The following is a 144179-nucleotide window of genomic DNA, read 5'->3' on the forward strand; positions in this document are numbered from 1 at the left end:
TTATAGTTGAGTTGTACAATGATGAAATAGAACCTTTTTCCATTTCATTATGACATTATGCATTATGACATTCCAGATGCATTATGACATGGTGCTTTCAGCATGATGCATTACATCCTGCTCCTGGGGGAGGCCAGCTATGTTACTGAGGCCTGCTGCCCTGGGCTAAAGCATTGACCTTAGAACAGAGAAATGTGATAAAATGGTGTCATCCAGCACTGAATTCATTCGTAACCAACTTGATGTATTTGTGGGCCAAGGGTTAAGCGATTGTACAAAGGTCTTGAGTGACTCTTTTGGAAGACCCAGTTGCTGAAACGAATAGCACGGTTGTCACCCTGGGAACATCACTGGGAAAGGACGGCTTCCTATTCCTTCAGGTTGTCCATCCCACTCCGGCAGTTGGCAGGTTCAGTGAAATTGTCCCAGGACATCCTCAGCCTGCAGTGATAATGAGCCACACTCATTTGAAGGAAATGGCATTGAGAATGATAGAATCCAACCCTTCCAACCTGACTTACCAACCTGAGGAGATCTTCAGTTGTGACTTCTTCATGTGGAGTCAGTTAGATATCAACTCGAGGTTGCTAAGGATCCTGGGCTTGCTGGCTCATCTGTTCCTCCTTCATTTCTCTGTGTCTTCATTGCATCACAGCAACAGCAGCAAGAACCCAGCTCAGGCTGCATCCATTTATCAGGTTTACAATGAAGAAGAGAAGAAAATGCACAGGCCCGTTAGAACATAGAACATAGAACAATACAGCGCAGAACAGGCCCTTCGGCCCTCGATGTTGCACCGACCTGTGAACTATTCTCAGTTCGTCCCCCTACACTATCCCATCATCATCCATGTGCTTATCCAAGGATTGTTTAAATCTCACTAATGTGGCTGAGTTAACTACTTTGGCAGGTAGGGCATTCCACGCCCTTACCACTTTCTGAGTAAAGAACCTGCCTCTGACATCTGTCTTAAATCTGTCACCCTTCAATTTGTAGTTATGCCCCTTGTACAAGCTGACGTCATCATCCTAGGAAAAAGACTTTCACTGTGATCATCTTGTATGTTTCTATCAAATCTCTTCTTAGCCTTCTACTTTCCAATGAGAAAAGACCTGAGTCTCTCAGCCTTTCCTCATAAGACCTTCCCTCCAGACCAGGCAACATCCTTGTAAATCTCCTCTGCACCTTTTCCAATGCTTCCACATCCTTCCTGAAATATGGCGACCAGAACTGTACACAATATTCCAAGTGTGGCCGCACTAGCGTTTTGTATAGTTGCAGCATGATATTGCGGTTCTGGAACTCGATCCCTCTACCAATGAAACCTAACACACTGTATGCCTTCTTAACAGCACTATCCACCTGGGTGGCAACTTTCAAGGATCTATGAACATGGACTCCAAGATCCCTCTGCACATCCACACTACCAAGAATCTTTCCATTGACCCAGTACTCTGCCATCTGTTATTCTTCCCAAAGTGCATCACCTCACATTTAGCTGCATTAAACTCTATTTGTCAGCTCTCAGCCCAATTCTGCAGTTTATCCAAGTCTCCCTGCAACATGTAACATTCTTCCAAACTGTCCACTACTCTACCAACTTTAGTGTCATCTGCAAATTTACAATCCATCCACCTATGCCTGCGTCTAAGTCATTTATAAAAATGACAAACAGCAGTGGTCCCAAAACAGATCCTTGTGGCACACCACTAGTAACCGGACTCCAGGCTGAATATTTTCCATCAACCACTACTCGCTGCCTTCTTTCAAAAGCCAGTTTCTAATCCAAACTGCTAAATCATCCTCAATTCCAGCCTCTGCATTTTCTCCAACAGCCTACCATGTGGAACCTTATCAAAGGCTTTGCTGAAGTCCATGTATACCACGTCAACTGACCTATCCTCATCTACATGCTTGGTCACCTTCTCAAAAATCTCAATGAGGTTTGTGAGACACGATCTGCCCTTGACGAAACCATGTTGACTATTTCCAATCAAATTGTTGCTTGCTAGATGGTTATAAGTCTTATCTCTTATAATCCTTTCCAAAACCTTTTCTACAACAGAAGTAAGGCTCACTGGTCTATAATTACCTGGGTCATCTCTATTGCCCTTCTTGAACAAGTGCGCAACATTTGCAATCCTCCAGTCCTCTCGTACCAAACCTGTAGACAATGACAACTCAAATATCAAAGCCAAAGGCTCTGCTATCTCCTCCCTAGCTTCCCAGAGAATCCTCGGATGAATCCCATCTGGCCCAGGGGACTTGTCCACTTTCACTCCTTCTAGAATTGATAACACCTGTTTGTAACTAACCTCGATCCTTTCAGGTCTAATATCTCATACCTCATTCTTCTCCTCAACAATATTCTCCTTTTCCTGAGTGAAAACCAATGAGAAATGTTCGTTTAGTACCTCTCCGAACTCTACAGGGTCCACACTCAACTTCCCACTTCTGTCTTTGACTGGCCCTATTTCTACCCTAATCTTCCTTTTATTCCTCACATACCTATAGAAAACTTTAGGGTTCTCCTCTATTCTATTTGCTAAAGACTGCTTGTGTCCTCTCTTTGCTCTTCTTAACTCTCTTTTTAAATCCTTCCTAACTGATCTGTAACTCTCCATCGCCTCATCTGTACTATCCTGCCTCCTCAACACATGAGCCTCCTTCTTTTGCTTAACAAGAGATGCAATTTCTGTAGTAATGTGATCACTCGGCATTTGCATCACTCAGAGATGGGGATGAATTCAGTTACTGATCTGCACAGTGGGACATGCAGCACTCTAACAAGGAGCATTATGGAATGCTGTACTTGACATAGGGACCTTATTCTGATGAAAGTAGCTTGAGTCTTGTACAGAGGCAGTCAGAGATTGAAAATGCTGGATGTGGACTGAGACTTGGCCTAACCAGCCCTACATCCCCCAGAAATCATTGCACATCAGAGCATGTTGGTGAATACTTAAAGCTCAGGGAGAGAGGTATCAGTGACATTCCCCTGTGCATTTTGGGATCTTGCATTATCTTTGCATTTTGTGGGTCCACAGGTGCCACTTTTAAAGTCTCCTGTGATTCCTGCTGCTTCAGAGAGATGACCATGTTCAATCTGTAATGAATACTGACATCGTCAAGATTGCTTGTGACCTGCATTTATACCCAGTAGTAGGACACTGTACGTATTTCATAGGAATAAGGATAGGATTGAAAATAACCTTAACCTGTTCTCTGGAAATGCATGATTAACATAGTTGCCCTTGAAGGGTGTCATATTGCTTACGAATTGAGTCTGTGAGCTCTGACAGGAAAACACACTGACTCCACCCACTCCATGGGTGATCACAGCCATTTTCCATTCACATTGCGCAGTTTTGAGTCACTTTAATATGGAAGCCAATGCATGTCACTTTTGGTGGAGCGATTGTTAGGCCCTCCATGTCTCTTTCTTCTTGGTACACTCTTGCCAAACCACCTGCTGTGGACTGATCCTCCAAAAACACCAGCTGGAATTATAGAGTCATAGAGACGTACAGCACGGAAACAGACCTTTCAGTCCAACCTGTCCATGCCGACCAGACATCCCAACCCAATCTAGTCCCACCTGCCAGCACCCGGCCCATATCCCTCCAAACCCTTCCTATTCACATACCCATCCAGATGCCTCTTAAATGTTGCAATTGTACCAGCCTCTGCCACTTCCTCTGGCAGCTCATTCCATACATGTACCATCCTCTGCGTGAAAAAGTTGCCCCTTAGATCTCTTTTATATCTTTCCCCTCTCACCCTAAACCTATGCCCTCTAGTTCTGGACTCCCCGACCCCAGGGAAAAGACTTTGCCTATTTATCCTATCCATGCCTCTCATAATTTTGTAACCTCTATAAGGTCACCCCTCAGCCTCTGACGTTCCAGGGAAAACAGCCCCACCTCTTCAGCCTCTCCCTATAGCTCAAATCATCCAACTCTGGCAACATCCTTGTAAACCTTTTCTGAATCCTTTCAAGTTTCACAACATCTTTCCAACAGGAAGGAGACCAGAACTGCATGCAATGTTCCAACAGTGGCCTAACCAATACAGCCTGTACAGCCGCAACATGACCTCCCGACTCCTGTACTCAATACTCCGACCAATAAAGGAAAGCATACCAAATGACTTCTTCATTATCCTATCTACCTGCAACTCCACTTTCAAGGAGCTATGAACCTGCACTCCAAGGTCTCTTTGTTCAGCATCACTCCCTGGGACCTTACCATTAAGTGTCTAAGTCCTGCTAAGATTTGCTTTCCCAAAATGCAGCACCTCGCATTTATCTGAATTAATTGTACCTGCAGCTATCATCACTACTCCCTAGGTCCTGTCCTTACCGTTTAGTCTTGCCCACCATCGTGCTGCACAGTCTCTGTGTCGAGGTGGTGACCATCAATAACCCATCCCCCACTTCCGCAGTGCAGTATCCCATATCCTTCCATGAACTTTCATCCCACTCCTCACTTACATATCAAATATCTACCCCCCACTACCCAAATCCCCTCCACATCCTAGGTTGCTGCTTCCTCTCCGAGCACTGAATTCACCAACTTCACTGGTAGAACAATATGTCCTGATAACTCATTCCACTTGCATTGAAAAGATCCCAAGGACTGACTGTGGCCTATTCCCCTGAATGACTTGGACGGATAGCTTGGGCCGACAATTGACTGAATTCCTGACTCATATTTGTACAGCTGTGTGACTGGCTTACTGAAAATCTCCTGATGGTTTGCACTGAATCTACGGACCACTCCCCGGGTTGTAGTAACAGACTCCACCTGACCAAGTGGTCAACTGATTGTGTCCAAGCCTGCGGCCTGAGATCAGGAGATGTCTCTGATTTACTTCCCCAAGAGACCCCTGACAGGCAGCAGCTCCCTTGACTTGACTGAATGTAACTCCCCTTAGACTCTTGGCCATGGGTTGGTGCACACGGATGTGTTTGCCACATACACCACTGCCACCTGCCCTAGGGTCTCAGATTGACATAACACCATGCTGTACAGCCTATACATCCACCTCCTTAACTGATCACTGTTGACAACCATGATGAGTCGGTATTAAACAGCAAGGCAGGACGTACTGTGAGACTTTAGCCTCTGGCTAAAGCACCAGAAGGCAAGATAAGGCCCATGTGCTGTGAGCATTGATGTAGGCACAAACTGAGTGAGTGTGGTGAGACCAAGTGAGCAGCCCTGAGATACAGCCTGGTATAATCAATGAGGTGGATTTTTGTCTCTGCCCATAGAGTGACCTCAGAGCTCCATTCCATTGAAAGGTGCACCAAAGTACAACATTGAAATGCAGAATTGTAATATAAGTGGATTGGTGATGTGTTACAAGGGTTTGTTGAGACTGGCACGTATCATATGCCAACGTCCATGGTGGGGACTCTGTGTGGTCACTGGCCATGCAGTGTGCCCTGAGATGTTGTTCCCTAATGTCCAAGATGGATGCCAGGAGGAGCAAGCTGGAAATCACTTTGACTTCCATGTTGGGAATTATCACTGTCTAGTTTCTATCTGGAGAATAGGAGAAACTGCATATCAATGAGGTAAGATTAGGCAATAATGAGATATTAATATATACAAATAGGCCTCTCGCTGCTCACTGGTGAAAATCTCACCTCATCATTCAACACTTGGTTGGAAACGAGACATTTTGTTCTTGACATTGAGAAGCTCCTCATTGGCTATCTCAGGTGACTTTCCCAACTTTCTTGCCATGGCCAATGTTGTTCAGGGAAGATTCCTCACCAAATAGTGAACTACCTTAGGAAATGCTGCAGAAACTGCAAAAGAAAGCAGTTTGTTTTGGTTGGGGAGGATGACTGAACTCTTTCCCTAGAGTTACAGTGAAAGTGCAGGTGACTCCTCTCAAAAATTCACCCTTTTAAAGTATTCATTGCCATGAACCATATTCAATAATTGGCCTTATGTTTATTTCCCTCGCTCAGAGACTACAACCCAGTTATCATATTCTGCAGCAAACTAACTGTGTGAAAGATTTTTTTCAAGTCCTTGATGGAGGGGTGTTTTTAGTTTAATATAACTAATCATAAGGTGATGACCACTCCCCATTGGAAACATTGCCTGTATTTTGTGCTCACCAGTGATCTCAATTAGAAATTGGGGCCTTCATTTTCCGAATTTCCTTTGGCCAAGTTTGAAACTTTTAGTAAATTTAACTGAGACAGCTTGGAATCTCTCTTTGTATGTCCAAATATAAACAAGCTCTTAACAAACAAGAATTGACAAGTTAACGATAAATGTTATAGGGATTGCTGGGCTACTATGCCTGGTGACTCAAGTTGTTGAGTAAAAACAGAAGGGTTTGTTTTGACAAAATATAAGCTGACTTTGAGCTGGGGTGGGCAGGGAGAGAATAGTTACCCTGACATCGTGAATAATTATTCAAAGTCCATGGCAACAAGTGGGTGAATAACCACAGGATCAGCCTCTAGAACAGGATGTACCAACACATGCTCAGGTTCAGGGGGGATTTCTCATCAGAGAGCAGTCCTTGACAGTTGACTGATCCTGTCAGATGGAAGATGGACTGGTCAGTGGAAAGGAGGAAGATCCTGGGGAGAGTTCCCAAACACTTTGGCTAGAGAGCAGGATGCTGCCTTCACAATTTTCATGAGATCAGCATACTCTGTGCTCACTGCTTGTTCATCCACTGGTATCAATGAACCATCCTCAATTGTCACAGGCCATGTACGTTTTTATTATCTAACTAACTAACTAACTAACTAACTTCTAAACTGTTGCTTCTTAACAAATTTAATAAACTGTCTGAAAACTCCTTACAAATGGTTGACTGCCTTTATTAGGTAACTATGACCCTGAGCCTACAAAATTTAACACCTTGAAGAAACAGTGGTGTCAACAGACAGGCTAAACAGCCAGGCACAATGTGGAGTTGTCACAGACAGCAAAGCAGGAAGTAACAATAGATTTTATAACTTTTTCATAATTTAATAAGAACTTAATAAGAATGTTTATCTTGGAATGAAGAAATTTGACACTTCAGAAATATAACATGAAACTTTCAGGGCCAGGGAAGTTGCCCAATCGTAATTATGACTCAGTACATCATTAAAACCCTGTTAAATCTCAGTCAAAACAGTAGTCGTTTTATTGTGTTTTGAGTAATAGTTTTAATAAATGGAAGTTCACATCAAACCAATGTTTCCCAATTGACTTGCATCGAACAGGACTTCAACAGAACAACCAGCCGGGAGCAAGAAATCATTGACAACAAACTTGTGTGTGTGCAGCTGCCAAAAGCTGCAGTCACTTTCACTAACTAATTATGGTGGATATTGAGGGTTTTGCTAGCATTACACACAGAAGTCCTAGGACATGGATTTATTTGCTCTTTCTACAGATGCTGCTGAACTGCTGAACATTTCCTGCTCTTGTTTAAGATTTTTGAGCATGTGCAATTGCTATTTTCTGTTGTTTGATGTAGCCATTGTTGGGAACCATTTTTCCATGTTCTGTGAATCTGGCAAGCTCATCTGCGTTTTGCATTTCCTTGTGCTATTATCACCTTAAGCTTTTGTCCAATGTTATTTGAAATGGCTTTATATCTGAGTTCTGGATTTCCAATAACTTGCAATCTGCTCCATGACCACTAGATGGTAGATCAAGACAGGTAATTCAACCACAGTCCAGTAATATTTGCAAAGATTGTCTACTTGGCCTATTTGCATTTAGAACATGGACACTGTCCTAAATATGTCCAATTATTCAGTTTTCTCCTCCTCACTGTGACTCATCCTTATAAATATACTATGTATGTCAGTGCATCATACAATCCTTCCTTGTGCCCCTGTGCTTGTTTATGGCAGGAATGGATGTAGCAGGCAGGTATGTAATGAACCTTTCTCTTGGTTTTAGTTTGTTGGGAAAAAGTTCCTCCCCAGCACACAGATTTCTTTGGGGGTGCGGGAAGTCTGTTTGGAAAATCATTCTTTTCCACAGTTAAATGGACTGCTCAGCACATAGGCGCATATGACTTAGGGGCAGGAATAGGCCATTCAGCCATCATGCCTGCCCATCAGCACAGGGGCAAGAAGAACATTGTCAAACTGGTTGTGGTGTCAACTCCACTTCCTGTTCTCCTCCCCACCCCACCCCCAATAACCTTGATTCCATGCAGCATGAGCTGTACATTTCCGGTTGCTTATAGCCACCCACCTCCCGGCAAAGCCTGGCTAGATAAAATTGGTGGTGACCCAGCCATCCATAGTGACGACGGCCTGGCCGGGGCAGTTTGACTTTAGGAGCGGCAGTGACTGCTTTAAGATTGGACTTCTTCCCCCAGCTTGAAGAGAGGAAGACCTGCTTCAGAGAGCTGCCAGCCCTAAGGGTGGCCCCAAACTCTACAGTGGCAAACAGGACCGATGGCAACTGCTGGGACTACGGGCGACGCTGATGAAGAGAAGCCTGGACTGAAAAGAAGGCTGGAGGGCCAGGTGGGCAATCGAGGAAGGGAAATGTAGGACCTTGGAGGATATGGTGTATTCACTGGATCCTGGACCCTATAAAGGAGGTCGCACTTCTCAGTCCTGACCTTGATCAACACCAGCCCACATATCGACAGGTGCTGAGCTGCTCGCGTGGCACAGACCTCACCTGCCGTGGGTAGCTTAGGACAGGGACCCCAAGTGGCCATTTATAGATCCGAGGGTGGGCTGCCTGACAGGTCCACTGCATCCCCTTAAATTGGAGACAAGTTACGGTCAGAAGAGAGGCAGCATACAGGCCACATGTTGGATTTAATTAACCCCTACTTCACCTCAAATCTGCCCTTGGGGAGAGTGTAAAAAACAGTCTCATGCTTTTTGGGGGCCATTGCACATCCTTGGTTATGTGCATTAAGTTGATATGAAAGACTGAGTCATAGACTCATAGAGATCCACAGCATGGAAAGAAACCCTTTGGTCCAACTCGTCCATGCCGACCAGACATCCCAAACTAATCTAGTCCCATTTGTCAGCACTTAGCCCATATCCCTTTAAACTCTTCCTATTCATACACCCATCCAGCCTATTAAATGCTGTAATTGTACCAGCCACCACCACCTCCTCTGGCAGTTCATTCCATACACATACCACCCTCTATATAAAAGGTTTCCCCTCAGGTCTCTTTTAAATCTTTTCCCTCTCATCTTAAACCTCTGCCCTCTAATTCTGGACCCTTCCACCCTAGAGAAAAGACCTTGATTATTCACCCTAACCATGCCCCTCATGATTTTATAAACCTCTATAGAGACACCTCTCAGCCTCCGACGCTCCAGGGAAAATAGCCCCAGCCTATTCTGCCTCTCCCTACAGTTCAAACCCTCCAACCATGGGAACATCTTTGCAAATCTTTTCTGAACCCTTTCAAGTTTAACAACATTTTGCGTACAACAGGGAGACCAGTATTCCGAAGGGAGAGTCAATTATAATTGGGATCCCAAAGAGAGTTAGAGCATCCCCTTCCTGGTCTGACTCAACTTTGTAGAATGTGTATGAGTACGTGTTGTGACAAAGTCAAAATCTTGAAAGAGGTGTTTTAATATCTATAACTGAAGGATGTAAATTGGGCACGTAAGGTTGAAATGACAGTGTAAAACTGGCTTGGGTTTCCTGTTTCCCACTGAAATCAGAGCACAGTTCAAAGGTACTGCTTCCAATTTGATGAAGGGGACTAGCAAACATTTACCAGTTGTTGATATTGTAGACTCAGAGCTGTTTCCCATTTCCTGATCCCTGAGTCAGGGGAATGGTGGGCAATCTTCAAATGAGGCACACAATGTAGAAGAAATTGAACAGCCGTCTATGTTGCAAAGAGATAAACAAGAAAAGTATTGTGTCTGTAGATACTTTAAAAATAGAAAGGGGAAAAAAAATAACTTACTGGCTGGTTTGGCAATTCACTAATGAGGTCTCAATGCAAAATGCTAAATCATCCTAAAAATAATTATTTTTATCAATCACAAACTTATTAGAATTTTACAGAGCATTAAACTAACATCTAAAGCTTCCCAGCTGCCAACACTTTCAACTTTTTCTACATTATCTTTCTGGCACAACATAATATTGTTCAAAATAACAGGGTCTGTACTAGCTTTGCTATTTGTATGATGCATCTTTCATCTTAAGTGTTCACTCACATCTTAAATACTAACTTTTGTTTGAAAGGAAGAGTTTGGTAAAATTTTGATGAAATGATGCTTTGATATGGTTTCTTTAATGAAGTGGTCCAGTGCTTTCAATGCTTTTGCCTGTTGTTTTGTGGCTTTAATATTACTCAGGTAATATTGTATGTCTTAATATAGTGAAGGATTTTAACATTTCTCCAAGGAGCAAAATACCCTTTGCCTGCTTGGTTAAAGTTCTGTTACGTGCTCAGCAATAGCATTCAGATTTGGCTTGCTGACAACTTCAGGAATTCTTACATTCAGACTGTCCAAATCCATAAGCTGAAAGCCACAATTCAGACGAGACAGTAAACCATGGTACAGTGCCTGTAAAAAGGCTATCTTCTCCATTGGGACTAGCTCAAAGCATGACCTGGTTATTCCCATTGTCAGGCTAAGAAGGAATCAGACACCTAGGGGATGAAAAGTCAGGAAGCGTGGGTGCAAAACAAACAGACCGCTGAATGGAAAATGGATACCAGGAAAGACACCAAAATAAAATCAGATATTTAACTTATTAAGCAGCTTTAGATAATTCTTGTCACAAAGTAGAAAACAACAGTGAGAAACATTAAATAAGTAATTTGTCCATCTGCATCACATACTGCTATGTTTTTTTTCAAACTGACTAATGAATTTATGGGCCAAACTGGAGAAAAACTTTATATTCACATCATCGTGAGAGTTATTAAAATCTAATCTCCAATCTGGCCATAATCAGCCTCGCATGGACCAAAGATTCAGAAATGAGATAATACTCATGTAGTTCATTTAATGATATAATTACTGCTGTGAGTTAAGGAACAATAATGCATTGTGTCCTACCATTTTCAGTAATGTATATCACTAAACGTGCCATTTTTATTGACATGATACTTTGCACTATGAATGATATGCTTACATATCACCCAAGGTAAGTTATTTTACTATGCCAACGTGACTCAATCCTACTAGTTAAAAATGGCCAGACACACATCATAGGATATGTGAATTGTTCTTTTTAAAATTAAGGATAATCTCCTCTGTATTTTGTTGACATTGAACTGATAGAATCAGTATGCAGTAGACTTTAACAGGTCAATCATCCATCCAGTGGGAGGTGCTATTTCATAGGAATAAGTAGTTAGAGAATCAGATAACAGCAATGAAAGTGAGCTTCACTGCTTTGCAAATAACTCATTCAATGTTGACTTACAGAATGGCTCCTGTATGTCCTGTTGAAAGTGTATTTCAAATGAAATGTGTTATCATTAAATTTTCTCTACTCTCTCTATTGGTGGCAAAATTCAGATCAACTCTGAGTGCATGTTACTCAGCCAGCATTCGACTCACCTGATTCTGTGTAACGCAAACAATCTGAGCTTATTCTTTCAGGTTGTATGCATGTACACTGCTTAATGTATGAAATAAGGCGACCAAGTTTGGTAAGAGTGGAAAGGAGGTAAATCAGGAAGTAATAAATGGGTGATAACAAGCTTTGGTTCAATCCCAGTCTTGGGTGACTGTGTGGAGTTTGCACATTGTCTGAGTGGGTTTCCTCCCACAATCCAAAGATGTGCAGGTCAGGTGCATTGGCCTTGCTAAATTGCCCATAGTATTAGGTGCATTAGTCGAGGAATGGGTCTGGGTGGGTTACTCTTTGGAGGGTTGGTGTGGACTTGTTGGGCCAAATGGCCTTTTTTTTGTTGTGTGTGTGCAGGTGTGAGACACAGTGAAAGACACAAGTTGTACGAATCTTTATTCAATATTCACCACTAGGTAGAACAGAAACACCCAAGTGGCCAGTGACAAGCAGTGCCCTTCACATCAAAGGGCAATGCTGTGTGATCAAACAGTGAAGGGGAGGGTAGGGATTAAATCAAAATAGAATTGGACAGGGAAATAATACACCCCACTCCCTGCAGCGCCCACCTCTCCTCGAACAGCTGGTGGACACCGTGTGTTCCTTCTCCAGAGACACCCGGGCATGGCCTGTTTTTACTCTGTAGGGAATGGAATCTAATCTTAATAGTCTAAAGTAACAACTAATGATAAATTATCCAATCAGTGACATTCTCAACCAAGCATTAAAATGTGCTTATATTACATGTTCATATGAATCAGTTTTTTTAACATCAACCTGCTAGGGCACATTATGATGCACATCCCGCAGTCAAACCTGGCCTTCTGGTTTAGAGGTAGGGATATTACCATAATGCCACAAGAGTCCATTTATGTGAATGTTTTATGCTAATGCCTTATTTTAAATGGGTCAATGCCTCTAGGAAAATAGTGTAACAGAGAAAAGTGGTCCATGTGTATTAGATGTTAATATGTGAAGTTCAATGTTAAGGAGGGAAAGGCTCATCAGTTGTGAGGTCCGAGGCAAGAATGCATTAAGGAAAGATTAAATGAGCTCTCAAGAACAAGCAAGAAAGTGTAAGTGATATGGTTGCACTTGCTGAACAGTTAAAATACAGTGTCACACATGTTAATAATTTTCAACCCTTGCTCTAGAAAGCTAAAAGAAGGCAATTCTTTGAATTTATAAGTTCAAAACGTGAGCATTATATCCCAGATTGGAACATAAGAATGGCACAAAATAATCTAAGTAGAAAGATTATTTTCCATGCCTCTTCATTACCCTCCCTACCTCCTCCATCATCACCCCAAACGTATACACTGGGGTACACTGTAGCATATTGATTACAGTAGTGATGTAAAAGGTCATTAAGTAAAAAATTGATTCCAATTCCACCTGAAAAGCTGGAGAATTTAAATTCCGCTAATTAATCAAGCCTGGGATATGAAGTTAGAGTGGAATTGTATGACCTTTAATGATCTTTGGAGGTTGGGAGCAAAAGTAGGTCCCAATTCCATTGGTAAAACTTGGTTGCAAGTCTGCATGATCTTACTAGAGGCAATGAATTTAGAGACCACTGCTGGGAATATCCTCAAATTAAAAATGGCGGACATGATAATACACCTAGTTTGACCAATAGGGGGAGCGTGCAGTATTATCCTGGAAGCAGCTCCATTGGGAAAGGTAGACAGGAGAAGGTGAGAGGGTTTCATGCATCATGATAAAAGCATTAAACTGTTAAAATCTTATTAGGTTTATTCTTGCCATTTAGGAAATTTCCACTGCTGTCCTTACCCACTCTAACTTAAATATGATTTGAGGCCCACTAAAATATGGTTAACTCTTAGCTGCCCACTTAAATAGTCTGGCAAACCACAAATTGCTCTTATTAGAAATCAGCACTTCAGTGCTTTCCAGAAGGTAATTAGGGATGAACAATAAATTCTAGTCTTGCCAGCAGCACCCATATCCTGTGAATTAAATAAAGCATATTTTGTCAGAGACCAGTGTTCAAAGCACATGTATAAGCTAAAAATCATTTTTGTTTTGCACACATTTATCCTGACTCTTTTTATGAGTTCCCATTATATTTACCCAAGTTAATAAAAAATTCACACTTCCTGCTAAAGTTGCATTTATGATCCATGAGTATTATATGGGGATGCTACAATGATAATGATTGTAATGTGAAAATGATTGTTGGAGGAACAGAGCTGGTAAAAATCTTTAGAGAATTCCAGTTCTAAGGAATGCAGATGAAAGGACATCAGCCATATGATAGTGAACATAATAAAATCAACTATTAAATTATTATCCTGTTACCTTGGATTTAGAACACAAGGTAGATGCATGGATCTCCAGCAAGCTAGGAAAATACTGATCATTTATTAAAAACACATCTGATTAATATTTGCACTTTGGCAAATTATTTCTGATTGTCTAATAAATCTATTTTAAATGGAAGTGTTCCTGGTCTGGTCTTTAGTTTCCCTTCCCTGTGTCAGTTGCATGGGAATAATGTTGGTATCTTTTCTTTTCCTCAGGATGAAATGAAGTTAATGCTATTAGCAATGTTCTGGAGCTGTAAATGCCGTAAAGTTGCACAACTGATTTCTGTTGCTCCACTTTGCTCTCTGCTAGTGTAATTGCTCATTTCCTCTTATTAAGATTGAGGTATCTGGAAATTCCAATGAAACATAATAATGCACCAGCAGGCAAGACAATGTTTACAATTGACTTTTTAGAACTAGAAACCCAGAGATTGGTGATGAAATGAAGTATTACACCGATGGCAAATTTGCATCACTGGCGAGTAATTTAGTGAGCCTATCATTTCACTCAGTTCCCATCCGGTGTCTGCACATCAGGAAATTGCAGTAGCACTGTTAAACTGGCATTTCTCTGAAACTCCGTATCATGCATTAACTTGATTGAGACCATTAATTCCCAGATTATTGCTGGTTAAAGGAGAGCACACAAACTTAAAGCCTGCCACATATGAAATATGTATTGCAACTCAGGCAGATTCTTGCACATTGACATATAGATTAGATTACTTCCAGTGTGGAAGCAGGCCCTTCGGCCCAACAAGTCCATACCGACCCACAACCCACCCAGACCCATTCTCCTGCATTTACCCCTTCACCTAACACTACGGGCAATTTAGCATGGCCAATTCACCTAACCTGCACATTTTTGGACTGTGGGAGGAAACCGGAGCACCCCGAGGAAACCCACGCAGATACGGGGAGAATGTGCAAACTCCACACAGTCAGTCGCCTGAGGTGGGAATTGAACCCGGGTCTCTGGCACTGTGAGGCAGCAGTGCTAACCACTTTGCCACAGTATAAAAGCGAGCTTAGCTCCAAGCTGTTCATGCATATGCACAATGTATCAAACTGGGAATTCCTCCAGTTCCTATTTTCTCCCTTAACTTTTGCAAGGTGAGATGGAAGGTTAGCTAGAGATGTTAGTGGCACCAGAGACATGAGCAGGGATCATTGTGCAACTGATTATAGCTATTGGCCCTTGCACAACTGACTGGCAATTACTGAAGAGCAATATTTCTTGGGTTTCATGATTAGTGACTATCATCTGCTTAAAGAAGACTTGTAGGCAAACACAGCTATAATTTTGTCCTGATCTTGTCAACAAGTTCATATTTGACCATGAAGAAGTATAGCCAGGAAGATTGGTACGCCAAATATTTTTACAAAAACACCTAACTCAATTGTTGTTCTGTTCCTTTAAGGAACCATACCTCGTAAAATAGCCTAAGCCACCTTTGATTGTTCAATCCTACAATATCAATGTTCATATGAATGTCCTTCCTTTTCTGTGCTGATACATCACTCTGCACAGTCAGAAGCAATCCCTTAAGGCAAGTTAAAATTCAGAGTAATCAAACTATTTCACAATCAGAATGGTGTGGAATTGGTGAACTGGCTTTCCCAGTGGTTATCGTTTGTTCTGGTGTATTGTGAGGTCAACTTAACCCTTAAACTTCTATTAAGGGCCTCCCCTATGAAGGGATTTAGGTGACCCAATGCTACATTGAGACTGATCAACGACCAGAGACCTAAGCTTTGAACTCCCTAAACCTGCCCAAACCTCTATTTCCCTCTCCTCCTTTGTGACTCTCCATACAACCTACCTGTTTGGCCAAGCCTTCATTTACTTGTCTCAATATATCTTTGTGGCTTTGTGGGATATTTTACTAAAACAACAAAGATGCTTTATTACATTAAAACACAAATCCATATTGTTGGTGAGTGTAGACTGCAGGCTGAATTACAGGTCATTCTGCAATAATGTGCGTTTTGTTAATTGTGAATTGGCTGTAATGCAAATGACAAATTGGGGATGCTGTTTCTAAAACGTGAACTTTTAAAATGTGTGTTGGCTATAACACAGTTACATTGCCACCTCTTTAAATGCTGTCTCTAAAGCATGATTTTCTATGACGCAACCATTACATTATAGAAGAACTACTTGTATTTTGTGGAATCCTGTGCATCTTCTAAAAGTTCACTTGAGAATGTCGTTAGTGGAACTGTTGGAGTGGGTCATGCGATGTACAGAGTGAGAGGAAGGATCTAAAGCAGGAAAATAAAGGATAGAAGCTTAAGAAATTTTATTTAGCTGCAGGAAATAGATCCTGGTCCACAAGCTGAATCTGGGGGTCCTGGAAAAGCTGACGGGATATCAGACTTTGGACCTGACATACATCTGCATAAACAAACACATTCTCCAGTGAATATCTCTAGACAGCTCCTCAGAGAAGATCATTGGAGGTTCTGGGTCCTGTGTTGCCAAGAATAACAGTCAAATGACTCTTACAATAGTGGCATAACTGGGAGTTAAGGTGGTGATCAAGAGAGGGAAAAGGTAATGATCAGAAAGCCAAGGCAGTGAACAGGATTTAATATGTGTCCTGGCCAGAAATGGTCCATGGTTTTAATGCAAGACAGAGACTGATAATCCAGAGAAATTAGACATTAGCAGATTTTACTGAAATGTCTTGTTATAATGGTAGTGGATAATAGACTGTCTGCCTTCTGTAAAACCAGGCTGATATGAGGCCTACCAATGGTCTTTAAGAGGCCATATTAGTCTACTGCTTTCTCTACATTGATACAATAAATACAAATCAAAAGTAACTTCTGCCATTGAACACCCTTGAAGATCCTGAGATCATGAAAGGGATTTTATGAACAGAAGTGCTTTTTTTAATGGCACCAGGTGATCATGTCGCAGCTAACTTGGCATGAAACAAATTACATTCTTCAAAGGGGTAACTTGCAACGTCACTTCCTGGTGTAATCTAGTACAACAGATAGTCTGCCATTGTAGAAACCTCCATTCCACCTATAACATCCTGTTGCCTATTAAAGCACCACCCACAGCAATATTGCATTGATTTCAAGGGATAGAAACTCAGACAGTGTCATTATGGTGAGCTATTCCCATTCCCTCCACCCAGGTTATTATTGTCAGCTAGAGGAGTTGTAAATTACCACCTACAGGTAGTTTGTCTATAATGCGATGGTTGCATTCCTGTGCAACTCCGCATTATTGAAAAATCATGCTTTAGAAATAGTGCTCGAAGTGTTGGCAATGTAATCATGTTATGGCCAAAATACGTTTTAAAAGTTTGAGTTTTAGAAACAGTGTTCCCAATTCACCAATTGCGTTACGGCGAATTCGACTTAATGAGACATGCGTTATAACAGAACGACCTGTATTCACTGTGTGAAAACTGAAAGCAGGGTCTCTTGTGGATGTGTGCCAAATGCAAAGGTTTATGTATGCTAAAAACAAGTAGATAAAACAGGCAATATAGTTAAATAGCTCAGAGCACTTATCTCAACTTGGCCCGTGGCTTATAGAAGTATACATGTAGAGTAAGGAACTCAAATATTGTTAGCCAATGGAGTTTTGTTGAATAAATAACAAATAAATGAAGTATTTTGCTTATCAATATTTTAGAATCAGCTCAGGAAACAACTAAGAGGATTGAATTACTGCTGACTTGCTAAGGTTTAATTTCTCCTGATTATCAGACTCTGTTTTGATTGCTTTGTCCAAAGTGGAAACACAGGTAATAAACTGAGAAGTAACTTAAATACATTTAAAAATTGAGGAATGTGCTCAAAGCAGCCTCCTCATAATGATAATGCTGACTCCCTTGACTTCATCAATCACCAGCAGCTGCTATTTAGCTCACCGTTTCTCTTCCTCAACTGCTCATTTGGGATGGAAATGGGAGGCAGCTTCATTCCTTGGTTCATGAGCTTAAACCCAATCCATTATAGATTAGAGATCAGAGGGAGGTAACATTGATTCTGAATCGTTCAGTCAGTGGTTAGAGTCAACTGGAGTATTGTACTCTTGACGGACAGATGAGTTTTGCTGAGCAATCCTCTTGCAATCGGATTAGTTCTGGATAATTACAGAAACATTATTATCCTGCAGTGCCTCCTTACACCGATTATGTCATCCAAGAACATTTTTGCTGACATGTTAGTGTCAACACTCTGTCAAAATGCATGGAGTGTGCAGAGTAGAAGGAGAGACAGAGCTGCTTTAAGTTCGCCTACAATCCCATTTACCCTCCTGGGAAGGTTAGCAGTAAAACCTGGGGCCCACCAGCAGCTACTGGAAACTGCTGTGGAATAAATCAAAACACAAACTTTTATTTCTGCACTTTAGTATTCCTCTTTGTTTGAGAAAGCCATTGACGAAAAAGCTGCTTTACCTCAAAAAGAAATAAAAGATGTCCATCTTCTCCTCAGGAAATAGCTCTTGCTGCTTTAGGCTATATTTGGCAGGCCACAGGGACCATCATGGCTTTTCTGGACTTCCTCCTTGATCATGTGCAGGATTATGCAATAAGGCTTAATATCTTTGCACTGACATGTTTTTATAATCATTACACAAAAGCTTTCTGCTCTCAGGATATGTTTTGTTGGCATCTGTCAAAGGAGTTAGTTGTATGGTAGTCAAAGGTAACAACTGTAATCCATTAAATTTGCTTGCCTTGAAAACAGATTGAAAAAGATATTAGATTGGAGTACAATTCCTCACCGTGTATCTTGATACATTTACTGTAACTGTGATATTATACGTGTCTATCTGTATATTTGTGCTCCTTCATCGCAAGCCATAAACCGTAAATAGCATGAAATAAAAAAAAGTGAAAACCGAGAGAAAAAAAATTAAGAATAATGTTATTATTATGTCAAATGTCATAGTAGTACACAAGTGCTCCTGAGATAGGCAGAAATGTAATTCATTCTTAGCAAAATGGCAAGCGACCAGTAGCTCAGGTTATGAATTGCTTTGCAAATTAAAGAGACAGCCTCTTGGCAAAAATGTATTTTCAGTGCTTGTGCCGGCATCATTGAGATGCTGATAGTAGATCTCAGCAATGTAGCTGGAAACACAGAGGGCTGAATTTAATTCTTTCTATAGCTTTGCCTTTCCCCTCTCAATTTTCATCCTTTTCTTTCCCAGGAGTTGCTAAGTCACCACAAGTGACCATAGTTCTCTGGGGCTATGCCAATTGGCCAGTCGTTAGGTGTGAATGAATCAAAGACCAGGAAGTTGGTTGAAGCTTGCTTCACTCCTCTGTTAGAGCTTTCTTAGAAGGGAAGTGGCAACCAGACTTACAATAATGACTTACATTTATATGCTGCCTTTAATACAGTGCTTCACAGAATCAAAGCTTTACAAGTTCTGGTATATGTCCGATGTTTATTCCTCCAGAATAGTGGGAGTAGCTCCAAGGGGATTCCCGCCAAACTATTAAGAGGCTTTTCAATTCCATCATAGGTGAGTCCAATGCTCTCTTCAATTGACATTCACTTTCCGGCAAGAGGCACTGGATGCCAATTGTGAGTGGGTATCTTGGTTTATCTGTATCCTTTTGATATCAATATCAATTTGATTGACCAACAGCTCTTCAACATAGAGCTACCTGCAGTTAGAAGTCTTACCTTGAGCCAATGCATAGTCCAATGGCTGTTAAATAGTGATAGGGCACCAAGCAAGCAGAGCTGCCCAGTTCATGCCTGACTTTACGTCTGGTGGTGGGAGCTAGAGGTAGAGGGATGCTGGTAAGTAACAAGGCCACAAACAATGTATGACCTTCCAGCTGCTTTGCATTGTTTTCATGTAGGTTTCAACTTTCACACACTTAGGAAAAAGTGCAGGTGCTTAAAGGTGACACGTGGATAAGCTTGTTTGGATATTTTATATTGTGATTGGTATTATAGGCAAAGTGTTGGAGAAGAACTGACTTTCTGGAAACCTAGTTCTTCCTTTCTTCTAAATGATATTCTGGACATAATAATATCGTTATTCTTAATATTTTTCTCTCTTTTCACGATCATTTTTTATTTATTTTATGCTGTTTACGTTTTTATCCTAATGGAGGTGAGGGCTGAGGGGGTAGATACTGAGAGGCTGTTACCCTGGCTGTGAGTCTACAGTTTCCAAATAATGGGTCAGCTGTTTTGGACTAAGATGAGGAGAGGTTTCATCGCTGACAGGATTGACTCTTTGGAATTCTCTGTATCACATCGAGCTTTGGATGTTCTGATGTAGACTATATTGATATTGATAAATATTTGGACTCAAAGAGAATCATGGTTGGATAGGGAAATTGGATTTCCAGATCAGCCATGGTCTCATTGGATGATAGAGCAGGCTAGAGGACTGTATATCTACTCCAGGCCTGTTTCTTATTTCCTCATCTGATCCACAAGCGAAAGGTCATATGGACTTGCCAAACCTGCTCCACAGCACAAACTAATGCTGCTCTGAAATCAGCTGCCAGATATTTTGAATGAAAAAATCTCAAGATGGTTTATGGATTATCTCTTTATGGTCAGCATGGACTGGTTGGACCAAAGGGTCTGTTTCCATGCTGTATGACTCTATGATAAAGCGGAGAAAGTGAGCACTGCAGATGCTGGAGATCAGAGCTTAAAAATGTGTTGCTGGAAAAGCGCAGCAGGTCAGGCAGATGTGTTTTCAATCTTTTTCTCCTGCCAAAGAAAAATGTCAGATATCTCTCTGAAACTGAACTGCAATGAAAAAGGTAGGTGCTAGTGTAATGTCAAACTACATCCTTCCTTCAGGCAGACTATGATACACTGCCACACACTGCTGCTGAATGTTGGCAATGGTGACCATGTCCAACCTTACTCTGCTGAAAACGTGGCAAACCATTTGGTAAACAAACCACACAATTCTCATCTGCATCCAAGTCAATGTTAAACATGTAAGATTATGTTTAATGGGTGTGCCACTGCTAGTTTGCCTAGTGGATTTTTATACTGAGCAACAATCATTTTTAGAATGGAATAAAAGGGAATCCAAACTTGCTTTTGTAGTTCTTTGTGTATTTCAGTTCTTCCTATGATATCCACTGAAAATCTAGCTGGAGAATATGTTATGGTGTAAGCTTGAAATGTGTAACTGATAAGGGACACTCTGAAGTAAAATATAATTTATAAGGACAACAAATCATTTTATTTGAAACAAACTGGAAAAGGTAATTTGGACTGTGATGCTGCAGGGAATGAGTAAGTTGGTGGTTTTTATAACTCAAAATATAAGTGGAACAGTGTGGTCTTATTGATAACACAAGAGTTTGTAACATTTGGAGAAGCTGGGTTTGATACTTTGGGTGAGACGAGATGGCACCACTTGCCTTTGGGTTTAAATAAAAAGAAACTGTTCAGCAACCACTTTTGTGTGGGTTTTAAGTGGCAGTACTTTGTCACAGAACTGGGAGCAGCTGAACTCAAATTTCCAAAAGTTACAAAGCCAGAGCAGATCTGTCTCTCTCTCTTGATCCCTCTCTATGAGTAAAGAAAGCCAGCACTAAAACAGTCAGAGAAGAAGAATTTTTTATTAAATAGAGGGTGGTCACAGTCAACCACAATGCGCTATCACTGCCAAATACCTAATGAACTCACCATCCTCATAGTTTCAACACTTCACCTACATGATTTGTTCCTTTTTGTCTATATTTTTTAATATTGTTGAAAAACTGTCTATTAATTTATTAATAAAAATGTGTTGGATTTAAAGGGGTATTAGTTTAAATTTGCATAGCTGTAGTTAGCAATCCATTTTATCACATCTTATAGGATAGAAAGTAAGATTTTGATTATTTCTTTATTGCTGAAACCCGATGTGAATTTCTTTCATCTTAGATAGTAGTCAGAGTTAAACAAATTAATCATTCTATTGGTTTAAATTGCTTACTTCCACATTTGTGACATCTTATTTACTTAAGTAAAGCTTGGTTTCCAGTGTCCTCTTCCCATCAGGGTCATGACCCTCCACTGGAACCATTTGCACTTTCTACTTGTCTCACAAAGTTATCAAAGACTTCAGTTAACACTTCAGGTTTGTTTACTGCATTCTGGCCCAGTTGTATTATAATTTTAAACTCAGTCGTATTGTAAATTTAATCTGTAATTTGCAGCATAGAACAGTTAAGCTTTCTGTAGCTAATTCCAAACATCATTAGAGAAATTGTCCCTGTTCATTGGCTTAATGGCAGAATCAGAAGGTGCTAACTTCAGGCTAATCACATCTTCTTCTATAAATAGTGACAAATACAGAAAACAATGGACATACAGGGGTGGTTACAAAGCAAGACATTTCTCTAGGAATTCATTTAATATAATTTGAACATACAATTGCAGTTGAAAAATCTTTACTTTGTATCTGATTTAACTTGCAGATATGTTGTGAATTATTAATGGGAAGATTGAGGACCTAAAATTGGCATAATCCCACTTGATTGCTATTAAGTGACAGAGCAAGACTGCCAACTACCAGGAGCATGATTTACCTAATCCCATTATTGGGGTAGTTTTCATATTTGATAACTGGCTTCAAGCAGTAGAAAAGCCTTCCTAGAAGACAGAACAGAAAATAAGAGCATTGCCAAACATGTCTATGTTCTGTGTTCTGTGTCACCTGGGATGGAGGAGGGTGGTGCGGGGACAGAAACGGTGACTTATTTCTAATGGCCTGAAGATCAAAGGGTAATCTTGTTTCTCCACAGGACCTGTATTCTGAATTAATTGAATCTTTCTGGAATCAATCACCTTTGTCTTTTATATTTCAGGAAGTTTTGAAATGTTCAGAATTAAATCAATTGAAAGAAAAAAGCCATCAGTACAGTGTTGGGATTACTGTTTACGCAGAGGATAAACACTAACATATATTGATTGAGTCTAACAGTCTGGGATGAACGTTCCAGAAATTTATCAAGGTGCCAATGTTGTGAAAGGTTCTCTCCGTGAGCTCTGGCCACTTTTCTCGCACAATGTTACACTGCTCACTTCATCATGCCTCACTCTCACACTGTCTTGCTATCAATGCTGGCTAAAACACTGGTAGGACTTTCGGGGTCTGTGACAGCAGGCAAGCTATTTAAACCCTAACTGTGCACCAATTCAAACTGATGCCAGGAATAGCAATTCACAGTTGCAGTGCGTGAAGAATTGCCTCAGTGTTGGCTATAGAGGCAACTTGGCACCCCATCTTACTGACCTGGATCTGGAGATTCTGGTGAACACCAAGTCCCTTCTTTTGGTTCAGGTCTGCCAGAGGAAACCATGGCATAGACATTTTAAAGAGCCACCAGGAACTATGTGGTGCCCCTGGTCTGGTTTACTCAGTTGGTTGGAAGGATGGCTGGTTTGTGTTGCAGAGTGACACCAACAGAGTTGGTTCAATTCCTGCACCAGCTGAGGTTACCATGAAGGACTGTCCATCTCAGCCTTTCCCCTCACCTGATGCGTGGTGACCCTCAGGTTAAACCACTACCAGTTGTCTCTCTCTAATGAGAAAGCAGCCCTGTGGTCCAGTAGGTCTTTACCTGGATTGGCGCTGATCAGACAGGTTGTTTTGCCTCAGATGATGTTGAACATCTTTAGTATTGCTGGAGCTGCACTTATCCAGGCAAGTAGAGATATTCCATCACACTCCTGACTTGTATTTGTGGATGGTCGTAGAATCATACAGTACAGAAGAAGCTCTTCCGCACATCAAGTCTGCACCAAGAAAAGACTGTTTTAAATATAAATGCATCCCACTTTCCAGCCTTGGTCTTGAATGTTATGACATTTCATGGTGAAAGTACTTTTGAGAAGCTTGGAGATGAGTTACTCACCATGGAATTGCTGAGCTGCGCTTAGCAATATTTATCTGGTTGGTCTGATTCCATTTCTCATCAAATACAAGACCCAGGATGCTTAGTGATGGAGTCAGCAACAGCAATGTTATTGTATGTCAAGGGGTAATAATTGGATCTTTCTTGTTGGAGGTGGGTCATTGCCGAGCTGTTATGTGGTGCAGATGTTACTTGCGACTCATCACCCGAAGACTGAATGTTGACTAGGTCTTGCTGCATTTGGGCACATACTGTTTCAGTGTCTAAGGAGTTGTGACTGCCACTGGACCTTGTACAATTATCAGCTAATTTCCCCAACTCTGACTGATGTGATATAAAGTATGTTAGGTAATGATATGCAACTATGACACAGTGATACTTATGTTAGCATAACATTAAAATAACATTTGGTCACATAGTACTGAAGAATTCAATGAAGTTTTATTACAACTCCTTTTACTTACATATTTTCAGTAGAGTCACAAGCACTTGCATATCTGGGCTTAAGCTAAACAATGTAAACTGTAGCAGACTTCCCTCTGTGAGCCATGGTGTAAGAGGACCATGCAGTAAGATGGAGACTGAGACATTAATGCCATTAGGTGAAATGCCATGATATGGTAATGAAATCATGAGCATGTTCCTTTTAAAGGTATGTCATACATCCACATAAGATGGAAAACAACAACCCCTTTACCAAAGAAAAGAAATCCTAAACAGATGTGCATATGTTGTCAAGTCAAAAATTATACAGACATGTAAAAACAGAGATAACAAGATTATTAATTCAAACTTTGGCATAATGTTTTGGAGGTTTAATGACTCATCTTGATCTGATGATTTTTTACCCTTCTGGTGAAGTTCGCTTTACCCTCAGCTGCCCTTGGCTGACAATTTGGTTGCCTGTTTGATAGTTGCTGTTGCTCAGCAACATCACACAATCTTTATCAATGGAGTTTTCTTCTTTACTCTCTGCTTGTGACGTGATGTATTGAATATAAGTTGGTTTCTGTTCCTTCGTAATGTAGCACCATGATCTGTAATGACTTACAGTCATAGAGTCACAGAGTTGGAACTAGAGCCTTCAGTCCAACCCATCCATCCTGCCCAGGTTTCCCAAACTAACCTGGCCCCATTTGTCTGTGTTTGGCCCATACCCTACTATTCATGTACCTGTCCAAATGCCTTTTAAATACTGTAACTGTACCTGCATCTACCACTTCCTCTGGCAGTTCATTCCACATATGCACCACTCTCTGTGTGAACAAGTTGCCTCTTGGGTCCCTTTTAAATCTTTCCCCTCTCACCTTAAACCTATGCCCTCTAGTTTTGAACTCCCCTACCTCAGAAAAGACCTTTGCTTCACCTTATCTATACCCTTCATGACTTAATAAACTTCTTTAAAGTCTCCCCTCAACTTCCTATGCTCCAGGGGAAAATGTTCCAGCCTAGCTATGCTACCTCTGTAACTCAAAATCTCTAGTCTCAGTAAATCTTTTCTGCACCCTCTCCAATTTAATCATCCCCTTCCTATAGGCTGACCAGAACTGTACAAAGTACTCCAAAAGTTCATGTAATCTGGACTGATTACATTTTTTAGAAACATTTGCTGCTATCCAGGTATTTGTGACTGGATCTCTGATTCACACACTGTTGGTGTTACTTGAAAATCACACTGTTCATTACCTGCTCACTAATGGTGTATCTGTTTCATTCTCCTCTATCTTTGAGGAGGGCCATTCTGTTGGTCCTTCATTCACACCAATGTTGGTGTGGTTTGAATCTCATGAATAGTTACAATGCTCAGATTGTTGTACATTGATGTCCTGTCACTGTTCAACCATTGGTTCTACCAGGTAGAAAATTTTAAGGATCCGGGTTGAACTTGCATATTGGCATTACAGTGTGATTGGAATTAAGGATTAGTTATATGGTTTGAGTAGGTTTGATCATGGAGCAACACTTGTTGAGATGCAAATCTTTTTGCATGTGTCATGAGAATGCAATGACATTAGCTCCTGTATTAATTCTGGCCTCCAAGATATGTTAATCCAGCTTTGGGAGCAGGTACTGTTGATGGTTGCAAATGCTGTGGTGTGTGAGGTGAACAATATGAAAGGATTGGTCATCTTCCAAAGATTGCCTTTCAGTTTGTTGGTTGTATAGTTGAATGACTTTCGGAGCTGGCAGCATTGTGGTGTTGCACCACCTTGATGGCCACTTGCTTCTTATTCTAGGCTCTGATTTAACCATTACAACCAGATTTTCTGCACATGCATGCCTTGTCCTCTGGTGCCACAAGCAGTGCAGTTGTGAACTAACATGAGACAACCACTGGCTCGGTGTGACAAAAACCCATCCCTGACGGATCTGGTTGGTTTGGTGCATTTTGTTGACGACAACCATAATGTTGCCTGTTACCCAAAGTGTGATATCGATGTTGGCCTGCCACTTTGGTTTCCAGCTAGCATCTATCTGCCAGCAATGCATCTATGATAAGGGCCCTTTCTCTTGCCCAGAAGACTCTTCCAGAAGGCTTTGCTTGATATAGAGGTAGTTAGGAACTTATTTAGCTGCTCTGTGAGTTCTTCCTCAATAAAATCACACTCATGCCCTTTTACTCTGGCATCAGATGGCAATCTCATCAATAGACCCTTGGGTTTCTGGCTGTATGGCACGAGTTGTGTTCTGTTAACCAGAAGTTGTTATGTACCTTGAGCTGATCCTCAGGTCTTAATGTGGATAATTGTATGGTTATCCACTTTGGTGGCAAGAACAGGAAGGCAGATTACTACCTAAATGGAATCAATTTAGGTAAAGGGGCAGTACAGAGAGATCTGGGTGTTCTTGTACACCAGTCAATGAAGGTAAGCTTGCAGGTACAGCAGGTAGTGAAGAAGGCCAATAGCATGCTGGCCTTCATAACAAGAGGGATTGAGTATAGAAGCAAAGAGGTTCTTCTGCAGCTGTCCAGGGCCCTGGTGAGACCACACCTGGAGTAGTGTGTGAAGTTCTGGTCTCCAAATTTGAGGAAAGACATTCTGGCTATTGAGGGAGTGCAGCGTAGGTTCATGAGGTCAATTCCTGGAATGGCGGGATTACCTTACACTGAAAGACTGGAGCGACTGGGCTTGGATACCCTTGAGTTTAGAAGACTGAGAGGGGATCTGATTGAGACATATAAGATTATTAAAGGATTGGACACTCTGGAGGCAGGAAACATGTTTCCGCTGATGGGTGAGTGCTGAACCAGAGGACACAGCTTAAAAATACGGGGTAGACCATTTAGGACAGAGATGAGGAGAAACCTCTTCACCCAGAGAGTGGTGGCTGTGTGGAATGCTCTGCCCCAGAGGGCAGTGGAGGCCCAGTCTCGGGATTCATTTAAGAAAGAGTTGGATAGAGCTCTCAAGGATTGTGGAATCAAGGGTTATGGAGTTAAGGCAGGAACAGGATACTGATTAAGGATGATCAGCCATGATCATATTGAATGGTGGTGCAGGCTCAAAGGGCAGAATGGCCTACTCCTGCACCTATTGTCTATTGTCTATTGTCTTCTCCATCTTCTCCAGATCTTTATTAATTCTCTGTAAGACTGGGTGCAATTATTCTACGAAGCTTTCTTTCCTTGGCCAGAGTAAACAATATTATTAGATATCTTGTCTCAGGATCATTTGGGACTTGATCTGTGAATAAAGCTGCATTTGTTGCTCAGATTGTTGTGGTTCAATGGAGATTCCGTTCACTGTCCAATCCATAGTCAAATACTTGCCTTCCATTTCTTACTGCAGGTCTGTGGCTTTTGTTTCATTGAAGCAGAGCTCAGGGCATATTTGCTTCTTTCTTTGGCTTGGTTTGTTCTTCTTCCCTTTATTTTACTATTTTTGCTTCTATGTTAATTTATTTTCATGGTCGTTGTCTCTTAAGAAGTCTTGCTGAGTAAGACTCGCATTTTAATTGATAAAGGCATGTTGTAGCATGTTTCAGCTACTAGAGGGAGTTCACACCAACTAAATAATGATGATGTCACAATTTGGTACTAAATTGAAATTAAAAATGGCAGAACCAACTGATTACAGCACACAGGTAAGCTTCTCTAAGTTAGAAAATTACCTTTTTTATGCATAAACACAGTTTCTTTCAAGCAGAAAAGCTTCATTTTTAGACTGACAGTATCCTTTGTTAAATTAAAGCCTCTAGGAGGCCTTTTGGCTGCCAATTTTACCTTTAATCTGTAAGAAGCCTTTTGACGGCTATATCTTAACTTGTATGGTAGAAGCTAGCAGACTGAAGCAGGAGACTGAAATTTTTTTTATTATTGTGGTGTTGCTGTGATTGATGGGAACACACCCACTGTCTCATATGTCCTGCTTTGTTTCTTTATGTACTCTAGTGTCAGCATTAAGCACAATTAATAGGGTCATGTATGATACACATGATGGATTCTGAGAGCATGCATAATAATCAAACCTCAGAACATGCATACCCTTTTCTATATGTGGAAAATTTTTCAACCCATGTGTAAGTCAACCCTTTGTTTCTGCTGGCCAGTTAGCAAATTTCTTGTTGCATTGTAAATAGTTTGTTATTTTGGAGCAGCGCATTGTAAACTGTTGACATTGGATAAACTCACATGAAACTCTTGCAGCCAAAAGGAAGAGAATTTCATCTCTCTCAATTTGGGCTGGTATCCCAGGAGTGAAAACATATCATTCTAACCCAATTCTTTATCCAGTCTCCAGAAACTTAATTTACTATTTAACACAAAAGTTTCACTGTTTCCATAATTTTCTTGCATATACAGGAAAATAACTAGGGCCCTAAGGCAGAAGTAGATTGGAAAGCTGCATAGTATAGAAAGCATGTTTCGCTGTTTGCTTTGCTTGGCAGGTTTAATTTTTCACTTATGTGCAGACAATAGGAACAGTTTCCTGCAGTCACCCACCAGCATGAAGGCATACGTGCAAATATTTACCTAAGTTGCAATTGCTTGACTCCACCTGATCCAATAGCAGGATCAGAAATGTTCAATTCCTCGCAAAAGGTCAACACTGGAGTGTATTAGTGACCTGTAGTCTCATCTTCTTGTACTCATTGGCAGTAGAAATTTAAGAAAGACTTGCATTCTTGCAGCAGTTTTCACTACCATAGGCCATCTTAATGCATTTTACAGCCAACTCAGTATTTTTGTGCTCGAGACATTTCTGGAATGTAGGAAGTGTGGCATTTTAACAAGGCAAGTTCCCACAAATAGCAATGTGGTGATGACTACATCATTTTTATTTGGACTGTTGGTTGAGATATAAACAGAGGCCAAGTCACCAGAGATACCTCATCTCCACTTCTTCAAAATGGTGCCGTAAAATTCACTGCATCTAAGGAAAGAAGAGACAAGGCCTCAGGTTAGCATTCCAATAGAAAGACAATGTGCAAGATTTTAATGCTGCCTCTGGTGACAAGCTTGGAGATAGTGGGTGCATCTAACGAGATGGGAAAATGCCAGATAGACTCCCCTGTTGTTTCCAGCTCTACCTGTTTATGACTGAGGCTGAAAGAACTGTGAACAACCTTCCTTCCAGGGTGCTATTTAATGTCTTTGTATGGATAGGTAATGCCTACTTAAGAGTCTTAAGCAGGGGTCAGTGCTAGAGTGGCCACACAGCAAATCCAGAAAGCAACTGTTGTAGATCTGATTACAAGCTCTCAAGGTGGACGGTGGGGGGAAGGGTGGGGGGGGGAGTGGTGGGGAATGGAGGTGGCAATGGGGTGATTAAATCATTCTCAGTGCCTAGTTGAAGGCCAAAGAATATCAATGTGTTGGTCAGGAAGGGAGTGTGTGAGCTCTGAAAGACCCCCCTCTGCCCTTGCCTCCAAACTCAATATTCACCTGCTGTCCACTTCTGCACCTTTGACCTCCAGTTCACCTCAGCATCCCGGAATTTTACTCATACGTGAGGAATAAGAGAATGATCAGGGAGAAGGTAGGGTCGGTCAGGGATAGTGTAGGGAACTTGTGCGTGGAGTCTGAGGGGAAGACCTAAATGAGTTTTTTGCTTTGATTTTCACTAACAAAAGGGACCTAGTTCTGAATGAGAACTTTGAGGAGCCTAGAAACAGGCTTGAACAGATCGAGATTGAGGACGTTGATGTGCTGGAATTTTTGGCACATTTTAAGATTGGTAAGTCCTCAGGGCCAGAGCAGTTGTATCCTAGGTTGCTCCAAGAAGTGAGAAAGGACATTGCTAAGCTGCTGGTGAAGGTCTTTGCTTCCTCACACTCTACAGGAGTCATACTGGAGGATTGGAGGGAGGCAAATATTGTTCCTCTTTTCAAGAAGGGGAATAGAGAAATTCTTTGCAATTACAGACCAGTCAGTCTTATGTCTGTGGTCAGCAAGGTTTTGGAAAGAATTCTGAGGGATAGGATTTGTGACTATTTGGAAAAGCATAGCATGATTAAACACAGACAGCATTGCTTTGTGAGGGTCAGGTCATGCCTCACAAATCTTATTGAATTCTTTGAGGAGGTGATGAGACAGGGTGATGAAGGTCGAGCAGTGGATGTGGTGTATATGGACTTCAGCAAGTCATTTGATAAAGCTCCCCATGGTAGACTCATCCATAAAGTCAGGAGGTATGGGATACGGGGAGATTTGGCTATCTGGCTTCAGAATTGGTTGGCTGACAGAAGGCAGAGAGTGGTTGTAGATGGATAGTATTCTGCCTGGAGGTTAGTGTTGAGTGTTGTCCCACAGGGCTCTGTTCTTGGGCCTCTGCTCTTTGTAATTTTTATAAATTATTTGGGTGAAGAGGTTGAGGGGTGAGTTAGTAAGCATGCCGACAACACAAAGGTTGGAGGTGCAGGTGATAGTATCAAGGGCTGTTGCAGGCTGCAGTGCGATATTGACAAGATGCAGAGCTGGGCAGAGAAATGTTAGATGGAGTTCAACCTGGATAAATGTGAAGTGGTGCATTTTGGAAGGTCGAACTTGAATGCTGACTTTAGGATTAAGGACAGGATTCTTGGCAGTGTGGAGGAACAGCGGGATCTTGGTGTTCAAGTGCATAGATCCCTCAAAGTTGCCACCCAAGTGGATAGGGTTGTTAAAAAAGCATATGGTGTTTTGGCTTTGATTAACAGGGGGAGTGAGTTTAATAGCCGCGAGATTTTGCTGCAGCTCTACAAAACCCTGGTGAAACCCCAGCTGGAATATTGTGTCCAGTCCTGGTCGCCCTATTGTAGGAATCATGCAGAGGCTTTGGAGAGGGTGCAAAGAAGGTTTACCAGGATGCTGCCTGGACTGGAGGGCTTGTCTTATTAAGAGAGGTTGACTAAGTTCAAAGAGAGAGAAGGAGGAAGAGAGGTGACCTGATCGAGGTATACAAGGTATTGAGGGGTGTGAATACAGTCGATAGTCAGAGACTTTTCCCCAGGGCAGGATTGACTGGTGTTAGGAGGAAGGTATAGAGGCGATGTCAGAGATAGGTTCTTTACACAGAGAGTTGTGAATGCATGGAATGCGTTGCCAGCTGTGGGTGGTGGAAGCAGAGTCATTAGGGACATATAAGTGACTGCTGGACATGCACATGGACATCAGTGAATTGAGGGGTGCATAGGTTGGGTTATTTTATTTTAGATTAGGATTAATCCTTGGCACAACATCGTGGGCCAAACGGCCTGTTTTGTGCTGTACTTGTCTATGTTCTATGTTCTATCCCTCACTTCTGTCCCTGAGTCCCTCATTAATTCTAGGCCTCTGAGTGCATTGCTGGCAACTGGCATTTTACTAATTGCAAAGAACAACTGTCAGCTTCTTTTAACTAGCAGCTCCCTGGGATGGATGGGACAGGAGCTGACATTCACAGATTCTCCCTCTCACTTCCCCCTTTAGGTCCTTAAACCTGGTGTTCACTTTAGTGCCTGGTAGGCTCACAAAAACGTAGGCTTCACCAACAAATCTAGTTACAGCACAGTCACCCACTCTCCAGTTGCTGAGCAAGTCACCCAGATTTAATCCCAGCATCTGTGACAGTGCTGCACTCCCTCAGTACAGCACTGAAGAGTCAGCCAAGATTTCTGTCCATAAATCTCAGAAGTTGGACCTGAATTAATGACCTTCTGGCAGCAATGAAGTAACTGGCTGACACCAACAGGGCTTCTTCTCAATAAGATAAAGGAGAAATCATCAAAGCATTCTTGACAGTTGAGAATCAAATTATTCTTGATGAATATTGACAAATCAACAATTTATCTCACAAACAACTTGCACCTATCTAATGAAACAAGAGATAAGAAATATTTAATTAGGGCCATTACATCCTTAGATCATGGCAAAGCAGTTCATAGTCAATGAATTTATTTTTACAGTATAGTCACCATTTTTGCATTAGTAACCATGGCAACCAATTTGGGCACAGCAAACAGCAAAGTCTGCAAGTGTTTGGGAGTATTGGGGACGAGAAATCAATGTTGGATATCACACCAGGAGAATCTCATGCTGGCCTTTGTAACCGCGATCATCCTGAATAACAGTTGAAGAAACTTTTGCATTCTTATCATTCAACATAGCATTCAAAAGATAGTCATGATTTGGAGATGCCGGTGTTGGACTGGGGTGTACAAAGTTAAAAATCACCTGATGAAGGAGCAGCGCTCCGAAAGCTAGTGTGCTTCCAATTAAACCTGTTGGACTATAACCTGGTGTGTGATTTTTAACTTCAAAAGATAGCACCTTGAACAGTAGACTATTCTTTCAAATGCACTGAAAAGCTAGAGTCCTGAACAGTAACATCACCGAATGTTGAGTCTACTGTTGAATGATGTGTATTAGAAGAGTTTTAATTGTTGCAGTGGTCACTTCTCATTACTTTTCGTGATTCACAATTATTCTAGTAATGTGCTATTGCAACATAAGCTCTCACAATCTACGCTTTTACAGTTTAGAAAATCTTTTGCAAACCTTATCTCAAGAGACCTTTGCTACTGCTTGTTGTGTAATTTATGATGAACATGATGCGGAGCGTCACTGGCAATATATCACCATCTGGTATTCATATCTGCCTGAATGAAATGCTTGTGACAGACCCAAGAATTGAAGTCTATTCCAATCAGAGGAATTACTCTATTTCATATTCTTCATAAATAATATGCCAGTAATATAATAATCTTAAAATATTTATTTCGCTTTTAGTCAGGCAAGAGTGCATAAAAACCTGGTCCACATGCAAGGGCATGTTTCAAGGGAGTTCGTTGGGAGTGGCAGTAAATCACTTTTAGTTTGTTTAATCAAGAAATTTAAAAGACTCAATCTCCAACACGTGTTTTTTTTTAAATCTACTACGACCAACGTCTTTGCTTATTTGAGAAAGTACCATTTTTTTCCTTGGTTTCACATGCCCTAGGTGATTTCCTCCAACATTTCTCGACAATATTGACTCACAGGACATTCAAGGGATTCTCAGCCTCAGAGTAAACTTTCTATACCCCACACTCAGTGAAGCAAACTATTGACGGCATTTTAACCAAAGTTTTGAACAGATGCAAAGAAATGTATAAAATGATAATAAATTGTAGCATTACATTAAATATGTTGTAATCTATCTAAAAAAGTTACTTGCCTACACTTTCATTTTATTCATAAACAGAAATGAATATTTTAGTCCGAACTAACAGACTAACAGACAATACATTGAATCAGGGCAGTGACCACTAGATTCGTTCCTTACAGTGAATGTAAATTGCAGGATTACAGAGAATTGCTTCATTTGAAAATGCACTCACTGAGGTGGAACAAGGCAAAATTAATCAACATCTGGTTCTCAGGTTTGGACTACTGACAACAGCTGGCCAGCTCATTGGCAACATCCCATATGTAGTTAAGGTGCCACATGAAGTGGGCATAATTCACCAGCCCTGTGAAGGTGCAGAACTGCAGCCAGACATATTGTAAAGTAGTTATCCTAAATGTAACAACCATACCCCAGCAGTGAGCCTAAAGGCAGAACTACGTCACTCACTAAAACTAGTTACAGACCCTTCCAAAAACTTATTTATGAAGTTTACCCCATTCTCACTGTGTCCTGCAGTAAAAAAACACTGACCCATACATTAATTGCCCTATGCCTGCAAAGGAGAAGTGTATGACTGAAAATTGTTGCAATTTACAATAACAAAACTTAATGCTGTCTGTAATGCCTCAGCTGGAAATAGCTTTTTGATATACATCTCTTGTTGAGGTATTGGAAGATTGCTGGTATCTGTAGAGTAATACCTCAAATTAAGCCATCGGCTTCAGAAGAGTGAGATTAAATAAAATTCCATGGCTGTACTTTGGAAGTTCAGTGGTCACGACAGGAACATACCTACAAGTTGGTTCTAAAAGAGTCTCCTTGTAGAAAGGGTCAGTAACTAAAACCACAGTGTTGAACATTGGAATGTACACAAAGTTCAGTCAACAAACAGGCAGAAATCCTGGCTACAACTATAACCACTACACGATTCCAGCTATTCATACAAAATAGGATATGTGTTGATTTGGTTGGGTGAGCAAACTGAGTACTGAGCACGGAATAAAAATCTGGATTTGGGCATTTGTTCGGAGCCTTTTACATTATGTTTATTACTACAGCTGAAAATAGTGGGGTTATTTAGAAGTACAATTAATAAAATGGCAGTTAATATGTTTTTTCATTTCACAAATCTTTCAGTCACTCAAGTTATTTGACAGTCATAAATGCTGAACTGCTGTAAGTGTATTTTCATTGGCGAGTGACAGTTTGCTAATGCAATTTTGACCTTCTAACTCTTTAATGATTTAGAACTTGAGAGAATCGGTTATGTGTATTTGTCCAATCAGGCCATTAATTTTATTTAATGAAGAAATGTCTCTTTTGTGTTGAATCATAAATAATGGGCTTTCCACTTACTGAATGAATTAACCTGATACAGAGAAGCACGAGGAGCAAAGAAAACTGAAACCAGTTTGAACTACCTGAAAGAAAACAGCTTAGGGAACCTAAGCAGTGAGGCATCTAATGGCGCCCAAGGTACATTAGGAGAAGAGAAAGCAGCAAGAAATATGAGTCTAAAACAGCTCTATGAGCTGACCTTTATGCTGCTTAATACCATTCCTGATTTTTATTTTACAAATAGCAAATTAATTTTATTTACAAAAGTGGAGCATCACAAAAATAAGCTTATTTGATGTGGAGACAGAGGTCCTTCAACATGTTGGGTACTTTCACTTCACCATGTACTGGAATGCTCTCCTGCTCCTTTTGTAATTTAGTCTCACATGATGAAACCAATGCCTTTGGCATATTGTCTGAGGCACTGGTGGCATATGTTGTGGTTGTATTCCCAGAGCAGACCATGGCAGTCTGGAAATGACTGTCAGACTACTCAGACCCCTTGGAATCATGGTAGCTCACAAATCCACCAACACACTAAAACAGCACTTAATGAATTTGAAAGACCCTATAAAGACAACAAGCAAAACTAATGTCATTTACAAAATACTGTGCAAGGACTGTAACAAACACTACATTGGACAAACAGGCAGAAAACTGGCCACCAGGATACATGAACACCAATTAGCCACAGAACGACATGACTCTCTCTCACTATTATCCTTACATACAGATACGGAAGGACACCACTTCCACTGGGACAACACAGCCACTCCTCTATATTGGGGAGACAGGCCGGCTACTTGCAGAGCGTTTCAGAGAACACCTCTGGGACACCCGAACCAACCAACCCAACCACCCTGTAGCTCAACATTTCGATTCCCCCTCCCACTCCACCAAGGATATGCAGGTCTTTGGACTCCTCCATCGCCAGACCACAACAAAACGACGGTTGGAGGAAGAGCGCCTCATCTTCCGCCTAGGAACCCTCCAACCACAAGGGATGAACTCGGATTTCACCAGTTTCCTCATTTCCCCTCCCCCCACCTTGTCTCAGTCTAATCCATCGAATTCAGCACCGCCTTCCTAACCTGCAATCTTCTTCCCGACCTCTCCGCCCCCACCCCAGTCTGACCTATCACCCTCACCTTGACCTCTTTCCACCTATCACATTTCCGACGCCCCTCCCCCAAGTCCCTCCTCCCTATCTTTTATCTTAGCCTGCTGGACAAACTTTCCTCATTCCTGAAGAAGGGCTTATGCCCGAAACGTCGATTCTCCTGTTCCCTGGATGCTGCCTGACCTGCTGCGCTTTTCCAGCAACACATTTACAGCCATCCTAGGACAAGCCAAACAGAAACATGCATAAGAATTCCTAGAAGCATGGCATTCCAACTGGAACTCTATCAACAAACACATTTACCACCACTTGAGAAAAAGGACAGGAAATGACATCACCACAAAAAATGACATCACCAACCCAAAGAAACCCAAACATATAAATAGAAAGCAGGAATCATCAGCAGTGCTTTGCCCAGAGGCCCACTGAAGATGTTAACTAGTAGGGTGACAAAACGTCTGGAAATGAACCTACCAGCTCAGTGAGCAAACCTACATTCAGAATCTCAACCTGAGCTGCAAATGTTCTCAAAACCTACTAACTATTATTAGTATAGTTTGATTATAGTTAGCGGCTGGATTATAGTTTCTGTTTAAAACAAACTAAAGTAGTTAAACATCAAAGGTGGAAACAATTTCTGTAACCTATGTTGAAATGTTGCAAAAGTAAATTATCAAATTTATTGACAATTTGTGATTCTAGAAATAGCACAAGCAAGCAACATACAGTGTTAGGAATGGTAACATTATTGGACTTATAATCGCAGGAGATATACTGGGTGATCTGAAACAAAACCAGAAATAGCTGGAGAAACTCAGCAGGTCTGGCATCATCTGTGAAAAGAAAAGGAGAGTTCATGTTTCAAGTCCGATGGCTTTTCATCAGACTCTAGGGCACCCTGGGCAGCTGATGAAATTTAAATTCAATTAATTTTAAAAATCCAAAATTAATAAGATAAGTGTGGCCCTGAAACTATTGGAATATCATTTTTTTTTAAAAAGGATTCACTGATATTCTTCAGGAAGGAGATCTGCCAGCTTTAGTTGGGCCATGACTCCAGGCCTACATGATGTGGCTGACGCTTAACTGCCTGCTCTATAGCTTTCCTACCAAATCGTTCTCTCTCTTCTTCCTCTTGTTTACTTTCACTTCCATAACTATACTCTATATTGAGAGAAAGAGCTGTATGGTACAGTGTCTAAAAGGGCAATGTCTTTTCCCAGTGGGCTATTGTTCATAGAAAGTCAGCATTCCTGGTCATCTCCCATCACTAACTGGCCTTGAAAAGGTGGTGGGGAACTGCCTTATAAAACCTTTTAGTTTGGTACTTCAGTTGTTGATTTAAAAAAAAATCTCAATGTAACCCTGGCTTTCTGTTTAGACTTCATTGCAGGATCCAGCTGCCATTTATGCTTCTGAATAATTGCTGAATATTGGCATGATTCAATTTGGACATCAGCAGATCCTTTATTTCGATTATTTTTATATGTTATTTGCAGTTGTTGAGTTTCCACTTGACAGGCTGCTTCTGAGCTGCAAGGCTTTCTCTCAAAATGCCATGTTCATATTGGCGTTCCCTGTGCTTGATTGCAAAGATATGTTGCATAGAGTTCGACCAATTTTACCAATGCAGCTGCGTCATGCTTCACCCTGTCAGAAACTTCAATATCCATAAATCTGCATTGAATCAGTGAAGTCACTCCCTTGTATAGAGTCATTGAGTCATAGAGACGTACAGCATGGAAACAGACCCTTCAGTCCAACCCGTCCATGCCGATCAGATATCCCAACCCAATCTAGTCCCACCTGCCAGCACCTGGCCCATATCCCTCCAAACCCTTCCTATTCATATACCCATCCAAATGCCTCTTATATGTTACAATTGTAACAGCCTTTACCACTTCCTCTGGCAGCTCATTCCATACACGTACCACCCTCTGTGTGAAAAGGTTGCCCCTTAGGTCTCTTTTTATATCTTTCCCCTCTCACCCTAAACCTATGCCCTTTAGTTCTGGACTCCCTGACCCCAGGGAAAAGACTTTGCCTATTTATCCTATCCATGCCCCTCATAATTTTGTAAACTTCTATAAGGTCACCCCTCAGCCTCCAACGCTCCAGGGAAAACAGCCCCACGCTGTGCAGCCTCTCCCTATAGCTCAAATCCTTCAACCCTGGCAACATCCTTGTAAATCTTTTCTATGGTTGAGATTACTTTTCTAATTGCCTAATCTGAGATACTGATGATGTTTTTGTCATTTTGCTGGCAGGGAATGTTTTTCTGAAGTTACACTTGTTTTCAGTTGAAATTGAACTAATGTATATAAAGGCGTTTTCCTGCACCCCAGTAGTGTTCTGCACCCTGACCCCCATGCCCACCCCCAACACCCCCAAACACAGCGAGGAATTTCTACAATAAAAACAGGAAATAGCTGGAAAAACGCAGCAGGTCTGGCAGCATCTGTGGAGAGAAACCAGAGTTAACATTTCGGGTCCAGTGACTCTTCTTCAAAAAGGTAAGTCCTGCTGGGAATTTCTACCAATTTCTAGTTTTGTCTCTGATTTCTGGCATCTGCAGCTCTTTTTTTTTGTTTTGAGGAACCTTTACATCTTTCTAGGGTTACAGGTTTCTGTTTCTCTTGTTCCAAGGTTTGGTAGCTCCTGTCAAAATAAGTAGAGAACTTTATCTCTTCAACAAATTGATAGCTCTTCTCAAAATAGTCAGGAACAGCTTGATGAATAGGGCCACCCAAATCTTAGAGAACAAGAAGGAAGGACTTTGCCTCCATGAAATGTTAAGCATCAGTGATGGGTTCCTTCTGTGTCACTCCCTATTCTAAAAGAGGAAACAAAGAACTAGAATGCCCTCTTGTGGCTGGTCACCATCTTTGTTTTTGTTTCCCTGCCATTTTGAGCCTCTCTTGAATTAAAAGGTTTCTTGTAAGGGTTCTCCTTGTTATATTTTAGGCGGGGGTGTCTGTGCTGGGAAGTGATTCCTAGTGCAGTCAGTCACCTTAAAAAAGTACCTTAGGTGTCTGATGACTGAAGAATGTTTTAAGCTACATGCACAGCTCTGTGTAACATATGTGCCCTTTTCGGTCTGGGTTTAATACTTCCTGTAAAGTAATGTCAATAGAAGATATCTGAGGATCTTTGGCCTTAGCTATGGCATAGCATCCAAAGGGATAGACACATCTGCCCCTATATCCAATTTAAGTGCGTTGTCTTGCATTAACCAATGATATCTGTATAACAGAATTAATCCTGTGGGTCTGCAAAATCAGAGGGGCTGAACATCTCTTCTGGGCCTCCATTATCACGCAAGAAGCTTGCTTCTCAGCTTCCTCTAATGGCTGGACACTTGTATGCTTTTGTTGTCTGTTTCCTTTTTGTGTGCTACCAATGTAGCAAGTACTAGATTCTCACTTGGCCCTCATAACCCTTTAAAATACTGGCTAAGCTAGCTTCTACTAGTGGTGTCTCTTAATGGCTTTGACTATGTCCTGTTTCGGCATTCACTTTCTGCAGGTAAGATTCCTGACTGCTGTTTTCTTCACTGTCCCTTTAAGGATCTCCAATTTACCACACTATTTTACTCACTGCAGCTGGTTATTGTTCTGGTTCCTTGCCGCATTCCCTGCTGTGCGAATTATCCTATGGCTTTATAATTTTCGCATGAGCCTTCCTGCTCCAAGGCCCAGTACAAAGGTGGGCCTTAATGTTCATCACTCACTACTTCCTGTCATCATCAAGTGTCTCTTTAGGTACTTCTGGGATCAGATTATTGGCTGCTGTCATCCTTCATATGTAGTCATGAGCTGTCTCTTTACTGTTTTCCTCCAGTCCGAGTCTGTCACTGACTGTCACCATGCGGTAAAATGAGGTCTACATTCTTGTTAATTACCATCAACAAGCTTAACTAAACATAATTATATATGAGAGATAGTAAGAATGAACATTGACTAGAGTTCAACGGACTCAGACTCCAGGTCCATGTGAACTGATTAATTCTGTGAGATAGCTCCTTATACACATGCCCAGTAGCTTTATTTAAAGAAAAGGTATAATTAAGTCTTTACTTCATACCTCCAAGAAAACAAAACTCTCACTTCCTCCCAAGCAATTACCCTCTCGTACCCTCAATCACTTCTACACATGTTGTCCTTGCCTATTGTCAACACAAATGATATTAAACATTCATCTCTTTGCTTTCTCATCTTACAAGTGAAGGGAGACAAACTTGGCAAGCGATGGAGACCTGTACTTTGGGGTAGTGGCGTCCAGCAATTGCTTACATTGGATCATGTGTGTCCACTTGCTTCACTGAGGAGGAGGCCCTCTTCCATGATGCTGCAGATATCAGCAGCGTCCCACCATGAAAGCTTGAGCTTCCTGAAACACTGGAGTTTTCAAAGTATCGAGAGAGAGCTGACCTACTGTCTGTACAGCCTATGCTGGGAGTCGAGAGAGTGGTGCTGGAAAATGAACAGCAGTTCAGGCAGCATCCAAGGAGCAGGAGAATCAACATTTCAGGCAAAAACCCTGCATTAGGAAACTGCCTATGCTGGGAGTCTCACCTTGTTCTAGCTGGATATCACACTCCTTGTCATCTGCTGCCGTAGGAGCTAACATTGGTTCTCTTGCTTCTACTCTTGCCCCTCAGCAGATCCGGGAGGTCAATCTGTATTAGAAGCTGACTTACCGTGTAAAGTCTGGAAGCAGGGAAGTGTAATTGAAGCTGAATAAAGTGTTAAAGAGGTGAAAGAAGTTGTCAGTCATCTGTCAAATGGTGAAAGCACTCTGAGGGAAGAAGTGCTTTGAACTATAGTGTCTCAATGGCCACGGTCAATAGATGTGAAGCTGGAAAAGCACAGCAGGACCAAGCAGCATCTGAGGAGCAGAAAGGTCAATGTTTCAGACTGAAACCCTTCATTAGGACCTGGCAAAAGGTTTCGGGCTGAAACATTGACCCTCCTGCTTCTCGGATGCTGCCTGACATTGCTGTGCTTTTCCAGCTTCACATCTATTGTCTCTGGCTTCCAGCATCTGCAGTCCTTACTGTCTCCTCTATGGACATGTTTAAATCTCTTCAGTATAACTGATCAAAGACTTCCGAGCGTGTCACTTTCACTCTTGAAGCTTTGTAATCAGCTGATTGGCTGGCGATTTTCTTACAGATGAGGTAACAAGGTACCCAGGCTGGGAAATCTAGGGTCAAAACTGGTATTAAATGCTTGTCTATTGTTAGTAACTACTTTGTAATTACCGGCCTACCAGATCCAAGGAGCTTCCCTATCCAGCTTGCATCCCACCCTGGGGAAAGTGGGTAAAGCAGGATATTGTCTCAGTGTCAATTTCAGAGAGCTTCCCAGCACACAGTGTTAATTTCAGGGAATTTCTCAGCATACCTATGTGTGAAAAGATGCTGTTACCAGGCTGGGAAAATCCTGCCCAAACTTCCAAGTCAGTAGCTCACCTAGAGTGAGCACCTCTCAGAAAGGAGGGGCAAAAATTTGGGAGAGAGAAACATTTGGCCTTCTGAGTTATGGCATCCGACGTTGGTAGCAGTACTTAATTGTACATCTCTCAATACTATCCGCTGCTCCTTACACAAGTGCAGACAATACAAATCGTAAGTAGGAACGATACCTTCAGGGAAAGCAGCAGACAAGTGGGTTGAAGCACCGAGGCACCAGACTAGTGAGTCAGACAGACATTCCTGGCCACACAGCTCCTTTGAAAATGCACTATCTTTTCACACTGCATGCTATAATACAACAACACTCTAAATGCTTTAAAACATCACACTACTTGAAAAACATGAAAAACGCAACTTAAGATGGGTGGATGCGCTTCGGCGGGTCGGTGTGGACTTGTTGGGCCGAAGGGCCTGTTTCCACACTGTAAGTAATCTAATCTAATCTAAAAAAGAGCTGCATCTCAGTCTTGAGTGCAATGGAATCACTTACACTGAATATTTCAATAACCAGCTCAGATGCTGATTATCAGCCATCTCTGTCTGTTTCTAACTGCATCTCTCACAGCCCCTTGGTACATTTTAATATTGAAGTCTTAAAGCACTCAGCATCAGTCACCCAGTGTGAGAATAGCTATGACATTCCCTTGTATAAAAATGCAAGCATTGTAAGTGTATTCAAGAGTGTGAACTTATTACTAACAAGGCTTTGACACTGTACTTTCAAAGCCAGGTGTTGTTGACAAGCATGTGATAGTGTCATTGCTCACTACAGTCAGAGAAATGAACATGCTCGAGTGAATGGTTTGAATGAGATGCAATGTATAATTCTATGTCTAAGGTGTTTCCAAGCTCAATATAGTTTAAGAATTTTAACCCCTGAAAATTCATGGAGCTGCTGATGCCCTCTGCTCAGAACTCAGGTGGACAGGGAAAAAACATATCAGCAATTCAGTTGCATTGGGCTTCACCCAGAAGTTTCTGAAATGCCTTTATTTCAATTATTTGATGGGATGGGTAAGGCAAACATTTCTCACCAATCCAAACTGTCTTCAACCTGAGTGGCAGGCTGAGCAATATCAGAGAGCAGTTAAGAGCCAATCACATTGCTGTGGGTCTCGAGTCACATGAGCACCCAAGCAGGTACAGTCAATAGACTTCCTTCCCAAAAGGATCAGATTGATTAATGCAATAACTGTTGACAGTTTTATGGTTACCTTCACTAAGACAAGTTTTATGGCACAGACTTTTAAACTCAACTTAAACTCCATCAGCTGCCTTTGTGAGTTTTGAACCAGTATCTATGGGATTTGGATCTTTATTTATCCAGTGACACTGACACCACACTATGACCAATCCCCTGTAAAGGGCAAAATTCAGTCTACCTTTACAGCATGGTGGTTCAATGGTTAGCACAGTTGCCTCTCAGTGCCAGGAACCTGGATTCGATTCCATCCGCGGGTGTCTGTGTGGAGTTTGCAAATTCTCCCTATGTTTGCGTGAATTCCCTCTGTGTGGTCCAATTTCCTCCCACAGTCCAAAGATGTGTGGGTTTGGTGGATTGGCCATGCTAAATTGCCCATAGTGCCCAGGGATGTGTACGCTAGCTGGATTTGCCATGGTAAATGCATGATTATGGGGATAAGGTAGGAAGGTGGGTCTGGGTAGGATACTCTTCAAAGGGTCAGTTGGACTCGATGGGCCAAATGGATTGCTTCCACACTGTAAGGATTCTATGATTTGCCTTCTCTGGTGAAATGTCTCAGGAGAACTAAGCTGTGCTGCCATTGCTGTTGCATGGGCAGTTTGAAATCCCGTGAGGAAGCATGGAGCTGCTGGATAGAAAGAGACATGAGACACATCAGTGGAGAAAAAGACAAAAGACTCCAACCATGTCACTTGCTGATCCCTGGGTCAAAAAGCCTACTGATAGCCAAAAGGACAGACTTAGCATCAGTTAGGTCCTAACAGATGATACTTCAAATTTCTTTGAACTCTCCTTCCATTGTGAAACTATTAACTTTCTCCCTATCTATTAAAGGTGCCACTCAGATGGCTACAACCATCCCCTTCCATAGACTGTGAATCACACTGTTACAAGCAGACCCTGGGTGAGGTCCCCAGATTGTTACCATTCCAGATGGGATACCCCCAATCATTAAGATCTCGGGTGAAGGGGATTAAATTGGTCATTCACTCCATCTCCTTGGATTGTCACACAGGACTAATTTATAAAGGATCCCCTCCCTTGTGGATAACTTCCACCTAGACACAATGAACTTAAGTTTTACAATGAGCCAATTTAACTAGGCTTTCTTAAATTAACAGAAAGAGTAAAATTGGCAACTAATGACCATGAGATGAAATAGTAGCTTAATAGACATTTATACAGTGTGGAAATTAGAAGAGAGTTCAAAAACTGATACAAATCGTGTCTGAAAAGTAGATAAGGTGATGTTGTAACTGTTATTGGATGGCATTGATGTTGGAAGTTGATCAGTCAATTTCAAGATTCTCAGTTGTGCAGATTGGTGGAAATTCTGAGCTAATTCCTTTCGATGGTAATTGAATTCCAGCATTTAGAGTGAGAGGTTATATTTCCCTATATTTTACCTGCAGCTCAGGAATATTTAAAATGGCTGTTCTCAAGGCTGTCATTGTCATAGCACTATAGTCCACATACTTGGGCATCTGGCTAATGATACACCCAGATTACTGTTACAGTCAATTTTTAACCCCATTTGTGTATTCCTGAAAAATAGAACTGACATGTCTGCAAGAGGTGACTTTCTGCTGGGTGGAGAGGTAAAGTTGGTCCTCTTGTTATCTCTTCTAGTTAAGTCTCGCCCTGTCTGAAGTTTATCTGAATCTTTACAAGCGCAACATTTGTGGAATTCACATAGGGCCTTGCCAGACTGTCTCTGAATTTACATCTGCATGTTTTTTTCTTCTATAGCTTTCCTCTTTTTGTAAAAAAATGCATATTTTGGTATTTAAAGTAAAATAATTTTCATAACTATTTTAGGATTCTGATCCCTCGCTGTGACACAGTCTTGGTAGCTAACTAAAACTTGACCCAAGTAAACTATCTCTCCTATTTCAGATGATCACCATGAGGCCATGCTGTGGCTGCTATCCTATCATTTTCCATGAATGCTTCTATTAAGTCTTTAAACATTAATACATGTCATAGACTGCTGCTTAACCAGGTCTCTCTATTTCCTTCAGGTACTTAGGTATTCCATTCTCCACCAATTCTGACATCAACAAAAGCGTTGCTGAGAGGCTAAATAAAGATAGGGATACCAGTTCAATTCAAACCTCAAGAAGTTATCTCTGGATGTTAATTATACATGTGATTTATGTCTATGTTTTAAAGCCCATTCTCTCCTTTTAGAATAAATTGTATTTTCTACTGTTCTCTATACAATATCACCTATATTTCCACTGACTTCAGTGAGTTATAACTAAAAATAATAAAAATCACTTGATTGTGTAATAGCTCTGAACTCTAGCTCTTTTGTGTGATGTGTAGGCTTTATCTACGCTCATTGCTGTCTTTAGGCACTGATAACTTTCATGTAGACAAGATACAAAGCCCTTTCCGAGACAAACTGGATCCAAGACATGATAACAATCAGCTTAGATGGACATTTTGCTGTCATAGCCTCATTCTGTCAAGGACAGAATTAATTTCTCAGGTCAAAAGACGTCCTTTACCGTATTTTTCTGTCTGAGATACCACAACTGTTTGCTTTTGCTCTTTGATCATACAACTCCTCAGAACTGCAATCAGTGATTTCATGAGTTGCTAAAATCTAAATTAAACAGAGAATGTGATATATATGCTAGTCCCTTAATGTTACAGCTTCCATTTTATCAAACATTCATTGTTATTCTAATATACCACCAGAATGTAATAATGTTACCAAAGAATCAAAACGTAAAGGTGTAGCTTTGGTTATTAAATGCAGAATATTCTGTTAATTCTACAAATTCATAAGTAAACTTTGTTGTAATGTTGAATTCATGCAAGGTGGAGTTTTGCATCAGTGAATCAGTTCTGAACCATTTTGCTTACCTTGATGTCCTTCTTAAATTGAGATGTCTGAAAATTGATAAAATGTCATAGGAATTTTTTTGGGGGGGGTATTACACCAGTGCAGGTTCAGGGAATGATGAGAGACCTTTGCCCAGACCTCTGTCATAATGTCAGGAAGATACAAGTGTGGTAATGGCTCAAGTAATGGTTTTCTCTCCCAATTTTCTTTATTTCCTGTTATGTCACTGTCAACAAGAGGGGTTAGTTAGCTCAGTTGGCAGGACGGTTGGTTTGCAATGCAGAGTGATGCCAAAAGCATGCGTTCAATTCCCACACTAGAAAGGGTTACCATGAAGGACTCACCTTCTCAACCTTTCCCTTGCCTGAGTCATCTCTCTGTCTGAGAGAGCAGCCCTTTGTTCGGGTATGACAATAGCAACTTTACTGTCAACATCCTTGTCAAACAGCAGTGCAACTTCGCACATCCTAGAGAGTGTAACTTGAAGGGTTGACAAGGAAACTCAAACATCAGTTACAGTTCACATATGAAGAGACTTATTGGAGCAGGGATCATGTACATGAGGCACTCGGTCCATGCAAATTACATTGAGAGGTCTGTTGAGCAGCTTGGTAGGCTCCTCTGACTATTTATAGATGAAAAATTGTCATGATTACAGTCTTTCATGGCACACATTTCAGAAGGACAACTCATTGACAAACTGTGAGTCAATTACCTCAAATCTTACAGATTGTTCTTCATTAAGTTGAAAATCAGAACTTCTAAACTGACAAGAGTTATATTTCGAAAATGATGAACAAATATATCCAGGTAGCGCCAGACTAACATGCCTGAAGTAAACACAGATCATGCAACTAATGCAGCCATCAATGCGATATATAGTTTCTTAAGCAGCATCACACACATGACCTCAGAAGTACCAAGAAGGAATTAATGGTCACCAGAGCACTACATGTGGCTCATTCATATACAGGACTGTTATAATTCAGATCTCACAGCATACAAAATCCAACAGTCGAGGGGGTGGTGCTGGAAAAGCACAGCAGGTCAGGTAGTATCCGAGGAGCAGGAGAATTGACATTTCAGGCATAAGCCCTTCATCAGGAATTCGTACAAAGTCCAGCAATGTATCAGTGAAATAACAGGGGAAGTGCTTTAGATGGTAGTTGACACACTTGCTCCATCGGGTTGGACCAAAGGGTCTATTTCCATGCTGTACATCTCTATGGCTCTATGACTCTATGACGATAACTATGGCCCAATGGTTTAAATGAATGCATTGCATTAATTTGAAATAAATGCTGATTTTCATGATTTCTTGCAGGAACCAAGAAAAGAATGGAATAACTGGGAATTCAAACCCTGCCAGGGAAGAAGGTAAATATACAGATGTATAAATTATATCTTTAAGAAATATAATGATCCCAACAAAATCAAAAGTGAATCCTTATGAAACGTATCTTTGTGGTTATTTTGTAGCTCAGTAGCCATAGAGTCAAAGAGTGATACAGCATGGAAACAGACCCTTCGATCCAACCAGCTTATACCAACAATGTTCCCAAACTAAACTAGTCCCACTTGCCTGTGTTTGGCCCATATCCTTCCAAACCATTCCTTTTCATTAACTTATCCAAATGTCTTTTAAACATTGTAACTGTACCAACATCCACCACTTTCTCTGTTAATTCCACAAATATTGTCGGAAGTGAGAATATTTCTGTTGAATAAAGGGAACTACGGAGTATGAGGGAGGAGCTGACCAAGGTTCAATGGTGCAATACCTTTGCAGGGATGACAGTGGAACAACAATGGCAGATATTTCTGTGAATAATGCAGAAGATGCAGGATCGGTTCATTCCAAAAAGGAAGAAAGATCTTAGGAGGAGGCATGGGTGGCCGTGGCTGACGAGGGAAGTTAAGAAACATATAAAGTTAAAAGAGAAAAAGCATAACATAGCAAAGATAAGTGGGAAAACGGAGGACTGGGAAGCTTTTAAAGAACAACAGAGGATTACTAAGAAGGAAATATGCAGAGAAAAAATGAGGTACGAAGGTAAACTGGCCAAAAATATAAAGGAGAATAGTAAAAGCTTTTTTAGGTATGTGAAAGGCAAAAATATGGTTAAGACTAAAATTGGGCCCTTGAAGACAGAAACAGGGGAATATATTATGGGGAATAAAGAAATGGCAGAAGAATTGAATTGTTACTTCAGATCTGTGTTCACTGGGCAAGACACAAGCAATCTCCCTGAGATAACAGTGGCTAAAGGACCTGAACTGAAGGGAATTTATATTTGCCAGGAATTGGTGTTGGAGAGACTGTTAGGTCTGAGGGTTGATAAGTCTCCGGGGCCTGATGGTCTGCATCCCAGGGTACTGAAGGAGGTGGCTCGGGAAATCGTGGATGCGTTGGTGATTATTTTCCAGAGTTCGATAGATTCGGGATCAGTTCCTGCGGATTGGGGGGTGGCTAATGTTGTACCACTTTTTACGAAAGGTGGGAGAGAGAAAGCAGGAAATTATAGACCAGTTAGTCTGACCTCAGTGGTGGGAAAGATGCTGGAGTCTATTATAAAGGATGAAATTACGACACATCTGGATAGCAGTAACAGGATAGGTCAAATTCAGCATGGATTTATGAAGGGGAAATCATGCTTGACTAATCTGAAATTTTTTGAGGAAGTAACTCTGAAGATGGACGAGGGAGATCCAGTAGATGTAGTGTACCTGGACTTTCAGAAAGCTTTTGATAAAGTCCCACATAGGAGGTTAGTGAGCAAAATTAGGGCGCATGGTATTGGGGGCAAAGTACTAACTTGGATTGAAAGTTGGTTGGGTGACAGGAAACAAACAGCAGTGATAAACGGCTCCATTTCAGAATGGCAGGCAGTGACCAGTGGGGTACCGCAGGTATCAGTGCTGGGACCGCAGCTTTTTACAATATATATTAATGATATAGAAGATGGTAATAGTAATAACATTAACAAGCTTGCTGATGATACTAAGCTGGGTGGCAGGTGAAATGTGAGGAGGATATTAGGAGATTACAGGGTGACCTGGACAGGTTAGGTGAGTGGTCAGATGCATGGCAGATGCAGTTTAATGTGGATAAATGTGTGGTTATCCACTTTGGTGGCAAGAACAGGAAAGCAGATTACTACCTAAATGGAATCAATTTAGATAAAGGGGCAGTACAAAGAGATCTGGGTGATCTTGTACACCAGTCAATGGAGATAACCATGCAGGTACAGCAGGTAGTGAAGAAAGCTAATAGCATGCTGGCCTTCATAACAAGAGGGATTGAGTATAGAAGCAAAGAAGTTCTGCTGCAGCTGTCCAGGGCCCTGGTGAGACCACACCTGGAGTATTGTGTGCTGTTCTGGTCTCCAAATTTGAGGAAAGACATTCAGGCTATTGAGGGAGTGCAGCGTAGGTTCACGAGGTCAATTCCTGGAATGGTGGGACTACCTTATGCTGAAAGACTGGAGCGACTGGGCTCGTATACCCTTGAGTTTAGAAGACTGAGAGGGGATCTGATTGAGACATATAAGATCATTAAAGGATTGGACACTCTGGAGGCAGGAAAAATGTTTCCGCTGATGGGTGAGTGCTGAACCAGAGGACACAGCTTAAAAATACGGGGTAGACCATTTAGGACAGAGATGAGGAGAAACTTCTTCACCCAGAGAGTGGTGGCTGTGTGGAATGCTCTGCCCCAGAGGGCAGTGGAGGCCCAGTCTCTGGATTCATTTAAGAAAGAGTTGGATAGAGCTCTCAAGGATAGTGGAATCAAGGGTTATGGAGATAAGGCAGGAACAGGATACTGATTAAGGATGATCAGCCATGATCATATTGAATGGTGGTGCAGGCTCGAAGGGCAAAATGGCCTACTCCTACACCTATTGTCTATTGTCAAATGAACCACTCTCTGTGTAAAAAAGTTACCTCTCTTGTCCTTTCTTAAAATAAAACTCTACTTCCTCATGTTCTTTTTTGTATTTATTTGGACTACAAGATTTCCAAAATGATTCAAAATAAAATAAATGTAGCAAAGAGAAAGAACAGTCAGGGAAAGGTTGCTGAGCTCAGCGGAACTGAAAGCTTGGACTGTATTTGCTTCAATGCAAGATGTATAACAGGTAAGATGGATGAACTTAGAGTCTGGATTAATGTGTACAGTTATGGTGTTGTTGCTATCACAAAGACATAGTTGAAAAAGAGACAGGATTAGCAGCTTAATGTTCTGGGATATCAATGTTTTAGACGAGACAGAGGAGGAAGCAAAAGTGGTGGGGGAGTTGCATTACTAGTAAGGAAGCATATCACAGCTGTGTTGATGGAGGACACCCTGGAGAGATCTTGCAGTGAGGCATTATGGGTAGAGCTCAGGAATGGGAGGGTGCAGTCACAATGCTGGGATTGTATAGTAGACCTCCCAGCTGCCAGTGGGAAATAGAGGAAGAGATATGTAATCAGATTCTGGAAAGATGTGAAAATAATGGGATTGTTGTGGTGGATGATTATAATTTCCCCCATATTGACTGGGACTCCCTTCGTGCCAGGGGTTTGGATGGGGAGAAATTTGTTCGGAGTGTCCAGCAAGGTTTTTTGAAACAATATATGGATAGACCAATTAGGGAGGGGGCCAAACTGGATCCTGGTATTGGGAAATGAACCCAGTCAGGTGATGAAAGTTTCAGCAGAGGAACATTTTGGGAGTAATGACCATAATGCCATAAATTTTCAGATACTTCTGGATAAGGACAAGAGTGGACCTTGGATGAAGGTATTAAACTAGGAGAAGGCCAACTATAACCACATTAGGCAAGAATTGGAGAATGTGGATTGGGAGTGGCTGCTTGAGTATAAATCTACATCTGACATGTGGGAGTCTTTTAAAGATCAATTGATAGAGTACAGGACAGGCATGGTTCAGTGAAAATGAAGGACAGAAATGGCAGAATTCAGGATACTTGGATGACAGGGGAAATTATCAGCTTCATGACAAAAAAGATCTAAGGTCTAAGCAATTAAAAACAGACAAAGTCCTTGAAAAAATACAGAGAAAGTATGAAGGAGCTCAAATGGGGACTTAGGAGGGCTAAAATGGAATATGAAACATCCTTGGCCTCCAGGGTTAAGGAGAATCCCAAGGCATTTTATGCATGCATTAGGAGCAAGAGGGTAGCTAGAGAAAGAATAGGCCACTCAAGGATAAAATAGGGAGGTTATGTGTGGAGCCAGAGGAAATAAGTGAGATCCTTAATGAGTACTTACATCGGTATTCATCGAAGAGAGGGACATGAGGAATGTTGAGGTTAGGGAAAGGTGAGTAAATACTATTGGGCAGGTCAACATAATGTAGGAGGAAGTGTTGGGTGTCTTGAAATGTATTCACGTTGACAAATCCCCAGGAACAGATAGGATCTATCCCATCCGGAGATAAGGGAGGAAATGGCCTCAGGCGAAGTTCCAAGGACTGGAGAATGGCCAATGTCGTTCCTTTGTTTAAGAAGGGAAACAGAGATAATTTAGGTAGTTACAGGCCAGTGAGCTTGATGTCAGTGGTGGAGAAGCTGTTGGAGAAGTTACTGAGAGACAGGAAATATTCACATTTGGAAACAATTGACTTGTTGATGATAGGCGGCATGGGTTTGTGTGCAGAATGTGATGTGTCACCAACTTGACTGAGTTTTTTGAGGAGGTGGCAAAAATGATTGATGACGGAAGGACACTAGATGTTGCTCACATGGACTTTAATAAGGTAAAGCCCTCATGGCAGGCTAGTACAAAAGGCAGAGTCTCATGGGATTCAGAGTGAGCTGGCTAGATGGATATAAAACTACTTGGTCATAGAAGTCAGTGAGTAGAGTTGGAAGGATACTTTTCAGAGTGGAGATCAGTAACCAGTGGTGTTCGACAGGGATCTGTGCTGGGACCTTTGTTGTTGCAATATATATAAATGAGCTGGAGGAAAATTTAATAAGTTTGGGGATGAAACCAAAATTGGTGGCAGATAGTGAAAAGAATTGTCAAAGGATATAGTAGTTATAGATAGATTGTAAATTTGGGCAGAAGTATGGCAGATTGGGCAGAAAAATGGCAGACAGGTCTTGCATTTTGGAAGATCAAATTCAGATGCAAATTATCTAATAAATGACAGAGCCCTTAGGAGAATTGACATCCAGAGGGATCTGGGCATACAGGTCCACAGATCCCTGAAAATGGCAACACAGGTGGATAAGATAAGATAAAATAGGGAGGTTATGTGTGGAGCCAGAGGAAATAAGTGAGATCCTTAATGAGTACTTACATCGGTATTCATCGAAGAGAGGGACATGAGGAATGTTGAGGTTAGGGAAAGGTGAGTAAATACTATTGTATGACACCACTGGTTACTGATCTCCACTCTGAAAAGTATCCTTCCAACTCTACTCACTGACTTCATCAGTAGGGGAATTGTATGTAAAAGTTGGCAAGTTATGTTACAGTTGTACAAAACTTTAGATCGGCCTCATTGTGTGGAGTTCTGGTCACCACACTACCCTTTGGGGAGGATGCAGAGAAAGTTTACCAGGATGTCGCCTGGTCTGGAGGGTTTTAGTTATGAGAAGAGGTTGGATAAGCTTGGATTGTTTTCACCAGAAAGATGGAGGCTGAGGGGCGACTGGATAGAGTTCTTCAAAATTATGAGAGGCATAGATAAGGTGGAAAGTCAAAGGCTTTGTCCCAGGGGGGAAAGGTCAGCTACATGAGGGCACAGGTTCAAAGTGAGAGAGGGAAATTTTAGGAGTAGTGCGAGAAAACATTTTCACACAAAGGGTGGTGGGTGGCTGGAATGTAGTGCCAGTGGAAGTGGTGGAAGCAGGTACGTTAGCAACATTTAAAGTGTATCTTGATAGACACATGAACAGGATGTGATCAGAGATATAGAAAATGCATATGGACAATAGTGGGTCAAAATAAGTACATGTATTAGGAACTGGCTTGGTTTGCTGAAGGGCCTGATCTTATGTGCTATTGTATTGTATATTGTAAAAGAAAGCAGGTTTGGGGTGAAAGTCACACTTGTATATTCTTCTTGCAGGAATACACAAGAGAAAGTGTTTAGAAAAAAACAATTGTAACCCAAATCTTGTTTTGTATGAAGATGTCCTAGTTTGAGATTAATGTGTACTATGGAGGTTACTGCTGGAAAATGTCAACTAGACACAGGGGAGCATGACAGGAGAAGAAGATTCATCTGAGGGCAGTTGTATTCCAGGGAAAGTAGAAAAATCCCCTTTCCAAGGGAAAAGGAAAGAGAAAATACTTCGCAGCTGAAATCACAGATCAAAGGTACAGAACTAAGCCTGAAACCTCAACCAGTCCAATCAAGTCGATGTAAAGTTTATTGAGAGTGAGCTGCAGAATGTAAGTCCAGACACCCCAGAGGAGGCAAGAATTCAATTATCACCCACTGGTCTCCTACAAATCAAATTTGTGAAGCTATCCAAATCCAGAACATGGATTATAGAACTGGTAGTAAATGGGTAAAACTTGGAAAAGTGATATAGTATAGGGAACATGTCCAGGCTGTCCTTTCCACAGTAAGTTTTGATCTCAGGTTAGGATGAAGATGGAGTGAATGTAGAACATGCATGCATTGTCATCCTACTTGTGATTTCATACGGATATTGTAAGGGAACACCCAACAGAAACAAAAAGACAAATATCATTCACATTGTTCTTCATAGTGGGAAGGTATTATGAGAGTAGTAAAAATTGTCAATCAATTCTAGACTTACATTATCTGACTTTTAATTATTGGAACCTTCCAACAGTTCTTAACAAAAAGAAAACACTGACCTAAGGTGGTCACAGTAATCAACTGGCCACAGTTTCAGCCAGGTCATGAAACTATCGATAAATAAGACCTGGTCTGAGCTGAAATTAACATGCCATCAAAGTACCTGAAATCAGTCACTCAGCTCTGCATCCTCTGTCTGAGTTATACCATTCTGAGACATGGTGGAGAGAAAGTTGCATCCATGTAATCCACTTTAGGAAAACAATGAAGTCAGACACAGTAATAGATATTTTAAAAATGGATTCACAAAAGCAGAACTGGAAGACTTGCCTTCTCTCTTCCTGTTTCTCTTAACATCTCCAGAAACACTACCCAGTGATAAAGGAAATTGAAAGAAAATGTATTAATTGAGAACACAAGTATATTTACAAGTTTCTCAGGATACAAGAGATCAACTAAACAAGCATGGTCTCAGGTTAAAACATGTCTAGAACTCTAAGGAGTCTGCATCTGAAACTGCCGATTCTTGATCATCCTTTTCACACTAGATTCTCCCTCCTATTTAAACTTCATACCTGTGTTTGTGTGTGCTTAATGTAATGTCTTATTATTTTTCTCAGAATTAGTTAGCAATAAATTTCTCTTTGTTTCGCTCAAGAAAATGTTGCATTTCACTCTTTAATTTTGCTATGTTTAATTATACTCCTTAATTATAATATATTTTAATTGAAGTGTGAAATAGCTGCCTGCTGAAAGAAATTAAAGTATTTTCTACATACAATTGAATGGGCTAACCAAAGGGAGCCCATTCAGTCCTCCTCACCTGGGTTGTAACAAAATATAAAGCAACAGTTTGATATGGTAAATAGCAGAACCCTTAAAGCATTAACATACAGAGGGATTTGGATATTTAGGTCCACTGTTCCCTGAAAGTGGCAACACAAGTGGATAAGGTGATCAAGAAGGCATATGGCATGTGTGCCTTCATCAGTCAGGGCATAGAGTACAAAATTAGCAAGTTACATTGCAGCTGTATAGAATTTATTTTAGCGACATTTGGAATATTGTGTACAGTTCTGGTTGCCACACTATCAAAAGGATGTGAAGGCTTTGGAGAGGGTTCAGAAATGGTTTATCAGGATGTTGCCTGGTTTGGAGAATATTAGGTCTGAGGAGACATTGGACAAAGTTGGTTTGTTTTCCGTTGAACGTTGAAAGACAAGGGGCAACCTGGTAGAAGTTTCCACAGTTATGAATGGCGTGGAGAGAACGGATCGTTAGCATCTTTTTCCCAGGGTAAAAGTATCAATTACTAAGAGACATAGGTTTAAGGTAAAAGGGGTTAAGTTTAAAAGTGATGTTAGAAGCGAGTCTTTTTACACAGAACGTGGTAAGTGCCTGGAATGCACGGCTAGAGGAGGTGGTGGAGACGGATTCAGTAATAACAGTTAAGCTGCATCCAGACAGATATATGAACAGGCAGGGAATATGGGATACAGACCATGTAGAGGCAGAAGGTTTTTAGTTTAGAAAGACATCATATGTTGGTACAGTCTTGGTGGGCCGAAAGGCCTGTTCCTGTGCTGTACTGTTCTTTGTATACAAGTTAGCTTCAGTTTCCCAAGAGTCATGACTGCTTACTATCGTAAAGAGACATAAATGCAGGCTAGTTTTGTATCAAAACAGATGAAATGAGTAGAGGCATTCAAATACAGTGCTAACAAAGCCTGGGTGATGACAAAACAATTCCCCAAGCCTCATTTTTCTCTGTTCCTGCTGTTGAGTGTCTAGATTGGGCAGTAGAATTGCTCTCAGCCCCTTTAGACTGGAGGATCTGAAAAGAGTTTCCAGCAACCTCCATGGGGAGGGAGAGCAGCTGGAACAAAAGTGTGCTGTTTCATTGCAAGAATATCGCACACACACTCAAGCAACAGAAATCCATTTTTCCACAATGGAAATGTTCTGCAATATGCGTTTTGACTTGAATTGCAGTTCCACACAATGTTTTATTTAAATTCAGGAAAAATGTACAGTAAATCATTTCAAAACTAAAATAGTGATTCTTTAATGAGGAGCATATCTTTTCAAACCGAATCAGAAGAAGTTTCTTTGGCTGCTAGAATGCTCGTGCTCTGAACCCTTTCCAAAGTAAACCAAGTGCTTTCCAAACACAGCAATAACACCAAAGACAAAGAGATTCTGATCTTCCATTGCTAAACACAGAACCTGGACCAATTACAGACTAATGACTTTCATTTTGTCAACAGATACTAAAAGGCTTGCCTTTTATGTTCCATATGTAATGATTGTGCTCATTGGTAATGATAATTTAAGATGGTGATAGTGGGTTAAGCAGTATTACAACACCACCACCTGATGAAGGAGCAGCACTCTGAAAGCTAGTGCATCCAAATAAACCTGTTGGACATAACCTGTCGTTGTGTGGTTTTTAACATTGTCCATCCCAGTGCAACACCAGCACCTCCAAATCATGACTACCATCACCAATAGTTACTTTCTTTGACTTCAACAGAAAGAAAAATCATCTCTGGTAATCTCTTCGATACCATCCATGTGACACCTTCTTCTCTCTTCATTCTTTGGCATATTCCATTTTACTGGCATCACCACAATCCTGGTTGACCACCCTTCAGTACTTCCTCCTGTCAGTCGCCCATTCATCATCCAAGAATACTGTTCAAGTCTCTCGTCCAAATATAACTTTCCACCTCCTCCTTCTCTTTGTTCTGAGCAGCTTCATCTCCATTACTCTCCTCACCACATTTCCTCCACCTCGCTTTCTCTCTCTTTGCAACAAATTAGCATAGCATTGCAACCTTTTCTCAATTACCTTCTTCAATGCTCCTGCATTCTTCACTGACACCCCTGATGAGCTGGTTCATGGCTTGTCCTTTTTTGGTTACTCTACACATCCATCTCAGTAACTGTGTCTCTTTAGTATCTGGTCATTTACTTTTCCTCTGCCACTGGTGAGCCAGTGAGTATCAGAGCCAGTCCTAAGCCTGGATAATTAGGAAGGTTAGCAGGAGAAACGGCATTGACTTTTAAAACAACAATCAAACCATATAATGGTAGATCATTCATTTTACAATATTGCCTACAATTAATATTACCCTCTTCCTCCTCAGCAGATATAGAATTTGCAAGGTAGTCTTGCTGGTAATGAAAGGTTAATGGCGATAGGGTTTGGTTTTCTCATCCATACTTGTCGTTGGTGAGACTCCTTTGCTGGGAGATTAGATTACCTACAGTGAGGAAACAGGCCATTTCACCCAACAAGTCCACAATGAACCTCCAAACAGGATCCTACCCAGCCACATTCCCCTACCCTATATTTATCTCTAACTAATGCACCTAACACTATGGGCAATTTAGCATTGCCAATTCACCTGACCTGCACATCTTTGGATTGTGGGAGGAAACCGGAGCACCCAGAGGAAACCCACACAGACACGGGGAGAATGTGCAACATCCACACAGACAGTCACCCGAGGTGGGAATCGAACCCGGGTCCCTGGTGCTGTGAGCTACTGAGCCACCGTGCCACCCTGAGATCACCACCATTCAGGATGGCCACTTGGATAAGGTATCAGAGAGTACCTGGTGTTTACTGTGTAGTGATTGTAAGGAGGCCAGCCAGATGGACATCATAAAAAATGAGTTCCCTGGTTGGGGCGATTAATCTGGCCCAATCAGGGAGCCCTGGCTGACATATATAAACATGCGTGTCAGAGGTTCTGCTCGCTCTGAAAGCTAGCTCTGAGTCTCTCCATGTGTAAATAAAGGGTGACTTGGTGATGGAATTTTGGCCACAGTGGAGTTATTTCACACTATAAATGGAAATTCTTCCTTATTATTCAAACCCCATCTGACAACATGACTGAACATTGTGAGATCAGAATGAATTGAATTTATACTGATTTTATCATTTCCTCCAAATGCTCCAAAATGCTTTGTAACCAATACATTAATTTAAAGATGCAAATACTATTGTTACGTGAGCAAAAGTAGCAGTTGCTTTGTGTACTAAAAATCCTCATAAACAGCAAATTAGATAAATGAGCAGTTAACTTGTTTTTGGTACAGTTGGGCAAGGGAGGGATCTTGGCTACAACACTGGGAGGTCTCCATTCACATTTACAAAAACACTAAGATGCTCAGATCAAATACTGCAAAGGATCTATCTCATTCCGTTATTGCTACACACACTCTTCAAACTCAGGAATGAGTACTATCAACTAAATTGAAAGGAATGATGAAGTAAAATAAATCCTTTGACAACAACCTAATAATTGAAATATATGCGCATTCAAAACGTACAGCTTATACAACATCAAAGCTTGATTCAGAATGGAAATGAAGAATCTAGATTTTAGCTTAACAAGCGGCAATATTAAATCCCTTGAATCTGTCTGTCCATTATATAAATGCATTACACAACAGAACACTATCAGCAACTGCAAATTGTGCTAAACATCAATGGACTTTGCTTATCTGAGCATAGAGACAGTGCGTCTCAGCAACTGGAGCTAACTTCACAGTACGACTTTGCAACAATCTTTAATACACGTTGAGCAGACTGCCTTTGAATTTTTATCAAATGAGAAGGAATTGGAAAAGTTAGTTTCTAATGTTCTGGGAATTTTGTTTATCATGTTCATCATTAACATTTCTTTCCTACTTCTGCATTTTTGGTGGAGTAAATGTCTCTACATGTATAGCTTTAAAACACATAGGGTGTAAAATTAGCTGTTCCATTACTATATATTGTAGCTGATAAGTCTTTTTTTGGATGAACTGATAACCCTGTCAGACTCACCCTGATATCTTTATTCACATTGTTTTCACTTACTGGTTTGTCACCATTTTATGTCCAAAATGAGGTAATTAATTAATGTTCGCAAACTTGTAATTTTACAGTTTTTGATCAGAACTTCAAAGTTAAAAAAAATCTGTTATAATGACAAAACTCTTCAGAGCTCATTTTTCCTTAGTGTGTCATTAAAACGTATGAACGAATGTGCCGCAATATTGCAGACCATGTAAATTCTTAACAAAGATACAACAGCTTTATGAAAGTCACACTTCTAATATTGTCTGAGTGTGTTATGATGTTTAATAATTAAAATCATTTTTGCAGTTACAAACATGAAACTTCAAGAAATTTGGAACTCAAAAGGGCTAATCTGTTCAGTTTCATTGCAATGATGTGTGACATGATTTGGATAAGACAAATATTAGCATTAGTCGCTTTCATCACAGAAAACCAAAGCTACAATTGAAAACACTGCTACTTTTAAAGACGTTTCCCCTTTCTAGATGATGATTCTTCTAACGTGTTAGCTGATTGCTTTGATGAACATCTAACACGGTCGCTCAGTGGTTAGTATTACAGCCTCACAACGCCAGGGACCCAGATTCAATTCCAGCCTTGGCCGATTATCTATGTGGAGTTTGCATGTTCTCCCCGTGTCTATGCAGGTTTCCTCTGGGTGTTCCAGTTTCCTCCCACAGTCCAAAGATGTGCAGGTTAGGTGAATTGGCCATGCTAAATTGCCCATACTGTTAGGTGCATTACTCAGAGGGAAGTGGGTCTAGGTGGGTTACTCTTTGGAGGGTCGGTGTGGACTGGTTGGTTCGAAGGGCCTGATTTCACACTGTAGGTAATCTAATCATAGCCTGTTCTTAATGTTAAATGTCCATTTTGCATTGACTTTGTTTTTATCTTTTATACTACTATAACTATGTTCAATTCTGTCTCATTTCAACTCTATTCCCTATTGTAAAATTATTATAAAGTGCTTTAGGATATTCTGAGGCTCAAAAAGGTATATTAATCCAAGTTCTTCTTTCTTTTTACCTATAATAATTTTGATTCTAAGGGGGTCATGGAGAAGCTACAATTCCCATCCCACTGCAAGATCTGAGCAGGGAGCCAGCCCCATTTATGTTTTTTTGCCCCTTCATCCAAATCATTTTACAGCAAACAGTCAAATTTGCTAGAAATAGTTTGGGTGATGCTCACCCAACTTTACTATTCCAACATATTCCTGGCTTCTCTTCCAGATTGTGCCATCCATTAATTTCACCTCATCCAAAGTTCTCTGCTTGTACTCTGATTTTCACAAAATTCCATTCAACCACCAACCCAATGATTACTGACCTACATTGGCTCCACATCAAACAATTCTCTATTGCATTTTGAAATTCTTTCATGCCACCTTCTTCCTATCTTTATAACTTAATCCAATCCAAAACCTTACAAGATATCTGTATCCCTGTAATCCTAGCCTCTTGCACATGCCCACTTCTAGTTGTCTATCAGTAGTGGCTGTACATTTAGCTACCAAGGCTCTAAGCTCTGGAATTCTATCATTAAACGTCTACACCTCCTGATGTTGTGGGTTCCTTAAAGCTCAACATGATCGAATTATCCATCTTTCTGGTCTAACACTAATAGTCTTGGTGAGTGAACAGTATTTGGTCAATTGTATTACTACAGCTATTTACAACAGACATGAATATGAACACAATTCCTACAGAGACTGTTAGCAGCATATTGGTCTCAGGTATCTCTCTGACAAACGCCTTCTTTACTCTGAACAAGTCTCTATATTATCATTACAATGGTGATTCTTATTGCATAGAATCAATATTAACCCTTTCACACCCATATCCATTACCCCCAAGTTTCTTTTTCCCGCACAATTATTATGTTGAAATGCATTCATTTATTTTTTTCCATTCACCACTATCCTATCTCCTCCAAGCCTTTGACTTCTAAGTTTTAGATGATCTGGACATTTCACTGTTCTCCATGAATGTGTTCTTTCCAGATTTAGAAGATCATTAGTTAGTTGAGCCAAAAGTAGTTGACCTAGTCTGTCTTCCTAGGTTTGAGGTCTTTGGATCTCTCTTGAACTGGAGGACTTTTAACTTCCTTAGTTCTTTCTTGAATGACTTCATTGATGAAGGTCTATTCTTTAATACTGTCAATGTGGCTTGTTTTATACTAACTGACTTTATCTTTACAGTATCTGTGCACATTGTTTGTCTCTTTTTAGTATCTTCCATAATCTTCTATGCCCCACATCTTCAGTTTATGTCAAAGGATTATTTTCTTTCATTCCAAATAGGTATTTCTGTTGAAGTATGCATACCCATTACTTCAGCTGGTTGAGTATTGTGGTCTTTCTCCTCCCCTCTCAGCAACTGAATTATTGTTCATTTCCTCAATTACTTTCAGTTTTTCTTCATGTGATACCCTTTACTGTTGTTGGGATTGTTCCTATGGAATGTGTCAGGTACATCACTTGACATTGTCATTTTCAAGGTCTACATTAGAGTGATGCTGGAAAAGCACAGCAGGTCAGGCAGCATTTTCAAATCAGCTCACATCTTAGAGGAACTTCTCGTCAAAAGGAAGAAGGCAGCTTATGTAAGGTGGAGGAAGCAAGGACCTAGCACAGCTTTAGAGGATTACAGGCTTGCTAGAAAGGAGCTCAGAAATGGACTGAGGAGAGCCAGGAGGGGGCATGAAAAAGGCTTGGCAAAAAGGATTAGGGACAACCCAAAGGCATTTTACTCATGTGAGTAATAAGAGAATGATCAGGGAGAAGGTAGGGCCAATCAGGGATAGCGGAGGAAACCTGTGCGTGGAGTCTGAGCAGATAGAGGAAGCCCTAAATGAGTTTTTTGCTTTGGTTTCCCACTAAGGAAAGGAACTTGTTGTAAATGAAAACTTAAAGGAGCTGGGGTACAGGCTTGACCAGATCAAGATTGTGAAGTTGATGTGCTAGAAATTTTGGCAAACATTACGATTGATAAGTCCCCAGGGCCAGACCAGATTTATCCTAGGCTGCTCTGGGAAGCGAGAAAGGAGGTTGCTAAGCCGCTGGTGAGGATATTTGCCTCCTCAATCTACAGAGGAGTCGTACTGGAGGATTGAAAGGAGGCTAATGTTGTTGCACTTTTCAAGAAGTGTAATACGGAAATCCCTGGCAATTACAGACCAAATCTTATTGAGTTCTTTGAGGTGGTGTCAAGACAGGTCGATGACGGTCAAGCAGTGGATGTGGTGTATATGGACTTCAGCAAGGCATTTGATAAGGTTCTCCATGGTAGGCTCATTCATAAAGTCAGGAAGTATGGGATACAGGGAGATTTGGCTATCTGGCTTCAGAATTGGCTGGCTGACAGAAGGCAGAGAGTGATTGTAGATGGAAAGTATTCTGCCTGGAGGTCAGTGTTGAGTGTGGTTCCGCAGGGCTCTGTTCTTGGGCCTCTGCTCTTTGTAGCTTTTATAAATTACTTGGATGAGGAGGTTATGGGGTGGGTTAGTAAATTTGCAGATGACACAAAGGTTGGAGGTGTCGTTGATAGTATAGAGGGCTACTGTAGGCAACAGTGTGACATAGACAGGATGCAGAGCTTGGCAGAAAAATGGCAGATGGAGTTCAGCCTGGATAAATGCAAAGTGATGCATTTTGGAAGGTCGAACTCGAATACTGACTTTAGGATTAAAGAAGGATTCTTGGCAGTGTGGAGGAACAGAGGGATCTGGGTGTGCAGGTACATAGATCCCTCAAAGTTGCCACCCAAGTGGATAGAGTTGTTAAGAAAGCAGATGATATTTTGGCTTTCATTAACAGGGGCATCGAGTTTAAGAGCCGCAAGGTTTTGCTGCAGCTCTACAAGTCCCTGGTGAGACCACACTTGGAATATTGTGTCCAGTTCTGGTCGCTCTACTATAGGAAAGATACAGAGGCTTTGGAGAGGGTGCAAAGAAGATTTACCAGGATGCTGCCTGGACTGGAGGGTTTGCCTTATGAAGAAAGATTGAATAAGCTCGGACTTTTCTCTCTGGAGAGAAGGAGGAAGAGAGGAGACCTGATCGAGGTATACAAAATAATGAGCAGAACAGATAGACTCAATAGCCAGAGACTTTTCCCAGGGCAGGATTGACTGGTACGAGGAATCGTAGTTTGAAGATAGTAGGAGGAAGGTATAAAGGAGACACCAGAAGTAGGTACTTTACGCAGAGAGTTGTGAATGCATGGAATGCATTGCCAGCTGTTGTGGTGGAAGCAGAATTATTGGGGACATTTAAGCAACTGCTAGACATGCACATGGATAGCAGTGAGTTGAGGGGTACGTAGGTTAAGTTCTATATTTTACATTAGGATTAAGCCTCGACACAACATCATGGGCCAAAGGGCCTGTTCTGTGCTGTACTTTTCTATGGTCTATGTTCTATCTATAGTCAGAGCTTTCTATCTAGTTTACAGGATGAAACATGTTGTTTTATTCCAGTGTAGGTAACCTCAGGCAAGTCTGATTTTTGTTCAGGTTCTTCCATGAGCTTATGGAGCCCGACAACCATTTCCTATTAGCTCTTCCTTGACCTCTTGTTATTCAACCTCTTCCACCTTTTGAATGTGATTGAGGTTGATACACCCCCTTATATTCAGGAGAGAGAATTTCTAAAGATTTTCCAATATTTGGTTTCCCCTATGTTGGAGAGTTATCAGCAGCATCCCATTAATGTCAAGTCTGATTTCCCTCGGCCATGTAGGTGGACATTTATAGGCTCTGAGTAGTAGTTTGCCACCGGAGACACTCTATTTAACATTGCTATGATACTTACTCCCATGTCTAAATTAAAATTTGTGCAAAACCCATTGACTTAAATGCTAGCCAAATGTTTGGTCTGTGTCAGTGATTGCTCCTGGGAAAGCTTTGGGTTTATATTCTACTAATAAGTAGTCTATCTCATTTATCTCTTTACATGGGTAGTCCTGTGGTCTTTTGATTTCTGTGGCTGTGTTCTGTTTGGGCACATTTTCTGAAAGTGTTTATTCAAGATTTGGGGCTTTTCAAATTCTGGGCACTTGAGACATCTTTACTCCACAATACTGGGAAAGACTTTCCATGTCAGATCTCTATGCTACCTGCTGCGTGGGCTTATCTGGTGTATCTTTTGTGTTTTTATAGTTTAAGAAATGAACAGACTCTTGAGTGCCAAGTTTTACCTTCTCCTTTTTGGATTGATCTGTATTGTTTCCAGACCTTTGCTTCTCTCACCATCTGAATAGTTTTCTCTCAGGGTAGGTTGTCTTTGCACTATAATAAATGTGACTTACCAATAATGCTTAAAATGATTTGTTCTCATGAATTCTCATTTTAAGTCACCAAAGTCACAGTTTTCCACAAGCCTGTAGACATCATTAATGCAACCATCTATGGATGTTGCATTCTTTCACTAAATCTTGCCTCTCCCAGAATTTTATTCCTTCTGAAATTAATATAATTTTCAAAGGCTTTCAGCACCTTTTCAAATGTATCTGTTACATTTTTGCTTTAAGAACATAAGAACAAAAAAACCAGGAGCAGGAGTAGGCCATTTGGCCCTCCTCTAGCTTATCTCTCCATGCTTCAGGCTCTCTGCCTTTATTCCTGATGAAGGGCTTTTGCCCAAAACGTCGATTTCGCTGCTCCTTGGATGCTGCCTGAACTGCTGTGCTCTTCCAGCACCACTAATCCAGCATCTGGCTCTATGAGCCTGCCTGCTATTCAATACGATCATGGCTGATCTTTTCATGGACTCAGTTCCACTTACACGCAAACTTTGGCAAACAATTGCATCATCTTCGATATTCCCAACTGTGCACAGAAATGTATTGACTTTCACAGCTCCTGACTTACTATCCAGTAAAAGTTTCTGCTTTCATGGACCAGCCACATTGTGATGTAACCAATACTGGAGCTGCAGATTTATTCTGTTCCTGTACATCTACTGTCAAGCCTGAACCTCTTTCTATGTCTTTCTTCTCAGTTTTGTGTCATTAAGAGGTTGTGTGTTTAATGTTGCTAGTAATGAACAATATCTGTTTCTCTTGATGTTTTCTGAGACTCTAGCATGTTTTTCTTAGAATTTATAGAATCCCTCCCATGTGAAAACAGGCATTCAGCTTATTGAGTCCATAACTACCCTCCGAAGGACATCCCACTGAGACACACTCCTATCCTATCCCTGGAACCCTGCATTTACCCTTGCTAACCCATCTAGCCTGCATGAGCCTGGACATGATGGGCAATTTAGCATGGCCATTCCACCTACCTTGCACATCTTTGGACTGTGGGAGGAAACCAGAGCACCCAGAGGAAACCCACACAGGCATGGGGAGAATGTGCAAACTCCACACATAGTCGGTAAATGGTGTGGCTTGGTTGTTCCAAGACAATTTTTGTAAGTTTCACACCATTTGGGATATGGTCGGATGGTCTTCGGAGGATTAGTATGGACTCAATGGGCTGAAGTGGCTTTTTCGACACTGTAGGATTCTATAATTCTAACCACAATGCCACTGTCCCTACACCTCAAGGACTGTCGCAAATCAAGATGGCATCTTATCACCAACATCTCTAAGGTACTTAGGAATGCACACATTCCATATACAAATCCAAACAAAATCCCATTTAGACCAATATACAACATTTGCCTTGCCTTTCTTCCTTTAAGGCAATGGGCAAAGCCTACTTCTTTGATCAGGTTTTTTGGATCATTTGTTCTAACATCTTGTAATGTTTCTTGATGTCAAGTTTAGATTAATGAAATTCCTATGAGACACCATTCTACTGCATTGAAACTTTTATTTTTAATGTAACTTAATGTTGTTGCATCCGTAAAGATGAGCAACATTGTCCCACAATGCACTGACCTTACATAGGTGACTTTATACTTTGTGACAGATGTATTCAACACATTAACAATCTGCCCATTTTCCTTGGCAGTGTTCTGTGTTTTACATCACTGAAGAACACAGTGGTAAATTGTAGATTCAATGCTGCTTAATTTTGTGTTTTTCATTATGATCAGATGAATCAATAACATATGAAACTTACAAAAATTGTCTTGGAACAACCAAGCCACACTATTTGTGTAATTAAGACCACATCTGATGTCATTAACTATGTGACTTTTTTTCTTATTTCATCACTTTATAAAGCTGAGAGCTTAAATGGACTTAGTAAAAGGACTAGATCTGATCCACTGTACACAGTGAAAAAGGTGTCATTTAATGCTTATCAAGTTTCACCTAATTCTTATATTCATGTTGATTTCTCACCCAATGTATAAAATATGTAATATAGACAGATATAACATCGTGCACATCATTAACTCAGCAAGGTCCTCTTCTGGAGCAACAGGTTTCAGGTGATTGCTTCATTTCCATAATAACAAACTTGCGCTTTGATGAAAAGGTCAAATTGGTTAGTTTTCATAAGTTTAACTGTGGAATTTTACTTTGAGCAAAACAAATGTTTTGTACCATTAAGAGAATTTGTATATTTGACGTAGTTGTGGAGTGCATTCATATCTCTCACATCTTTCATTTGTGAATGTGTGTCTTGTTCTTAATCGGGTGCACGCAGAGAATTCTTGATTTTGACTGGAAATTGTTAAATGGAAGAGTTAACATAAATTTGATCTGCAAAGGAGCTTGTAGGCTTAAAGGAGGAAGTTTCCTGTTTGCTTCATGGCATTAAATGATAAGTGACGTGACATTTAAAAGAAGTACAAATCAAACAAAACCGGAAAATAAAACAAAGGACTGCAGGTATTGGAACTCTGAAACAAACAAAAACAAATCACTGGAGAAACTCAGCAGAATCTGTGGAGAGAGAAACAGAGTTAATGTTCAAGTTCAGTGATCCTTCATCAGAAACCAGAAAATGATTAGCAGAAAGAGTGTAGGAACATTAAATCTGCTCTATCATTTTGCTAGGTAAAAACAATGACTGCAGATGCTGGAAACCAGATTCTGGATCAGTGGTGCTGGAAGAGCACAGCAATTCAGGCAGCATCCGAGGACAGGCAAAATCGACGTTTCGGGCAAAAGCCCTTCATCAGGCTTTATTCCTGATGAAGGGCTTTTGCCCGAAACAACGATTTTGCCTGTCCTCGGATGCTGCCTGAATTGCTGTGCTCTTCCAGCACCACTGATCCAGAATCTATCATTTTGCTAGGTTAGTTGACTGTTCCAGCCCTCAGAGGGCATTTTTCTTTCCAAAATTCCATCAATGGCGTCAAATTTGAAATACAAACTGAGCAAATTTTAAAAAGCCCATGCAAACCACCCATCAAATCATGACCTCAGAAATAAATGTGAAAATCAAGCTCAGACTTTTACACTTCTGTGTCTCTCAGAATTTTTCAGTTAAGACAGGGTGCTCACTAGGCAAAAATTTCTTGTGTCTGTTACTTGTCTGATTTATCATTCTTGCATTGGCAGGCTGTAACTAGTGGGGTACCACAAGGATCAGTACTTGGGCCTCAGCTGCTGGCAATACCATGTCTATGCATCAATGATTTGCAGGTGGGGACATAGGTTCCCTCTAGTTTTGTTTTCTCCTGAGTCAATTTCTGAGGTCTGTATGTGGCACTGACTTCCAAAACCAGATACCTGTGCTGAGAATGGTGTTGACGTGCACAGACTCCCAATGTGGCTGTGTGAACATGTGGCTACATAGCTTAGAGAAAATGTTGTTGAGGACCAAATGTAATATTTCCAAATTTGTGGATAACACAAAGCTATGGTGAAAGGTGTGTTGAAGAAGCTATAATGTGAATTCAGACAGATTTGGACAGTGTTAGTGAATGGACTGGAACATGGCAAATGGGATGTCATGTGGAAAAAAATGTGAGGTTACCTACTTTGGTGGGAGAAACGATGTGGAGTGTATTTCTTAAATTGTAGATATACAAAGGAACCTCAATGATCTTATCATCAAGTCATGAAAGCTAGCATGGTGGTGCAACAAGCTATTAGGAAGGCTAATGGAATATTCACCTCCTCCATTGCCAAACCCTAACCAACCAATGCCTGGATGAAGAACACCTCATTGGGACCCTGCAACCACACAAATTTCACCAGTTTCCTCATTTCCCCTTCTCTCACCTTATCCCAATTCCAAGCCTCCAACTCGGCACAGTCCTCCTGACCTGTCCATCGTCTTCCCCACTAATCCGCTTCACCCTCCCCTCCGACCTATCACCTTCTCCCCCACCTTCATCTACATATTATATTTTCAGCTACCTCCCCCTGCCCCCAGCCCCACTCCCTGCCATTTATCTCTTAGCCCTCACCCCCGGTCCACAAGCCTCATCCCTGATGAAGGGCTTATGCTACTGCTCCTCGGATGCGGCCTGATCTGCTGTGCTTTTCCAGCACCACACTCTCGACTCTGATCTCCAGCATCTGCAGTCTGCACTTTCTCCTTGTCCCTGAGTTGACAGGATTGCCCTATGAATAGAGATTGAGCAAATTGAGCCTGTATTATCTGGTTTTAGAAAATGAGATAAACTCATTGAGTCTTATGCAGATAAGATGTTTCCCCTGGTTGAAGTAAAAAATCACATGATACAAAGTTATAGTCCAAAGGCTTATTTGAAATCACAAGCTTTCGGAGCGACATTTCTTCATCAGGTCCAGTGAGAGAGGGCACACCAACACAGAGTTTATAGGTAGGAAGATCAAAGGATCATACAATTGGTGTAAATGGAGTGAACAAACCTAAAATGGTTTGTGGAGAACTCTGTTAGAAAAGAGTTGCAAGTTTCGATTGATTAAGATACAAATTCAGAATGTGTTTCGAGTCATTGCCCCAAGATAATTAAAGGTTTTATCAGTGTCTGCCTAACTTTCCAAACCTCAATCAGGCAGAGATACAAGAGGTGACAACTCAGGTCAGACACTGAATTCTAGGTGTGAGGCCTATTCCACAGTCTGTCTCCGAGTTTTAAATCAGCCTGGTCTTGTTCCAAAAGGAGGAATTAATAAAATGCCACACTAACTGACTGTGACAATGAAATGTGCATTTTTTGAACAAAATAGAATTGTTCTGCAAATAAACAAACATCTTGGATGAATAGATTCACCCCATAGATTTATATACAGTCAGTTCTGCTATAACGCGGTGGTTCTGTTCTTGTCAATGCCGTTTTATAAGAAAATTGGGACCGGAATCACGTTATAACGAACGGGTTGGTGACAATTCACCACGGCACATTCGCCGCCGATGATTAGCCACTGCCGGTTTGCCACCAGCGTTTCTCCACTGGGGTCGTTTGACCTCTGGAGACTATTCGCCACCAGAAATATATATATGTGGTGATTGTTTTCCCTCCCGCCTGTTCTTTCATACTTCTCAGTCCCCTTTATTTATACAACTACATGCTACATATAGATAAAAAAAGGTAAAATAAATACCATTTTATTGGTTTATATATAAAAATGAGTCAAAATACTTGCGGTGGCGAATCGTCTTCAGTGGCCAATGGGCGGTGGCTAAGCGTCCTCGGCGGTGAAAGGGCAGTGGCTAATCGGCGGTGGCGAACCTGCTGTGGTGAATGGTCCCATCCCAATAATGAACATATGCTTTAAAATTTGGCGCTTTAGAAATACTGTTCGCAATTCATCAATCGCGTTATAGTGAATTTGCATTAACGAAATGCGTATTATACCATAACAACTTGTGTGTATGTGTGTGTGCGCTTGAGAGAGAGTGTGAGAGAGTGTGTGTGTGTGGGTGTGTGTGTGAGTGTGTTTGAGAGAGTGTGTGTGTGCACATGTGCATGTGAGTGTGTGAAACTGTGAAAGAGTGAGTATGTGAATAAGAGTGCACGTGTGAGTGAGAGTGTGTGTGTGATACTATGTGTGTATGTGTGAGCGTGCGTGTGTGAGTGAGAATGTATGTATGAGAGTGTGTGTGTGTGTGTGTGAGAGTGACAGTGCAAGAACTCATCCAAAACTGTACAAACTAATTGAGGTAGAGAGGTCATATCATACTGTCAAAACGGGATAGTGAGGAAGACTTTACAGATACAGAACAGTGTGGTGGAGTCACCTGTAATGCAACATGAACCCAAGATCACAGTTATGGCCGTCTTCATGGGTATGGAACTTGGCTATTTAATCTCTGCTCAGAAGTCCTGCGTTGCTGTGTATCTCAAAGGCCACCTTGGAGGATGCTTATCTGAAGATCAAAAGCAGAATGTCCTTGACCGCTGAAGTGTTCCCTGACAGGGAGGGAACATCCCTGCCTGGCGATTGCTGTGCGGTGTCCATTCATCCATCTTCATAGCGTCTGCATGGTCTTGCCAATATATCATGCCTCGGGGCTTTTGCCTGCAGCATGTGAGATAGACAACATTGGTCAAGTCACATGAGTATCTGCAACGCACGTGGTAGGTGGTGTTCCCACGTGTGATGGTAGTATCCATCTCATTGATCTGACATGTCTTGCAGAGGTTGCTATGAGAGGGTTGCACTGTGTTGTGGTCAGTGTTGTCCTGAAAGTTCGGTAGCTTGCTGTGAACAAATGGTCTGTTCAAGATGTGGAGGTGTAGGGAAGACCTTGGTGAGGTGCTCATCCTCATCAATGATGTGTTTAAGGGTGCGAAGAACATGGCGTAGTTTCTCCGCTCCAGGGAAGTACTGGACAACCAAGGGTACTCAATTGGTTGTAACCTGTGTCTGCCTTCTGAGGAGGTCATTGCGATTTTTCGCTGTGGCATGTTGGAAGTGGCGATCGATGAGTTGAGCATTATATCCCATTCTTATGAGGGTGTTCTTCAATACCTTCAGGTGCCCATCACCTTCCTCCTCATCATCCTGGTTGAGGAGTTTAGAGAGACAAAAGTAATAGTCACTTAGGTCTGCGATGAGAAGAAATGTTTTTATTCAGTTGTGAACCTTTGGAATTCTTGATCACAAAGGGATATGGAAGCTTAGTCTTTGAGTATGTTCAAGTTAGAGATTGATAGATTTCTGATTACCATGGTGTGCAGAGTTATGGACATGTGGTGGATAAAACACATTGAAGTGTTTGATCAGCTATGATCATATTGAACAGCAGTGCAGACATGGTGGCCTGAATGGCCTACCTCTGTTCCTATATTCCTAAATTATAGGGGATGTGCACCCTCTGAACGATTTGACCAGGTCCCTCCATGCTAAAAATGTGGGTATTAAGGCCAACATAAACCTATTGTTCCCATTACAGGAAAATTGATGGCTATGTATGTATGGATCTGCAGTTAATCTGCCTCTTTACAATGAAATGGTGATTTTAACAATGCTGAACTGCTATAATTCTTTGGGTTGAAACATCTAAGCCTCTGACTTTATTTTTAACTCAACCACAGTGTTTGCTATTTAAGTGACCATTTGGGATATCAAGTTCTGTATAATTAGCACTTGTGTGCAGCCACATTTGAAATCGAAGGCGAGGAGTGGCTTTGTTTTCTGACTATAAAGAGGGAACAACCCATTTTGTGGGTCTTGATGGCTCTGTCAGCGTGAGAAACCAAGCTCACTGTTCAATAATTTCAGTCCGAGTCAAATTCTGAAGCAGTCTTAATTCATATGGTCTTGCAAGCCAGGTGACCATTAAAGGAGGCACACCGATCCGGAGGTTATATTACCATTTATACAGTTCAACTGAGTCTCTTGCTACTCCCCCTTTTACTTCATATCTGATAGTTGTATCGCTCTGTGCAGTTGCTAATCTAATCGGCTTACCACATCTGTCTGTGGCCTGTTCCTGTTGTTGGTGTACACTCCCCCCCGCCGCCGATAGCTGCGTTTTATTACTTTTGCTGACGCAACACTGGGTCTTATTTGGTTATCTTATTCATACTAACTCCCTATGTGTGTGACAATTACAACGGTCATGTTAATACATCTGTTTCTACATGTCGACCACCTCCCTTTTCGGTTAACTATTTCTTGGTATATACTCTCATGATTCTGCCTTGCGATTTTTGCAGAAGCAAGATACAGTTACTTGTAACTGCTTGCAATTATATCTAGCTTAACATATACCCCCTCCCCCCATGACTCAGCCTTATGACTTTTGCAGAAATAACTACCGTCACAAAGGTCTCTCACAGTCAGCAAGTAAACCATTCCAAACAAATGCTACATCCAGAGCCAGTGTTCCAATGTAAATGGGAGAGAGAAAAAAATCCATCACATTCTTGAAGACAAATGTTTTCCTTGTTCTCTTGTATTACAAGTGTAAGATGCACAAGGGTAACTGAAGATGAACATAGTGTTGGACAGATACCAGAGTCTCTACAATCAGTATATCCTTTTAAGTCCCAGCTGACAGTGATACATAGCATGCATGGTTTCCAGGCTATGGCAGTCATTAGTAGGAATCTCACCTTTGTTGAGCCTAAGAAATTTTTGGAGAATGCTTCCAAATCCTGTAGCTGTAAGCCATGTGTCAGAAAGGAATAATTTACTGTTCATCGGCTCCAGGGTCAGCTCTCTGGAGCCTGGAGTTGAAGTGATAACATGGCATTATCACTATGTATAAAATGTTCTTTGTCACTAACCCCTGATTATCTGCCTTTAAACTGTGAGCTATGAGTCTTCTCTCATTGGTGAATGGCCTAATAGTAATTTTAAGGTTTTAAAGTTTGCAATTGATGTAATTACAAAAAAGAACCTATTATTGCTGGTAACCCAAAGTTTGTGGCAGTCAGTCATTATCTACCTTGTCTTTTAACCTTCACTGTTTATGATACAAGACAGCAATGATTGTTACTAGGTAATTACCTGGTCTTTATATATGAAAGGAGGTCAAGGACCTATTTTTGTGGAAACAAGTTAGTTGTAGCTGTGCTCACCCTGAAAGCTGCAAATTGCTAACCTTAAACTGGTTTGAACTGCAAATATTTTACTGTGTGAAAACTCTTGACAGGCTCAGAGCAAACACTCAAAGTTTATTTGCATTTGTTCATGTATGGTCAGTGAAGATTTTAATTTCATCTCCTGTGCATTATAAAGTAAATTGGGTAAGTTGGATGGTTGAGTGGATGTTAAAGAGCAGGATGTGTCTGATGTGCATTTATTGGTATATTACAATGTTAAAGCTGGCTATTTGATTGCTGGGTTGTTCAACCATTTCTGGCCTCCTTTAATTCACTGACATTTTTCACAACTTGTTCCTACTTTTAGCTGTTACACAGGAGCAAACTAACAAAATAGCAATTTATCTGAGACAAGGAGAAACTGTTTTACTCAGTGAACCTTTGGGACTCTCAACCACAAAGGGCTATGGAAACTCCCTCTTTGAATATGTTCAATTTTGAGATTGATAGATTTCTGATTACCAATTAAGGTCATGGAGATGGGGTGGGTAAAAGCCATTGAAGTATTTGATCAGCTATGATCATATTGAATGGTGGGGCAGGCTTGAATGGCCACCTTCTATTTCAATATTCCTAAATTATGGGGGATATGCACCCTCTGAATAATTTGATAAGGTCCCTCTGTTAATGTGCTGCCAAAGTATTGTTTATAGTGAACTGGAAGCAAAACTCAAGCACAACTCCGCAGCCTCAGCAGAAGTGAAAGAATAGTTAATAGTTACCGCATTTAAACAAGACCTGCTTATCTTCAGTTAGAAACTAGAAAGAAAAATTGCCTTTGTCCTGAATCCAAATTGCTGCATAAGTTTTAGCTAGGAAACAAACCACTCAAAGTTTCCCAAAAGATAAATTATCTTTAGGGAAACTCAGTAGAATGTTTTTAGCCCTTTGATATTACTCTGAGGAATCCACCTCCAAAACCAAAGATGGCAGTGGAGTAGGTGAGTCCTGGAGGAGAAAGTGAGGTCTGCAGATGCTGGAGATCAGAGCTGAAAATGTGTTGCTGGAAAAGCGCAGCAGGTCAGGCAGCATCCAGGGAACAGGAGAATCGACGTTTCAGGCAAAAGCCCTTCCTGAAGAAGGGCTTATGCCCGAAACGTCGATTCTCCTGTTCCCTGGATGCTGCCTAGATGAGTCCTGGGCCAGTCTGCTTCCACCTGCTTTTTTTGTTTCTTTTATTTTTACTTTTGCTCTTTTTTTTTTTGTTCACTTTTTTCTTTTTTTTGTTCTGCCGCTTTTCTTCCTTTTTATTTTGTTTTTCTTTTGTTTCTTTTTTTCATTTATTTTCTTTTCTTTAAAGCCTGGAGAGTGGAGGGGGTAAGGAAGAGGGGTCTATTGGCGATACCCCAGCTCAGGGTCTCTCAGTGAGTAGGCTGACTCCCCGAAGCTGGACTCACAGGCTGATCCAAAGCTTCAGTCCCACAGCTACTCCCTAGCACCTGGAGGACTGGAAGTACTGGCCAAAGGGACAGAGAGCAGGCCAGCAGTTGCATCTGAAGGAGGGTTGGATGGGCAACAGGAGGGATAGAACACACACATCTCCAGGCCCATGGTTCAGCTCTGATGTTGCAGTCACAGGAATTGTGGTGGTGAAGACTGGTAACCAAAACCCCACAGTCAATTAAAGAGATCCAGGCGACCATGACAGAAACTCCAGCTGGTGTCGAGCATCCAGTGGAGGAGCAGCAGAGAAGGTGCAAGAAGAAGAGAAAGATGATCCTTATTGCAATGAAATCTAGCGATGGGTTTTTTTCCCCAGTGCTTCAAGGTAGTGCTGGAGTGTGACAAAACTTTGTCTATAACGTGTAATAAAATCCTTTTCATTGTTTTTTTTATATACACGTGCCAATAAATCTAATCTGGAGGTGTCTCATCCTAATGTATAAAGCTGGGGGATACTTGAATCGCTGCTACCGATATGACTTGTGTAGGATCGGGGGACTTTGAATGACAAATGCATTACCCAAATAATTCGGCACATATCTACAACTCTCCTTACTATGTTAGCAATTGCTGGTTGAAGGAAGTGGCCAGGTCCCCATATGCACTAAGTATGGTCTGGTTCTTCTACTGATCCACTTTGTTAGGGGTTGATGTTTCTTTTTGACAGACAAAGCCATTATCCTCAGCCTACATTCCCAGACAGAGTCCATCTTTGTCCTTTGGTTGTCTTATTTATATGATCCTACTGCTGATAATGTGCTGAGCCCCTCTGAGAGCTGAAGATGCTGAAATTCCCAGTTTGAGAACACCATTCCCTATTAATGGTCATGCTTGCGACAGGCTGAGGTTTCTCTTCCACCATGATCTGCTGTTTGAACTCTTTTATGTCAAAGAACCTTCCATACAATTCCTGAAGAAGGTCAAGAATTGCCAAACCTTACTCTTGGTCTAAATTGAAGTCTTCCAGTGTTTGTTTTTTGCTGGAGATACGGTAGGTATATATTTGAAGAATTGCAGTTTTTTGGCTTCTTTGCATTTTATATTTGTTTTCTTTCTTCCATTATTCCTATATTCTAATGTATTTCCATGCTAATTTTCCAAATTATACCTTTTGTTTTGTTGCTTCCTAGGCTATGTAGGTTTTCTAAACAGAGACAGAAACTGCTGGAGAAATCCAGCAGGTCTGACAGCATTTGTGGAGAGAAAGCCAAATTAACCTTTTTGGCTCCAGTAACCCTCCTTCAGATACTGCCAGCCCTGCTGAGTTTCTCCAGCAATTTGTTTTTTGTTTTGGATTTCCCAGCATCAGCAGTTCTTTGGGATTTTCAATGTACATTTTCTGATAAGACAGAAGTGACTGGTGAAATACAAAGAATGAACCTAAAAGGTTAAGGCGCTGACCATGCTTATATTTCCAGAGTCAGCCAATTAACTTTTCTGTGGAGCAGCTCTCTGCCTGGAGAAAGCTTCTTGTTGGGAACTTGCTTGTTTCGGTGGAAAATCATGTACTGCCATCGGAAATGAAGAGGCATTTCAAGAGGGTCACCTTTTTCTGTTGGCATTTTGGGAAGAGGAAGAAAGAGCTTCGCATTGCTTACTTATGGCCACGTACCATTGAAAGTATTTTTTACCTCATATCTTTAAACATATTTGTCCTAATTAATTCTTGCCATCCATTATACCTACTTGATGCATTAACATTATAACTGCAGCATGGTGTTCTATATGCTTGCCTAATAATATTTGATTTTCCACATCTTCCATTTTCATTGCAACAGATTAGTCAGCAAGAGAAATAGAACATACATGGAAGCAGAATCCTGTTTTGAGGAAGTAGCCCTTGAGAAAAGTATTTAAGAACTGCAGTGTTGAAAAACAAGAATCCTGGCCCTAAAGCACAGTTTACCATATTCCATTTGTACTCTTCATCTGCTTCATTAACTTACTATTTGGCACTTCCTTGTCACATCAATTTGATGAAAAATGTGGCATTCTGTAGTCTTGCCCACATTCATCCTGACAAGCCCTGAGTCTAGATTAATCTCCCCTAGGAGAGTGGTTTTGAGTAGCTGAGAATAAAGTGTGTTGTACAAGAACGTTAGTACCTGAAAGGATATAAAGGACAGTTCCTGGGAGGAGCTAACTAATCAGCAAGGAATTACAAGACCACTTCTGTTTGTTTGTTAACAGTTCCATGTACGATTATTTCCCTAGTAGTGCACTTACTCTTAGACTGAGACAGATCTTACCGTTGACTCTTATTGATGTAATGCAAGTTTGTTGATAACAACAAACACAATGACTTTGATCCTATTTACCACTCCCTGAGAGAAAAAAACGAAATGACGTCACCAATCCAAGAAACCTAAACTCATAAATAAAAAGCAGGCCATACCACAAGTGCTTCACTGGAGGCTCACTGATGTTACCTAGAATGGTGACAAAACGTCTGACAATGAACCTTCCAGCTCAGTGAGCAAACTTACATCCAGAACCAAGTAATAATGTTAATATATTTAAAGAAGACATCCTTCCACCTGATACTCAGAGTGAGCACATTCCAAAGATTGTAATTCTAAGAGCTTGGCCACCTTCTTCTCGGTAGTTTTCAAACTATAGAAACTGTTTTCTTTACATTTCCATCACTGCAGGTATTACATTAATTACACAAAAAGAAAATACTCAAAATGGTGTAACTCTGAAATAAAGCAGAATATGCCAAAAACACTCAGAAGACCAGGTGCTGAAGTGTGATTAGTTCATTCATATCATTTTGTTTTTTTGCAAATCCAAAGTGAATTTTTCGGTTCTAGTGGTTTCACCCTGATAAAATATTTTCAAAATGATACTTATGATATTTTCAAACAATTTTCTTTTGTATTGCAAAGAATTTGTTGGAATTCCTGGGTATATCTTATGTCACATACCTGCTATTGTATATTTTGTCAAGGAAGCTCATCTAACTTTAAAATGGACCTTAAGAAATTTTCCAAAATGGCTTCCAGCAGTAACATGACTAGCCTTGTGGATTCAGCTGGTAAAGTGTCTCAAGAAGAAATCACAAGAGACTTTTGAAAATTCAATTAGCATTTCCAAGTGGAAACAGAAATTCCGTGACAATCATTCCTCTGGAGGCGTGATAGGTCTTCCTGTTTCACCAACTATGTTGACAGGATAAGAGACATCCAACCTAAAAAAAATGTTCATTACCTCAACTAAAGGATAATGGATGCTAATCCAATAACAAATATGGAAGCATTACCAAACAGCATTTTGATAGTAGGTTAGGAAAAGGTGGGGACTGCTGTCTCTGTCTCTGTCTGTCTCTAACTTATTCTCTCTTTTCCCCCTCACTCTCTTCTGATGGAGAGCTTATGTTTGTAATGTCAACTCTCCTGCTCCTCAGTTGCTGCCTGCTGTGCTTTTCCAGCGCTACACTTTTCGATTCAGCTTTAGGATAGCAGCTCATTTTAGTCTTAATCTCCATAAAAGTCTGCCTATTAGCAGCCATTTTATGTAAAGATTATGAGGAATATCTTAAGTAGTGCCTGCTTCTCGATAGGGAGACCGATGAACTAAAGAAAAAGAATAATCTAAGGTGCAATAAAATGAAAACCAGGAGCTTTCACTCACTCCTATCTCTGCTCTGACAAGTCCACCTGTGGGAGGAGCCTCCAACTACTTGACTACAGAAGTCATCGCAGCTGCTAAATCTGACTTCAAGTTTCTAATCTCTTCACTTCAGAAAGAGAATCTTCAAGCAGCTAAGCCTGCAAGAAAATCAGAAACTGATCTCATTTTCACCTTCATATGTAACTTCTATCCTTACTTTAAATCGTTTGCATGGGTTTTAGCTAATAACTTTATCACACTTTTCTTAAATATCTTTCAGCAATTGTTGTGCAATACACTAACATTTTATCTTATTCAAAGTGGAAAGATGGGCTTCTGGTTATTTTTTAACTTAAAGTTGCAAAACTGAAAAGGGAGTGATATGCAGGTGTTAACAAATTTTACTGTTCACTGACTAATCTGAGGCAACACTAATGTGGCCATGACGCTAAGTTTTGGTGAGGAATAACTTCTTTAATACTAATCCCGAAAGCTAAACAAAAATATATTTTATCAGGGAGAAAGGGAGCTGCTGCAGATTGTATGCAAGTATGTAATGAATAATCATAACAAGCTATCTTATGAGAGTACTGACTGAAAATATCTCACTTTCCATTTGTTAAGGGTTCAGGGAAGGTCTTCTCCCTTGGTGCACATGGTATGATCACTGAAACTGCATCACTGCAGCCAGGACCATTGCATTGTAAGGTTTTCCACGAATGTCAAATGTTGTCACCTATTTCTCTGGCATCATTTTTACCAACTTGAGGAAAGACTACTCTGACTTCTCTGGCACACATGTGCCTTTGAAAATGACCACAACTGCTTCTGAATAACTGTGTTCTATGCTGGTGTCCTAAATATTGAGGATACTTGCTGTTTTCCATTCATACTCTACTACACTTCTGCAGATCCATCTTAAACTACGGCTTCTGGGTAATCCAAGATGGAGGACAGGAAACATTTCTGGCTGTAAGAGCTGCTCCTTTTTTTTTGAGGTATTTTAAGTGTTGGAGGTGGTTTCCTCGAATTCCAGGAGCTGCAATTACTGTTTTATATGCTGTTGCATTGTTTTGGAATTTTGGGAAAAAAGTCAAAACAACAGATGTTTAAAAGGGAGAAGAGCAGACAAAGGAAGTACATGGTGAGGACAGTGCAGGAGAGAGAGAGAGAATGAGAGAACGAGAGAACCTGCACAGTTACCGCCTTTGCTGTTTGAATTCGTGAATAGCTGGACATCGGACTGCATCTGAGAAAATTAACAAACAGTGAAATTCACAACTAATCTTGGAGGAACTGTTGGGCGAAGTTCACAGCACAAAATCAGATAAGTTAATTGTTGTTTTAAGTCAGTCCAAGAGAAAGGCTGCAGTAGTGAGTACAGTGGATTCTTTCTTAATTATATGTTTTTGGAGTTAAATCTCTTGATTAAACTTAAAATATAAGCCATAGCTATTAATTTAACCTGGGGCAGTGTTTGTAGAGGAATAAGAGAGTGTTACTTTCTGGGTCTGTAGATTGTGAAGGAGCAAAAATGGTCTTTGCAGTGATATGTACTTCTTGTCAGATGTGAGAGTTTAAAGAGAGTTTAAGGGTTACTGCGGATTATATCTGCCATAAATGCTGTTGGATGCGAATCTTATCAGGTCGAGTGGATCGGCTGGAGAGACAGATAGAAGCGATGACGAATTTGCAACAGCAATAGTATGTGATGGATGGCAGTAATATGAAGGAGGGAAAGTCTCAGATACAGTCACATAGATGGGTTAACTCCAGGAAGGGGAAGAGAGGTAGGCAGCTAGTGCAGGAGTCTTTTGTGGATATACCCATTTCAAACAGGTATGCTGTTTTGGAAAATGTAGGGGGTAATGGATTCTCAGGAGAATGTAGCACGAACAGCCAAGTTTCTGGTATTGAGACAGGCTCCAATGAAACGAGGGGTATGTCGGCTTCCAAGAGATCAATTGTGTTAGGGGATTCTGTAGTCAGAGGTACAGACAGACGTTTCTGTGGCCAGCAGAGAAAAAGCAGAATGGTGTGTTGTTTCCCTGATGCCAGGATCAAGGATGTCTCAGAGAGAGTGCAGAATGTTCTCAAGGGGGAGAGGGGCCAGCAGGAGGTCATTGTCCACATTGGAATCAACGACATTGGAAGGGAAAAGGTTGAAACTCTGAAGGGAGATTACAGAGAGTTAGGCAGAGATTAAAAAGGAGGTCCTCAAGGGTAGTAATATCTGGATTACTCGCACTGCTACGAGCTAGTGAGGGCAGGAATAGGAGGATAGAGCAGATGAATGCATGGCTGAGGAGCTGGTGTATGGGAGAAGGATTCACATTTTTGGATCATTGGAATCTCTTTTGGGGTAGAAGTGACCTGTACAAGAAGGACGAATTGCACCTAAATTGGAAGGTGACTAATATACTGGCAGGGAAATTTGCTAGAACTGCTTGGGAGGATTTAAACTAGTAAGGTGGGGAGGGTGGGACCCAGGGAGATAGTGAGGAAAGAGATCAATCTGAAATGGGTACAGCTGAAAACAGAAGTGTGTCATACAGTCAGGACAGGCAGGGACAAGGTAGGACTAATAAATTAAACTGAAATAAATTTATTTCAATGCAAGAGGCCTAACAGGGAAGGCAGATGAACTCAGGGCATGGTTAGGAACATGGGACTGGGATATCATAGCAATTACAGAAACATGGCTCAGGGATGGACAGGACTGGCAGCTTAATGTTCCAGGATACAAATGCTACAGCAAGGATAGAAAGGGAGGCAAGAGAGGAGGGGGAGTGGCATTTTTGATAAGGGATAGCATTACAGCTGTGCTGAGGGAGGATATTCCCGGAAATACATCCAGGGAAGTTATTTGGTGAAACTGAGAAATAAGAAAGGGATGATCACCTTATTGGGATTGTATTATAGACCCCCAATAGTCAGAGGGAAATTGAGAAACAAACTTGTAAGGAGATCTCAGCTATCTGTAAGAATAATAGGGTAGTTATGGTAGGGGATTTTAACTTTTCAAACATCGACTGGGACTGCCATAGTGTTAAAGGTTTAGATGGAGAGGAATTTCTTCAGTGTGTGCAAGACAATTTTCTGATTCAGTATGTGGATGTACCTACTAGAGAAAGTGTAAAACTTGACCTACTTTTGGGAAATAAGGCAGGGCAGGTGACTGAGGTGTCAGTGGGGGAGCATTTTGGGGACAGCGACCATAATTTTTTTCGTTTTAAAATAGTGATGGAAAAGGATAGACCAGATCTAAAAGTTGAAGTTCTAAATTAGAGAAAGGCTAATTTTGACGGTATTAGGCAAGAACTTTCCGAAAGCTGATTGGAGGCAGATGTTCGCAGATAAAGAGACGGCTGGAAAATGGGAAGCCTTCAGAAATGAGATAACAAGAATCCAGAGAAAGTATATTCCTGTCAGGGTGAAAGGGAAGGCTGGTAGGTATAGGGAATGCTGGATGACTAAAGAAATTAAGAATTTGGTTAAGAAAAAGAAGGAAGCATATGTCAGGTACAGACAGGATAGATCGAGTGAATTCTTAGAGTATAAAGAAATTAGGAGTATACTTAAGAGGGAAATCAGGAGGGCAAAACGGGACCATGAGATAGCTTTGGCAAATAGAATTAAGGAGAATCCAAAGGGTGTTTACAAATATATTAAAGATAAAAGGGTTACGAGGGAGAGAATAGGGCCCCTCAAAGATCAGCAAGGCGGCCTTTGTGTGGAGCCACAGAAAATGGGGCAGATACTAAATGAATATTTTGCATCAGCATTTACTGTGAAAAAGGATATGGAAGATATAGACTGTAGGGAAATAGATGGTGACATCTTGCAAAATGTCCAGATTACAGAGGAGGAAGTGCTGGTTGTCTTGAAACGGGTAAAGTTGGATAAATCCCCAGGACCTGATCAGGTGTACCCGAGAACTTTGTGGGAAGCTAGAGAAGTGATTGCTGGGCCTCTTGCTGAGATATTTGTATCATCAATAGTCACAAGTGAGGTGCCGAAAACTGCAGGTTGGCAAATGTGGTGCCACTGTTTAAGAAGGGCGGAAAAGACAAGCCAGGGAACTATAGACCGGGGAGCCTGACCTCGGTGGTGGGCAAGTTGTTGGAGGGAATCCTGAGGGACAGAATGTACATGTATTTGGAAAGGCAAGGACTGATTCGGGATAGTCAGTATGGCTTTATGCGTGGGAAATCATGTATCACAAACTTGGTTGAGTTTTTTGAAGAAGTAACAAAGAAGATTGCGGGCAGAGCAGTAGATGTGATCTATATGGATTTCAGTAAGGTGTTCGACAAGGTTGCCCATGGGAGACTGATTAGCAAGGTTAGATCTCATGGAATACAGGAAGAACTAGCCATTTGGATACAGAACTGGCTCAAAGGTAGAAGACAGAGGGTGATGGTGGAGGATTGTTTTTCAGACTGGAGGCCTGTGACCAGTGGAGTGCCACAAGGATCGGTGCTGGGCCCTCTACCTTTTGTCATTTACATAATTGATTTGGATGCGAGCATAAGAGGTACAGTTAGTAAGTTTGCAGATGACACCAAAATTGGAGGTGTAGTGGACAGCAAAGAGGGTTACCTCAGATTACAACAGGATCTTGACCAGATGGGCCAATGGGCTGAGAAGTGGCAGATGGAGTTTAATTCAGATAAATACGAGGTGCTGCATTTTGGGAAAGCAAATCTTAGCAGGACTTATACACTTAATGGTAAGGTCCTAGGAGGTGTTGCTGAACAAAGAGACGTTGGAGTGTGGGTTCATAGCTCTTTGAAAGTGGAGTCGCAGGTAGATAGGAAGGCGTTTGGTATGCTTTCCTTTACTGGTGAGAGTATTGAGTACAGGAGTTGGGAGGTCATGTTGCGGCTGTACAGGACATTGGTTAGGCTACTGTTGAATATTGCATGCAATTCTGGTCTCCTTCCTATCAGAAAGATGTTGTGAAATTTGAAAGGGTTCAGAAAAGATTTACAAGGCTGTTGCCAGGGTTGGAGGATCTGAGCTACAGGGAGAGGTTGAACAGGCTGGGGCTGTTTTCCCTGGAGCGTCGGAGGCTGAGGGGTGACCTTATAGAGGTTTACAAAATTATGAGGGGCATGGATAGGATAAATAGACAAAGTCTTTTCCCTTGGGTCGGGGAGTCCAGAACTAGAGGGCATAGGTTTAGGGTGAGAGGGAAAGGATATAAGAGAGACCCAAGGGGCAACTTTTTCACGCAGAGGGTGGTACGTGTATGGAATGAGCTGCCAGAGGATGTGGTGGAGGCTGGTACAATTGCAATATTTAAGAGGCATTTGAATGGGTATGTGAATAGGAAGGGTTTAGAGGGATATGGGTCAGGTGCTGGCAGGTGGGACTCGATTGGGTTTGGATATCTGGTCGGCATGGATGGATTGGACCGAAGGGTGTGTTTCCATGCTGTACATCTCTACTATCGGCCTTATGTCCCAGCCTTGGATAATTATTAAAGGCGAAAAATCAAAAGATTTAAAATACTCACTGCACATTATACAAGACCAATCATGCACAATAACTGGTCCCCACATTTCCATGAGGGATTTCCTGCCGTAAGTCTAGTGGGGGATCATCAAAACGCACATGGAAATGGCATAAATACTGATATATTGTTGCCTGTCTGAGTTAGGGCAGGAGGGTGGTGGAATACCTGCAAACTTTCAGGGCAATCCGCCCTTTTTTAATTTCTTTCTTGTTGTTTTCCCGGTTGGATAATTTGAGATCCTCCATGTGTAACATTCTCTCAGATTTCACATGACTTTCTGTAAAAAAAAAAGCAGTTATTCCTCTGATGGAGATGATAACAAGTCCTAAAGATTCTCTCCTGCCTGTCCTTGATCCTTATCTGGTCTGTCACTGCTGTAAAAGCCAAAGCATTGACACTTTTCTTTCTGTGGATATACCATACTCTCCCCACTTCTTCATCACCTTAATATGGGTCTGTTTTCGGCAGGTTATATACAGAATTTTAATCTGCCAGGTAATGTCCCTATTAAACAGCTTGTATATCTTTCCTTCAACAATTGCCAGTTAGCTGTACTTTTGAGTCCAAAACAGGCTCAATACATTTAATAACAGCAACATAAAAATACTTAATTTTTCCTATCTTTCACTGTTTATTATCCACAGCTTTATTTGTATGCAGGTACATTTGTGATCCAGATATGGAATCTGTTCATTTGAGTATTAATCTGCAGTGCAGATAAGGAATGGATTTTGTAAAATGCAACACTTTTTTTTGATCTTGGGGCTGAAGTTTACTGAAGTTTACCTTTCTACTTATTCTATGAAAGGTAATGCTTAACTTTTTAACTGTTTCTCTACTACTTTGTACCTAAGATATACCTCGATACCTTTTGTACCTAAGGTGGTGCTTTGTATGGCAACATTATAGTTTTGACTGTACTCCTGTACTTCTTTACTTGAATACATGTGACAATAAAATCTCTAAATCTAAATCTTCCAGTATATGATATTGTTAGCAGTGAATAGTTGGGTCAAAATGTAAAGTTTTAGGTTATGACTATGTACCTTGTTTTCTGAGAATGAGCTGACTGATCAGTGGAAGAATGAAGTTGTGATGTGCACCTGGATTACTTCTTTACCAAAGAGGAATCTGAGTTTGACTTTAACACTTACGTTACTACGCCAGACCAGGAAAAGAAGCAGCTGTTCTTTTGGAATTGGATGATTTGATGACACCTGTGCTTGGACCATTTAGACAGATTGTTTCACAGATAAAATTTATTGAAAAGATAACTTATTGACTGTTTATGAGGTGTGGTCAGATTTTGACAAATTTGGAAAGAGTATGGATGCTGAAAAAGCACAGCAGGTCAGGCAACATCTGAGGAGCAGGTAAATATACTTTTCGGATGCTGCCTGACCTGCTGTGCTTTTCCAGCACCACACTCTCGACTCTGATCTCCAGCATCTGCAGTCCTCCTTCACGTTTTCCTCCAAGTCTGTGGATGGTACCATGGAAGCCATCATAGTGGAATTCAGTAGATTGCATGCAAAACCGCAGAAATTTCATTTGGAAATCCCTTCAATCTGCATTGGCATTTACGTTATCAGAACTGTCAATGGACCCAAAACATTAAGTCTGTTTTTCTCTCCACGGTTGCTGCCAGACCTGTTGCGTTTCTCCAACAATTTTCTGTTTTTGTTTCAGATTTCCAGCATCCACAGTTTTTTGTCTTATTTTATGGATAGATCTTAAGTTTGCCAGGAGCTAAATTTGCAAATAAACATACACTGCTGGAACAAATATCAGAAGCACTAAACAAAATCAGAATTTCTTTTTAACTGCGTTAGTAGCACAAAGAGGTCACCGGGGTTATCACAGAAAATGAGCTCACAATGTTAACAAATTGGTCAATCTAGATACAGGTCTCAGGTGACAACACAGAAGGAGAACTATAACTAATAGAAACATTGACAGCAATGCTATTGATAATTTTGAGAAGCAAAGAGAATTTGGAATTTTCAAGAAGATAATGTGCCCCAGAAATGTTCAAGGTATAGTCAGTTGATGCTTCAGATATGATTCAAAGTACCATTATACCACGAATTGTTCTAAATGGTATAATAGAGTAAATGAAACCACCATGCAATGGAAGATTCAGAGGATGAAGATACAGATACAGAATGTAATGATTATAATGAAGTTGGCCAGGTGGACCTTATAGAATGAGTTCTCTGTTAATCTGGTCCAATTCAGGAAACCCTGGCTGACAAGTGTCAGAGATTCTGTTCACTCAGAGCTGGCTCTGAAGGAGCTGGATCAGTATCAATGACTCTCCACATGTAAATAAATGGTGGCTTGGTGACAGGATACTGGCCTCTGTGGAGTTATTTTACAGACTAAAGAAAGAGCACTACATTAGTCACAAAAGAATTCAACCAAGTGATGAAACAATAGTGGCATAATATTTTGATGAAATAGCATTGGACAGTGGATGTACATCTACAGTGTGTGGAACAGTCTGGCTAAAATGATACCTGGATTCTTTGAGTGTTCTTTAAGGATTGTGACAACACTAAGGAATTTGAGGGTTCCACCAGTTTCAGATTTGGGAATTATAGCACACTAAAATTTTTGAAAAGAGTTAGCATTTCTTGTAAGATAACCTGAATCAATACATTTTATGAGCACAGATGTAGACTCTGATGAAATACCATTGTTATTAAGTAAACCGATGATGGAAAAAACACACGAAATGGGAAGGGAATGTGACCAAGCTATTGTGCTTGGAAAATCTGTGAATTTGCTGTTTATACGGCTAGACACGATTGTATTCCTGGAATGGAACATTTCTTATGTTTTTTTAAGGAGGAGAGGTAATGTTATTGACATTAGGCGTAGAAAGTTAAAAGACAAAACAATACAGGCAATTTGCCCATATATCCCCTTATAAAAAGGTTAAAAATATTACTAAAGGATGCAGAAATAATGGATGGGGAGTTTGATAAGATTATAGAAGGAAGTTGTGATAGATGTGAGATTAGTTATAAATATCAATGGACACAATCTCAGCCTATAGTAAATCTGCCTTTACCAAGAGATTTCAATGAAATCGAAGGTATGGATTTAATGATATGGGATAAAGAAAATGAATTTTCATTTTACATTTGGTATATTTGACAAGCAAATGTTACCAGTCAACAATAATGCATGCTAAAGGCAAGAAAATAATTGTGGATAACATAATGGAAAAGTGGATAGGTACCAGATATGGACCACCAACAAATGTTCTACTGATATTGGGAGGGAAATTTGCTGACAATGAATTTAAAGATATGTGTGCAATTATGAAAATAACAGTTGTGAATAAGGCAGTAGAAAGAACTTTAGCAATGAGAAATTTGAAGGAACCATATAGTAATAGACAAAATGGTTCATAATACTTCGGCACATCAGTCAAACTCTACAATATCTCCTGCATTAGTTTTGGCTGTACATGTTAAAAATTCATTCTAGATTATTGGAGGATATTGTCCTCAGCAGTTAGTTTTTGTTTTGAATCATAAAATCCTATTAGTAATAAATGATCGGACCCCAGCTTGGGATGGGACTACAACAAGATCTACTTTTTCAAAGTCAGAAGTCACATGACACCAGGCTACAGTCCAACAGGTTTATTTGAAATCACAAGTTTTCGGAGTGCTCCTCCTTCGTCAGGTGAAATGGTAAAGGAGTAGCATTCCAAAAACTTGTGATTTCTAATAAACCTGTTGGATTATAACCTGGTGTCATGTGACTTCTGACTTTGTCCACCCTTGGCCTTGTCCACACCAGCACCTCCACACCATGGCTACTTTTTCAGGGCATTTAAATGCACTGATGCAGGCAGAAATGCTTTCATTGAAATAAATGTCTCAAAGAATTTGGTGAACCTTAAGACATAAGGTAAGTCCGTTGGAAACTAGTTACAAACTGAGAGATAAGGTTTATTATAAGAGAGATGAGCCTAAAGAGTAGAGAGGCCCCAGGGAAGTTGATGATAAAGATGGAAAATAGTATGGGAACTAGACTCTCTTCTGGTTCCAATGAGATTCAAGGTCACGTGGTATGGATTACAAATTTACAGATTCTAAAGAAGTTATAGAATATGACAAGGACTCAGCTACCTCTCTTATCCAAATGTTCCATTGATATGAGGATCATACTACCACAATCAACAGTTTGTCTGATGATGGATAGATCAGTAATGATGGTCAAAATAAAGGCATTAGTGCCAAAGAACATTGACAACTGCCCGAAATGGCTACTAAAATCAATTATTTATGACTCGATCTGAGTCAATGGAGAAATGTAACCATTATAAGTGGAATAGGGAAGGTCACTAGAAAATGTAAAAGTTGGATGAATGTATATGCTGAAGGACAGGAGGTTAGGCTCATTGATTGGAAGCATGAAATACAAATGTAAAAGGCAATGAAAATGCCATGTAAAATCAAGACAGTGGTTCTGAAAGCAAACATGCCCCTAGAAAGAGATGATGATAGCATTTCTTTCAATGGTTTAACAAGAAGGATAATTGTGCAAATCCACACAGACATTCTCCTGTGTCTGCACGGGTTTCCTCCAGGTCCTCGGGTTTCCTCTGGGTCCTCCGGTTTCCTCCCACAATCCAAAGATGGGCAGGTTGGGTGGATTGGCCGTGCTAAATTGTCCATGATGTCCAGGGATGAGTAGTTTAGGTGGATTCGCTATAGGGAATGCAGGGTCACAGGGATAGGGTAGAGAGTTGGTCTAGCTGGGATAATCTTTGGAGGGTCAGTGTGGATGTGATGGGCTGAAAGGTCTGCTTCCACATCATAGGGATTCTATGACTCTACCACAAGCACCAAATGCAGAGGGAACTCTCTTGAAGTTAAATAAATATGTATTTGGATAAATGATGCCTCTGGAGCTCTATAGTTCTCAGTAAAGGCTGCCTACAATTAAAAGCCTACTCTGCCATGTTTCACTGGCATGATGAGGGGCAGTTTGCAGGTGTCTTTATGATGCAGGTGTCTTTTTTTCATGGGTTGGGAGCCATGAATTTAAAACATTTCCATAAATGGTCTTCAAGCAGAATTCAAAATTGGAAGTCGGGCTTCCTGAGTGTTTTAGTACATTGGATCAGAAATCAGATAGAATGGATGAAGTAACCCTTTACTTCAGCAATTTTATTTGGAAAATTTTCACCCAAAATATGATTCGTCAAAATAGGGCCTCTTTTTTTTTGTAAATATATTATTAGCAATTTTGTTTAACTTTACAAACATATAAAATTATTGAAAAAAACAATCACAAATGTCAGTATAATAAAAAGAAAAAAAAACACAAATTACAATGCAACTACTATCTACTAACTACTAACCTACTCTATAATACAAAGCAAACCCAAACAAAGGAACGGGAGCATTGTATACATACCCGTATTAACTCGGGAGACCCCCCTCCAGGGCCCGGGGCTTGACAAATCTAATCATCCTGGTTAAACAGACGCCCTAGTTAAGATAACTGATAAATCTATATCCAAATTACTCAAGTAGGGCTGCCATGTTTTATAAAAATTGCCTGTTGTGTGGTGTACCATGTCTGTGAAAAAGTCGAAGGGAATGTGCTCCATAATTAATTTCTGCCATCCCAGCAAACCCGGTGGGTTCTCAGACACCCAATTTATCAGAATATTCTTCCGCGCAGTGTGCAAGAATATTAACATTTTTTTCCCATGCCCAGCTAAAGATGGTAAATTCGATAGACCTAAGAGGAGAGATATCGGGTCTACTTTGACTTCAGTCCTCAATACCCTCCCTATCTCTCCCGCCACAGCGCTCCAATAAACATGGAGCCTGTGGCATGTCCAGAAGCAATGGGTAAGAGTACCTATATTTATTTTACATTTGGGGCACACTTTTTTAAACTTCACCAGACGGTCTGGTGCCAGATGAGCCCTGTGCAGAACTTTTAACTGCATAGCGCATGTCCTGTTACAGATTGCGATCTTTCGAGTATTCTCCCATATGTTCTCCCATGTTTCAGAAGAGATCTCCACTCCAGCTCTTGCTCCCCCTCCCAGACCTCACATAACCAGTTAATATCCTGCCAGGCCCTGCCACCCAGCAGGTGATAGTGGGCAAAATAGGGCCTCTTTAAAAAAAAGATGCATCGGCTTTGAAAACTGGAATAGAGAAACTGTGAAGGTTAATTGGACAACTAAAATAAAATCTAAATGGATTATTGTATTTTGAAGTTTCCAGCTTGGAAGATGTCAGGAACATGTAACATCTCGTTTTTAGTGACGCTTCTTATACAAATCTTTGTGATGAGTTCTCAAGAGGAGGAGGAATTATAGTTTTGTTTTGTGGAATGGGAGGTAAATGCTGACTTTTAGCTTAGGAAGCTAAAAAGATCAGAAGGGCATCAAAAAGGATCTTGAGGGCAAAAACTCACTCTTTGTGAAGGAGTAGACATTGTGTTTTCTTTGCAAAAATATTGGAAGAAAATCCACTAAGAGATTCAGCAGTAATACCTATTGAGTGCTACATTGATAATTAGTCACCATAGAATAACATACTCTTAACAAAACATGGGAATAAAAAAAGATTGAGGATCAAAGTTGCAGTAGAGAAATTTCCAAATCGAAATGTGTGATGGAAGCAGTCAGGCTTCTGACTGAAAGCAATAAAACTGGAGATCACAATGGGTCTGACAGCATCCATGGAGAGAGAGCAAGCTAATGATTGACTTTTGATCAGAGCTGAAGTGAAATGTGGATGGGACAGCATTTATGCAATAGTTGGTGGTGGCGGGGTAAATGGGGAGTGCTGGGGGGAGAAAAGATGTTGATAGTTCAGATTAGGTGATCGGAATATAAGATTGGCAAAATAATGGTGGTCTAACTGCCAGCCTGGAAAGTACAGATAGTTCCACTGGGGTGGGGGGAGGGAGAGAGGACATGGTAACAGAGAATGTAACAAGCAAAGCTAAATGATAGGAAAGGAATGGGAGTTGGTTCACAATTTGAAGGTATTGAGTACTAAGTTTAATTGCTTTCTTTGTCAAATAATGAGTTCTAGAAAGTTTTATATTCCTTGAAAAAGGACACTTGGAATGTTAATGTGAAAATAAAAAGAACATGATATGTTATCACTGTATTTTGCTTTTTTATTTTTTAATTAGCACTTTTATGCACTGTATATTGATTTTTAAAACTGTAATCAATTACCATTGAATAAGATCTGATGTGACTCTAAAACCTGATGGAACAAGGGCACAGGCGATAGATAACTTGATTGATTGATTGGGTGAGAATTGTTTGTATAAATATGGAGAGCTAGTAATCAGTGGGATGTGGGGTTTATACGGTGTGATGAACAGAAATGAAGCTTTCACTAATGGCATTGTCTGAGAGCACTCCAAACTTGAGGTGGGTCTGTCCTGAATCTGAAGGAAATTCATCCATTCAATAGTGAAGTGATGGGGGAAAAATACATCTTAGAGGCTGACCAGATCCAAGAAGTCAAACAAACAAGTTGGAAGTAATAACTAATGATTAACCTATATTTTTCTGTCAATATCGACCAACTGTGAGGAAATCCAATTTAAGGATAAACACCAGATTATGTTCGCATGGAATCTGTGCATTGGTCATAAATGAAAGGATCAATTTACATATAATGGGTGAAATTTTACCAAGCCTAAAAGAGTAGGATAAAACATAAGATGCACTGAATAGCGAGGTAACAATGTGCTTGCCTAGAACAACAATGTTCTGATACTGGCTCCACATTTTCCAAAAAGTGGGAAATATGGAGTGGGGTTGTTATCAGGATATAAATTAGCTCATCTAGAAGGTAGCTAAGATGAATTCACACACAGCTGAATGTCATTTTATGGCATTAACAAAAAGTGTGTGGGGATCACTGACTGTCAGACCCCTGACAGGTTAAAGGTAGCAGCAAAAAAGTAAACATCGGGTGCCACCTCTGGAAGAGAGCTATTGAAGAAATTTTTGTTGGTTCATAGCGGGATTGTGGATGTGGAGATCATGGCTGCCAGTAATTAGAGGTCTCTATGAGTGGGGACTGCATTGAAGGAGGGATGATCTGAAAGGGAGGCTGAGAAGCATGTGTTGGAGGGAAGGTCCAAAGCAATGTTGACTGCAAGGACGGAGCTCGTGAGCGAGAGAGAAATCAGCTGGCCTTGGGCTGATGCACTCAGTCATTGTGCTACTGTGAGGAAGAGAAGCAAGACAAAGAGAGGGAGAACAAGGCTGGAGTGGCTTCACATCAGCTGTGTTATTGCAAAATCTTGCATCAAGGAGGGTCTGATGCCTTCAACATCATTGGTCACTTTGTCCTCATCCAGATGGAGAAGATGCTGAGCAATTCACACTGAGTATCCCCAGAAGCGACAGGAAATAAGAGACATTGGAGGAAAGTGCAGAATTATCTCATAGGCACTTTCAATATCAGTTCAATAAAAATTGGGTTTAATGTGAACCCGCTATTGTTCTATCTCACATGTCATTATCCAGCGCCCAGGTTCACTGCATGCACTGACAAAGCTGAGGAACTGTCCAAACACAACTCACCCCCAACATTTTTGACTTATTGAAGGACAAAGATGTAGACGAAATCTGACAAGCAGCAAGGAATCATGAATAGCCAACAGCACTAACTGTGGCATAAATGTATCAGCAATGTTTGCTAATGTGTATAATGTTGAGTGTGCAAAATGTGCTGCTGAGCTGTTGTGTGATCCCATGAGTTGTTGCTTTTGTGCGCAGATTGGGCAGCCCTGTGGTATGCTGGCATGATCTCGGCTGCCTGAGGCCTGGAGAACACTGGCATGCTGAGGGAGATGCTGCATTGATGCATCTGTCATCGTATCTACTGGAGGCTCCTGCATTACTGGCAGAGGGGCTGAGGAACGGCTGTCCATACTCCAAGGACTGAAGACAATAGTGTGAGGCAAGGGAAAGTGTACCATGTCCATTCTGTGACTTGGATTCAATTAAAAATAACAGCAGGAGTTTCATACAGGGTTTGTAGCAGTGTCTCGTCTTATCCCTGCACAATTTCAAAGATAGGAGTGGACTCACCACCACGTGGCTGGGAAACCTCAAGCTGATTTAATAGCTAATCAAATGATTGACAGCTCACCAATCTTGATAGTGACACCAGGAGCTGGGACTGTAACCAGTCTCTCACGATGACTATTGCTGGCTAAGAGTCAGGGGATTCTGCCAAGGCCAGGCATTCATTCATAAAATGCGCCTGCTTTCTCTCTTAGACAAGAATGAATGAATGAGTGAAAAGTGTTTTGTTGTCACAATCCAGCACCATTTGAGTTACAAAAAAGAATAAAAAGAAATTACTTAAGAGTTCATCTTCAGTTCAAATTTCGTGTCCAGCACAGCTCCAGGGCTTCTGCAAGGTCTCTGTAAGGTGTAACAGGCCTCAAGGAGTCTCCTCTCCAGATTCAGCAATGACGATGCCAGTGTCCAGGAGACCCCAGCTCCATTGCTGCCATCCCCTTGTCAACGCCGACAACAGTCCCCGCTCTGGGCCTAACACAGCATAGAACATGAGGGAGAACCAGAGGTCGATTTCCATCAATCTTAGTACCAATGGTACCAGGAGGAGTCCTAAACGTTGCTGAGTATTGATCATATAATTGTCTCAGTTGGCCCAAGGGCAGGTGGATGGTGGATATGAGAATCCCTACTCTGTCATTTGATTTTGCATTTACCCATCTGCTCGCAACATGGGTGTGTGGAACTTAAAATATGTAGCTAAAGTTTAAATCATACTTACCAAATACTGACTGAGGCATCCTAACTACTTGCAATTCTAAATGCTCACTCTTTGCATTGCTGTGCACTTTACTAACTCCTCCTAGCTCTTTGGGCCACTCTTCCATAGGGACTGTGACATTGACTAAATGCGGTAATTACCTTCTGGAGTCAAACGTCCTCCACATGCCTCACAATGACTCACATTGGCTTGTTGCATCTTCTGTTTTATTGCTAATTGCACCTTCACACAACCTCCCCCATTTAAAATGTGGGCTTTTAAAATCTGCAACATGCCAGATCTCTCACCCACGGTCAAACTCTCTTGGGGTGCCGGAGTTTTACAAGCTGTTTGCTTCAACATAATGAGGCAGAAATCTAATGGGGCCCACATCCAACAAGACTGGCAGTGATGGGGCACAATGCACCTGCTTCTCCCAGCCCTGCACCTGGATCGCGACATTTCCCCCAGTTAGTAGGAGGTTTAGTTTTGTAATTATGTCATGGAATTCTAAGGTACATACACTTAAATGTTTTCATATGCAATTCATTTCTCTAATATTTTAACAATGGCTTATTTTAAAGAGGCCAAAGCTTTTCATAAATTAACAAAGTATTTTCTTAAGCAGATGTTAAGCATTCATATTCTCAAGTCCCTCAATGTAATGACAAAATTTGTGAATTTTGCAATGTTCTTTGATAATGACAAAATTGGACCACAAAATATACAACAATAGTGGTTAGGAGACCTTGAAGCTGATCCAGGTGCTTGGAGATGATGGGGGGGGGGGGGATGTGGAATTGTCTCAAATGACCTGCTGCAGGTGGAGATTGGTAGCATCAGAAGGAAGCGCAGTGCAAATCATTGGTGGCTTTCTACATTAGCAATGCATTGGATCAGACTTCTGGCTTTCCAGAGGCATGAGAGTGTGTAGACTGATAACAACTTGCACAAATTGAGTTGGACTCTAGCACTTAATGGGACACTGTAAAGGTGAGAGTTGTGGGATTATGCCGATGCTTTAATGACAGAAGGAACCGTCAGAAAGAATTCCTGATATTCAAGTTGGCATTTCATTTCCGGAATGCCTCACTATTGTACTCCAATGAAAATGGAAAGATATGATTGGAGGTTGCTTAGTAAGTGAGGAATGTGGGACAGCATTTGTGGGTTCAATCTGAAAGTGGTTTTAATGTGCAATCAGGGCAGGAAAGGTGAATACATTGAACCCTCCTGATACATGTATCACCCCAATCCGAGCTCAAGCCTATGCCTGCACTTCATTCCTCACACCAATTTATCTTGTCGATGTGTCTCTCCTTTAATGCACTTGCTCACACTCTCCCAAGTCCCTCTCCATGACCGACACTCACTCTCATCTTAATGCCATATACTTCTTGATAAAGTGCTCTTAACTTGACAGTTCAGTAGAAAGGTATTTGTTGCAGCAACATGGACTAGAATTCCACATTAGGCCTTTGTAGATGTCGCTGATGCAACTGATTCTGAAAACCTTCGATGAACAATGACGTGGCATTTGGAATCCTCAAAGTTAGTCCCCAGCAGCATTGGAGACCTCAGATTGTTTCAACTTAATTACCTTCGGTAGTTACCCAAGAAAATGTAGAGCAATTAAAAACTGCCCTAACTCCTGGTTAACTATGAAATGAACCTTCCTGGCTCCCCATTGCCATTTCCCTAAACCCGAGCAATCCCCACCCTGTTCTGAACTAACCCAATTCTACCCTTCCCTTGCATTCATCAACCCTCTATGACTGCTGCCTGATTTTTCCCTAACCCCAGGCATCCCATCGATTTGCCCTCCTCTCTGGACACCTCGCTGACACTCAGCCAGTCCTCAGAATCCCACCAAACTAACTGCTGACTCCCATCTGACAAATGAGTCTCTCCACAGATCTGACTGTCCCCTACCTGTCTGAATTCTCACTAACTCACCTGTTACTCTTTTCATCTTTCCCACATACCACTGTTCTGTAGAAAAGTCACTGGACCCGAAACATTAACTCTGCCTTCTCTCCACAGATGCTGCCAAACTTGCTGAGCTTTTCCAGTAATTTCTATTTTTGTACCTTCCCCACCCCACTCCTTATTCACTTACCTCATCCACCAATACTCATTCACTAGAAATCAGTAAATAATGCTGAATTTTTTTAAAAAACTACAAAAATAATTACACCTAGCATCATTCAGTAACAATGACATTAAATTTTTAGCATAATTTTAAAATAAGAATAATGTTCATACTTACAAATTTTGAATGAAAATAGCATTTTCTTAAAAAAGGAAAACTAACAAAAGCACAAATTACTGGAAAAGCTCAGCAGGTCTGGCATGTCAATGGAGAGCAATCGCAGTTAACATTTCAGGTCGAGTGACCCATTTTCCTGTTCTAAGGACTAATACAATTTATGTAATCCCTACTAATCTTTGCAGTAAACTTTCTCTGTGCTGCTTATTTCTGTCCTTTAGATGATGTAGCTTCCCCCCCCCCCCCCCCCACCCCCTATCACCCCCACCTTTCATTCCCCTCCCAGGCATCTTGGAGGTGTGCTTCACTTCACATTATATTGGGGCTCAGGCAGCACCTTGCAATGGAGCCATCAAAGAGCAGGCAGGAACTCTAGCTGTATCAAAGCGCAGAAAAGTAAGTCAGCGTTTTTTGATACAATCACTATCAGATGGATCTGTTCTATCTGTAATCGAAACCTCTCAACTCATATTGGACACAGAAATGTAGAAGACAGAGGGTGGTGGTGGAGGATTACTTTCCAGACTGGAGGCCTGTGATCAGTGGTGTGCCACAAGGATTGATGTTGGGTCCACTGCTTTTTTGTCATTTATTTAAATGATTTGGATGTGAGCATAAGAGGTATAGTTAGTAAGTTTGCAGATGGCACCAAAATTGGAGGTGTGATGGACAGCAAAGGTGGTTACCTCAGAATACAACAGGACTTTGATCAGATGGGCCAATGGGCTGAGGAGTGGCAGATGGAGTTTAATTATATAAATGTGAGGTGCTGCATTTTGGAAAAGCCAATCGGGGTAGGATATACCAGTAAGATCCAGGGGAGTGTTGCTGAACAAAGAGACTTTGGAGTGTAGGTTTATAGCTCCTTGAAAGTGGAGTTGCAGGTAGATAGGATAGTGAAGAAGGCGTTTGGTCTGTTTTCCTTTAATGGTCAAAGAATTGAGTTTAGGAATTGAGAGGTCATGTTGCAACTGTACAGGACTTTTTTTACACTACTTTTGGAATACTGCATGTAATTCTGGTCTCCCTCCCATAGGGAAGATGTTGTGAAACATGAAAGGGTTCAGAAAAGATTTACAAGGATGTTTCCAGGGTTGGAGGATTTGAGCTATAGAGAGAGGTTGAATCGGCTGGGGCTGTTTTCCTTGGAGCATCAGAGGTTGAGGGGTGACCTTATAGAGGTTTATAAAATCATGAGGGGCATGGATAGGGTAAATAGACAAGGTCTTTTGCCTGGATGGGGGAGTCCAGAACTAGTGGGCGTAGGTTTAGGGTGAGAGAGGAAAGATATAAAAGACACCTAAGGGGCAACGTTTTCACGCAGAGGGTGGTACGTGTATGGAATGAGCTGCCAGAGGAAGTGGTGAAGACTGGTACAATTACAACATTTAAAAGGCATCTAGATGGGTATATAAAAAGGAAGGGTTTGAAGGGATATGGGCAAATGATGGCAAATGGGACTAGATTCATTTAAGATATCAGGTCAGCATGGACATTTTGGACCGAATGGCCTGAGCCACGCTGTACAGGTCTGACTCTATGACTCAATATCTTTTGGCCTCCACAGAATTTGCAAACAGCCCACTGGGGGTGATGTGTCAGAATGTCATTGATTTCTCAGAGAAAGTCATTCACTCTGAGGATGCATAGTCACTGGACTCATAATGTGCCAGCATCTCTTTATTCGTCTTCACTGAAGATTGGGGGTGCAGTGTTGCGGAAGCCAGATGGAAGAGGATTTAGTTTTCCCAGTGTTGGTTGAGTATGGAAATACACAATTAAGTCCCCAGTTCCTCCCAGCTCTCCAGGAGGATCACTTCTCCTTGCTCTACCGGGCTGTATCTTCTGGGATCGTTCAAATCATTCCACTGTCTGAATATTCCAGAATCAATTTCCACCGTCAAGTTCCAACTTAAATATTCTTTATTCCGTAATTCTCCAAAGGCCCCATAAATCTTGTCACTTTCCATTTAAAATAAAGCCAATATTTACAAGTGTTTTGCTTAGTTGTTAGCTCAAAGATTCTTTACCTTCATGTTTTATCAGCTGGTTCTTCACACAGTAGTAGTTATTCTGTTAGTCTTTCTCTCCATGTCTTGGTGTTTGTCTCCAAAAAGCAGCTGCCTTATCTTCTGTGTCAAGGTATGATTTATTTTCATTCAATTTTTTTTATCCATTACAACCAGATCACTTGAAACCAGCTCCAGACAGAGATTTAGTATGACTAAACACAGCTATCTAGAACTTTCTGCTTCACCATAAGGTAGGGGAGAGATTGTAAAGATTAGATTAGATTACATTACATTACAGTGTGGAAACAGGCCCTTCGGCCCAACAAGTCCACACCGACCCACCGAAGCACAACCCACCCAGACCCATTCCCCCACATTTACCCCTTCACCTAACATTACGGGCAATTTACCATGGCCAATTCACCTAACCTGCACATTTTTGGATTGTGGGAGGAAACCGGAGCACCCGGAGGAAACCCACGCAGACACAGGGAGAACGTGCAAACTCCACACTGCGACTCGCCTGAGGCGGGAATTGAACCCCGGTCTCTGGCGCTGTGTGGCTGCAGTGCTAACCACTGTGCCACCGTGTCACCCAACGTGTCTTGTGCTTAGATGTCTTGTGCAAGTCCCACATTCATAACATTATGGAAAGAGCAACTATCTATATGAGGCATCAAACACTGTATGCTGGCATTAACAAATGACTTTCACACAAAATATTCCATTTTAAATAGGACTGATGAAGCCTGACCATTCATTGTTCCAAAGCTCTGCAGGAAGTGCTCTCCAGTTCCTTGCTCACAGAGAAGTACGAATGTGCCATGAGAGGGTTGATGATGAAAGGGATAATGGAAGCAGGGACTTAGCTTATAGCATTCAGTCAGTATCACACTTGCCACCTGGCATCTCAGTGGACTTGCTGAAGCAAACTTTTACAAGGCCCGCAAACCTCTAAAACCTAAAAGGCATTGGCCCAGAACCATCTGAGAATTAACGGGGGTTCACCGTGTAGATGTTCCCAGAAAAGAAAGATTAGCTTAGAAATTGAACAAGTGTATGTAAATGGGTATGTTACTCCGTGTTGGATTGTTCAGCTTCAGTTTCTGTTTCCTATTTAAGTCACATAAATGTTACACTCTTGCAATATTTTCCTGTGACCATTTTTGGCTGAAGCCAGGTAAATGGCTTTTTAAAATTGTGATGATTTAACATCAAAAATTGCGTTGATATGAATTCGTTACTTGGTTAATTGTATGATTGCTTTGTATTAGAAGGAGTTGGAAAATTGGGCTTAACATCTGTCTGTCAGTTGCGTACACTGGTGAAACCTAACTGACCTTCACAATTATGATAGGATTCTGGACAGCAACTTACATTGCTGCTGGTGTATTTGTCACATTGTTTCCCTCCTTCTTCATTTCCTCCACCCAATAGACTCTGTGCATTTTGCCTTGAGCCTTCTGAACATTCATTTCTCACTGCTGCGTAATGTTTTGCAGACGGTAACACACCATGGTCATATTGTAGGGCGATTTCCAATTTATTCAGGCACCTGAACCCAAGTTTTGAACACGCTGATGGCTTTCTCAATAAGAAATATGATTAAAATATTTCATCTCATGTTGCTAGGCCTCAGTGGTTGGATTTCTCATGGATCTCAGCTGCCACATTTTAAGTAGGCATCTCTCGTCTCCAAACAGCCATCCAGTAAGTCGGCTTTGAACTGGGAAGGTAGAAGGGAGGATGGACCACCATAGGATGAAAGTATCATGGTATCTGCCTGGGAACTAGATGCTGACCTGCGGAAACATTTTTCATGATTACACGTCAGGAATGGAAGCCTTTATGCGAGAGAACCTTAATTACCATGTGCGTGTAGTCATTGATGCCCTATGCTTGTGAGAAATAGTCAGAGCTACAAACCTAAGTTCCTATCCATTCTGACTGGTATCAAAGATAGCAAAGTGATCCTAGTTGTCTCCTCAGCTAAATATGGTATGAGTAACCTGTGTTATGCAATTATGGGCAGCCAACTGCAAGATCTGATCAATGTGTCTAACAGAGCTGTGAAAGGAGCCAAAGACAGTGATGACTTTGACAGCAATCAGCAAAATGTGGCTTTCAGGTCCACTTAGCAGAAGGTCACTTTCCAGCCAGTCGCAAATATTGAAATACTGACCCCAAATCCTGAGAGTCCTGAAATACTCCTGTTCCAGCATGTCAAGGAAGCTGATCCTTTGCCTGTACACCCTGTGTTTGAGTATCATTTCTTGAAAGCTGTCCCATTCTCTGCTTCCCTTCTTCTGTGAGGATAATGTTGCTGCTATGCTGCACTGGTGTGCCCTTGTCATCTGAAGCTAACAGATTAAAGAGGATGCTTCCAAGTGGAGATCAGATATACAATCACCAAAGTAGATATGGTGGCCTTGGAAATAGTGAAAGTCACCTGTAAAATCATGCATTGTGAACAAAAGCTTTACGCATAATTAGGGAAGAAAACAAACACAGAACATGCTGGTGAAATTCAGCAGGTCTTGCAGCATCCCTGGAGACAGGAACAAAGTTAACATCATGTTTCTGATAGACTCAGAAGAAGAGCCATACTGGATTTGAAACAATAACTCTCCTTCTCTCTCCACAGGTCCTGCCAGATCTGCTGATTTTCTCCAACATGTTCTTTGTTTGTCTCAGATTTCCACCATCTATGGCATTTTGCTTTTATTTGGGAAGGAAACAGTTGTGAGATCTGGTTTTTATGAGATTTGTTTCTCCCCATCATTTCTGGAGTCCTCTCAATTGTATTCTCACCTTCCTTTCACTGGTAATTTCCAGGAAGGGTGCAAATACCATGCAATCACGGTTAAAGCTCACGATAATATTGCTTTTTTTTATGAGCTGTTAACATATTGCAAATGAGCAGCCAATCTCTCCCAAAAGGGTTGCTTGCATGCAGCCTAGTGCACCACTGATAAATGTGGAAGGTGGTAGGTTCGGATGGCACCATTCGCCACAGCAGATTCACTGCGGACGCTTAGCCACCACCCATTGGCCACTGAAGACGATTCACTAATGCAAGTAAGTCGTATATTTTGAATATTGCTAGTATATAAAATTGTCGTTATATTGGTTAAGGTAGTGTTTGCGTTGTTTCAGTAACAACTTATTTTCGTTACAGGAGTTTTTTTTATGCTTGTATTTTTGGAACAGGAATTTTTAGTATGGAAACAGAAACTATTAGTAAACGTGGAAATAAGAAGTTTTACCACGATGGTTTTATATATGTTTTTGATAAACTATCCAAGAGTGATTCAAGTATTAAGTTTTGGCAATGTGAACAAAGGGGCCGATGTAATGGACGGATCCACACCAAGAGTGGCACTGTGATAAAAACAATTAATGGACACACACATTCTCCTTTCACAGCAAGTGTCCAAGTTGCGAAAGTGAAAACAAGTTTAAAACGTCGTGCAGAAGAATCCCAGGAAGTACCTAGTGTTCTTATTAACGAATGTGTAGCTGATGTCCCTCAGTCAGTCCTGGCATCTTTACTGAAGAAAATAATTTGACGAAAAAGGAATGATATTAGTTTTGCGCCACCAAACCCTACTGATCTTCAGCATTTGGTGATTCCAATTAGATACAAAGTATATAAGCCGGATAACGGAGCAGAAGAAAAATTTCTTTTGGCGGATAGTGGTCAAGGAAGTAATCGTATAATCATATTTGGTAGGGAATCTTGGATACATCATTTAGCAGAATCGACGTGGTTTGTGGATGGTACGGCTTTTGTGCCACTTACTGACCTTGATAACTCAGATTTTTTGCCTCAAGAACTACAACCAAATAAAGCTAAAAAAAGTATCGAGACGCAGACGATAGAATAAAAAAAATTGTTCCTGAATACGGCGAGAGAGATTGTTTGGAATATCTTAGAGGAATAGCGCATTACTATCAAATGAACTGAAATTTCATTGTTTAATATTAATGTGAGATGTTACTGCCATAATAAAGATTTTTAAAATATATTTCCTTTTTCTGGTTAAAGTTTGTAACTCATTTTATATAAACCAATAAAATGATATTTATTTTACCTCTTTTTTTATCAATACGTAGTTGTATAAATAAAGGGGACTGAGAAGTATGAAAGAACAGGCGGGAGGGAAAACAATCACTACATTTATATATATTTCCGGTGGCGAATAGTCTCCAGAGGTCAAACGACCCCAGTGGAGAAACGCTGGTGGCAAACCGGCAGTGGCTAATGTGCCGTGGTGAATCGTCACCAACCCGGTAGGTTGGAGCACACTTCCCAACATTCTCTCAGGTTCAATACTTTTTAACCTCTTCCCACTCCCAAACCTATTTGCTCCTGTTTCCCATTTTCACCTCAAATGTTGAAAGGCTTTTAAGAGTTAAATCATTCCTTTTATCAACAGCCACGGTTCACTGCCAAAGGGGAGCACCTTTTTCTTCAATAGATGAGATTAATCTGCTTCTTTTGGCACATTTATGAAAAGAAGTCAGAATGCTCCGATGGCACATGAGTCATGTTTAGGCAGCTGCTTCTTAACAAGTCTTTCTACTGATAAAAAGTTGAGAAGAAATCAAAGGGAAGTCAAGATTTGGAGATGCCAGTGTTGGACTGGGGTGTACAAAGTTTAAAAATCACACAACACCAGGTTATAGTCTACAGGTGGTTGTGGAGATACTAGCTTTCGGACCACTACTCCTTCATCAGGTGGTTGTGGAGTATAAGATCGTAAGACACAGAATTTATAGCAATTTATTTTGCTATAAATTCTGTGTCTTACGATCTTATACTCCACAACCAGATGACGAAGGAGCAGCACTCTGAAAGCTAGTGCTTCCAGATAAACCTGTTGGACTATAACCTGGTGTTGTGTGATTTTTAACTAAAATCAAACTGGTTTAGTGCATCAACTGGGAAGCTGAGGAATGATTTACCATTTCCAAGTACACATTTGCTATAATGCAAACTGAGGAACAATAGGATAATTTTCACCTTCACCACGTGTATCCCTAATCTTGCAACAGAGGTATCTGTGACCACACTTAAATATTAGTTGTGTCAGGCATGGGTTCATTTGGACTGAAGGTTGGTCTGAGAACAGACTGAATTGAGCTTGATAGCTGAGAGTAGCATTCTGATCAACCACTACATCCCATTATATTGATGTTGCCATCATCATCAATTCAATATCTCAATATCTGACATTTTTTATTATTACAAATTGTTGATCAAGACCAATGTTCGTCAAGGAAGGATACAAACTTTGGACAATTGACACGTGCATCATAATCTATAATGTTGCTGAAAGAATTGGCATTGGGAAATCTCATGCTCAACACTCAGTAGAACTGGACAGCAACAGGATAGAAATCAATGTTGTCCTTCTTTCAGGATACTTGATCTGCTTGAGTTTCTAGCTTGGTCTAAAGTAGGGAATGAAAGAAGAAGCAACGTGATAGTTCTGTGTTAAGTTTCTAACTAGTGCTCATGCTGGGTGCCAAGTCTAGTCAATGCCCAGGACTGGCAGCATCTGATCCAACATTTCTAGTGGCAGATTTTTCAAACAGAAAGTTTTTATAATGGCTTGTGCTATAATTTATTTCAAGCTAATTCCAGACTGTTTTTTTCTTTTGGGTACTGAGTTGAAGTTACCTTTTGATTTAGTTTGTCACAGCATCATTATTGACACCAATGGATTTCCAAATGTAATTTCCTAAGCTAAGTGGGCGGCACAGTGGCACAGTTAGCACTGCTGCCTCACAGCGCCAGAGACCCGGGTTCAATTCCTGCCTCAGGCGACTGACTGTGTGGAGTTTGCTCATTCTCCCCGTGTCTGCATGGGTTTCCTCCGGGTGCTCCAGTTTCCTCCCACAGTCCAAAGATGTGCAGGTCAGGTGAATTGGCCATGCTAAATTGCCCGTAGTGCTAGGTGAAGGGGTAAATGTAGGGGCATGGGTGGGTTGCGCTTCGGCGGGTTAGTGTGGACTTGTTGGGCCGAAGGGCCTGTTTCCACACAGTAAGTAATCTAAAAAAAAATCTAACATATCCAGAAGAAGTAAAGAACCTGAGGAGCCATGCGAGGCTGTTTCAGAGATATTTTATGCTGAGGAGATATTTTATGCTGAGCACACTGCTCCTGGCTTTCATTTTTATGTGCCTTTTTTTAGCATATTTATCGACACTGAAGAAGGGTCACTGGATCCAAAACATCAAGTCTGCTTTCTTTCTGCAGATGTTGCCAGACCTGCTGACTTTCTCCAGCAATCTCTATGCTTGTTTATTAACATCACTGATCAAAGAATAGGTATGTGATAACATGCAGCAAGACCAATTGCCTGCCCCTGCAGCCTTGACAAAATTTAATAATGGGTAGGAATATCAACTGAATCTCTACATTGGCTATCAGAAATGTTGTCCACAACTGTAACATCTCCCTTTATTGCCACCATTTTTAAACATGATTTGCATTGAATTTCACTTTTACACTAGATGTCTCTTTCTCTGTTCTTGCCTGAGACATGGTGACCCTTAGGTTAAAACATCCCCAGTCATCTCCTTCTAATGAGAAAGTGAGAAGTTAAACAACACCAGGTTATTGTCCAACAAGTTTATTTGAAATCACAAGCTTTCAGAGCACTGTTCTTATCAGGTAAAGTGACTTCACTTGACGAAGGAGCAGCACTCCGAAAGCTTATGATTTCAACTAAACCTGTTGGACTACAACCTGGTGTCGTGTGACTTGACTTTGTCCACCCCAGTCCAACACCGATACTTCCAGATCATGGCTCTGAAGAGAGAGCAGCCCTCTGGTCTAGTAAGACTATGGCCACTTTACCAGCTGAATTGCCGGAGTAATTATATAGATGTGTTTACAGTGGAAAATGAAGTGTGTTTTGATGGGGCTTGTTTTAGATGAGCTCCCATTCCCTTCATTTAGAATGAATCTGCACCTAAATGACGATGACACTGCTAACTCAACATCAGCCAGCTAAAAATGGCTGCAGTTTAAAAATAAAATATAGGCTAATGTCTGTGAAATAATTTAAATATTTAAATCTCTTAAAATTTTGCAATCTTTTTCAGCATGTTCTATGTTTTAAGACCGTAACTGCATCATTTTGCTTCCAGAGAACCTGCTGCTTCAAATTCACATCTTGATAGCATGCATTTACCAAATGAAAATATCTGTTCTCACATTAACTGTGGACTGCTCCAAAGCAGAAGGGGCTAGGCAAGCATCATCAAATATACAATCATATCCTCCCATTTCCTTTAGTACTAGCATGATTCCAGTGAAAATAACTGAATGTATATTTGTTCTTAACCAAAATTTGTTCTTTATCAGGATTAGTCATTGAAACAGCCTATATGTGGACTTTGAATCATTAAAGTACTCAGGAAAAGCATAATAAGGTCAGAATATGTCACAGAATTACAGCATTGTGTATATAATATATAATGTTTCAATTTCCCAGGATGCTTGTCTGTATTGCACTGACACGGAACCAATATATAATCTCAAGAATTTTACATAATTTGTCATCAACGTTGCTTTTGATTTACTTACATATGGAATCAAAGGGTCTGTTCATAATCCAGGGTTCAGATCCAAGAAGTAGTCCATATTCAGGGAGGTTTCCCAATAGTTGCTTTAGTTTTATTTTACATCCCAGGAGTTAAGCTACAAGACATTACTATGTAATTAAATGCTTATGAAAACATTGATTCATGCAGAACCAATGCAGCTATACAAATGAACACCAACAATGCCAACTGGATTGGATTATTCCTTTTGAACATGATGCCTTGCTCAAATGATGAAGTACATGACAGTCTAGTCATTGATTAAATATTATAATGTTAGAGAATGGTCGAAGAAAGTAAATGTCACTGACATTTGATATGCTGTACCCTGGTTCTGCTGGATATACTTGTATATGAGCAATGGCTTTTGTTTTAATGGCTATAGGGTAGTGCTCAAGATATTTTGTTTCTTAAGCGATGAAAACCTGCACGTTTATTTGGATCAGTTCACTAGGGAAAACTGGTAGCCGGTCGTGAAAATATACAGTACAAAGCTCACTGGCGTCTGGCCTTAAACACAGACACAAAAAATAAAGTTTAAGTTAAGATAACAAAGTACTAATATTGACTCTGTCAATGTTCAACAATTTTTTCCACTCCACACTGATCTCATTAAGTGAATGATTTACCGGAATTTCCTCCCCTTGATAGAATTTGATTGTCTTTTCTTTTAACCTCGGGCATTCTGGCCTGGATATTTTCAGGTAGGCCTTGACACTAAACTGATATCTTAAAATGTCACATGTTTATGTCACTTCAGGCTACTCATTTTCCTGCTCTTTAACCTGGGGACTGCTTCCTATTTCTTCACTTTAAATGGAAGGTAGAAATAGTATTCCACTATGGTCTGCTAATGTTGAATGCATGAAGCAATTATTCTTATCTTGTAAGAATTTTCATTGCTGCCCACCCAGATTGTTCAGTGCCTGGAGTTTACTCACCTTTCATCATCAGCAGCCTGATGCATACAGGTCACTGGCACTTCCATGCCTTAGAAATGCATCTTTGAAATTATTTAAAGAAAGATCTCTTTGTTGCTGTGTTGCAACATGAAAGAGGCTTTGTTTGAAGACTGCATAGTGTCTGGCACCAGCAAGGCAACAAATTACCCAATACCACTTTTTAACGTTATATTTTTAATAATACAGTTACTGAAGTGAGTGTGAAGCAAATGTTGTCAGTTCCTTTGGAAGCAATTTCCTTATACCTTAAGTGCTTAATATGTTATCTTAATGTTTCTGAACAATAACCTTGTAACTTCCTTTTAATATACTTCATTATTTATGAAATTTGATAATAAATTGAATCTTATTTATCATCCATTTGTGCTTAGTCAATATAAGTAACAATGATGAATATTTTAACTCACTTTCAAACACAAAACAAGTCAAACACAATAGCTTGCATGGAAAATCTGTGTGGAAACTAATAGTTGCAGTAATTTTTAAATAAGAAAAACTGGGTTTGATCTTTCTTGGCGATTGAACTGTGAGGTACATAATGTTGATTTTCAATGGAAAAGGTCAAGAATAGGTGGGCAGAAAAACATTGTAGTCATTATTATGTTGTACATAAATCTCATACATTACTTCAGTTCTTTCAGGTAATTTTATCAAAAATCTCTGATTTGCATAGCCCTCTCCACTCCCTCTGTAAGAAAACTCAGAGACTGAATATCCTGCATTTACAGTCGTTCTGAACTGATTGCAATTGCATCACTAAGCATGAATCTAATGGGTGATTGTGGAATGTGCTATGTACAAATTAACAGCCATGTTTCTTTTCATTACAAGTGACGATGCTTCAAAATGACTACTTTGGTAGAAAACACCTTGGAATACACTGGAATTGTGAAAATGCAACATAAATACACATTCATTTCTTCTTTGCTGGAGAGTCAATGTAGAAGCTCTTTCAGAATTCAAGGATTAAGAATTCACAGGACCTGCCAATAAAATTTGATGTTAGTGCAATTATGTTTATTGCAGATTTTTGAATGTGTGTCAAGCAGCATGAAAGGTTTGGGCACAAATATGAAGGAATCCACGAGGTACAGCTGAGCAGTATGGTGTGGTCAACACAAAGTGCAAACCAGAACGAAGACCATGGCCATAACAGGACTCAATACAGTCAGACCTATTTGATTCTAAAGTCAAAAATAATTTGACTGTGGAATGCTTTGAATAGGAGTTAAGAAATTGAGCTTCAAAGCCTTTTAAGGATTCATTATGACTGATAATTAGATTAAGACACCCATAACGCAGGTTTCAGTAATCGTATAGCTACCCAGGGACAAATTTTACAGATGATGCTGAAAGACTACACAACATTCGCAACAGTTTATGCAGTTAGCTATGAAGACAATACCATATGTATAACATCCAGCCACTCTGCTCAAGTGATTCCAGAGTCAGCAGAGAGTGTGCAGATTCAAACAATTACTGCAACAGTACATATAACCCAGTATTTGTAGGGTCACCTAATGACTGAGTAAAGATGTTAAACTGTCTTTGTCAGAGGGAATGCAAATGGTCATCCAACAATTGCTAGGACTTTTTGTCCTTGCATTGGAAAAGGCAGGTGATTAGGGAAAAAAAACATGCGCAGTGCATTTTAAAAGCCAGTAAAGCTCCAAGCTACCCAGAGAGAAAACGCAATTTTAAAAAATCAGTAATACTGGAAATGAGCATCGTGATCATACTGGAGCTCCATTTTGACATCCACAAGACAAGTCAGGACAATGTGTCTTATTTGCTGGTTTTTCCTTCTGGGTAAGAATACAGAATATTTATTACCAAACTATAGAAAATGGTAATGCAAACAGCTGCAATTATTCCATTGGCGTGTGGCAATTCACGAGAAGTGAAGAAATATAAGTAAGATTGCAACATGAGTCAGGACATTGTACTGTTTCATTTTATTTTGTGGGGTTAACTACACGTTATTTGACAAAGTGACTTAAATAACTGTTATCAAGAGAGACTGCCTGATGTGTCTTCCTGAAGAAGGACTTATGCCCGAAACGTCGATTCTCCTGTTCCCTGGATGCTGCCTGGCCTGCTGCGCTTTTCCAGCAACACATTTTCAACTTTGTCTATTTACCCTATCCATACACCTCATGATCTTATAAACCTCTATAAGGTCACCCCTCAGCCTCCGACGGTCCAGAGAAAACAACCCCAGCCTATTCAATCTCTCCATACAGCTCAAATATTCCAACCCTGACAACATCCTTGTAAATCTTTTCTTAACCCTTTCAAGTTTTACAACATCCTTCAGATAAGAAGGAGACCAGAATTGCACGCAATATTCCAAAAGTGGCCTAATCATTGTCCTGTACAGCCGCAACATGACCTCCCAACTCCTGTACTCAATACTCTGACCGATTAAAGGAAAGCATACCAAACACCTTCCTCACTATCCTATCTACCTGCAACTCCACTTTCAAGGAACTATGAACCTGCACTCCAAGGTCTCTTTGTTCAGCAACACTCCCTAGGGCCTTATCATTAAGTGTATAAGTCCTGCTAAGATTTGGTTTCCCAAAATGCAACACTTCACATTTATCTAAATTAAACTCTATCTACCATTTCTCAGCCCATTGGCCCATCTGATCAAAATCCCATTGTAATCTGAGGTAACCTTCTTCACTGTCCACTACACCTCCAATTTTGGTGTCATCTGCAAACTTATTAACTGTTGTATCGTCAATGATGCTGTACCCTTCAGGGAAGCCGCACAGTAAAAGTGCATGGCTGTCTTCAGTATTTGGATGGTATTTCTGAGCGGAAACAGTTTATTCAGGAAAGTATAACATCAAATATTGGGGACAATGTTTCTGTGATGCATATTTAATGGCTTGAAAAAGATTTTACAGATGGAATGGAGAACAGAGAAAGGCTTGCTTTTGTGGCCACTGGGCACTCCAAAGCACTTTACAGCTGATGAAGTGTTTTTGCGGTGTGGCTGCTAGTAATATAAGAAATTGATATAAGAACAGCTAATCTATGCACTGTAAGCTCTCAAACAGCAATATGAAAGTGACCAATAGTCTGTTTGCCCTGGTCAGAGTATGGAGACCTCTAAATACAAAGTGCTTGCTTATCGGGTTGAGAACAAGGTCAGTAGGGAGGAGAAATGGATTTACTATGGTATCTTAGTTCAAGATGGCTTTCAGGTGGGGACACTAAAAAGGAACATTGTGGTGGTAGGGGATAGTATAGTAAAGAAGATGGACACTGTTCTGTGCACCCAAGGGTGTGAGTCCAGAAGGCTATGTTGCCTGTCTAGTGCAAGAGTTCAGAATAACTACTTAGCGCAAGGCAGGAACTTGCTCATGGAGGTGTGAATCCAGTTGGCATGATCCATATAGGTGTCAAAGACATAAGTAGGATGAGGAAAGAGTTTCTTCTTAGAAAGTATGAGTAATTAGGCTTCAAATTGGAGGACAGAACATCAAATGTAATAATCTCTAGATTATAACCTGAGCTATGTGCCAATTGGCAGTGGAATGTAAAATTAGTGAAATAAATAAGTTGTTGAAAGACTTACATGGAAGAAGAGGGTTCTGAGTCATGTGGCACTATCAGGGAAAGTGGAGACTGTACTGTTGGGATGGCGGGGCTTTAAAGTTCACAACTGGGGTGAGGGATCAAGCTTGGATAAATGTAACAAACCAATGGGTAGAGACAAAGAGGGAGAGCTAAGTAATAATTTGGGGAATGAAGATCAGAGAGTGGTCAGAGAGAATACACCAAGAGTACACCAAAAGTCAAGACTAGATGTTATAAAGTAACAAAACTAAATGTTCTATATCGGATTACTCATAGCGTTCATAATGAAGTTACCAAATTGATAGTGCGCATTGATGTAAATAAATATGTTCTAATAGACATTACAAGAAATGGGCTGCAAGACGATAAGAATTGAATACTGAATATTGAAGGATATATGATATTCAAGAAGCATAGGAAATTAGGTAAAGATTAATGGATTGCACAGTTATTCAAGGATGGTATTGGTGCAATGGTTAGAAACGGTCTTTGTTGAGGAGAACAGGATGTAGAATCAATTTGAATGAGGAACAGTAAGGGAAATATAGAACATAGAACAATACAGCGCAGAACAGGCCTTTCGGCCCTCGATGTTGCACCGACCTGTGAACTATTCTCAGCTCGTCTGTTATTCCATCATCATTGATTTGCTTATCCAAGGATTGTTTAAAAGTGCCGAATGTGGCTGAGTTAACTATATTGACAGAAAGAGCATTCCACACCCTTACCACACTCGAGTAAAGAACCTGCCTCTGACATCTGTCTTAAATCTATCGCCCCTCAATTTGTAATTATGCCTCCTCATAATCAAAACAAGTAATCAATGGTAGTGGCCTACACGTTCCATAACAGTTACCACAAAGTGGGATGACATATAAAAGAAGAAATATTGGGCACTTGTGATAAAAGGACAACAATGATCACAGTGATTTTAATCTGCATATAAACAGGAAAAAATGGATTGGTAATGGTAGCCCTCATGAAGTGTTCATGCAAAGCTTTTGAGATTAAAGAGGAAGAGATTGAGTTTCTTAGAGTAGACTTTTCAACACAACTAGAAAATACTCATTTTCCGATTGGCAGGATGTGACAATTGGAGTCCTGTAGGGGATCATGCTGGGTCTCAGTTTTTTACAATTAACATCAGTGGTTTATGTGTTGGGATAAAGGCACAATGGTAAGTAGCAAAGTAGGTTTCAACGATGATATAAAAAGGTTGCAGACACATATAAATACGTTGAGTGAATGAGATACATCTCATCCAAAAATCGACCCTTTGAACAGTACTCTCAGTACTGCACTGGAGTGACAACTTTGGTTATTTTGGACAAATCTTGGAATTGGTCTTGAAACTTCAAGTTCCTGTCTCTGTGGGGTGACCACGCCCAATTAAGTCACAGCAGCCACTCAAACAGCTGACTGATTAAGTATTCTATATTGTGAGAAAAATTGTGTAAAACAAATTTCTAGTAGCCTGAACTTCATTGTCCCCTTGCATCCTAGTAGATGTCCATCATTTTAGATTCCATTTCAGAGTTGAAGTCCAAAAGAGCAAAATGCTTTTTGCATTATTTGCATTCCTATATTGTAGATGAGAAACCTCAACTCAGATCCTTGTCTCACTGGCGGTGACCCTCTAAGGTACAACTTTCAACTATTGTGCTGAGCACACTATAACCCCAACCCAGTCTGTTTGAAAAGGCATCAAGTACCAGGCAAATTCAATATCAGAAAGGAGGATGCCTGATCTCCAGAAGAGCAAGGTTCCATATGCTTGGAAGCAGGTTGGCAATTCCAGCTTGGAAGAAATATCTCACTGGCAAGCATGCACATTGCAACCTCTGCAATTAAAGAATTACAAATTATAGTGAAAACCTCTGGTGTGGGATATTGGGATTAACAAAGGAATTGAACTGTTTCACTAGATATCTTCTAATCTACTCATTCAGAGATGGTATGACACATTTCTGGAGCAGCTTTGAATTGAACCTGGTCCTTCCTTGCCCAGGTCTAGTGACACTGTTTCATCTCCACTCAGGATGAGGACATTGCTGGCAAAACCAAACCTCAGGTCTTAGCTTTGTTCTTGAATCTTTGGACAGATTTGACCTTCCCTATACCTGTGCCTTCCTTCAGCCTATAACTACCTGAGAGCTCCATCTTCTTCCCCTCTGGCTTTTAATGGAACTTCAACTTGCTCTAGTTGGTAGCTGTGCCATCAAGACCTGATGGTCAGGAGTCCCCTCACTAACCCTCCCTGGCTCTGAACTCTCTCTTCTCCTTTCAGATGCCTTTTAAAGCCAAGACAGTTTTACCCAGCCTTTGGTCATATTTCCTTAAGCATCTCTCTTTGGTCTGGTGTCAGTTTTTGACTGATTGTACTCCCGTGGAACAGTTTATGACATTATATAACATTAGCTATGCTCATTTACATTGGTGTTGTCAATGCAAGATTTTGAGGTTAGACTTATATACTTGGTTTATCCCAACTTATACCTAGTATAAAATTTATGCTCAAAAACCATTGCAGAGTAAAATATTCCATCAGCTGGATTCCAGTTAAATGATTAGAAAGGCACCTTGTAATCTGGGTGCGGGATCCCTGATTGGTTTGCTTATGCACTTATTTGACTTCCTGGAATTGTTGAAACTTTTCAACAGACTTCCATTTTCTGAATTTATTCGTTGAGCAGATCATTACATTCCAATAGCTCCTTTGTTTCACACCACTGTTCAATAAAGTGTCGAATACAGCCCAGGAGGGCAGACATTCCAGCTGTTAATGGTCACGCTTCAGTTCATGAGAATGATGAGGGGCTTGCCAGGTGTGTTAGACCAAGCAATTACTTCCTAATTACTTCAGAAATGTTTCCCCAAGTCTAACCGTGAGAATATGTCAAACAGCATCTGCACTGTGTGTTCTTAGAAGGTCTCTTTACACTGCACTTGTTGGATTGTATTGAAATGGCATCACTCATACATTGATTAAGCTGGCACTATCGTCTCACTGATCAATCAGGGGACCTGATCAATTAGTCTTCGTTAGCAACACTCCGGAAGGAGTGCTGCTAAGTACTTATCATAGTTCTTTACATTAAGTGTCTATGTATGTGTGTGTCTGTGTATGCAGATAGAAAAATTCAACATTCATGCATGTGAACGCATATGTGTGTAAATGGGTTATAGACATATGTACATGCCATATTTTTCCAAGTTCAAAACTGGCTGAGGAACCAAATAGAAGCAAAACAAGAGATAGAATCAAGGCTTAAGCTCACTTAGACAATCATAAAGCAGCAAAACCCAAATAGCTATTGTCTCCAGTGTCCACATGAAACTGGGACTTTTTTTTAAATTTCAAGAAAGAGAAAAAAAACTTGATCTCTGACTTATTTTGCAGAATTTCCAGAGTTCAAGTTGCATGCTGCTGACCTTTGAATCACAGACTCCCATGAAATTTGAAAAATTTAAGTCTTGTATCCCTTGAATTAATCTTTTCAAATGCATGCTCCTGGAAAAACCATTGGCGCAGATTTACTGATATGCAACCCTTTTGCACCCTGCCCCCACCCTCCGCTCCCTCTTCTTAGTCACTTTTATTGGGCTCACTTGCATTTCTAGCTCAGTGTGATTTGACACTAAAGTATATGAAAAATTGAGGAGTTATTTCATAAAATGTAAAAATAAGTCAGAACTGAATGCAACAGCTTCCACCATGATATGGAAACAGGTGGGAAAAGGTAGATTGCAAAGCTGACAGACAAGCTGGGGCATTGTTAGTGAAATATTATACCATCCTGAAAGGAAAAAGGTGATGAAACATCTTCCATCAGTAAGGCAAGTGACAGCTTTCAACTGGGCTACTGGACCCACAGTTATAATTGTGCTGTGTTAGTCACCGTGTCAAAAATCTGTTTACCATGCTCTAATCAGTTTGGTTGTTATGTCAGCAGCTCCAAATATTGCATGCCAAGTATATTCAGAAGAAGCAAAGCATTTAATTAATGCTTTAAGACCCATTATATCTTCAAGGCTGAGTGCAGCTTCAGGGAGGTTATCAAATCAGATAAGTCCTTCCGCTGGAAGCCTCCCTTACAGAAAACACCTTTTACATTTCAGTTACAACTTGTATGTCTTCCTTAGTTGGTATACAACTCAGAGACTGAAATCATGTCAGATCTTTTCAAGGCAGCTGCTTCACTTAAGATGGCTTCTTTATTTTCAACATTTTTAGTTTTACTCAATTCTTCGGCTTTTCCCAATTATAAAAAATTGCCTGGTTTCATAAATTTAGCTGACCTTCCGGGAGTAAAATTACAACATCTTGAGTTGTTCTTAGCCATTCTTTGGCAAAACAGAAAGCTACTAAACTATACAAACATAGAAAATAGGACCAGAAGTAAGTCAGTTGGTCCCTCAAGCCTGTTCTGTCATTTAATTAATATGTTTGTGTATCAAATTCCACATTCCCATCTGACCACACCACCCTCCACCTCCCAACCCCCCACTTCCACCCCCCCCATACCTTTGATTCTTTTGCATAACATGAATCAACCTACCACGACCTTGAAAGAATTTAAGGATTCTGCCTCCTCTGTCTTCTGAGAAAATGAATGCCCAAGTCCCACAGAGATCAACTGCAAAGTATTATATCCCTTTTAGTTTCTCTTTAACATCTAATCAATAGTTTAACTTAAGTTAAAATTCAAAATGTTTTTAAAAATATTTTTTGCTTTTAAAATATTGCTTTATGCGCAGTTTATTCAATACTTATATCTGTTCAATTGTTTTCTATTCTTTCACCTGATCTTTGTGTCTCTGACTAAGCCAAAATTTACTGCCTATCCTGAATGATTAATGACTGTGTTTAATACAATATGTGAAGTAAACTGAAGAAGAAAAATGACTCGAAATATGCTGTTGGGCATAAGCTCATAATTTCTGTAGACTTTGACTTGAATTACTGCAATGGGAAATTGGGTGAGAGCACAAATACATGTCCTTCAGCCCAATTGATAGCACATAGGCTCCACACGAGCCATCCATTTTCTTTTAAGCCAAACAACATATCACTATTTTCCTTTCACCCTTCTCTGTTAGTGAACTTCCCCTTAAATGTATCCATGCTAATCACCTCAACCACTCCCTGTGGTAGCAAGTTCCATATTCAGTTTGGTCTGGTCATTTCATTTCCTGAAATCAGACCATCTCTTTCTACAATGTTAGTGACATCATTAATTAATAAAAAATCTCCTTTCCAACATTTCCTAGCTCTATGTCCTCTGTAAACGTTATGTATCTTTCAATATTCAGGATCCAATCTATTGTCACCATGCAGCCTCATCTCTGTATCACCATGTTAAAATGAAGCAGAGTTTGACAGGTGTTCATTCAAATTGCTATTAAGGGAGATGATCACGTATCTGTAAGATCTTGCATGAATTTTCCCATTAAATAGAGTCCATTTTAGCGAAAGGTTAGCTTGCATTTCTTAGTGTGAAGAGTACATTGGTTCTCAAGGAAGAAAAGGATCTGCCCTTAATGGATAATTGTGTACCTTGCAGCTCTGCTGTGGCCTCCTGCCACTTACATCCAAATTGCAAGTGGCACATCTTTTTGAGGTTTCCTATCATTAAAATACAGCAGTTTCTATTCTTGAAATACTTCAGATAGATTTAAGAGATCTGCCTTACATAAATCATATATTTTCATAGTAAATCGTTTTGATACACTGCTCCATTTTTGGCTATACTTTACCAGAGCTTTCAGATCTTTTTTATCATATTCTATTGTTGAATACCTCAGCTTTATTGCCTGTTTCTGTGATGAATTAAATTTGTTAGCAAATCTGATAAGTCGATTAGCCTCTCTGAAAAGGACCAAAATAGATCACATGATCAACTTTGTTCAACAGTGCTTGATTTAGTGGAGTCCTATCTTGTTGCAATTTTATCACAGAAGTCTGGAATATTCACTGCATGTCTTAAGATTTGAGGTTTCAGTTCATAAAGAACACAGACTCTCCTCTGGAAACTATGTTGAGTGGGTTATTGCCAAGGTTAATAACATTGATTGAAGAATGTAAGCTCATAACTCTGGGCAGTAATATCAGCAATAGAGCTAAGCTGGAAAATAATGCAAAAAAGATCAAAGAAAATGTGGACCTTGTATAGGAAGCAATGGCAAAAATGATCAGTACTCTTGGAATGCAATAAACCCACTTGTACATATATGAGTAAGGACCTAATGCTGGTTTCTTTGCTGGAGTTAGATTTGGTCTCGATTTATTGAGCTAGTGCAAAATGTCAGAATGTGGCAAGCAGGAGGTCACCAATCACAGAAAGCATGGAGCCAAGGCGGTATTAATGTCCAAACTTCGTACAATCGATTAACTGTGTGCTCAATGACCAGGGATTCACTAGATGTGAGCATTGCTGCAAAGACCAGCATTTACTGGACGTCTCACATTATCCTCCAGAAGATGATTCACCATGTTCTTTATATTAGATTAGATTACTGACAGTGTGGAAACAGGTCCAACAAGTCCACACCGACCCTCCGAAGAGCAACCCACCCAGACCCATTCGCCTACATTTACGCCTTCACCTAACACTATGGGCAATTTAGCATGGCCAGTTCACCTAACCTGCACATCTTTGGATTGTGGGAGGAAACCGAAGCACCCGGAGGAAACCCATGCAGACACGGGGAGAATGTGCAAACTCCACAGGAATTGAACCCGGGTCTCTGGCGCTGTGAGGCAGCAGTGCTAACCACTGTGCCACTGTGCCACCGTGCCACCCATGTTCTTGAACTACTGCACTTTGTGTTGTGAAGATATTACATGGTGCTACATGTAAGGAGACCCAGAGTTTGTGGTGCAGTAATGGTGAGGAAATGGCACTGTACTTCCAAGTCAGGATGGCGAGTGACTTTAAGGGTAATTTACAGGTATGGGTGTTCCGCTGCCCTTGTCCTCCAAATGAGTAAAAATTATGAGTTATGCTGTTGGAGGGTACTTGGCAAATTGCTGCAGGGCGTCTTGTAGACACTTCATGCTTGTCCTGGAAGACTTTTAACTACTTGGGTTGATAATGAAGGTGGACTCATAGGGTAAATGGAGAATATTCTAGCATACTCCTAATGTGTGCCTTTATAGGTGGCAGAAAGGTGGAGAGTCAAGAAGTGTGCAGCTTCCCACAGAATACCCAGCTTCTGACTTGCCCTTCTAGCCGTAGTGTCCGGTTAAGTTTCTGGATATTCATAAACCCCAGTATATTGATGACCCACTCATGCAACAAGGACAAGTTCCAACCGGACTCCCAAAGCCTGTTTAAACAATAATTGCACTTCACTGCTTTGATTTGCAGGTGAACAATGCTGAAAATTAGCAGCAAAGATGAGATGAAGGACTCATCGCTTTGATCATATGAAATAAGTGGATGTTTTCTGGCATCTTTGTCCCTGAGCTAGAAGCTCCCAGTTCTGAACTCCAGGTCTTGATGACCAAGGAAGATGCAAAAATAATCCTTCCATGCATCAATGCTAGGCAGTAAGTGTTTAGGTAGTGAATTCCAGAGATACAGAATCCAGAGAACCCAGTGGAAATGTTGTCCCAATGAGAACTGAGACCCACAAGTGAGGCATAGAGGAAGTTATAAAAAAATGAAATCAGAGGGAAATGTTAAAGTTAATACATTCTGAGAGTGCCAGTGGCCCTGAAACTAATGTGTTGGGATTGTTGCATTGACTGGCAACTGGGTGCACTACAAAATGCGAGCATACATAATGTAGTACATCTTATAGCTGCTTGGTTAAAATCCTGGAATTACGGAGTAATGGTCTAGTGGTATTATCGCTGGACTGTTAATCCAGCAACCCGGGTAATGATCTGGGGGCCCAAGTTCAATTCCTGCCATGGCAAATGGTGGAATTTGAATTCAATTAAAATCTGGAATTATGACTATGAAACCATTATTGATTGTCAGAAAAGCCCATCCAGTTCACTAGTGTCCTTCAGGGAAGGACACTGCAATCCTTTACCTGCTCTGGACTACATATGACTCCAGACCCACAGCAATGTGGTTAACTCTTAGCTGCCCTCTGGGATGGGTAATAAATGCTGGCCTAGCCAGTAACACCTTCATTCCATGAAGGAATAAAATAAAAGTCAAGAGCCATTGAGAAACTGGCATAAAAACAGCAACATAATCACAAAAATTGCAATGATTCAAGAAGGCATCTCACTTTCACCTCAAATTCAACTAAGCATGGACAATAGAATATGACACTGCCAGAAACATCTTGCAAATGAATTTTGAGAAAAAAATGAAGACCAAATTTTCTTTTAATGAGAAGACATGCAGCTTAATGATAAAAGAATTCTATTCCCTTTGTTCATTGTTCTTCATTGAACCAATGTTTTGTTTTCATTTGCATTTTATGTCTGACAAATTTGAGATTTGGGGCAAAAAGCTCATGATGTATTCAGCAAGTTATTCCATTTTCATTGTTCCCTTGTGTGCTCACTAAAGGCTGCTGCTCTAGGGGCACACTTGGGGGAGATAGCAGACTTTTATCTAATAATAAATTATACCCAATCGTTTAGTCCGCTTTTACTCTGCAATTGGTGGAAGGACCATGAAGTAAAAGAAGGAAGAGGAATCTTACCTGAACTTGGATTTCTAATGATAGTCTGATTGGCTGGAATATGCTTGGAGGCATTTAATTTTGAGATAAGGATATCAAACTAAATTCTGCTAGTCACAACTCTGCATTTGCTTTTGCTGTTTTGGTTGAGATGAATAGCATTGGCACATTTAAGGCAAATCTAAATAAGGCCATGAGGAAGGCAAGAGTATGTTGATGGGCCAAGATGAAGTTGATAAGTGAGATGGAGTACATTGGGAAGCATACACAAAAATATATCTGTTATGTCAACTTTCCTGTTTTGTTAATGTAAACTCAGGATAATTCTCTGTAATATACCTGTAGTGATTGGAATTAGGGCCAGATGGATCTCATTAACTATATGATCCTTGGTTAGGGTTGTTAACCTGGGCCAATGAGGGAGCCTTGGCTGACAGATACAAAGAGGGGATTCAACATGTCTCTGAGTCTAGGGACTGGCTCTGAGCTGGTTGGTCAGAGTCTATGTACTGTGCACATGTGAAATAAAGGGTGACTTGATAACAGGATACTGGCCTCTGTGTAGTTATTTCAATACCAGTTACTGGCTTTCTTTTGGTCATATTTAACTCAAAGATGCATTTCTCTCTGAACAATGCACATTGAGATGTGTGAAATTTTCATGCACCCTAAAACCAGTCTTGCTTCTGAGGATTTTAATTGCAGTGTACGGTTGTCTATTTGTCAGTTTCTTGAAACTTCTTGAGTTTGTATAAAAGCAGTAAATAGTGTCAATCACTAATGGAGATACTCTATTTGGTCTTTTTTGCTCCTGGTATGATTTGTTATGATAAAGAAATCCTTACAATTGCATCATCAGTTTGCCAAGATAGTTTAAGTGTCAATTGGGAATTTTACATTTGTGCTTATAAAAACATGGACGATTTGCAATATTTCTGCATTAGCTATTTAACTAGTTTTGCTGCTATGTAGTTTAACTGTAGGGCTTCATGCTTTAAGAATTAATATTCTTTCCGAAATACTGAATATAAACAAATGCATCAGATTTGCATTCAAAGGGGCTAAGAACTAAGTATATAAATCAAGAAGATTTACACATTGTTTTGAAAAACATTAGCTATTCTGTGCAGATCAATCATATTAACACTATCTGGCCTTTTTAGGATGGGTGTGGTATTTGTCTGCCAATACATTCCACTTTTGGAATATGTGGTGAACTCCTTACCCAAGCACTAACATGTCCAACTTGTGGGCCTAGTTTACTTAATTAGCATAAACTATCAGCTATATGTCAGCATAACAAGTGAAATTTCATCTTTGAAGTATTTCATTTCATATTTTGTAGCATGTTCTGACCGACTGGGGAGAGCTAAATCTCTATTTTATGCTTTTGAGAGAACATGTAAGAACAGGAACAGCAAAGAGAGGGGAAACATGTCGGAGGGGATAATTTTGTTTCTCAACGGAGAAAAGACCTTGCTGGCTTGATGTTCATGATATGTGGATAATCCATGACAAATGTGATAAAAGTGTTGCGAAATCAGTTGTGATTCCCATGAAAAGTGATAACTTTACAATAAAATTTGAACTTCCACTAGATAACTAAAAGAATGACAAGATTTCCCATTTTAAGGCTTTAACTGTAACAAAAACAAAAATGACCACTGACTAAACATTATTCTTACAGGCTACTTTTTAACCTCCAGAATTTTTACTTTTACTACAACTGATAAACTCACTTTACCTGAAAACATCACGTTGATCCTTTGTAGGTATTTAGTTCTCCTAGAATCAGCCCAAAGTAAATCTTAGCTCCTGAGGATTTACTCCATTCTCCTTTTGTATCCTTGTGACTGTGGACCCCAGAATTGCCTGTTGAAGGCTCCGCTTTTGCAAGCATATTTCCCTCCAGTGCAAGCCTCATTTCAAATCCTAACAAATTTGACGTCTTCAGTCTTAGTGTGATCTCCCAATTGCATTCCTGTGTAGTGAACCATGGAAAACTTCAACCTCTAGAGACTATCTCTGTCTCCCACATCTTAGCAACTGCTTGTGTCTGTAAATTTTCAAGGACATCTTATGAACCCCAGCACTCTCAAAACCCATTTGTGTGGCAACATGAGACAAATGGGCCTTGTATCCAGGTAGAAATGCTAATTAGATATCCTTTTGACACCAACTCTTGGAAATAAAAGGACAGTTTAGAGCCTAACTACCTATGGCCTGATGGTTTTAAAACTTTCCTGGCATCTTGCTGATACCAGATACTGCTGATATTGTCTCCTCGTGTTATTGCTGTAGTAAACTTTTTGCAAAAGAATCTCAGGAGCCTCAATAATTGTTTATTGAGTCAATGTTAGGAAAGTCTCGTGCTCCCACGAGGAGGTTGAACAGTTCGTCCTCTTTTCCAACACCTTCCACCCCGACCTCAAATTTATCTGGACCATTTCAGACTCCTCCCTCCCCTTTCTAGAATTCTCCATTTCTATCTCGGACGACCGAATCAACACGGACATTTACTATAAACCGACTGACTCCCACAGCTATCTAGACTATACCTCCTCCCACCCTGTCCCCTGTAAAAATGCCATCCCATATTCCCAATTCCTTCATCTCCGCCGTATCTGCTCCCAGGAGGACCAATTCCAATACCGAACAACCCAGATGGCGTCCTTCTTCAAAGACCGCAATTTCCCCCCAGACGTGATCGACAATGCTCTCCACAGCATCACCTCCACTTCCCGCTCCTCTGCCCTTGAGCCCGTCCCCTCCAATCGCCACCAGGACAGAACCCCACTGGTCCTCACCTACCACCCCACCAACCTCCATATACATCGTATCATCCATCGTCATTTCTGCTACCTCCAAACGGACCCCACCACCAGGGATATATTTCCCTCCCCTCCCCATCAGCATTCTGAAAAGACCACTCCCTCCGTGACTCCCTCGTCAGGTCCACACCCCCCACCAACCCAACCTCCACTCCCGGCACCTTCCCCTGCAACCACAAGAAATGCAAACCTTGCGCCCACACCTCCCCCCTTACTTCCCTCCAAGGCCCCAAGGGATCCTTCCATATCCGCCACAAATTCACCTGCACCTCCACCACACACATCATTTACTGCATCCGCTGCACCCGATGTGGCCTCCTCTATATTGGGGAGACAGGCCGCCTACTTGCGGAACGTTTCAGAGAATACCTCTGGGACACCCGGACCAACCAACCCAATCACCCCGTGGCTCAACACTTCAACTCCCCCTCCTACTCCACCAAAGACATGCAGGTCCTTGGACTCCTCCATCGCCAGACCATAGCAACACGACGGCTGGAGGAAGAGCGCCTCATCTTCCGCCTAGGAACCCTCCAACCACAAGGGATGAACTCAGATTTCTCCAGTTTCCTCATTTCCCCTTCCCCCACCTTGTCTCAGTCCCAACCCCTGAACTCAGCACCACCTTCCTAACCTGCAATCTTCTTCCTGACCTCTCTGCCCCCACCCCCACTCCGGCCTATCACCCTCACCTTAACCTCCTTCTACCTATCGCATTTCCAATGCCCCTCCCCCAAGTCCCTCCTCTCTACCTTTTATCTTAGCCTGCTTGGCATACTTTCCTCATTCCTGAAGAAGGGCTCATGCCCGAAATGTCGATTCTCCTACTCCTTGGATGCTGCCTGATCTGCTACGCTTTTCCAGCAACACATTTTCAGCTCTGATCTCCAGCATCTGCAGACCTCACTTTCTCTTAGGAAAGTCTACCCAAGATGATTCCGAGGTGACACTTAGTCTCAATGAGGATTTACCAGATATTTATAGGTTGTAAATACGTAGACAGCACATTGATTGAATTCACAAACGATCTATTTTAGACAAACAACACCTTGTTTTTTTTCACACATTACAGAAGTGGCAATGTGCCTATTACCTCCTGGTTTCACTATTCTCCAGCTTCCCACGTGCCATCCTCTCTCCTCTCTGATGCTGCACTCTCATCCTTAACTTAACCCCATTGCTTTGTTTATCTTGGTGTGGCACACGGGTCATTCTCACATTTCATTTCCAGGTAAGGCCTCAGGGTTAAGGCTGGTTCAGCCATGTTGTTTTTCTGCAGAAACTCTGTCAGCTACATTAGCATCTGAACGCGTTTCTGCAATTTAACCAATGTTCCTTTAAACTGACTACTTTCTTGAATAAGAATGAATGAAAATGAAAACTCTACCTCATTCTAATCCCAGCTAGAGCTAATTGTGGATTTACAGGGGGTTAACTCATGTCAAACCTAAATTTCCCACCAACAGTGATCACCTTACATTTGCTTTCCAACAACACAACCTGGGCCCTTCCTTTAATTTTTAACAGCTATGTCATGCATGCCTGTTATCAGACAAATATTAGAACAGGTCAACTGCCTTCACTTTACACTAAATAAAGACACAAACATATGAACATTTGGATTAGGAGCATGGGTAGGCCATTTGGCCCCTCTGTCATTTAATTAGATCCTGGTTGATCTGATTGTGACCTCAATTCTACAATCCTGCCCACCTCCAATAAACCTTTACTCCTTTGTTCAGCAAGAATCTATCTACCTTTGCCTTAAACGTTCAATTCTCTGACTCCACTACCCCTGGAGAAGAGAGTTCCATTCACTCAAGTCCTCTGCAAAAAAAAGAAAATCCTGTGATCTTTGACTTAAATAGGAGACTCCTTAAACAGTTCTATAATTCTAGTTTCTTCCACAAGAAGAAACAGCTTTTAAGTATCTACCCTGTGTCATCCTCAAGATCTTATCTATTTCAATGTGATCACTAAGATCACAGCCTTCAAACATATCAAACTTCATACTGTAAAAAGGTTAATAGGATGCTAGGATCTATAGTTAAGTCAATTAAATATAAACTCTCAATGAAAACTTGTTTTGTGGTATGCTGTGTATGATCTCCATACAATGTATCTCGATTGACCTGTAATGAAGTGGGAATTGTTACTCTAGAAACACAAAATTCCAGCGTTGGCATGACAAAGCTGTACAATACTCACATCCATTATCTATCTGGCATAGTGGTTGGGATATTGCATGTGACAAATTTGATAAAGCCTCCCCCATTTTGGCACATCAGGACATCTAGCGCTGATGACAATACTAAGTTGCTAATATGCTGAATGTTGTATATCATGTATTGGCATCATCTAAAATTTGCCACTCTCTAGAAATCTCTACTAACCTAAAAATATTCTATGTCCCATCACCCTCTTGCCTCCTTTCCAGAAGGAAACTAATTAGCATATTTCCCCTTGAAAATAGGATCTTTTATTTACTTGATCCATCTCTGAACCGGAGATTGACTTATTTGGCTTATTCAATTAGCAATACCTTGGAAGATTCTAGTGCTATGGAATCATGATCCACAGCTCTTGTGATACAAGTATAGGCAGTTTGGCCTCCAAGAAACATCATAATTGTAAGTCAACTTCCTTTGTGATTGAACACCACTTAGTAGAAGCACTGAATGTAGCAAGGGCACGAAATGCACTCTAGGGGGGAGTTCAATGTCCAGAACGAAGAGTAACTCAGCAGGACCACTACTAACTGAGCTGGCCATGTCTTAAAGAACATTGAAGGGTCTGCAGCACATGGCGAAGGAAACAAAAAAAGGGGGAAAAATATATTTGGCTTCATCCTCACCAATTTTCCTGCACTGGTGTATCTGTCCCTGACATTATCAGTAGAAGTGACCACCACGCAGTCCTTAGAGTCATAGAGATGCACAGCATGGAAAAAGACCCTTCAGTCCAACCTGCCCATGCCGACTATATATCCCAACTCAATCTAGTCCCACCTGCCAACACCCACCCCCTTATCGCTTCAAACCCTTCCTATTCATATACCCATCCAGATGCCTTTTAAATGTTGCAATTGTACTAGCCTCCACCACTTCCGCTGGTAGTTTATTCCATACGTGTACCTCCCTCTGCATGAAAATGTTGCCCCTTAGGTCTCTTAAATCTTTCCCCTCTCACCCTAAACCTATGCCCTCTAGTTCTGGACTCCCCAACCCCAGGGAAAAGATTTTGTCTATTTATCCTATCCATGCCAATCATGATTTTATAAGCCTCTATAAGCCTCTGATACTCAGGGAAAACAGCCCAAGCCTATTCAACCTCTCCATATAGCTCAAATGCTCCAACCCTGGCACCATCCTTGTAAATCGTTTCTGAACCCTTTCAAGTTTCACAACATCTTTCCAATAGGAAGGAGACCAGAATTGCACACAATATTCCAACAGTGGCCTAATCAATGTCCTGTACATCCACAACATGACCTCCCAACTCCTGTACTCAATACTCTGATCAATAAAGGAAAGCATACCAAACACCTTCTTCACTATCCTATCTACCTGCGACTCCACTTTCAAGGAGCTATGAATCTGTACTCCAAGGTCTCTTTGTTCAGCAACACTCCCTAGGACCTTACCATTAAGTGTATAAGTCCTGCTAAGATTTGCTTTCCCAAAATGCAGCACATCACATTTATCTAAATTGAACTCCATCTGCCACTTCTCAGCCCATTGGCCCATCTGATCAAGATTCCTTTGTACTCTGAGGTAACCTTCGCTGTCCACTACACCTCTAATTTTGGTGTAATCTGCAAACTTACTAACTTTATCCCTTATGCTCACATCCAAATCAATTATATAAATGATGAAAAGTAGTGGACAAAGCACTGATCCTTGTGGCACTCCACTGGTCACAGGACTCCAGTCTGAAAAGACTGATATTTTTCCACTTTTTTTTTGTTTCCTTCACCATGTGCTGCAGACCCTTCAATGTTCTTTAAGACATGGAGTCCAGTCCACTCCACTCCTCCACCACCACCCTCTGTTTTCTACTTTTGAGCCAGTTCTGTATTCAAATGGCTAGTTCTCCCTGTATTCCATGAGATCTAACCTTGCTAACCAGTCTCTCATGGGGAACCTTGTCGAACGCCTTGCTGACATGACTGCCAAGCTGAATCACTGTGCTGCATGGTGTGGGAGGTCAGGGACACTGATGGTGTCTCTGGCTCCTACAGCTGTGGAAAGTGTATACACATTCAGCTTCTGAAGGAGCATGTTGCAGCACTGAAGAAAGAACTAGATGACCTCGGGCTCATCCGAGAGAATGAGAATTTTCTGGGACAGGACCTTCAGCAAGATCAGAAGAGAGAAGGGAGATGACGATAAGGAAGGAAGTGATGATTCAAGTACAAGAGACCACGGGGAAAGAACCTCTCGTGAACAGGTTGAATCTCTTGGAAACTGTTGAGACAGGCAGCACTGCCAGTCCGAGAGGCGGACAGGTCTGCCAATCGAAAATTGGCATGGAGGCAGAGCCAAGGAGGCAGACATCATGCAGAGCCATGGTAGTAGGGGACTCAATAATGAGAGGGACTGAAAGGGGCTTCTGCGGCAACAGGCAGGATTTGAGGATGCTGTGTTGCCAGGATCCAGGACGTCACCGACAGAGTGCAGGGAATCTTCAAGGGCGAAGGTGAAGAGCCAGAGGTGGTGCTGCATGTTGGCACAAATGACATCAGGAAGAAGAGGAGGGACAATCTACAGCAGGACTTCTGAGAACTCGGACGAAGGCTGAGAAGCAGGACTTCCAGGGTGGTTATCTCTGGTTTGCTTCCAGTTCCTCGGGCTGGAGAGGGCAGGAACAGGGAGATAATGGACTTGAATGTGTGGCTGAGGAACTGGTGCAGGAATCAAGGATTTAAATTCTTGGATCACTGGGGTATGTTTTGCAGTAAGGATAAATTATACAAGAGGGACGGGTGCACCTGAATAGGATGAGGACTAGCATTCCAGCAGGCAGGTTTGCCACTGCAAAGCAGGTGTCTTTAAACTATGAAATGGGAGGGGGGGGGGGGGAGGGGACAAACTGGAAATTTAAGAAGGAAGTGAAAGGGAAAGTGAGAAGTTAAGAAAGACAACAGAATCAATGGAGCAGAAAACTTAAGAAGGTATCATACAATATGGTCAAGTGAAATAGGGATGGAGATGAAGGGTGAGGGGAGTAACAAATTAAGAATATTTTATATGAATGCACGAAGCATAAGAATTAAGGTGGATGAGCTTGAGGCTCAGTTGGAAATTCGCAGGTACGATGTTATGGGGATAACTGAGACGTGGCTTCAAGTGGACAGGGCCTGGGAAATGAATATTCAAGGCTATACGTGCTATCGAGAGGACAGACTGACTGGCAGAGGGGGTGGTGTTGCCCTCTTGGTGAGGAATGATATTCAGTCCCTAGCGAGGGGGAACATAGAATCAGGAAATGTAGAGTCAATATGGATAGAGCTGAGAAGTTCTAAGGGTACAAAGACCCTAATGGGAGTTATCCAAAGGTCCCCAAACAGTAGTCTGGATGTTGGGTGTAAGTTGAATAAGGAGTTGAAATTAGCCTGTTGTAAAGGTATTACTGCAGTTGTTATGGGGGATTTCAACATGCAGGTAGACTGGGAGAATCAGGATGGTACTGGACCCCAAGAAAGGGCATTCATGGAGTGCTTCTGAGATGGATTCTTAGAACAGCTTGTAATGGAGCCTACCAGGGAGAAGGCAATTCTGGATCTGGTGTGCAACGAACCAGATTTGATCAGGGACCTCGAAGTAAAGGAGCCATTAGGAGGTAGTGACCATAATATGATAAGTTTTTTAATCTGCAGTTCGAGAGGGAGAAAGGAGAATCGGGAGTGTCAGTATTGCAGTTGAACAAAGGGAACTATGGAGCTATGAGGGAGGAGCTGGCCAAAGTTCAATGGTGCAATACCCTGGCAGGGGATGGCAGTGGAACAACAGTGGCGGGTATTTCTGGGTATAATGCAGAAGGTAAAGGATCGGTTCATTCCAAAGAGGAAGAAAGATCCTAAGGGGAGGCAGGGGCACAAAGATGAGCGGGAAGCTGGAGGACTGGGAAACTTTTAAAGAGCAACAATGGATTACTAAAAAGGCAATACACAGAGAAAAAAATGAGGTATGAAGGCAAACTGGCAAAAAATATAAAGGAGGATAGTAAAAGCTTTTTTAGGTATGTGAAAAGAAAAACAACGGTTAAAACTGAAATTGGGCCCTTGAAGACAGAAATGGGTGAATTTATTATGGGGAACAAGGAAATGGCAAAGAAGTACTTGGGATCTGTCTTCACTGGGGAAGACACAAGCAGTCTCCCAGATGTAATAGTGGCTGAAGGACCTAGGGTAATGGATGAACTGAAGGGAATTTATATTAGGCAGGAAATGGTTTTGGATAGACTGTTAGGTCTGAAAGCTGGTAAGTCCCCGGGACCTGATGGTCTACATCCCAGAGTACTTAAGGAGTTGGCTGTAGAAATCATGGACACATTGGTAATCATTTTTCAATGTTCTATCAATTCAGGATCAGTTCCTGCGGATTGGAGGGTGGCTAATGTTGTCCCACTTTTCAAGACTGGAGGGAGAGAGAAAACAGGGAACTATAGACCGGTTAGCCTGACGTCCGTGGTGGGAAAGATGCTGGAGTCAATTATAAAAGATGAAATTACAACTCATTTGGATAGCAGTAACAGGATAGGTCAAAGTCAGCATGGATTTACAAAGAGGAAATTGTGCTTGACTAATCTTCTGGAATTTTTTGAGGATGTAACTATGAAGATGGACAAGGGAGAGCCAGTGGATGTAGTGTATCTGGAATTTCAGAAAACTTTTGGTAAGGTCCCACATAGGAGGTTAGTGAGCAAAATTAGGGCACATGGTATTGGGGTCAAGGTACTGACTTGGATTGAAAATTGGCTGGCTGACAGGAAGCAAAGAGTAGTGATAAACGGGTCCCTGTCGGAATGGCAGGCGGTGACCAGTGGGGTACCACAAGGTTCGGTGCTAGGACTGCAGCTTTTTACAATATACAACAATAATATAGATGAAGGCATTAAAAGTAATATTAGTAAATTTTCTGATGACACAAAGCTGGGTGGCAGGGTGAAATGTGAGGAGGATGTTAGGAGAATACGGGGTGACTTGGACAGGCTAGGTGAGTGGATGGATGCATGGCAGATGCAGTTTAATGTTGATAAATGTGTGGTTATCCACTTTGGTGGCAAGAACAGGAAGGCAAACTACTACCTAAATAGAGTCAAGTTAGGTAAAAGGGAAGTACAACAAGATCTAGGTGTTCTTGTACATCAGTCAATGAAAGCAAGCATGCAGGTACAGCAGGTAGTGAAGAAAGCTAATGGCATGCTGGCCTTCATGACAAGAGAAATTGAGTATATGAGCAAAGAGGTCCTTCTGCAGTTGTGCAGGGTCCTGGTGAGATCGCACCTGGAATATTGTGTGCAGTATCCATTTTTATGCATTTCAAGACATCCAGCACTTTCTCCTCTGTAATATGGACAATTTTCAAGATGTCACCATCTATTTCCCTACATTCTATATCTTGCACAGTAAATACTGATGCAAATACTCATTTAGTATCTCCCCCATCTCCTGTGGCTCCGCACAAAGGCCGCCTTGCTGATCTTTGAGGGGCCCTATTCTCTCCCTAGTTACCCATTTCTCCTTAATGTATTTGTAAAAACCCTTTGCACTCTCTTTAATTCCTATTTGCCAAAGCTTTCTCATGTCCCCTTTTTGCCCTCCTGATTTCCCTAAGTATACTCGTACTGCCTTTATACTCTTCTAAGGATTCCCTCGATCTATGCTGTCTATACCTGTCATATATTTCCATCTTTTTCTTAACCAAACCCTCAATTTCTTTAGTCATCCAGCATTCCCTACACCTACCACCTTTCCTTTCATCCTAACGGGAATATGCTGCCTCTGGACTCTTACTATCTCATTTCTGAATGCTTCCCATTTTCCAGCCGTCCCTTTACCTGTGAACATCTGCCCCAAATCAGCTTTTGAAAGTTCTTGCCCAATACCGTCAAAATTGGCCTTTCTCCAATTTAGAACTTCAATTTAGATCTGGTCTATCCTTTTCCATCACGATTTTACAACTAATAGATTTATGGTCGTTGGCCCCAAAGTGCTCCCCCACTGACACCTCAGTCACCTGCCCTTATTTCCCAAAAGTGCGTCAGGTTTTGTACCTTCTCTAGTAGGTACATCCACATATTGAATCAGAAAATTTACTTGTACATACTTAACAAATTCCTCTCCATCTAAACCTTTAACACTATGGCAGTCCCAGTCTATGTTTGGAAAATTCTATCTTCACATTGAGAATACCTTTACATTAAATTGTGTGGTGCTAGTGGTACAAATGTTTAACAGTAAAATAAAACAAAAAATTGCAGATAATGGAGATCTGAAATAAAAACAGAAATTGTTTTTTTAAAACTCAGCGGGAAGCAGCTGAAGGAAGAAAGCAGCGTTAACATTTCGGGTCCAGTGATGACAAGTCCCTGCAACATTTGATTCCCTTGCTGATCAAGAATCTATCAAACTGAGCCTTAAAAATACACACAGACTCTGTCCCCAGCGCTCTCTGTGGCAAATACTTTCAAAAACTCTCAACAGTCTGTGAGAAGAAACTCCTCATCTCAGTCTTAAATTAGCACCCCTTTATTGTGAGACTATAGCCTCTGGTCCTCGGCTCTCCCAGGAAGAGAAACATCCTCCTAGCACGTCAGTGCCCTTAAGAATCATAGAAGTTTCAATGAGATCAGAAGAGAATCAGATAAAGGAGCAGAATTAGGCCATTTGGCTCATCGGTTCTACATCACCATCCAATCATGGCTGTTCGGTTTCTCAAACATATCACCTCCTATTCTTATAAACCCCAGTGAGAAGAGTGCTAACTTGTTTAACCTTTGCTCATAAATCAGTCCCCCCCATACTAGAGATCATCCAAGTGAACCTTCTCTGAACTGTCTCCAATGAAATGTTACCTTTCCTTAAATAAGGTGACCTAAACTGTTTGCAATACTCCAGATATGGTCTCACCAGTACTTTGTAGACCTGCAGTAAGACTTCCCTACTCTTAAGCTCCAACCCTCCTGAAATGAAGGCCAACATTCTGTTAGCCTTCCTGATTACCTGCTGGCTAATCTGTGTACTTGCTTTCTGTGTTTCTCGCACAAGTACCCACGAGTTCCTCACAAAAACAGAAACTGCTAGAAAAGCTCAGCAGGTGAATGTTTCAGAATGAAGAGAAAACAGAGTGAATGTTTCAGGTCCAGTGACCCTTCCTCAAAACGCTCTTCACAGATGCTGCCAGACCTGCTGATCTTTATCAGCAGAATCGATTTTTGTATCTGTTTTACAGCAGATGCAGTTCTTTCAGCTTTTATTTACCTCCAAGTCCCTGCTTTCTGCAGTTTTATTCCATGTAAATAATATTGTTATTCTGGATGTAGGTTTGCTCGCTAAGCTGGAAGGTTCATTTTCAGACGTTTCATCATCATGCGAGGTAACATCTTCAGCGAGCCTCCGGACGAAGCACTGATGATTCCTGCTTTCTATTTATATGTTTGGTATACAGTAAGGCAGAGACCCAAAAAATAGCTCTGCCAACCATCCAACCCAAACTTTGGGTCCGCTATGTGGATAACACCTTTGTCATCACTAAACAAAACAAATTAGAGGAAACCTTCAAGATCATCAATAATACCCTTACTGGCATAAAATTCACTAAAGAGGAGGAAAACAACAGCAAACTGCCATTCCTAGATGTCACAGTAGAGTGAACAGCCAATGGGGAACTTCAAACCAGCGTCTACAGGAAAACAACAAATACGGAACAATATTGAACTACAGAAGCAATCATCCCAACACCCACAAACGAAGCTGCATCAGAACATTAATCCAATGAGCCACCACACATTGCAACACAAAGGAACTACGCAGAGCAGAGGAAAGTCATCTATACAGTGTATTCAAAAAGAACGGGTACCCAGTGAACAGAGTCTGCAGACTTCCCAGCAACAAACCCAAACAAACAGATAAAACACGTCCAGAAACCCTAGCCACTCTCCCTTATATCAAAGACATCTCGGAAATGACTGCCAGGCTACTCAGACCCCTTGCCTTCATGGTAGCCCACTAACTCACCAACACACTAAAACAACAGTTAAGGAACTTGAAAGACCCTATACAGACATCAAGCAAATCTGATGTCATTTACAAAGTACCATGCAACGACTGTACCAAAAACTACATTGGACAAACAGGCAGAAAACTAGCCACTAGAATACATGAACATCAATTAGCCACAAAACGGCATGACCCTCTCTCACTAGTATCCTTACATACAGATGAGGAAGGACACCATTTCAACTGAGACAACACATGCATCCTAGGACAAGCCAAACAGAGACACGCACAAGAATTCCTAGAAGCATGGCATTCCAACCGGAACTCTATCAACAAATGCATTCACTTGGACCCAATTTACCATCCCTTGAGAAAAAGAACAGGAAATGACATCACCACCCCAAAGAAATCCAATCATAGAAATAGAAAGCAGGAAACATTAGCATTTCATCTGGAGGCTCACTGAGGATGTTACCTAGTATGGTGACAAAATGTCTGAAAATGAACCTTCCAGCTCAGCGAACAAACCTACATCCAAAACCTCAACCTGAGCTACAAATCTTCTCAAAACTCGCAAATATTGTTATTTTGTTCCCCCAACATTTTGGGAGGGAGTTTTTGGCCACTTACTTAACCAATCAATATCTCTCTGTAAACTGTTTGATTCCTCTCACAACCTGCATTTCCCCATACTTTTGTGTCATTTGCAAATTCCTTCGTCTGGTCCCCACCAGTCATGGGTCACCAACCTGAAACAAAACCCCTTATCCCCACTTGTTATTTCCTGCCCATAAGCCAATTCTATATCCATGCCAACACTGAGGGCTCTTATGAACATTAATAACCCCGAAATCCATCTGAAGCTTCTCTTCATTCTGGCCTTCAATCTGTCAAAGGCAGAGGTGGTTAAAGCAAAGCCTGTGTTGTCCAGTTTGAAAATTATTTTAAAAGTAATAGTCATGGTTAATATGTCAGCATATTGACTTTTGAACAGAACTATGGTTATACCTGTACAACAGTCTTTGTGATTATTTCTCATGCTTAAGGAATATGTATTTAAACTTTCCTTTCAACAGCTTTCATCGATAACTGTGTGTAGTCGTATTCTGGTTTTCCTTGAAGTAGTGTTCTGCATTAACCTCTATACTTTTACAAGGTGGCCTCTTGGGTATCTCCTTTCAAAGCTAAAGAGTTCCAGTTTTTCAAGACTTTCCTCATAACACAACCTTTGCCACGGTTACAATTTGGGTTTAGTTTTAGTAGAAGATACATTTAAACGAGGTGAAAAACAGGTGCCTGATCGAATCCTACAGTTTTCCACTTAGCAGGTTAGGTTAAAATTACTGCCAAATATCTGACGTTTAAACTAAATTATAGTTTAGTCAAATTCCATATCTATTTCAGTCGGTTAGAAATAACTTATATATTAAATTACTTCAGAAATATAGGTATTTGTACTGCAGTCTAATTATCTACCCAAATAATTCGTACAAAAAGATGAGATTGAGCAGAAAATGAGGCAACTGGTGAAATCAAGAGGTTATCAATGTTAGAATCAATGTTAAAAATACAACACTGGGTCCTCTACTTTTTGTCATTTACATAAATGATTTGGATGCGAGCATAAGAAGTACAGTTAGTAAGTTTGCAGATGACGCCAAAATTGGAGGTGTAGTGGACAGCGAAGAGGGTTACCTCAGATTACAACAGGATCTTGATCAGATGGGCCAATGGGCTGAGAAGTGGCAGATGGAGTTTAATTCAGATAAATGCGAGGTGCTGAATTTTGGGAAAGCAAATCTGAGCAGGACTTATACACTTAATGGTAAGGTTCTAGGGAGTGTTGCTGAACAAAGAGACCTTGGAATACAGATTCATAGCTCCTTGAAAGTGGAGTCGCAGGTAGATAGGATAGTGAAGAAGGCGTTTGCTATGCTTTCCTTTATTGGTCAGAGTATTGAGTACAGGAGTTGGGAGGTCATGTTGCGGCTATACAGGACATTGGTTAGGCCACATTTGGAATATTGCATGCAATTCTGGTCTCCTTCCTATCGGAAAGATGTTGTGAAACTTGAAAGGGCTCAGAAAAGATTTACAAGGATGTTGCCAGGGTTGGAGCATTTGAGCTATAGGGAGAGGCTGAACAGGCTGGGGCTGTTTTTTTTCTGGAGCACCAAAGGCTGAGGGGTGACCGTATAGAGGTTTACAAAATTATGAGGGGCATGGATAGGATAAATAGGCAAAGTCTTGGATATGGGCTGGGTGCTGGCAGGTGGGACTAGATTGGGTTGGGATATCTGGTCGGCATGGACAGGTTGGACCGAAGGGTCTGTTTCCATGCTGTACATCTCTATGACTCTTTGACTCTATGACAACACCAGGTTTAATTGGAAGCACTAGCTTTCGGAGCGCCGCTCCTTCATCAGGTGGTTATCGACAACCTTTTCACTTATGTAAGCTCCTTTAGCATTGTAAAACGTGTCTTGGAAATGTACTAAGAAAAAACATAAAAAGATGCAGATTTTGAGCCAGTGTGAGAACAAAGAGAAGTGAAGGCTTATCAGGTTTTAATGGAAAGATTTTAAAGGTTAAATCAGAAAGAAGGCTCAGGGAGATTTGAGGAGACTGGGATCAAGGCAAGCAGAGGCTTTGATGCCCATGTGAGACTGCAGGATGGATCCACTTATGTTATTTTTGAATGCATTATTGGCTATGTGGAATTGAAGTATTTGTTTGCTATAAGCACTGTGTCACTTGTTTGAACTCATTGATATTCATAAAGACATCTCAATCTATCAAAAGCAGAGATGGTTAAAGCAAAGTCTGTGTTGCTCAGTTTGAACATCCTTTTAAAGTTAACAGTCATGGCTAATACTTCAGCTCATTGACTTGAATACAGCTCTGCTCTATTATCTCTGCAATAGTCCTCATGACGATTTCTCTTGCTGAAGGAATATGTATTTGACACAGCTCTAAACTTTCCTTTCAGCAACGTTCATCTATGACTATGTAAAATCCTCCTATTAATAATATACTTGTTACAATCTCTGCACAAAATCTGGAAATTCACATGCTAGTGGTCTCAATTTTGGTTTGCACAATTTTCTTTGATATCTATGTGTGCTGAAAGGATTGTCGTGATTAGTCAACATACCACAATGGCTACTTGTTTGAGTGCACTTTGATGCACCACTCCTTGAGGCAGGAATCAATTACAGCCATTTTTTTCTTTACACTGAATAAATATTTGGACACCGTCTGTAATACTGATTCAATGCAGAGCCACACTAGAGAAGTCACATACAGTCAAGACATTTTAACACCCAGAAGCTGATGCATTTTGTGTCTTGAGAGAATGTGGAGATGTTTATTCAAGCAGTCAGAATGAAAAAAGATCCTTTGGCAGTTGAGACTGCAGAGAGCAGAGTTGTTATGACAAAACCAGGCAGACTTCATGACCTGAAGTGGTGAATCCAGTTAGCTATTTGTACCTCGGCTCAGTCAGAATTTTTGTCAAGTGGCAAATGTATTAACAGAACTTGAATCAAAGGACATTAGCTGGAGGACCTATAGCACTGATTTTCATCTGCATGCTAAATCCGTGACTGTGAAATAAAGTTGTTCCCACAGCCATAATCTGGAGAGGCGAATGTTGCAATTTGCAGCATATTTCCAGGCAACTATAGATGACTTTACATTGAAACCTTTTCTAAGGATACTAACCAAAAATATGATACATCAAAATACATGAAAAGTACAGGCAGGATTGTCAAAATCAGATGCAAAGTGCAGTTTTAGCACCAATTGAGGAATATTGTCATCATCGTTATGTCCATTATGTCCCAGTGGTACATTTGAATCGCTACAAAATTATGGCTGATCTGATTACAGTCTCAAGTCTACTTTCTTATGTATTCCCTATACTCTCTGCCTCTCTTGTCAGTCAAGAATCTATCTAATTCAGCCTTAAAATTATTCAAGGAACCTGCATCTTTTGCTCTCTGAGGAAGAGAATTCCACATCCTAATAACCTCTGAGCGGTCTTCTCTTCAACTTCTTCAAAATTCTCCTCATCTCCAACTTGAAACAAATCCCCTTATTTTTAAATAGCATCCCCTTCTTCTAATCTCTCCCACAAGAATAAACATCCTTTTAGCATTCACCCTGTTAATCCCCTCAGGGTTTATGTGTTTCGACAAAAGTACACCTATTTTTTCTAAACTCCACTTAATACAGTACAACCTGTCCAACATTTCCTCTTTCGATTACTCCATTATCCCAAGAATTGGTTGAGTGAACAATCTCTGCAAGTTACATTTTTCTCTTATATTTTTTAACTTACTTTATTCTTAAATGTATTCAATTTACCAATGTAAGAATTTAGAAATTAAAATATTTCAAGAAAGGGGGCATAATGTTTTGATGTTTGCTTTTTCTCATAAGAAAGGTCATATAAAACCCAGCTACAAATTTAATATTAGTTTCTACACTTATAGTTGTGATTTTAAGCAATACCACCATAATTTTAGGTAACTACTTACAGTAGATACCTAAGTTTAGCATAATAAACTAATATTGTATGTATTTCAAATTATTTAAAACCCATTCATAAACCTCTACAGTGAAGGAAAACATTCTGATGTGACTTTTCTCTGTGGGGACAATGCTGTTTGAGGTGAGGTTTATTAACAAGCTATCATTGCATTGATAAGGTATTGCTGAGCATTCTCATGGAAATGCTCACAATTGTTCACCAGTGAGCAGCTTGCTATTCCATTTCTGAATGTGTTCAGAGTCAGGAATATGCGGTTAGATTTTACGCAGCCTCCAGCAGGATTGAAGGTCAAGATATTCTGTAAAATTTAGCAGGCTGCTGATCTGCTGCTTGCCCAGCCACCCATACCCTCACTGTAACTTTGGTAGGGTCAGACAGTCCAACCCAAATTATTTGAGGTCCTTATGAGCTGTTAATGTCCATTTAAGGGCCTCATTCTTCCAGCACTAGAATTTAAACTGTGCCAGGACAGACCCACATGAAATGATCACCTAATAGCTTTCCTAATGGGTCACCAAAGGTACAATTCCAGCTCAGGTTCCTCTCCTCACTCCATGACCTCTCAAAGCCCCTCACCCATCCATCACTAAGTTTGAGCGAGGACAAGATAGGGATCATGTTGATCCTTTTAAAAACAGCCTACAATGTGGGACTAGAACATATGCAAGCTCAGCAGGATTGGGGGTAGCAAACTTCCTTTCCTGAAGAGCATTAGTGAATCAGTTTTACAACAATGCTTTCATAGTTATTGTGGTTATTGTGCAAACTCACAAATGACAACACAGTAGCAGGCAGTTCATCCCATCTGCTAGCTGTTCAGAAGAACTGTCCAATTGATTCCATTCCCTAGTTCTTTCCACGTGGTCCTGCAAATTGTTTTTCTCTTGAGGCATGTGTCAAAGTCTGATTAGAAAGATGCTACTAAGTCTACTTTTGTCAGCTTTTCAGTCACTGCATTCAAGATTTTTACAAATGACTGCATAATAATTTCTCCTCATCTCTTATGTGGTTCTTTCACATTTTTTTTATTTTCTATGTGATCAAACTGATCGAAATGATCAGAACTTTTTTTCATTTATTTAATACTGTTGGTTACGGAGAGAATAGTTTGAGCATTGATTTGTAAAAGTGTACATGAGCAATATGAGAAGATCTCTCTCTCTCTCTCTCTCCCTTATATAATATATACACACACATAAAAACACAAACATTTTATCACACACACATACATTTTTAAAATGCTATGACATGTTGGGAGTAGTGGACCTTGAACTCAGGCTTTCTGGCCCAGAAGACTCTGGGATAGACATGATGGGCCAAACGGCCTTTTCCTGTGCTGTAGACCTCTATGACTCAAAGAAGAAATGCTACCACTGTGCCACAAGAACTTTGCCCCTTATATTGATGTATCTATGCAGCTGTAACCATTTCAGTTTACATCAGTGTAAAATACGTAATTTGAAGTTTCAGTCATACTTAATCAAGCATTCTTACTGGAAAATAAGGAATAATTTTGAGGTTGCACAGAAGAATATTTAGTTTATTTCATCATGGGGTCACGGACGGTCACTTGTTCACTTTGAGACATTTCATTAGCAGTAAAACTTGTACTGATGTGGCTTTCAGTCAGTGTGATAACTTTTGTCCTGCTGGCTTTTTTAGTAACTGTCAATAGAAAACTCCAAGGTGCTAACTGGAAAAATGGCCTGCCCAAAGGATTTTATTAGCTGAAGCCTTATTATCTTCAATCTGATAAAGCCTAATTACTCTTATTAACCATTCTGTCTAGTTTCACACATTATGGTGAGAAAGTTGGCGGTAATTACTGTGAAATGCCTTTACTTTTGTTATGGGTTCCCTACTTATGCAGGCAAGACAATAAGCCCCCCTTCAAGACCATTCAATTAACTTTTTTGTATATAATGTTTCACAGGTTAGCCTCATTTGCAATTCAGCCTTGACAATGCAGAACCCTTACTGGGGTCAAGCAGGTTCAATTGTCCTGTGGGATTACTGTGGGATTTCAAACTGTAAGGCTTCAGGATCACATGTCCAACTTTTGATGCTTCATATCAAAAAGCTTCTTGGAGTTAAAAGGAAAAATTGGTTCCAAGCAGTGAGTAGAAGAAAGGCTGCGGGCAGGGTTCACCCTGAGGGGTCCAGAGGCTTCTGCATGGTTTATTTCAAACCCATTCATCCTTAGTTACTTAAGGATTGTACTGGGGTTGTCTTTAGCAGTCAGTTCTGAAGGCTTCACGCAAACATTTGGCACATTGAAAATGCTTTTGAAATTAACTGTAAAATTGTGCTTTCTATGCATCACTCTCCAGTTTTAATCATGTTCATGATGGGCTTAGTTCTTCAAATGACAGATCATTTACTAAAGAGTGAGGTAACCATAAATCTCCTCTTGGATGCAATCCAATAGTATAAAATTATTTTTATACATGTGACTTATGTACCCTACCCTAACCTGTGCATGATACTTAGTGTTGCTAATTCTAAGAAAACCTTATAATATGGTGATCTGAAATTAACACTGCTAAAAAAGAAGAAATATTTTGTTTGTTGGCAGAAATGTGGAGTAATCAGATCAGCCGTGATCCTAAGAAGAAATCTTTTTTCAAATCCCGTGTTCAGTTGTCCATGAAGGTGCTCTCCGTGCTTGTCATCTTAAGGTTTGTACCAATGGTGGATCAGGTAGCCCAGGCGTTTACCTTTGTTCGGAGGCTATGTCATTGATAATGTTCACCTGCCTGATAATCATCTCCCAGACTTTGATCCTTATATATAGATTGGGGGGAATAAAACTGTAATAACTCATGATGCGTGACTGAAAAGGAATATCATTTATCATTGGACATCAAAATAGAGCCACTACTCTATTGTGGGCGGCACGGTGGCACAGTGGTTAGCACTGCTGCCTCACAGCACCTGAAACCCGGGTTCAATTCCCACCTCAGGCGACTGACTGTGTGGAGTTTGCACGTTCTCCCTGTGTCTGCGTGGGTTTCCTCTGGGTGCTCCGGTTTCCTCCCACAGTCCAAAGATGTGCAGGTCAGGTGAATTGGCCATGCTAAATTGCCCGTAGTGTTAGGTAAGGGGTAAATGTAGGGGCATGGGTGGGTTGAGCTTCGGCGGGTCGGTGTGGACTTGTTGGGCCGAAGGGCCTGTTTCCACGCTGTAATGTAATCTAATCTACTCAGAGAGTACATAGGCTAGTCCCAGTCTGGGATAGACTGTTATGCAAATGCATTCTTTAATCCATTTTATCTTCTTTTGTTGTATTCAAACAGAACATTTTCTTACCCATCACTAAATCACCATGACTTTTTTCCCTTCTATGAACTACATCCAGTAAAGCAGCCATGCTACCAATTGAATAATTTACGTCTAAAGCTAATTAAGTGCAATGCAAACCATCAGAGCTGAGGGAGAGGTAAGGAGAGGGAAAAATCAAAATAGAGTTGGGAGGGACAGGTCTACTTTCAAGTTATTTCTAATCAACCTGTTCAAAGATGTTACTACACGCCTCTGGAGCAGGCAGATATAGACCTGGGCCTCCTGGTTCAGAGTTCGGAATACTACCCATCTGTGCTTACTGTGGAGAAAGACATGGGAGATATAGAATGTAGGGAAATAGATGGTGACGTTTTGAAAAATGGCCATATTACTGAGGAAGTGCTGGATGTCTTGAAATGAAAAAAGGTGGATAAATTCCCAGGACCTGATCAGATGTACCCTAGAACTCTGTGGGAAGGTAGGGAAGTGATTGCTGGGCCCCTTGCTGAGAAATTTGTATCATCGATAGTCACAGGTGAGGTGCCGGAAGACTGGAGTTTGGCTAACATGATACCACTATTTTAAAAAGGTGGTAAGGACAAGCGAGGGAACTATAGACCGGTGAGCCTGATGGTGGTGGGTAAGTTGTTGAAGGGAATCCTGAGGGACAGGATTTACACCTATTTGGAAAGGCAAGGACTGATTAAGGATAGTCAACATGGCTTTGCGAGTGAGAAATCATGTCTCACAAACTTGATAGTTTTTTTAAAGAAGTAACAAAGAGAATTGATGAGAGCAGAGCGGTAAACGTGATCTATATGGACTTTAGTAAGGGGTTCGACAAGGTTCCTCATGGGAGACTGGTTAGCAAGGTTAGATGTCACGAAATACAGGGAGAACTAGCCATTTGGATACAGAACTGGCTCAAAGGTGGAAGACAGAAGGTTGTGGTGGAGGAGGGTTGCTTTTCAGACTGGAGCCTGTGACAAATGGAGTGCCACAAGGATCGGTGCTGGGTCCACTACTTTTTGTCATTTATATAAATGGTTTGGATGTGAGTTTAAGAGGTATAGTTAGTAAGTTTGCAGATGATGCCAAAATTGAAGGTGTAGTGGACAGTGAAGAAGGTTATCTCAGATTACAATGGGAACCTGATCTGATGGGGCAATGGGCTGAGTAGCAGCTGGAGTTTAATTTAAGTAAATACGAGGTGTTGCATTTTGGGAAATTAAATCAGAGCAGGACTTATACACTTAATGGCAAGGTCCTAGGGAGTGTTGCTGAACAAAAACACTTTGGACTGCAAGTTCATAGCTCCTTGAAAATAGAGTCACAGGTAGATTGGTTAGTAAAGAAGGTGTTTGATATGCTTTCCTAAAAGAGGGTGCTCACTCTGCCTTATAAAGGGCTCAGATGATGAATTTGTAATGGCAGGCCATTGCCTGTTACCAAGGGAACTCATACTCAATGAGCTCCAAGAGATACATTAATTAGTGATTCCCTATGGGTCTTGGAGGAGTTATCACAGTGACCATACGCATGGTTTGAAAAAAATTATAAAACACCTATTCTCTTAACTGTACAGTTTGTACTACAAAAGAATGAATAGTGTCTGTGAAATGGACCTTGTTTTCTACAGGTTTTAAAATGCCTAGGAATCATAGAAATGTTGTGCCTTCCCACAAATTTGTCAATTAAGCAGTTTGAACATATAGTTCCTCTCTTAAGGATGCCAACATTACCTTTACTTTTAAGTACAGGCCAAATGCCAAGTTGTAAAATGCACAATAAAAGAATGTACAACATACAGTATAAAGACACTGATGTTTTCTGCTCTATACTTCAATATTAAAAAATGTTATTTTTACCAGAACACATGCAAAGCTACTGTTTTATCCCCATCGTGTGGTGTTGGTCACATTCTGTTTGGCTCAGAATTAAACAGTGAATATGGAAGCCAGGGACAATTTTGAGAATCACCACAATTTTAGAAACATCTGTATAGAGGATAAGTGCAGATTGCATTATAACCCAAACCCTGAGAAGTGTAAGATAGCAATCTAAGCCAGCCCAAGGCCCTCAGGCATTGTCCCCAGCTTTTTCAAATCATCATCATCACAATCTTTAAAAGATTCACAATATCAAAAACTATATTTTGGAGCTTATGGAAAAGAGCAATAAAATCCATTAAACGATGGGTGGATCCAATTAAACAAAGCCACATCGCGGTTGACAATTATTTGGGGAACTGAACACATGATGGCCATATGTTAATCTCAGGGCTAGTATTAATGGGACACGCAGACTTTGCCAATACTAGCAAGAAGACATGTGACATTTTGCTTCTTGACGCCTCCTAGATTTCGAGTCATAGAATCTCTACAGTACATTTCTTCCAAAAAGAAATATGACAAATCGAAGATTAAAACAAACAGGATCATAGAATCCCTACAGTGTGGAGGCAGGCTATTTGGCCCATTGAGTCACACGATTCTTCAAAGAGCATCCCACCCCATCACTGTAACCCTGCATCTCCCATGGCTAATGCACCAAGCCTATATATCCTTGGACACTATGGGCAATTTAGCATGGCCAATCCACCTAACCTGCACATCTTTAGGATGTGGGAAAAAACCAGAGCATCTGGAGGAAACCCATGCAGATGTGGGGAGAATATGAAAACTCCACACAGACAGTTGCCTGAGGATGGGAATTGAACCCAAGTCCATGGTGCAGTAGGGCAGCAGTGCTAACTATTGAGCCACCGTGCAGCCCCCAACCACTGAGCCACTGTGCCATACCCAGTGATAGGACTCTCTAGGAATATTCATGTCTGATGAACATATTTTACAAGTGCAAAATGACTTGCCAACTAATCTCACAGAGCAAATGATCTTCATTCAGCTTAGCTCATGGGGTGAAAGATAGATGTGAGTTTGAACCCCATTTCAGAATTTTCAATGTATGACTGAGTGTCTGGTTTTTGCTGCTGTCCTAATAAGAAATTCTCTTGCAACAAATTCCAAGGTAGAGAAAAACAGTTGATTGTTAATTCTCTTCATTGTTGTTTGTGGAATCAGACTGTTTGCACGTGACTCAGTTTGATTCTGAAGAAGGGTCGCTGTTTTCAAAATGTTAACTCTGCCTTCTCTCCACAGATGCTACCAGACCTGAGGAGTTTCTCCTGTAATTTCTGTTATGTTTCAGATTTCCAAGATCCGCAGTTATTTGCTTTCTTCCTATGTCTGTGTTCAACTGGTGGATTTACTCACATAGCAACGATTCAAATTAACTCACTGCATATCATGTACTTGGTTAGATGTCAGGGAAGTATGAGGATGTGACATATGAAACAAACTTTTGCTTCCTCCTTTTCTGATTAATGTAAAGGTACACAGAATAATGGCTAACCAAGGCTTACATGCAATTGATTTCTTTGGCTATAATCACACCAGATAAGGTGGTAGAGTGTCAGAAGGGCTTATGCCCGAAACGTCGATTCTCCTGCTCCTTGGATGCTGCCTGACCTGCTGCGCTTTTCCAGAAAAACATTTTTCAGCTCTGATCTCCAGCATCTGCAGTCCTCACTTTCTCCTGTCAGAACTAGTGGGAAGAAGCAGCCCTTCCCTACTGGCTACACACAAATGCTGGGATGGAGTGAGTCCTGGCATACTCCCTGCCTTCTACTGCTGATCCTATGGATTCTGCAGACGACAAATACCATCTGATCGGCAACAGTCTCAGTTAAAACAATCCCCCATGAAAATTGGGGCAGCTGTTGTAAATCCATTTTTAGCAGGACTTCAAGTGATGAACAGGCAGTGAGCACAGTAAGTTCTCTCCTTTGTCAAGGATGTAGAAACTAGCGCTGGTGTCAATTCGCCAGGGAAATCAAGCAACACTGCAGAATGTATATCCATCCTTGCAAGTCCATTATTCTTGGCATGTAGTGTTCAAAAATGTTTCCTTTAATGCGGTGATACTGGAGTTGGACTCTGGTGAACAAAGTCAAAAATGAAATAAAATCAGGTTATCGTTCAACAGGCTTCCTGAGGAAGGAGCTGAATTCTGAAAGCTTGCAATTTCAAATAACCTTTTGGATTATAATCTGGTGTCATTTGATTTTTGACCTATTCCTTTAATGGTCTCCCTGCTATAGGAGGATGTTGTTGAACTTGAAGGGGTTCTGAAAAGATTGATAAGAATGTTACCAGGATTGGAGGGTTTGAGCTATAGGAAGAGGCTGAATAAATTGGGACTATTTCCCCTGGGACTGAGGGGTGACCTTATAGAAGTTTATAAAATCATGAGGGGCACGGATAGGGTAAATAGACAAAGTCTTTGCCCCGTGTTAAGGGAGTCATTAAGGGGCATGGATTTAAGTTAAGAGAGGAAAGATTTAAAAGAGATCTAAGTGGCAACCTTTTCATGCAGAGAGTAGCGTGTGAATGGAATGAGTTGCCAGAGGAAGTGGTGGACGCTGGTGCAATTAAACATTGAAGATGGGTATATGAATAGGAAGGGTTTGGAGGGATATGGGCCAAATACTGGCAAATGGGACTAGATTAGGCTAGGATATCTGGTCGGCATGAATGAGTTGGATCAAAAGGTCTATTTCCATGCTGTACATCTCTATGACTCTAATGAGCTATGGAAATAATTTGATTCTCTTAGGTTGCTGTGCTCCTAACTGTGTTGCAAATAGTTTTTTATCTAGCTTTTTGTAAAAGGAATCCATTCCAAACACTGTCTAACTGATGTATCAACTTGGGACAAACATTGTGTATATTTATACACAAGAATTAATCTACCATACTATTCTTCCATTGTTACAGAAGAAGACAATCCCAGTGCCTAAAGTGACAACAACAATGCTCATTAACTTTTATATAGAAAAATGTCTCGAGACATTAGAGAAACCCAAGCAGATGAAAATGGGTAGCAAATCAAAGAAGGTGTTAAAAGGCATGATTGTTAGGCTGGAGGAAGAGTTGGGTTTTAAGGAGGGTCATTAAGAGGCAGAAGTTTAGAAAGGGAGCTTCAGAGCTCTGAGTCCATTGTATTGCCACCAGTGATGAAGCGAGTTAGTGGGAAAGGTTGACTAAATCTGTGCCTAAATACATTTAAGAAAAATGGCTCTTTTTATCCCAATGGGTACAGATGAGTACTGAGTTTCAGGAATTCCACAGTGAAATGAAAGATTTTATTTAAAATCCTGTGTTCAGTTGTCCATGAAGGTGGTCTATGTGTTTGCCTTCTTGTAGAAGGACCAATACTGGCTTGTACCAGTCAGGGACCACCCAGCCTAGGGGTTTAACATTGTTTTGAGGGTATGTCATCGATAATGTTTACCTGCCTGATTATCATCTCCCAGATTTTTACTCCTTTTATCTGAATTGGTTACTCTGTGCATATCTTTAAGAAATGTATCAACATCACTCTCTTGACTGAACAGTTTGCACTACAAATGAATGAAAACACAGTTAGTGTCTGTGAAAGGAACCTCATTTTCAATAGACAATAGATAATAGACAATAGGTACAGGAGTAGGCCATTCTGCCCTTCGAGCCAGCACCACCATTCATTATGATCATGGCTGATCATCCTCAATTAGTATCCTGTTCCTGCCTTATCCCCGTAATCCTTGATTCCACTATCCTTAAGAGCGCTATCCAACTCTTTCTTGAAAGTATCCAGAGACTTGGCCTCCACAGTCTTCTGGGGCAGAGCATTCCACACACCCACCATTCTCTGGGTGAAGACGTTTTTCCTCAACTCTGTTCTAAGTGGCCTACCCCTTATTTTTAAACTGTGTCCTCTGGTTTGCGACTCACCCATCAGCGGAAAAATGCTTCCTACCTCGAGAGTGTCCAATCCTTTAATAATCTTAGTTAAAAATCACACAACACCAGGTTATAGTCCAACAGGTTTAATTGGAAG

General features: G+C 40.8%; 1 long non-coding RNA gene across 1 annotated transcript; it reads left to right on the plus strand.

Moving 5' to 3' along the window:
• The first annotated feature begins 8395 nt into the window (after positions 1 to 8395).
• LOC148148946 (uncharacterized) lies at positions 8396 to 106114 on the plus strand. Its single transcript, XR_015758285.1, has 3 exons — positions 8396 to 8512; positions 46654 to 46706; positions 105941 to 106114. It is a non-coding gene; the product is annotated as an uncharacterized LOC148148946 (long non-coding RNA).
• The last annotated feature ends 38065 nt before the right edge of the window (positions 106115 to 144179 follow it).

The sequence above is a fragment of the Chiloscyllium plagiosum genome, unplaced genomic scaffold (assembly GCF_037043375.1).
Source record: "Chiloscyllium plagiosum isolate Xiang-an unplaced genomic scaffold, Cpla_swu_hap1 HiC_scaffold_10, whole genome shotgun sequence".
Taxonomy (NCBI): domain Eukaryota; kingdom Metazoa; phylum Chordata; class Chondrichthyes; order Orectolobiformes; family Hemiscylliidae; genus Chiloscyllium; species Chiloscyllium plagiosum.